The 140,881-nt window shown below is 41.8% G+C and overlaps 11 protein-coding genes across 21 annotated transcripts; 4 read left to right on the top strand and 7 right to left on the bottom strand.

The window, feature by feature from the left end:
- Positions 1-64,459: 64,459 nt before the first annotated feature.
- LOC115044771 (gastrula zinc finger protein XlCGF57.1) lies at positions 64,460-67,514 on the bottom strand. 2 transcript variants are annotated; one of them, XM_029503998.1, is made up of 3 exons: positions 67,378-67,514; positions 66,675-67,138; positions 64,460-66,300 (listed from the first exon to the last, which is right to left on the bottom strand). In XM_029503998.1, exons 2-3 carry the CDS (start codon positions 67,111-67,113, stop codon positions 64,916-64,918), a joined length of 1,824 nt encoding a protein of 607 aa, XP_029359858.1. In that variant the 5' UTR covers positions 67,114-67,138; positions 67,378-67,514; the 3' UTR covers positions 64,460-64,915. The 2 variants fall into 2 exon arrangements, with proteins under 2 accessions (XP_029359858.1, XP_029359859.1); XM_029503999.1 differs by having other exon boundaries at positions 66,720-67,138.
- Positions 67,515-70,383: 2,869 nt separating this feature from the next.
- On the bottom strand, positions 70,384-89,673 carry megf8 (multiple EGF-like-domains 8). 2 transcript variants are annotated; one of them, XM_029503907.1, is made up of 45 exons: positions 89,215-89,673; positions 87,601-87,790; positions 87,302-87,465; positions 86,999-87,208; positions 86,691-86,871; positions 86,371-86,459; positions 85,725-85,938; positions 85,458-85,641; positions 85,123-85,268; positions 84,917-85,027; positions 84,646-84,797; positions 84,371-84,472; positions 84,082-84,229; positions 83,535-83,698; positions 82,968-83,171; positions 82,189-82,386; positions 81,746-82,006; positions 81,517-81,635; positions 81,284-81,415; positions 80,888-81,001; positions 80,628-80,711; positions 80,308-80,547; positions 79,960-80,144; positions 79,564-79,777; positions 79,229-79,469; positions 79,010-79,142; positions 78,589-78,839; positions 78,169-78,279; positions 77,951-78,069; positions 77,594-77,831; positions 77,321-77,492; positions 76,964-77,127; positions 76,734-76,869; positions 76,409-76,640; positions 76,176-76,302; positions 75,869-76,079; positions 75,427-75,641; positions 75,136-75,331; positions 74,868-75,036; positions 74,579-74,771; positions 74,328-74,498; positions 74,109-74,239; positions 72,957-73,089; positions 72,162-72,780; positions 71,874-72,015 (listed from the first exon to the last, which is right to left on the bottom strand). In XM_029503907.1, the coding sequence occupies exons 1-45, from the start codon at positions 89,236-89,238 to the stop codon at positions 72,011-72,013; spliced, it is 7,797 nt and encodes a 2,598-aa protein (XP_029359767.1). In that variant the 5' UTR covers positions 89,239-89,673; the 3' UTR covers positions 71,874-72,010. The 2 variants fall into 2 exon arrangements, with proteins under 2 accessions (XP_029359766.1, XP_029359767.1); XM_029503906.1 differs by having other exon boundaries at positions 70,384-72,780.
- Positions 89,674-90,798: 1,125 nt separating this feature from the next.
- trim35-28 (tripartite motif containing 35-28) lies at positions 90,799-95,412 on the bottom strand. The gene is made up of 6 exons (XM_029504039.1): positions 94,679-95,412; positions 93,888-93,983; positions 93,052-93,282; positions 92,914-92,936; positions 92,585-92,703; positions 90,799-92,364 (listed from the first exon to the last, which is right to left on the bottom strand). The coding sequence occupies exons 1-6, from the start codon at positions 95,096-95,098 to the stop codon at positions 91,829-91,831; spliced, it is 1,425 nt and encodes a 474-aa protein (XP_029359899.1). The 5' UTR covers positions 95,099-95,412; the 3' UTR covers positions 90,799-91,828.
- cxcr3.1 (chemokine (C-X-C motif) receptor 3, tandem duplicate 1) lies at positions 94,690-102,352 on the top strand. 2 transcript variants are annotated; one of them, XM_029504080.1, is made up of 4 exons: positions 94,690-95,718; positions 99,829-99,924; positions 100,950-101,342; positions 101,426-102,352. In XM_029504080.1, the coding sequence occupies exons 2-4, from the start codon at positions 99,910-99,912 to the stop codon at positions 102,152-102,154; spliced, it is 1,137 nt and encodes a 378-aa protein (XP_029359940.1). In that variant the 5' UTR covers positions 94,690-95,718; positions 99,829-99,909; the 3' UTR covers positions 102,155-102,352. The 2 variants fall into 2 exon arrangements, with proteins under 2 accessions (XP_029359940.1, XP_029359939.1); XM_029504079.1 differs by having other exon boundaries at positions 94,690-99,924.
- Positions 102,353-102,538: 186 nt separating this feature from the next.
- LOC115044813 (C-X-C chemokine receptor type 3-like) lies at positions 102,539-108,766 on the bottom strand. Of its 3 annotated transcripts, XM_029504090.1 has the most exons (4): positions 108,307-108,766; positions 107,426-107,811; positions 106,632-106,836; positions 102,539-102,758 (listed from the first exon to the last, which is right to left on the bottom strand). In XM_029504090.1, the coding sequence occupies exons 2-4, from the start codon at positions 107,783-107,785 to the stop codon at positions 102,715-102,717; spliced, it is 609 nt and encodes a 202-aa protein (XP_029359950.1). In that variant the 5' UTR covers positions 107,786-107,811; positions 108,307-108,766; the 3' UTR covers positions 102,539-102,714. The 3 variants fall into 3 exon arrangements, with proteins under 3 accessions (XP_029359950.1, XP_029359948.1, XP_029359949.1); XM_029504088.1 differs by lacking the exon at positions 102,539-102,758 and having other exon boundaries at positions 102,807-106,836; XM_029504089.1 differs by lacking the exon at positions 102,539-102,758 and having other exon boundaries at positions 102,807-106,836; positions 107,426-108,766.
- An 851-nt stretch (positions 108,767-109,617) lies between these two features.
- On the bottom strand, positions 109,618-115,262 carry cxcr3.2 (chemokine (C-X-C motif) receptor 3, tandem duplicate 2). The gene is made up of 3 exons (XM_029504075.1): positions 113,818-115,262; positions 112,325-112,401; positions 109,618-111,245 (listed from the first exon to the last, which is right to left on the bottom strand). The coding sequence occupies exons 1-3, from the start codon at positions 113,825-113,827 to the stop codon at positions 110,154-110,156; spliced, it is 1,179 nt and encodes a 392-aa protein (XP_029359935.1). The 5' UTR covers positions 113,828-115,262; the 3' UTR covers positions 109,618-110,153.
- cnfn (cornifelin) lies at positions 114,553-115,889 on the top strand. Its single transcript, XM_029504150.1, has 4 exons — positions 114,553-114,656; positions 114,895-115,020; positions 115,104-115,240; positions 115,440-115,889. The coding sequence occupies exons 2-4, from the start codon at positions 114,897-114,899 to the stop codon at positions 115,527-115,529; spliced, it is 351 nt and encodes a 116-aa protein (XP_029360010.1). The 5' UTR covers positions 114,553-114,656; positions 114,895-114,896; the 3' UTR covers positions 115,530-115,889.
- Positions 115,890-115,941: 52 nt separating this feature from the next.
- On the top strand, positions 115,942-120,127 carry tlr21 (toll-like receptor 21). 2 transcript variants are annotated; one of them, XM_029503946.1, is made up of 2 exons: positions 115,942-116,036; positions 116,772-120,127. In XM_029503946.1, exon 2 carries the CDS (start codon positions 116,857-116,859, stop codon positions 119,788-119,790), a length of 2,934 nt encoding a protein of 977 aa, XP_029359806.1. In that variant the 5' UTR covers positions 115,942-116,036; positions 116,772-116,856; the 3' UTR covers positions 119,791-120,127. The 2 variants fall into 2 exon arrangements, with proteins under 2 accessions (XP_029359806.1, XP_029359805.1); XM_029503945.1 differs by having other exon boundaries at positions 115,978-116,059.
- Positions 120,128-120,323: 196 nt separating this feature from the next.
- Positions 120,324-124,577, bottom strand: prr19 (proline rich 19). 4 transcript variants are annotated; one of them, XM_029503975.1, is made up of 5 exons: positions 123,431-124,577; positions 122,252-122,904; positions 121,670-122,169; positions 121,070-121,191; positions 120,324-120,953 (listed from the first exon to the last, which is right to left on the bottom strand). In XM_029503975.1, the coding sequence occupies exons 3-5, from the start codon at positions 122,121-122,123 to the stop codon at positions 120,345-120,347; spliced, it is 1,185 nt and encodes a 394-aa protein (XP_029359835.1). In that variant the 5' UTR covers positions 122,124-122,169; positions 122,252-122,904; positions 123,431-124,577; the 3' UTR covers positions 120,324-120,344. The 4 variants fall into 4 exon arrangements, with proteins under 4 accessions (XP_029359835.1, XP_029359832.1, XP_029359834.1 ...); XM_029503972.1 differs by having other exon boundaries at positions 121,670-122,904; XM_029503974.1 differs by lacking the exon at positions 121,670-122,169.
- On the top strand, positions 124,006-128,511 carry pafah1b3 (platelet-activating factor acetylhydrolase, isoform Ib, gamma subunit). 2 transcript variants are annotated; one of them, XM_029504126.1, is made up of 6 exons: positions 124,006-124,062; positions 124,598-124,691; positions 125,533-125,622; positions 125,751-125,867; positions 126,033-126,155; positions 127,059-128,511. In XM_029504126.1, the coding sequence occupies exons 2-6, from the start codon at positions 124,611-124,613 to the stop codon at positions 127,317-127,319; spliced, it is 672 nt and encodes a 223-aa protein (XP_029359986.1). In that variant the 5' UTR covers positions 124,006-124,062; positions 124,598-124,610; the 3' UTR covers positions 127,320-128,511. The 2 variants fall into 2 exon arrangements, with proteins under 2 accessions (XP_029359986.1, XP_029359985.1); XM_029504125.1 differs by lacking the exon at positions 124,006-124,062 and having other exon boundaries at positions 124,126-124,691.
- A 1,858-nt stretch (positions 128,512-130,369) lies between these two features.
- LOC115044748 (carcinoembryonic antigen-related cell adhesion molecule 5-like) lies at positions 130,370-136,357 on the bottom strand. Its single transcript, XM_029503951.1, has 11 exons — positions 136,136-136,357; positions 135,643-135,942; positions 134,888-135,169; positions 134,505-134,774; positions 133,621-133,887; positions 133,256-133,507; positions 132,894-133,169; positions 132,532-132,783; positions 132,159-132,449; positions 131,076-131,330; positions 130,370-130,902 (listed from the first exon to the last, which is right to left on the bottom strand). Exons 1-11 carry the CDS (start codon positions 136,182-136,184, stop codon positions 130,814-130,816), a joined length of 2,583 nt encoding a protein of 860 aa, XP_029359811.1. The 5' UTR covers positions 136,185-136,357; the 3' UTR covers positions 130,370-130,813.
- Between the last annotated feature and the right edge of the window lie 4,524 nt (positions 136,358-140,881).

Below are 140,881 nucleotides of genomic sequence, written 5' to 3'. Positions count from 1 at the left end.
CACCAGGACAGGTGAGTAAGACTCACTATAAGACACACAAGAAAGACTGATCAAAACATATTTGTGTTCAGAGGATGAAGAAATTAGAAAGTTGTCTGTTCAATCTCAAAACTGTCCCATTGCACGTCCACCTGAAAGCACAGAATGTGTCTTAGTCAAGACTAAGTGAGGACTCCAGGGGATCTTTATCATAACTATTTCATTGGCTGGATATCAATATCAGCCCAGATTTTTTTTTCTATCAGCAAAGAAGAGGAGAATTACCTCAAAATTCTGGCTACATGTGGCAGTTTTAAGATCTCTAGCCGTTACACTGGTGTCTGGAAGTTCACATATGAAGTGTGGGAGGTCATTTTAACCATTTGGATCTCTGTCCGTTAACGTATTCCATTTCTGCAGGATGCCTTTTTTTAGTCACCTGGTACATTTCTTATCTCTGATTACTTTTTCACTCCCTTTTCATTATTATGGAACACAGTGATGTGGTGAAGATCTAAGAGTAAAATAAGAAGACAACTTCTTGCCCATGTGTTTAAGACACTTGGCAGAGATTTGCAGTTTTCCAGGTTCAAGTCTGTTGTGAAGCTTTGTTGGATGTCTCTGCTGGCCTCTGACTCAGTTTGACATCTTTCTGTTTGAGATGACAGAGTTCCACAGAAAGTCTACTAGCATGACAAAATGTAAAACTTTAACTTTTATAAGCTCCTAAGTTACAAGATAATTTAGTTATCAATTTTAAGATTACATTAATAACAACTTTAGTCATTTATACAACGAAACTATGTATAGTCGGGTTTAGTCCAGAAAAACGACTACAAATTTGGAACAACTCTCAAGAATTAAAAATAAAATAAAAAATAAAAATAACTTAATGGTATATTTGTGTAAACAAATGCTTTGCACAGTATTGTCTTGTTTATAAGTCTTGTTTTCAGACAGCTTTACTTTGCTTTACTTTGGCTTTTAGTTGTTGCCTTTGTTGGACACTTGCAGTCGCCGTAAAGAAACATAAACAGTTAAGAAAAATATTTCATAGATAGAACCAGACACAGCAAACAAGTCTGTCAAGAACAGATTCTCAATGAATGAACCCATTTTATAAAGTGTTCTTTTAAATGACTATGATTGTTTCTGTATTTACTACAATTTCTATTCTGTGGCTGCCATCTCTCTCTGTCCAGTCTCTGATGTTTCCTCCCAGGACACAAATGGCTGGGTCTGCTGCTTTTCTACTGAAACAACAGTACAAACTCACACACTCACAGGCACGCACCCGCAAACACACCAAAATTCAAACCCTCCATCCCTGTTTCCTTCTTCCACTCTCTCTCTCTCACACACACACACACACACACAGAGTGGCTGTCGGCCCTCTCCTCTCGCCTGTGTGTGCATGTCAAATCGAATCTCCACCTCAGTGCGTAGTACACCTGCTGTGCTGGCGTATAATGTGCTGCATACAGTGAGTGCACGATGACGGATTACTGAATTAGACCAATAATGACAAGTGACACTTCTGTTACCGCTCCCTGAGCCACTGCAGAGAACAGGCGAGAGGTGTAAATAAAGAACAGACACAGTGACAGAACAAGAGAGAGAGAGGAGGGGCGGAAGGAAAAAAGAAACAATAGAAGAGAGACGGAGGAAGTCATGGAGGTGGCTTGGAAATTTTCGGCTTATTCTGTAAAAATAAATAAGTTCTGTTTCAGTCGGGTGCAGCATCTCTGTACTGTATCTCCTATCTTTCTGTTTCCACGGTGACATCAGGGTTTCATGGGCTCATGACGGTGACTCAAAATAGACCTGTGCAGTAATGTGTGGTGAAGTCAAACCGTGCTGTTGCGCCCTTTCTCCAAGATGTTTATAGACAATGTGAACCGAAATATCTTATTCTATCTCTTCATACAATTTTCAGGATAAGGTCCCACCTTGACTCAAACTGGATGTAAGCTGCTTAAAAGTTCATGTGGTCACATCAGCAGCTCCAAGTGGAAAATAAACACGGCAGCAATTTAACATGTCTGTCAGAACAGAACTGTTCTTAGAAGTGTTGATGTATTTTTTTTTTTTTTTAATGAATATACATCAAATGTAGAGAAGGCTAATCTATGCGTGTCTACCAGTTGTAGATGGGGCCAGTTTATCTGCAGGATGTCTTGCCCCCCCACAGACCTGGGTCTCCACAGGCCTGTATTCAGGATACTAAACCATGCCAAATGAGGAAAAGGAGGTGCAATCTTCCCTGGGACCGCATGAATAAATCAGCCTACCACCCGATGCTTCTCTACTTCATTCATACAAACATTTATGAGGAGGAGAAACTGAAAAACATGGACCGAAGAAGGTGCAATAGCTGTGAAACACCGGTGGCTGCCTCCCTGTTTTTTGGGGCTGCAGATTTACTTTATAACACAAACATCAATGAGAATATTGGCTGTTTGTCAGCGATGCCAATTTGACTGCAAGGCTCATCGTCTTGCCTGCATTGTCTCATAATGGAGAATCATTGGGGGATGTAAGCTTGCCAAGTCCTCAAGTCACTGTGCCACACTCTGAGCGTTGGCAGGCTCGTCGGCCGATGCAAAGGAGCTCCTGAAAACTTACCTCTTCTGCACATTCCCCCGCTTGAGGAAGCAGCAACAGAGGCAGACAATACTTCTGTGAGGAAGAAGCGAGCACTTAGGTGGGACAAGCGCACACATGGAGAAAAATGGAGACAGTGGAAGCACAATTGGAGTTGGAAAAACTGCGAAAGAGAGCAATAGGGGGAGTAGGGAGGAAGGAAGACAGAAAGAAATATTGACAAAGCCTAGATATACACATAAGTCACCCGACACGACCCGCCTGTTCCCTGTATTTTATAGAGCCGCTCTGGGCTGGCGGAACAGCATGACAGGCCAGTTCCTTCAACGGAAAATATGGTCCCTCTCTACCCTCCCGCCTCTCTCTCCTACTATCACTCCTGTTTTCTGTCTATCCCACCTGATATCATTCTGTCACCTCTGCGCCGGGCTCTTTTTTCCATCATCCCCTTATTTCTTTCCTCCCCATTCTGGCCTTTTTATTGGCGCTCCACATTCCACCCGTCATGTTTCACTCCTCTGTTTCTATCCATCTTCATGCCGCTCTCTTAATCCCCTCTCATTTGCTCTCCTCGGCCCTTGCCATCCCACCACATCCCTCCCTTTGCCCCCCCCCCCATTTCTCTTCCTGCTCTCCTGGAGCTGTTTCTGCGTGCTCTCCCATTTCCACCTACTCCTCGTCATTTCCCTCATTCTTCCTGATTCATTTCCTCCCTGCTATCCGTTCCATTCATCACTCCCCCCCCCCATTTGTGCTACATACATTGCAATCACTCTCTACCTCTGTCTGTCCTATCTCCATCTCACACTTTCCCATCTATATTTCCCCCGACCACCGTGATGCTCCTGTCTGCCACCTGTGTAAACTTTATCCATCCACTACCTCAGGCTGAATACTTCAGCTTGGCCTTTTCGCTCCCTCATTTGACGCCTCTCTTTTTCTTGTGGACATCTTCTGTCTCCCCTTCTACAAATCAACATATGCAGTCATCCCATTTTCCACCGTTCTGCTGCTTCCACAGTTGCCCGGTCCTCTTTCTTCCCCGCTTCCTTTCTCATTCACTCATTCTTACTTTGCTCTCCCTCTGCATTCCAGCCTGCCCTCCCCTCTCTCATCCGCAGCCTGAGCACAGAGCTCCATGTGTCGGAATCAATTAGGGCTGAGAGCCGTCGCGGCCGCTCTTTCACGGAGGTAAATATTAAACTGCACCAAGCACCGAGGAGGAAGAGTGGGGAAAGAGAGGAGGGGAGAGAGGGAGCCCTCCGTCCCTAATCCACCGCATCGATCAGGCGGGGATGAGGGTAATATATTATTTTGACAAGATACGATCCTCCGACGCGCACCGCTATCCCCGGCGATCGATTTCTTTTTTCTCTCCTTTTTTCTTTCCTTTCTCCCCCTCAGCGAGTGGGACAGAGTTTGTGTGTTAGTGTGTGTGCGCCCGAGGTAGGGTGCGCGCACGTGTGAGCGCGTATCTGTGTGTTGTTGCGTGTGCATGTGCAGTGGAGTGTGAATGGGTGACAATAGGAACAGCATTAGGAAATGTGGGGAAGAGATGAGGATGGTGCTTCTAGTAACTCTGTGCTTTTACAAACAAGCCCCTGTCTAAACAGCTAAATCACACTCTCTCCCATAGATGGATTGTTGAGGAGAATCAACAAAATTGTGCTTTGTGTTTTCTTTAGTTGTTGGTTTGTTGTTGTTGTTTTTTGTGTTTTTTTGGGGGGGTCTGTGAAGGGGTGTCAGGGTTACAGTTAGTCAAGTAGGCAAAGCTGACCTATTCTAAAGTTAAGTGTCCTTCCCCCTCGCAGGCCCCTCTGCTCCCGTGCCTCCCCTCTATATTGCTTTGTAAACTGTGTCTAAATGCTAAATTCCCAGATCAATTTTTTTTTATTCAACCTCTCCCCCCATCCGTGCCCTCCCTCTGCCCCCTGCTTCTGTCAGACACCTTCACGTTTTGCTGTCCTCCAGTGATGGAGGGCGACCTACCAGCGTCACACCTCCATGTCTGCGTGCAACTCATCCTCGTGTATGTTATCCTACAATAAGCCGAAGTTTTCGTATCACATCCCCTTGAAAATACAAACACCTATTTATTACGGCGCCAGATTTTCTGTTTCACCGGCTTTCAAGTTTGTGTTATGGTTGTGAATTTGTATTGAACTCACAACTGACTTTTTTCTGGTCAGAGATGTGAATGTCGACTATAATGGAGGTGGAAAAAAAATGCAGGAAATTCAAGTAAACCAGCAGGTGATCAGGAAGATGGATAACTGATGAGGCTAAAGATTTTTCTCAGAGGTTGGTAGAGACTAACTGTTGAGGAAATTAGATGAGTAACCTGAGATGCTTGTGCTTTTCTTATCTCTGTTGGATGTTTATATGCAAATGTTTGCAAAGCAGTGAGTTCTGACCTCCTTAATTTACTTACTTCTTGTGAGTATATTTAACCATATAATGAGGCATGAAAAATATTGAAAGATGTCTTCTGTCAAACATTTTTCAAATGATTTGTTTCGACAGGAAACTAGAGAATAATTCCTTGTAATAAAAGATAACAGTTAAGTTTACTGAAAATGCAAAGGGACCTAAACGCTGGCCTCCTGTTACAAATATGATGTGCTGAATTTAATGTGGATTAGAGTTATATGGTTATGCTATGAGTGCATATGGATGCATCCAAAGACATTGAGCAGGGTAGTTTTGTGACATAGTGGTCAGAAATTATTTCCTGTAGCTTTAAGCTTTGATTTCTTTAGTTAAAACTATTATGGGTGAGTTTAAAGTAAAATAGGTAGAACAGATATCCCTCAATTATTCATACTTTTAAAATGGAAATACAAATGAGCTACTGGGAATGTCCCAAGAGATCTGACTCAAACGTATGAGGTAAAGTGATTTTGTATGTACACTTCTATATGTATACACAATGACCTCAGCAGACAACAATGCAGAAATACAACCATAGGACACTGTGTTTTGCAATACAGAGCACCAACTATCAAGGTCGTATAGTCCGTGTGAGGATAGACATAGTTTGCACATTGTATCTATTGCCCATGAGTGATTTGGAAGGCTCTGATTTTGTGCGGACGACACATCATTTTCAGCTTGTCCAGATTCAAGCAGTCATGTCTACATGCACACACCCGGGCACCCAACCGGTTTCCTCTTTGACAAAGCTCAGTCCAAACAAGTGTGTCAACACCCGCTGGTCTCCCCTCCAGCTCACTCTACTCTCTCTTACTCCTCGTCGTCCACTTTCTCTGTTTCTGCCTGCCGCGACTTAGTTTTCCTCTTTCCTTCTGTCCGCTTTTGCTTTTATTGTGCCATTTTCTGCCACTTTGCTCTAAGAAAGGGAGGCCATAATGCAATCTCTCCCCCTCTCCATCCCCTGCTGTGAGGGAGAGTAGCTTGGCCTGTGTGCTGGGCCGGGGAGAAGGGGGAGAGACGGGGTCAAGGTGAGCTCTAATACACTATTGATCTGCCCCAATTGAAAACCTGATGGAAATTTTACCCCCCTCCCCTCCCTTCCTCCTCATCGTTCTCCCACTAACACCCCCCCACTCTGTTTTCTCTCGCCACCTCCTTTCATCTGTCCCCCCTCACCCTTCCTAGCTCCCACTTCTCTCTTCCCTTATGTCTTTTTTCCTTTCCTCTGTGTATCCTCCCTGGTGTCTAGAGTCTTCCTCTTTTTCAGTGTCTATCCCCGTTCGCTCCAATCTGTTTTCTCTTCCAGCTGAATGTCTCTTTCAACCACTGACCACTTTCTCTCCTTGCCATCTATCTCTGTGCTGTGCAGAGCTCTGCCTCCATGTCTTTTAAACTGTGCCTCTAATCATTTCCTCTCTTCTCCTCTCCTCCTTTTGGACTCACTATCTCCCCCTTTTTTCAAGCCTGCCCCTTTCTTTTTCCTTTAAATCCCTTGCTACCCCATCTTACCCCTCCCCGCTGTTTCTGTCTTTCTCACCCTTTCTCCCTCATCCCCCCCTTCTCTGAGTGTGCATCAGATGGTCCATTTCTCTCTACCCCAGTGCATATTGATCCCTATGGCAGTAGCATGCAGGGTGAGGGCTGCGAGGACCACAGCTACAGTGTATTAAACGCCACAAACGCTTTGGACGCGGGACCCGAGACACGCCTCCCCGGCAGGGCCCTGTCAATAGCTGCTCCCTCCTGTCAACAGCAGCCAAATGGCCTCTCAATCTGGGACTTGTGATGGGCTACAGATTGGTAGAAACTGCAGTGGATGCACCACAGAAAAAGAGAAAGGATTTTGATGGGAAAAAATCCAGGATGAAAAAAAGAAAGAGATACGTATAATGTAATTTTTACTATGACGGTGAGCCTCTTAAAAAAGAAAGAAAGGAAAAAAAAAAAAAACCCTGATGTATTCAACATTGATGTGAGTCAGTGAAATCATGTAAAACCATTTCCATTCAAATACCCAAAATGTTGCACAACAAAAATCTATGACCTCAGTGTACCATTTGCTCCATTCTCTGGCTTAACAGGCTTCATAATAACACACTGCTGTCCTGTAGTTATGTGCAACAGCAATTATGGATGCAGTTGAGTGTGCTATATACTGTTCAAACACATCAAACAAAGGAGACACAAACACTGCAAAGACCTGAACAATAGAGAACGCCGCAACAGAAGTAAACCTTTTTACAGCTACCCATTACTTTCCCACTTAACAAGACAGACCACAACCTCTCCCTCTCTCTGACTCTATGCAGAGTTGGCTGCTATCACCACACTGCTTGAGTGGGAGATAAATGGAGTGAGTGCATGTATGTGTGCGTTTGATTTATGTACTGTTGTGTACGTGTCAGACGGCCGAGCTATCAGGACCACCATCTCCCAATAGACATAGAAATGCTACAGCAGTGGAGGGACCCCTCTGTCGACCCTGAGACCTCTGATACACATCTGGAACAACAGAGCACAACCGAGAAGGGATTGGAGGGGTTTGTTGGAGGAGGAAGAGGAGGAGGAGGAGGAGGGAGGGGCTACCTGAATTGCTTCTGTGGTTTACTTTATTTGTATATTTTTTTTCCTTTTCATTCAAAGGAGAATTGTCAACTTTGTCCACGATGCTCTGGCTGCCCATCTTCGTCTTCTTCTCCTTCTTCTCCTTTGTGCCATTTGCGGTCACGTGGTGATAGGGTGGATGGGGGGAGGGGGGGGGGTGGGGTGGGCACTGTACTTCCACCTTAAACTCAGCCTCACAACTTTTTCTTCACACTGTGGAATAGTGTCACTGGTAGCACAGCTTTAACATGTAAACTGCAGAGCTCCAGCCAATGGTGTCGAGTGCTTCTCCTGTATGATCCTGATCTATATTTGTTCAAAAGACCGTCTACTATTCAAAAGACACTGCTATATGATAAAAACCATGACCAAAGGTTTAAAAAACACCTTCACCTCTCACCTCAACCTCTGTTTGACCATAAACAGTCCTTTTTACTTCCTTCCTTCAAACTTATGATGGTCCAGTTGAAATATTTAATGCCTCTATTCAAACTTTGAAACTGCACATCAAGTTCACATCACTTGTTTTCTGATGTGTCTGTAAGGCATTCCTTCTAATTTGTCTGTTAACTGACATTCAGGATTCAGACGCCTGTTTTATTTTCCCACTTCTCTCGTCAAGTCACTCTTTTCTTCTTTCCCTCTCCTCCTTTTCTCCCCTCTCTCTTCACGCTCTCCATCTATTTCTTTCTCTCTAGGAAGGAATCATTCTCACCTTAATTGCTCTTAAATCGGATTAATGACTGACCGGGGACAACTTGACTTAATCTCTCTTCTAGTAAATCTCTTCCTCTCCCCTCTTCTCGTACATCACTCTTACACGTGTTATCCTCTCTTGCTCTCCCTTCTTTGCTTCCTGTATCGCTCGCCTACTCTTTTTATCCACTCCTAAAACTCTCCTTCCTCCATTCTTCATCTTTCACCTCTTCCTGCTTTGCTCTCCATCAACTCCTCTGAACACTTTGTCTTCTTTCTCATGTTTTCTCCTCTTTCTCTCCATCACTCTCTCTGCAAGTCAATCATTCTTTCATCTATTTGGACGCACTGTCATGCTTCAGCTCAGCTCGTCATCCAGGTCCCTTCCCAATTTCTCTCCTCTTCTTTTCAGGCTCTTTCGATGACTTTCTATCATCTTTTAACTTCATCATCCTCACTTTGACTTGGCTGTCATTCCTTCTCTCCTTCGTGCTAGTGCTCCTACAAGGTTGGCCAGTCGCAGGGGTGTTGTGTAGGTGTTAACACGTGTCAATGTGGTCCTGTCATTGCCTCCTAAGTGCTTTGGCAATACTAAGGATCTGCTAGTCTGTCATGCCAACTAATCTCAATTGAATTACATCAAGCTTGTATTGTGATGGAGATAAAGGACATCAGATTCTGTCTCTTTGATAACTCAAGCAGCTCTCGCACAGTCATGTGAAAGAACACATGCATGGAAGCTGCAAATGCAACACAGGCATAGTCAAGAAATAAATTTTAGTGTAAAGGACACAATTTTAATCTTAGCCCTTAAAAGATTTAATACCAAAAACCACAACAAGAAGAAAAAATGCATTAGAGTTCAGTAAAAAAACAAATGACACTGTGTCACACGGAGGTGGTTTTTGTTAAGGGTATAAGGGCAAAGAGATTGTGCCACCTTCCACACCCCTCCAGTTCAAAAAACTGAGGGGGAAAAAAGAAGCCAGCCTTGTGGACAAAAGCTCATTTTCCTCTTGGTTGCACACTGCTGCAGGCGGGCTAACATGCCACAGGAGAATTCAACCACTCATACACCTTTGTTTTCCTCTGGTTTTTCTCAACTTTACACACAGCAGCAGAGTCATAACTGAGAGTGAACTCGGATTTCTGTCAGCCCAGAAGGCATGTGCATGTGCATGGCCTGTCCAGCCTGAGGCAAGCTGAGTGATCTGAGAAACACGATGTCGCCCGCTCCTCTGAATGGGACACAGAAAAGAAGAATCTGTCACTTCCAGAAATGTGGCCACTTGTGTTCATCTTCCAGTTGTCCTCTGAGCCACTTCTATGCGTCCTTCTTTCTCTTGTTTCTCTCTTCTCTCCACAGCCCAACTCTGCTGAAAAGCCCCCCACCTACCCACCTCCCAACCTCTCTGCATGCCCATCTGCTTCACAGTGCTCGGGTGCTTTACCTCTCTCGCTCTTTCGCTCGCGCTCTCTCCAAGTGCAGTCAGGATTAAGCATTTATCTCGGTGGTCCTTCTTTCGGCCCTAAATGCCCGTGAGGATGATAAGAGTCGCTGGGATTTGTCAAATTGTGCGCCATTGATTAACTGACCTTTCACGCCTGCAAGTCTCTCAGCCACTCCACTAACTGCCGACAGGCTAGATAGAGAGATAGATGGATACATCTGGCTGTTATTGTTGTGTACAAGTTTGTAGTTACCAGGTGTGGCAGCAAGAGACGACATGGGGTATGGGGGCCACAGGAGAGATGGAGACATGGAGGGGGGGGGGCACTGGCTTGGAGATGGTGGGAAAGATACAGAAGAGTCCTTCAATTGCCCTATAGACTCAAAGTATAACAGGCCCAAGTATTTCTAGTAGCAAACAGTAATGAGTGTTGAATAATGAATAATGAAACATACATTTTAAGGTGTGCCAAGGGGCTAATATTACACAGGAAGAATTAGGAGGGAAGAAGGGAGCCAGAGGAAGAGTTCAGACATTGGCTGGCTGCAGGAGAGTCTTGCATGTGATCGGTTATGGCCAAGGGCTATTGCACGGCACACTGACAACTTTGATTATTCACAGAAAGGTCCGTGCAGCTACACATTTTCGAGAGCAAGAAGGAGTGTGTATGAAAACAACAAAAAATAAATATTAAAAAAATCTGAGCTAATCTGCCTCCAAAGCTGATCTTGGCAAGACAATCTATATATCTAAGCTCTCAAAAATGATTTTCAAAATAAAATGTCTTGGGGACTGAAAGAGGGCCTCAAAGATAATACATTAGACTTGGAGATGTCGCTACAATTTCAGCTTTGCAATTCAAAAGCTGCACTTCTACTTTTATTTTATCTCCATATAGACAGGAGGCATCTGTGGCCAGCAGCATAACTCCTACCTGTGTGAAACACCTTGACCTTAAGTGACTTCAGCTCCATTTAAGATGGAAATATGTTGGTTATTTTTGTGATTGGTTTTAAAAGACAAATAAGGGAACAGGCAAAGGAAGAACGGACGTGCAGGCAGACATAAACTGGGAGGCTGACAGTGTAGATAAGTTCACCCACCTGGACCTCCGCGTCTCCCCGCCTCAGAGATGCACCTGAGGCCGAAGCCCGATCGCCGTCTCTCGGACTGGACCTGGGAGTTGGTTCGCTGCTGCGCTGCGGTCCGACCCGACCCGACCCGGAAGGTGAGGAACCGAGGGGAGAGGGGGTGAAGGGGGGAAGAGTGCCGCTGTCGCACCGCACGGAGGCGTCACTGAAAACACAACAGATTGCCTGATAAATTTAATTCCCCGTTGTTGTTCTCCATCCTTACGAGGCAGATGTGTGTTTGTGTTTTTCTCCTTAGTCAAATGTGAAATAGAAATCAGACAAACATCAGGGACTGGAGCCGGTGGTGGTGGTGGGGGGGGGGCCGAATGGAGCCGATCTTGGGGCTTGTGTGTTCTTGTTGTGTTGTGTTCCCGCAGGACCACTGCTGCCCGGTAGACCACAGATCAATCATCTTATTTACTCTTTGCTGCCATACAGTAACGGAGGCAGCGATAGGGAGGGGGAAAAATCACGGCAATACTCCAATAATCGCTCCAATTGTGCGTCCTCGGCGCCTATTTGTGAATAACCTTATCTCACTTGACGCTATTTATTCGTCTCCACTAGTTGATGTCTCTACAATTTCCCCACTAATTCCCCAGATAAGCCGATATTTTTTGCTGTATTTGTGTGAGACTCTCCCGAAATGCATGAAGGCTGGAGCTGATCTGACTCCCGGGACGTATCGGCAGCACAGAGAGGATGGAGGCCCTGAACGCAGCACGGCGAGAGGCTCTGCTGTCTTGTTATCGATAGATGAGAAGCTTGCTGGAAAGGATATTGACCGCACTAACTAGCCGCACTTTGATCATACGAAATTGCTTTCCAGATGACAACACATTAAGGATGAGAGCATTTTTAAAAAATCAAATCCGCCTCTCTCGCACCTGTCAGAAGTTTCTTTTCCGAATGAGATGGAGATGAGAAGAGGTGAGAGCCCCCATAGGTCGACTACTCTGATGAATAAAAGAAAGCCAATAGTCTATTTCCAAAGAAAGAAAAAAGGAAGGAAAAAAACAACGTAAAGAAAACGAAAAACATGGAGGAGGGTTATAAAAACCCAACTCCATAAGCAAGAATCGCGATCACGACAAAACTAAAGAAAGTTCTTTACCCTGAGTGAAGACGGTAAAACCTAAAAAGAAAATATAGGAATTTATCACAAAAAATAATAATTACAAAGAAAATATAGCTCAAAATAATAGATACACTGACAAAAAAATCCGTGCATATACATATATATATATATAGTACTTCGGAAAATTTGTGACGGCGAGTAAAAATTTGAATAACGGAACACAACTTTATTTCTGTGGTGTTTTCTTTTTCAACACTGATTTTCATTTAATTAAAATAAATGTTAATTTATTTTATTACTAAAATTAATAAAAAAGTAGGAATGAAATCAAATTAAATTCTCAAACAACTAACAATAATAAGGCGATTTAACTGAAAAAATGGCGTTTGAAGGTCAAACCAAAATGCTTTGTGGAATAAACTCTTCAAAAAAATATTCGTTTTATATAATAATAATAATAATAATAATAATAATAATAATAATAACAACAATAATAAAAAAGGGAGGTATTAGTTCAAACAGAATACTTGTTACAGCCTACTGCTTACTCTATAATTGCAAGTCTAATTCAATTGATAGTAAATATTATTTGTTTTAGTATCGCCGTTGGGCCTATTATCATAATTATTATTAGGCTTGTTATAATAATTATTATTGTTATAGTTATTATAATTATTTTCAGTTGAATAATAAATGGGGCAGAGAAGTGACATTTATCCTTCCAGCCTCCACAGACTTTGCTAAATAAACAGCAGCAGCGTCAAAGCGCTGATATTATAACAAATGTAATTGGACGACTTAAAGAGTTCAAAGCGCAGCCGTGCAGAGGTGAAGGATGGAGGGGGGGAGGCTGCGTGACGTGGGGAGAAAATTTCCCCAAATGCCACTTAATGTCGGAAATATTTCCACCCAAGTATTGACAGCAGAGACGGATGAGGCGGCCGGCGAGAAGAGGCACCAAACCGGGCTGAGTAATTCAATTAAAACGGCCTCAGCTCATAGACGGACTGCAGAGGAAGAGCTCAACACGTTGGACAGAAACTTCACACCTCGCACAGACACACACACTCGCACAAACGCGCACACACAAAGCACATACAGCTCGAGGAGCAACTGTCTGAGAGGTCAGGAGGCTGGACCAGGGAGTGAGGAGAGTTAGGTAACACAAACTGACTTTATATAAAATAATCTGGAGCTCAGTGCCAGTTTATCTACTCCATTTGACATAGTAATTATATTAATGATTGCATTAATAGTATTTTATATTATGATGAAAATTAAATAATTCTTACTGAAGTTGCTTCACTTGGACGCACAGACAGTCTTTTTTTAAAGTTTACTGGGTTGTGTAAAGTTAGATGTGAATAATTGACGTTAGGAAAAAGAAACACTGGTTGGGGTTGGGGTGAATCCATTGATCGATCTCTTAATCTGCAATAGTTACATGCATGTATTGATTTACAAACACTGTTTATCTGAAAATATACTGGCACAAATAATTGATGGACGTACACCCACAGCGCGCATAAATATGCATCAAAGTTGTGAGGCGGTAAACACCGAAAATGGAGAAAACCAAACAAACAAACAAAAAAGAGAGAGAGAGACACCGAGGAGAGAGACCACATAGAGAGTATTCCAAATATTTTTTTGAAATTTTGGCTTCGCGCTGTATCGATGCGTCCACTTCTGAAATAAAATCCCATGCGAGTCTAAAAATGCACACAAGACATCACCGGCTTGGCTCCTCCATGAGTAAACTTCAGCATTTTACTGAGGTCAACATATTGATAGCTGGTCACAGACAACCCGGTCCAGGATCCATAGAGCTGCTTGGATGAGCTATTTATTTATTTACATGTTTATATCGGAAATGTGTGTGTGTGTGTGTGTGTGTGTGTGTGTATAGACCAGTATCTTCAAACTTAAAAAAAAAATGTTGGATCAAAAATTCTGGAAGGTACTGGTTGGTAAAAGTTCAAATGAATGCAGACAATTAATAGATTTGCATTAAAAAAAAAAAAAACAAAAAACAAAAAACAAACAAACAAACAAAGTATCACAGCGTGCAGGAACATCAAAAAGCGATGGATTTCACCCGAACGATAAAACACACACACACACACACACACGTCATCCAATAATCTTTGCAAAGGTAAATTAAGCGGGGTCACTCGCACACACGCGCACACGCAGAGAGAGAGAGAGAGAGAGAGAGAGAGAGAGAGAGAGAGAGAGAGAGAGAGACGCTCAGGCAGGTCCCGGGCAGCCTGCTGTGTGAGCGGCTGTTTAATTGACTGATTGATACGGCGGCGGGAGGTGAGGGCTGGACGCCCGAACAAATAGAGACACTTAAAGGCTAATCCGGGCCAACGCCTGCAGCTGAACGCATCACCCGCCAAAACCAGGACACTCGTTTCCCTCTCCCGCACGTGCGCTTGCAAAAGATGGAAGCATAGCGTTTAAAAGTTCCCCAACGTTTCCAAAGGAAAATCTGGAGCTAAAAATGGGGAAACAAAACAAATCTGATCTTAATCCAAGATTCCAAATACGAGTTTGCGTAAATTGCGCACAGCTCAACTTTTTTTTTGCTGCGGGGTTGCACTGAAATCTTCAAGGTGATGGCAATACGGACGAAAAATATCTGTTTCCATAATCACAACATAGTAAAAGAATGAACAATAATATCGCCAACACAAATATGTCACAACATATTTTTAAACACACACTGAAATTAAAGAGACAGAACTTTTTCCTCTTTGCGAAAAATAACCCACATCGCAATTTTTAAAAGAAAACACATGAAAATATAAAACTGCGTGTAACAGAGTGCACGAAGATGACAACATACCTCTGGCTTTTATTTTCAGGAAGTGGAGTTAAAGCTCTGAACGGCTGAAGTGCGACCAGTCTATCCACACGCATTCACTCCGACGGCGCAGCGAGCCAGCGACCGGAGAGGCAGCACTACTACCAACCTGGACCCGGAGAGGAGAGCAGAGGGAGGGGGGGTGGAGGGGGGAGGAGGAGGAGAGGAGGTGTGCATCTCTCTCTCTCTCTCTCTCTCTCTCTCTCTCTCTCCCTGTGTGTGTGCGTGCCTGTGTAAGTAGTTAATTAGTAAATCCCCATTCGCTGTGCCTCGGGTCGGTTTGTTTTCCCCGGTCGACAAGCCGAGAGGAAAGAGAATTTGAAGTAGGATTCGACCCGTTTCCGCTCCTGTGTCTCATATATGAGGTTTGTGTGTGTGTGATAGAGAGCTGTGTGTAGTGTAACGGTGTGTGTGTGTGTGTATTTTCACTTTCTGGGCTCCATTTGGCGCCACAGGAGGAGCCCCATCCATCCTCTGTCTCACCTCCTGGCCACTCAGGAGTGATTGTGTTCACCAACGTGCTGACCCCAAAAGTTGCTCAACTTGAATCACACAGCAATTGTGCGCCCCCCCCCCAAACAAACAAACAAACAAACAAACAAAGAAACAAACAAAAAGAACAATGAAAGCAGCCACTTAGAAGAGCTTCTGGTGCCAACAAAACTGTGCCTGACAAAACTGAGGCTGGGTGGACTCACTGCAGTTTCTTTTCTTTATGGACGAACTGCCACCTAGACACAGTGATATTTCTTTCTTCCATGAATATTCAGGAAGACTAAAACAGCACTCACTGAAAGGTCGAGCCCAGCCTTGTCAGCTTGGCTTTAGAAAATCACCAAAAAGGAATTCGATGCAGTTGCCAAAGTTCTCCCTGTTGCCCTTGCAGCTGGATCCACACTATGATGAAACTCATTATCTGTCAACTTATTAACACGACTTCTATCAACGGTCTGCACAAATTAACCCCCCCCCACACACACACACACACAAAAACACACAGTCGACGAGAGTATGCTCCAGCTCTCTTGCCAGTAAATTGACTCTTCCCTTAACAAACTTTAATTATTTAATTGATCCACAATCAGCAACTTAATAATCAATTAGGTAAACCAATGGAAATCAGTTGAGTGCAGAGAACCGGAGTCTATGACAAGAGAGGAGAGGGGAGGTGATGAGTTTGAAGGATGGGAAAAGGTGGCTAAAGATGGAAGGGAGAATGGGATGTTCTTTTTACTGGGCATTTGTTTGGGTCTGCCAGTGGAAAGAGATTCAGTCCCCATCTTGCTGAGATTACATGCACACACTGTTAAAAGAGCTCTGAGTGAAAGTAAGACTAAAACCCATCTTGAAAGAGCAGTATATTTTTTTCTTTCTGTCTTTGGGGGCCTATCACTGATCAAAGGGGCACCTCTTGGAGAGCCTGATGGCAATTTTCGTATAGTTTCTACTATTTCATAAACCAAGTGCTACATGAATTACTGAAGAAAATAATTAGCAGATTACCCCCAAAATGTTCCAGTGGTCCCATCCGAAGCCTCTCACAAACATCACAACAGGCTCAGGTACAGCCCACCTCTTTATTGCCCTCTAGTGTCGTCTGCTGGTCTGAAGCTTCCCTCACTGTGTGCTCACCCCTCCAGCTGACACTTTGTCCACTCCTTGCCCTGATATTTTGCTGCACTTGCTGCACCCACAGTGTGTGTTTGGTGCATGGCTGGTTTGTCATACTGTACGCCAGGCTTTCACGTACGCGTGTGTCAATAGCAGGGAATATCAGACACTCTCACACCTCTCAGCAAATGAAAGCTTTGCCAATATTCACAGTCCCCTGAGGGTCACAGCAATATTGATGCGACCATCGGTGTGTGCATGTGTCTGTGCATGCACAGACGTACGCGTAGACGCAGGCAATGTGTTGTGTTTGTGTCACCTTTAAAAGCCAAAAAGGCCATAAGTAGATGCAGATGCACTGAAACATGCCAGTAACCTCTAACCACTGATCTCAGTCCAGCTCTTTCGAAGGTCCACTGCTGGGGGTGTTTCTTTTTCTCCCTCACTGATCTCAGCTCAGCACTGGAAGCATCTGAGCCTCTGACACCTGGGAGGTATATGTGACAGATTGGGGAGGCGCTGGAAGGGGATGAATAACTGACCTATCACATCCACATTGACTGAGTTAATTAATATAAGTAGAGCTGGGGATTCTTAGCTCACTTTTCACTGTATGGATTTGCTGTCTGCTCACATTTGGTATGTTTTACATCTATTCAATGCAAATCCAATGTGTTCCGTCCGGCGGTCCGATCGTGACAGCTAATTTTGGTATGTGGGCTATTTTGATAGGCCGGATTTTAATTGTGGCACAACACAGGGCCTCGATCTGAGTGATTGATATAAAATCTCATGTGAATGGATGTCAAATTGAAGCAGAGCGAACTCTTAAAAGGGGTCTGCTATATTCTAAACTACGATATATACCTACTGCATACTGTGTACAGTTTCTATGCATACTTTGGAGTTGATAACGCTACAAAAACGTGTTTGTAATGTTCAAAAATAGTAGGAGAGGTTAGAGGAGATTGTTGTTGCCACAGAAATTGGAAGGACAGAGTAGTGAGAGGGAGGGAGGACAAGGAAATCCTCATAGACTCTTACACTCTCTTACACATGCAAGGACTCCCTTTCTTCTTCTTTGTGGGTGTGAAAGACACAAGAGAGTGAGAGAAGAGCACAGAGGAAGGGGGTGACACAAGCAGGACAGACAGGAAGACAGGCAGAAGAAGGTGGGAAATGGAGAGAAAGGGAGGGGAAAGAGAGCAAGAAAGAGCTCTACTGCCTAGTCTTAATCTGAGCTGTTCTGATCAATAGCCCATTTCCCATTGTTGCCAGAGCTGTTCGATCGCTACACCACGGAATTAACACACCCACTTTAATCTAGGGGGAGAGGAGCGAGGGGAAGCAGAGGGGGGTGATGGGGAAGTGGAAGAAGGGGGTTAAGGGGTGAGTGGGGAGCAGCTGTGGAGGCATTCTCAAATGAAATCAAATCTAATTGTTATCACTGTAGCCGCTGCACTTATTACTACCACTGTTGAAATTATCCAGCCACCATATAGCTCTTTTTTTCTCCCTCTCATACTTGCGTCATGTGGTGTAAACTGGACGTAAATAATCCACATTAGTGTTTATTTGTTTCATTTTGCCAGCTGTAGATTGGATTGGGTTGGGAGGTTGGTGGGGAAGGGAGTGGAGGGAGTACGGGGACGGCTTGCCTTATTTCTCTGTGACAGGGAATGGGGTTTGTGGTCACGTATGCTGTGGCAGATACACTCTAACATCTGGGTGTCTCAATTGAGATTGGCTCCTCCGAGGCAGTTTCAACAGGGTTTTGTGAGATAATCCTGTTATGTTACAAGAATGTGTTCATGATCGCAGTGTAACCTTATTTAATGTACAAAGGGTTTGTCAGTCTGGTGGCACCTCAGCTGTTTTCTATCAGTCATGTCAAATCATGTGTTTTCATGTCTAGCAAATTCAAATGCGATGCAAAGTCCACAAATTCCAAATATAACTTCCCACTTGTTGTTGAATAAGTAGCTGCGGCGCTAAAAATGATTGGAAAACAACAAAAAAGAACTATGTGCCTTTCCAGATCTATGTCCTGACTACTTGAACTAATCCAGACCTCAGCGTGCACATGCAAACCGCTTTCATTTGAACCATTTCCAACTGAAGAAACAGTCCCCATGGAAACTGTTCACTGTGAGGTTTACAGGGAATCCCCCCCCCCCCAGACTGCTGATATTTTTAGCCATGGTAGTAGCGCAACGCTGCGACAATGACAATCTTCTTGTCGAACAACCACTTTTTTGCCTTAATGAAATATCTCAACAGCTACAGACCTTTTTAATGGCTCACATTTTGAGTGGTCATGACAGGAAAAACACATCAAAACACAGAAATAAATTTGGTTAAAGATGACTCAGATCTATCAAGGTCCCAGTAATGACATTGATACATGATGTGTGATACCTGGCCCCTAAAATGCACCCAATGGATTACACAGGCTTTTCCTATAACAGAAAAACCTTAACTGTAAAAGAGGTCTTTTGGGTGGACTTTCATACATTTTTTTGGACTATTTATATTACAGAGAGGACAAAGCCTTTTCATAAATTTCTGCATTATTTAATTAGACTTTTTCCTCTGAGAGGACGGCTCAACAATAAATGGACAGATATCCAAGAAAATTGGACATTGTGCTGATGATGAACTCGAATAAACGGTGAGCCCTCAGCTTTCCATCTATTCCAATCACCATCTTGAAATTTCAATGGAAAGTTTCAAAACCATCAACAGCCCCTTCACCTCCAGGTATAACCCTGTGAGGTGCTGAGCAGCATGTTACTCTCCCTTTCAGCCACTGCGCTCCCAAATGGAATGCCGCATTTCCGTCCCTGCATGCACAGTGACTGCACATCAGACCAGATAATCTCTTCATCCCGAGCAGAGATGTCCCTCTTTATGTACGATTCTTAGAAACTCATCTCGTCCTCTCCTTCCACCAGCACCACACCGTCATGCCCAACCAGGATTTACTATGAATTTTTGGTGCACCGCTTTACCTGCACTGAGTGTTTACACAACAGTCTCCTGCTGCACAGAATATTTACATTACCCCCTTGATAGTAAAGTTAGTAAATTAAAGGAATGCTAAAATCAGGATTCACCAAACACTCCAACATAAAGGTGATAGAAATGGCTGCAAAGCCTTTGTCTAGTTATTGTCATTGTTAAAGCTGTGAACATCGAATCTGACATACCATCCACCTCCATCGTGCTCAAGGCGAGATGGGGAGTTTTCATGTTTCATCGTTTGGACTTGATTCCTGAAATCTTGGATTCTGCAGCAAAAACAGACTGAACTCCATAAATTTGGTCTGATGCAAAAAAGTGGTTTTCCCAACACTTTGTCTGAGGTCACTTGAAATTACAACTCATCTTGGTTACAATATTGGCTGCACTCTTTCATTATTACATCACCAGAAGGTGTGAGATATTTGAATGGTATGTTTGTTACTCTTCTTGGACTCCAAAAGACCATGACATGTACAGCGATTACAGGCTGCCTCTTTCAATACATGTGATGTAATAAGACCACAATTTCACATACAGAGGGCATTCAATCTATTCAAAAATCCATTGGTCATACCAGCTGGAACAACTGGTGTTATCTCTGTGTGGCCATAAACTATAATGTGACATATATTTCTTGATGTGAAACGCCCACAGCATACTTTGAGCTGTTCAAAAAAGTCAAAAAAGAAACTTGAGTCTTTTCTCCTTTTAAAACTAATCTTTCAAACACACTCTCCTCCATTACTAAAGTGAATACTGTGATTTGTGAGTACCAACACTTGAGTCTATATGTTGAAAACTGTAGTTCATAGCTGTAGGTGCTGCCCGTGGTGTCTTTGCTTACTGCCTTCCACTGAGACGGCTCAAGGGGCAAGAACACAGCAGAGATGCTCTCTGCTGCCTCCCGAGGCTACCACCCAACTTTTCCTCCAATCCATTCTACTTACTCTACTGCTTTTGAAGTCATTTCATAACAGAGCAATTTTCTCGTTAGCGTTTGCCTTTAATTGTGGGTAATTAAGCGTGCTCCAGCAGTATAGAGAGCACTGTTCAGAGGACTGGAGGGAAATTAGCTGTAGTTCAGCTGTGAAATATGGGGTTAAGTGGGAGACGGGGTAGGGAGAGACGAGAGCCGAGGGGGGTCAGTGACTCCAAAACAGGGAGCACGCTGTCCAAAAGAAAAGATGCTTTGGGTGGAAGATGGAGAAGGTACCAGAAACAACGTGGGGGAAACAAGTAGGCTGTGCCAGCTCTGACAAAGAAAAGGGGCTCAATGTTTCAGTGTCAACTGGATGTCATTAAACTTTAATCTGAGTATTTAAAGTCTGCTTTAGTGAATGCAAATGAAATGATGCTGCTTACTAATGCAGGAACACTGATATAAACCTGGTAAACCACACATAATCTAAATATACATTAAGCATCAAGAAAAGATTGAGGATAAATTCGACAAATGATGTGTGACATTTTAATTATTGCTACTTAACAATATGGAATTGTGCATTTGAATGACTCAGTATTTGTGTCACATGTTTTACAAATAGGAATATCTTGTTTACAGGGACATCAAGTCAGAAAGTCTGAGAGCATTAACCTTTTATCTATGATATTTATACAATGAACTGCTTAGGACCAGCACATTGATGAATTGATTTTTTTCTTGATTTCAAATTCACCTATCACCTCCTTCGAAGCGACACTTTGTGAACACAAGCAGAACCCAGAAGATGTCACTTATCTTCACCAAGTGGATTATGGACTTTACACAGAATGACCCCTGATTAAATGCAGCACTGTGCTGAATATCGCCCATGTCCTTCACATCCGTTAATGCTTTTATTTTTACCCCATAACAGCTATAAATGTCAGTACAACCATAAAGCAGATGAGGAATGATTGGAGCCATTGACTGTACTGTCAGATGCTCAGTGGATGGGGACTAACTCCACTGGGCCTTTTATGAGTGCTCCATTCCCCTGTGGAACAATCCCCACTGACTATAATGAACCTGTTAAAGCCTCTATAAATATTGGCTCCCATGCTTAGTGATCGTTTGAATACCTCAGAAATAGAGCACTGTTTGCAAACAAGTGGCGGGGCGTTGGAGGTGGTGCAGCTAATACCTAATCAATGAAGGGATGCTCCCTTGCAGTGGGGCCTCACACAACCTTGATTCATACAGAGGCTGTGGATATTATGTGGTTCAGAATAAGCACAAAAATACCGTATTGATGAACAAATTATCAGTGTCTATAGGAGGTTCTTTCAGGAGGACTTGAAAACTGCGGGGATATAGAGATGGCCATTTAGAGGGAGAAAACATTACAACCGCAGTGGGAACCAAACATCTTCCTTTCAGACATGGTGAGGAGTTCAGACTTAGGCAGGGTCACTCTCGCCATGTAGGCGCTGGTGTTACAGATTAGATGTGAGTCCATGTTCTACCAGGAAATCCAAACATCCCCCAGTCGACAAAAGGGGGATTCTGTCCATGATGAAGGGAGATATTTAGGTTTACCAAGTCTTGAGCAAGACTGCTCTGCTACATTTCAATTGCTTACAGGAGACATTCACTGAATTTCAATGTGTAACTACTTTATTCTAAATTTTGGATCAATATTCACCAACATAGTCTCCACCACCTTGATACTCCAGCCAGCCATCTTGTATGCCAGGACAGATCCACAAACTTTCTGATTAATAAACTAGTAAAAAAAAAAAAAAAAAATTATTCATAAAATAAGGGAAACCTTTCACCAGGCTACTGATCTGCATTTTAGTGTTGAGTCTTCAAGAAATGCAAAAATGTATCAATGAAGTCAAAAAAATGAACACTACCTCTCTTGTACTACTAATATGACTGGCATTTTTAGAAATTCCAGCAGCTTTTGAAAAGATAATGTTTCAGTCGAGGCTGAAAAATCAGAGAGATGATTTTAGGTTTGACTGGAAATGTTCAAATCCGCATACAAACTGTCTTTTGTAACGCAAGATTATGTTTGTTGTCACATTTGCAAGTCTGTTTGCAGAAATAGTGTGGCACCTATAGTGATAATGCATGTGTGTATTTTGTCATATGTCTAACGTTGTCTAGGCTTTCATTTTACATTTACTGCTCTCTGTACTTCTACATTTTCTTGCACTATGCGACCATTTAAGAACAGCAGCAGTGCTGCAATGCCACTGGCTGATATTTTTCATCTGCAGCTGCTTGGATAAGAGAGACACAGATGACATGACTCATTTCTCGCCGCACTAAAGGGAGTATAAATTCATGCTGCACGCACATGGATTTTGATCTATAGACGAGAAGGAAAAAGAAACCACGAGTGCCATCTCAGTTTAACAAGGGACGTTTTTGACCTTGTGTGACATGAACTTGAAATCAATGAAAGGTCACGCTGACAATATCCAGTGGAGGGTTTTTGGACATTGTGTGTGGGAGGGGATTCATGAATGAGGGAGCGCTGGAAAAGCAGTTTTACTCTTTCAACATTATTCACAGTGAGCATCAGTGCAGTATTTAATGAGTGTTGACAAGTCAATATATGAGAATTTTGATTTCCTTGATAAAATATAAAAGCAAACACCTAAACTCAAAAGAAAAAAGTAGCTAGTCAAGATCGTGGAAAATCATCACAACACAATTGCAATTGATGGATGATGTTACGTTATAAAAAATCTAGACAGCAAACTGATTGGAGGTTTAATCCTTTGAGAAAGTCTTGACCTTGATCTTTTGGGTATGTTCACTAGTTTTGTTCCTGAAATTAAGATGAGACAAATCCTGCAAACATGTTTAAAATGCCAAGCTGACAAAGTCGATTTCACATTCTGTATCAGAGCAACAGCTCCAGTGTGTACATCAGCTGGACGCCAAAGATTAGAGCATCACTTCTCTGCTCCTGGTGTTTGGAATAGAGTTCATCACAGTGACAGAAACGGAGTGGACCACCCCAGGCCACAAGGAAAAGATATTTTATTACCTTTTTATCGCTGCATCCGAAAGAAACATTTCACCACATTTGATATAAGCCAATGGGATTTAAAAAAAAAAAAAAAAAAAAAGGTAAAAATGTTCTAAAGATTGTTGTCCACCATAATGCACAAAGGACGTGCAACATGTCAGGTAAAGCAGCTGACATTGCTGTTTTGGTCGAAGAGATTACATTAAGGATGTGACTTACTGTTCATATTAAGACTGTGGGAGAGCATACCTGAATGCATGACACTGTAACTGCTGTGATATACTCGCCTTCACGTATACAGTGTATACAGAGGTCCAACAACATAAATATCATACAACTCATCAGACACTGAGTTATGTCCCTGCCCGCGTTCACGTACACGCACGCCCACCCGTGCCGCTTTGAGTTGGACAACTCTTCTGAAGTCTCACTGATTCCCTCTAAGTTGATGTTGTGTATTCTCTCATGTTCTCAAGTTGTGTTATGTCAACAGCATCAGCCCTTCTCCTACGAGCGGTCTCGGTCCTTGAAGCCGACATCTCAAACGCAACGCACAGGCAGGTTTCCACTTTAAAGCTGAGAGCTTTTCGGATTTGTTTTAGCCGATACATTTGCAAGGAAACGTGCTGCGTTATTACGCGCTGCTCGCAGAAGCGCACACCGCCGACATCATCCAGTTTCTACAAGAGGGGTGCCCGTTTCTCCTCTCACCAGAGTGAATTATATTCCTCACAACAATCTCATTTCTGACGCGTCTCTCGGTCATTAACGCTGCTTATCGGGGACAGAATAAGGAGGCAGGACGCTTACCTTCACCGACGCGCCTTCATTGACCCGGCCGGTAGCTCCCACCTGGGCTCCTGGGAATCCTGCCGAGGCGCGCAGAGGACTGCTGGGAACCTTTAACAGGTCGGACCGAGCATCTTTCCTCCAGAAGCAAACTACACTGCTGAAGAGTTACCGCGGCGGGATCTGTGAACACCGCCCGGGAGGGGGGGGGGGGGGGGGGGTATGATGGGGAAGCAGAAGCGCAGGGCTGTGGAGACACAAAAGTTGTCCTGGGAGCAAACAAAAGTTGAAAGGACAGCAAAATTAAAAAGAAAAAAAAAAGAAAAGAAAAAAAAAAAAGAAAAATGGGACTCCGCTGCTGCAACCTGCTGCTGTACGACAGTGGTGTGATGTAGTTTACATTGGCAACAAATCTCAGTCTCAGAGGGGGAGATGTTGTGTGTGTGGGGGGGTGTAAACAGACAGGTGTGAGGGGAGAGATCCGGGCGCAGGGAAGGATGGAAGAAAGAGCGCACGGACACAGAGAGAGAGAGAGAGAGAGGGGGGGGGGGGGGGGGGGGGCAGAGGGTGCTGAGCCTGAACCTCCACCTTACTGCATTTAAGTTTCTGTCAGCCGCAGACGGTGCACGTGTTCCCGCGGACGGCGCACAGAAAATTGACCCACACAGTGAAGAGAGCGCACAAGCAAAAATATATGTAGACGGGAGGTGGCCAGAAAGCGGATCGATCGGGTTATAATTTTGTCCTAAGTCGAGGGAAAATAAAGTTCATGGAGGAATGAAATTTGAAAACAGATGGCGAATCTCGTCGGCTCTAAATAAGATTCGATCTTAGGGGATGGAGCGCAGATAATGTTTGGTTGGACGTTTGATGAAAATGACGGATTTTTCATTTTGGACAGGTGGGGGTGGAAGAGGGGTGGATGCGTCTGGGGACAGAAACTAAACTTGAGAGAGGAGGGCGCAGTTTTGTTTGTTTGTTTGTTTGCTTGCTTTTTAGGGGGGGGGGGGGTTTCCCCACAACATGAAGGTTAAGGGTTCGGTTCCCGGGTCTGGGGCCTTTCTGTGTGGAGTTTGCTCCACTGTCCAAAGACTTAATGTTTGGGCTAACCTGTGACTCCAAACTGTCCGCAGGTCTTTGTGTGTTGGCCCTGTGATGGACTGCTGATCTGTCCAGCGTGACCCCGCCCTCACCCACTGTGAGCTGGGATTGGCTCCAGCAACCCCCGCGACCCGGAAACGGATACGCGACAGAAGACAGATGGATGAATGAATGAATGCCCCCCCCCCCCCCATACAAAACCCCTCAGATTTCATCCAAGGACCGCCCCCCCCCGCCGCCCATTTGCCCCCACAGGACCACCACACCTCCCCTCACTTTCCTCCAGCTCAGCCTGCAAAGAGGGGGCGGCGGGTTAGGAGGGAGGAAAAGGAGAGAAAACAAGAATACCAAATAAATGAGAAATTTTCGTACAGGCCCCGCTTCCGTGCGTTCCATGCTAGCAATAACAATTAAATATCGACCGCTTTCCCGGCCGGAGAGAACCTGAGATACCCAGAGACTGCCAAGTACCGAGCCCCCCCCCCCCACACACACACACACCCTCCACTCCTTCCACATATGCACTCACTCACTCACTCACTCCCCTCCTTTTCTCGTCATCCCCTCCCTATATACCTCTTTTCCTTCTAATCCAAGTCCATCAGGCCAATCTCTTCTAATTTGGTGTATCTCATTTCTCTTGATTCCATCCCACAACCCATTTCAGCTCCACTTTTATCATTGCTGATTTGGGGAGGGTGGGGTAATGCTGGTGTTTGCTGGGGTATGGCCTCTCCGACACACACACACACACACACACACACACACACACACACACACACACACACACACACACCCATTTTCTCTCAATGCAAGAGGACTTCCTCACACCATGCATGTTAGTTTATCAAAATCAATTATGGGGATTGAGATTCACATCACTTTCTCCTGGATGTTACAACACAGGCTGATTTGGAGCCGCACATGGCGCAGTCTGCTCCGGCTTCACTCTGACAATGGACGTGTCATTTTGAGCACATTTGTTTGCTCAAAAAAGCACCACATGCCCACAAAGACACTTTATTGACCCAGCACTGTGTTATTAAAATGTGCTGTGTTTAAAGGGAGCACAAAGACAGGCATGGATGTGTTGAAGATCACAAATGTGCAAGACAAGAAATTACAACATGATGTTTGGCTTTTCATTGTTATATAATGACAGCTGGTTGAACTACAGTAAGATCCCATTACAGCTGCTCGCACTGAACCATAGGCAGTTTTTTTTTTTTTTCAAGCAGTAGATTCTTTTATTGTGGATGAATGAAAACTTGGTATTTATTTGTGCAGCTTCAAGTAATTGTAAAAAGTGAATTGAAAAAAGTCAGTCAGACACACAACCAATCACCCTAAAGACATGAGTTGTCATATAATGACAGATGAGCTGAGGAGCTGTGAGTGTTTTTTCAGGACCTCTTACAAGTTTACCCTGGTTTTCCTTTATGGCCGGGTTTACTTTTATCTCAGATGAATGCACATTTTCTATTTATTTGTGAAACTTTTAAGGCCTTCACTAAAATGATGAGCTATAAGTTGGTGGTCTTACATATGAAAGAACAAAAAATGTTCCAGAGGCTGGTGACAACATGATGCATGGCATGTCTGATATGTGTCTGAGAATATCTTGCCTCGTAATGGACTGCATTTAAGTTTACTTGTCAAAACTTTGAGGATGAATGTAGACATTAAAATTACACAACCATTATCAGACTAAGTTGTTTTTTAATCTCCACGCAGCACTTTTCTTTCCAGTAAGTGAATGCATTTATTTTGGAAACTGTGTGAATCCTAGTGCTATACTATGACCTATAATCTGGTCTTCTGTACCCAACAGGGCACAATGGAGTCTGGGGGTTTTAGACTTTTGGACCACAAGACAAACAGGTAGACTCCATTCCTATCCAACAACCTCCTTTTGTTGATTGACAGGGCCCCTGGATTTGTGCAACTCGTGACAAGACTGCCAGAGGAGTGGCATTATGTTGGACTTATAAGTCCTGAGCACGCCAGTGCCAACTTTCCAAACGAATTGCACAACTATCAAAAGTTTCTCCATCATTGTCGTTGTGTCTTCTCTCACTCCTCTTTATATTTTTTTCCGCCTCAGAACTTCTCTCTACCAGCACACAAGCCATTCAATTTCTATTTATTTCACCCCACCCAACCACACGCACCCCTCCCTCCACAGCTCCAGCTCTCCCATCGTCCCCCCCCCCCCTCCTTCTCCCTCATCCTCCCTCTCATCTCTCCTTTTTCACACCTCTCCGCATCTCTTCGCTCGCTATTAAAACCCATTCTTCCCCTGTTGTCGCCCTAATTCTCCCCTCTCCATCCCGCCGTCTTATCCCTTCCCCTTATACTTCCCTCCACCTCGTTATCTCCCCCGTTTGACTTTAATTAGTTAATGCATTAATTATCTACGCCCCAATACCTGCACCATTAACATACCCTCTCTCCCCTTTGGCTCCCCCCTCGGCCTCACCCTTCGGCCTCTGGGCTGGAGCCGTGGACGCGCACACGCAGACACACAGACCTGTTCTCTCCTGTTTTTTTTTTCTTTTTTTTTTAACCCCATGCCTCTTTTTCACTCTATTTCTCGCTCTTCCCCTCTTTACCCCCTACCCCTCCCGCCCCAAGTTATCTCTCTCCCCCCTCTGTCTCTCCCCTGACCCCCACTACTCTCCTCTTTTTCTCTCTGTGCCTTGCAGTCGCCTCTGCCGGCTGGTCTCTCTCCCCGGCGACGGAATTATGAAAAATGCGCCCATCGACAGAGCGCCTCAGCTTCGATTAGCCGAGATGGGACATGACAGGCCGCGATCAATACTTATACCGTCCTATAACGTGTCAACTAATGAATCAATCTCGGCTAAATTTTCCATTTTTCAAAAGCCGACGCGAGAGACTGGAATATCCTCTTTTGTAAAGATATTATTATCGATTTCGTCGGCAATTTGACATCGGGGGTAGTTAATTCCACTCTAGAATAAAATTGAAAACACTTGAGATTGAAGTGAGAGAGAGAGAGAGAGAGAGAGAGAGAGGGAGGGGAGAAAAGAGGAGAGTAGAGGCAAGGGCAGGCAGGAGGGGAGGGGGAGGCGGCTGTTGACTTGATAAAGGAGAATGGGAAGATGGAAGGAAGGGGAAAGGGGGTAGGAAGAGGAGATGCTACTGGTGGTGTTGCAGAGACAACAGCAGTCTGTCTATCTATCTATCTGTCTATCTATTTGTTGAATGGACATTAAAACAGAGGAGATAAGGAAATGTAAAACTAAACAACATATTCAATAGAAATGCTGCTGCTCTTGTAATGTTCTGTTTTTGTTGCAATTTTGTCACAGAGGTGTTGAATGAACTCTTTGGTCGTTTTTGTGTCCACTGCCGGTGAATTTATATTTACCGATGCTTTGGGGAGAATTTCTGACTGAAACATAAGAGGAATTTCTATGTTCAGCTTTTTGATTTTCTATTAAACTAAAAGAAAGTTGATGAACAAGTTGTGACTCAAAAAACCTCTAATATCACAAAAACATATGCATCATTTTGGTATGTCAACACATATTAACAACAACAGCAGCAAAAAAAAAAAAAAACAAGTTATGATAACAGCACCATCTCTGTGTTTCTGTGCGTGTGTGCGTGATTGTGTGTGTGCCAGCAGAGACAAGAGTGGCAGAGAGTCAGCATGTGTGTCAGAGTGAAATATAGATGGAGGAGGCCGGTGTGTGTGAGGGTCAGCGAGGTGCAGTGTAACTGTCGACAATCACAGCCTTATTTACCTGTCAAAAACACTATCATCCCACACAGCCTCAGCCAAGCAATTTCTGCTGTCTCTTCCTCCCTCCTCTCCCTCGCTCTCTTTCTCTCCCTCTCTCTCTACCTCCAATTACAACCTAGAGGGCTATTTCTCTCCAGGACAAAAACACTCCCCACAAGCCCTCCCTCTCCTTTCCGATAGCCCCTTCTCTCTGCTCGTCATTTCTACCCTTCTCTCCTCCCTTTTTTAAACCATTCTTCCCCTTTCTTTTCCTCTGCTCTGAGAGTTGGAGAGTGGAAATGAACAAGCTGTAAACACACACCACTTATCCAAGCGTATGCTGTTGTGTATTTGTTGGTGAAGCCTGGCGAGGTGAAGGCTGTGGTATATGAGGCCAGAGGTGTGGGCTCCCTTACGAAATGGACAGATGTGAAAAAAACAAAAAACATGCACTGCAGGTTGAAAAGACAATTTGATCAACGTACCATTGGATGTACACTATACCTTTCTGCTCTGAAACTACAACAGCTGAAACGTGCAGAGTTACAGAGATATAGACAGTGAAGCACGAGTCTTCTGCCGTCTGCTTTCTATGTTGCATACTGCCAGCCTTACTCGGTACTGCATATTTCTTTTTGTCAACAAACAACTAATAAAAGACCAAAACCATTAAAGAATTGATCCTAACAGTTACTGTCTGTGGCCACAGCCTGCTATAGCTGGTGCCACCGCACAAACGTCCTCCTTTGCTGACTGAGAACTACTACCACACGCGAATGGCCCACAATGTTAGACAAAATATATATAAAACCCTTTGCTGAAAATAGGTCCCACCAAAAAAAACTATTGACCCCTGTTTGAGTAGCATTTGCTAAAATCTACATTCTTAAAAAAAAAAAAAAAAACTATTTATTTGTGTTCTTATAAATTAGCTTTTGAGTGAGATACAAGAGAGACTAACACAATATATGTTAGTATGTACACAATAAAACGGTTTAAGGATCAGATGTATTCTCTAAACTCTGTGCAACTTGTTTGTAATGTCCTGTCGAGAACAGAGCTATAATGTCATTCTTACACATATCAAATGACATAAAATAAAACCACTCTAATGTGTTTGAGATGATAGGTGCCTGACTTAAATTTAAATTTGAAAGATTTTATCCAAAAAGGACAATGAGGCTGCCGTCCAAAGAGTGCAGTGCTGAAACTTTGAGCATGGTAGTGGCGTTGAAACTGTCTTGTAAGTTAAGTGTTGCTGTTGACATCGATCTAATTGGATATAACCAAGCATTAGAAGGTACCCTCACTGTTTATAGAGTTTTTGGCTTATCGTGTTAGTATATGAAATGTTAATCTTTAGTAAAAAAAAAAAAAGAAAAATATGGTGTGTCTGCAATGGCACTGCATTGGAGAGTAATGCTGAACTATGACAGGAGTTTGATTTGAGGCATAAAGATGCATTTGTGTGGATTTGGGTCCATCTGTAGGGCCTGTAGACAGTTTTCAGTGTAGTTTTCTGACAGATTATTAACTGGGATGATTTTCTGAGGGACAGACTGTGACAGATAAAAATGGCCTCTCTGCTGCTGACTGACTGCTGAAAAGCCACCTAGAGGAATTTTGCTGAGACATGACTCTGGTGGATACTTGGGTGGCCTTTTATTTCCTGAATCGAGTCCTGATGTTTGTGACTGAAACATACACATGTACACACACGCAGACACACACACACACACACACATGCACACGGCGGTAACAGTTCCCCTGTCTGTCTTCATGACTGGCTCTGTGAAAAGGCCATCTGACAAAGCCATTAACAGGGTGGTGTAATACCTGTGTCTGCAGTGAGCTGCGTGACACAAAAAGACATTTATGGGCACTGGCATGACAGGAGAAGCACGGTGACATCTGACTGACTGGATTGCGAGCTGGTTGACAGATAAAGACAGGCAGAGACACAGACACCACAGAGACAGTGATGGAGACAAGAGACGGGACACGAATCATGTCAGAGAGAGCGAAGGAGGATTCACATGTTCTACAAGACTGTTAGATAGTTACACATTGGAATATGTCAGCATAATGTAACTCACTGTATTGACACTCAGCGCCAAAGTTTTTCAGATCTATCAAAATAGGCCAAGGTTTTACACAGCTCGGGTCAACTTTGAGCACATGAGGATTACAGCTAATGGATCACTGAGTGTTATATCTTGAAATTTCACCAAAAAAATGAATTTTCATTATCAGTAAGTGTAGCACTCTGCTGTAAATTATGGGGAATTTAGATGTCATTTTAGGATTCGGGCAGAGAATGGATGCACTGCTATGAAGAGTAAAAGATAGAAGGAGCTAGAGAGAGTTATAGACATTGAGACAAAGAAAGTCAGAGCAGAAATGTAAAGTGGGAGACAAAGCATGAGAGAAAGAAAAGAATGATGCTGAATTGAGTGTGTGTGTGTGTGTGTGTGTTATAAGTGTGTGCAGCCAGGGCAGCAGGCAGAGGCAGCTAAGCAGAACCAGCCAGCCCTCACAAACCAATCAGGCCTTCATTAGGCTGGGCGGGAGGGATCGATGGCCAGCCCGCATCAATTAAACAGCATCCACACCACACTATACATACACACACGCCTATATACACAACCATCACCACCACCACATGCACTCACCTATCCTGATAAAGCAACACTTAATGCATATGCGTATATACATATGTAGTAATTGTGTGCATATTATGTTTGTGTATATATAAATTATACTATACTATAGGAAAACATGCATTTATATATAAATGCACAATAAGAGTATGCACACATATCTATGCCATTAAAAAGATGTAAAAGACACAACTAAATGATCCAGAACTGACACTATTATTCTAACAATGACTTACAATACATATTTTCTATTTGTAAACCACTTTGCTAATACATGCGCATTTTTTTTTTCTTTGCTTACATCCTATTTTTAAGATGTCGTCTTACAAAAATCTTAAATCTTAGAGAGAGAATATATTTTTGAAGGCACTCTCAAACTGCAGTCACACTGTAACCTGTCCATTTGCTCTTTCACTCGATATACACTCACAACATCGATAACACCCAATTACACACCAACTCACACATGGTTGCGGCCTGAAAACACACAATTACGCGTGCTCCGGACACACTTTTTATTAACACTCAACTACACCCGCATAAATCACTGACGTGCCATACAGCCACAAAAACGTAACTGGAGACTACAGCATGAGAGATGAATCATTTTCTTTTGTTTCCACTTTTGCAAGAGGCTGAAAAAATTATTCAGGATATGGGCCTGCTAACTGCAAGGGACACGTCACAGTGGACAGACACTGTGTGCCCTAAGTGATCCCACAATACCTCTCATCCTTTGTTACATAGTTGGGGTTTTGCTTCCAGATGGAAATGCCGGACCACTAACATCAAACAAGCAAGGTAGAGTCTCAAATACAACAGCAATTAATCACATATGTAGTCTATGGTGTCCCCGCTACACTAAAGTTTTAGCATACTTGAAGTTCACCTTCTGAGAAGGCTTCCAAAATGCAGCGGTTAACACTGCTATGCCGCAATTACAAAGTGTTGTGTGTTGAATTTTACCCTGGGAGAGTTTTTTTACTCTCCCTCTGTGGCATGAGTTTCCTCTGACTGCCCCATTTTTCTCTTACAATCCAAAGACATGCAGGTCAGCAGAAAATAGACTTCTCACACACTCATACTGACTCCCTGCCCTTAGTCTGGTGCCTCGATCAGTGATCAGTGTATGATGTATGTACCATGTTTATGACGTACAGTACAGGCCAAAAGTTTGGACACACCTTCTCATTCAAATGAATAGAAAAGTGTGTCCAAAGTTTGTAGTTTGTTATATGGAGCAATTTAAGACTTGTACCAAAAAATGTCACTTTATGACCAAACTAAATCACTATATAGCTTTTAGCGCATTTAAATTTCTACACTTCATGTGTTAAACTGTAGATATGCATCCACATCATACTGTAAATGTACCTGCTGCTTAGGGGTCAAATTATACTGAGATTGCTTGCTTGTGCCAATATACTTAGGATTCATAAGCAGCTATTCTGCCAATGTTCAATCTCCATTCATAATTAGGTCACTAATTACATGGACAAGTCAGCCACTTAGTCTGAGTTTATAATGTTCTCTGATCCTGTTGCAGGGTAGTTCTCATTAGTAATGTTTGCACTGCAGTAACTCTGGCTTATTTTTTAGTTATGATCAACTCAAATCAAACAAAGTTGTAATTTTTAAGACAAACTTTTTTCTCATTATCATATGTGATTATAAAAGCAGGTGACAAATTACAGGAAAGGCCTAAATAGGTAAGTCAAGAAGCATAAGTAGTTCATGGAGGCCTCCGTGGAGCATGGGTGGTCCTTCAATGGTTTGATATGTAACTGATCATATGCCCTTAGCACAACACATCACCAGATCTCATCTAACCTGAACACCTCAAGGAGATTTAAAAGAACCCATTTGACCAGCTCAGTACTCCATTGAATTACACCTGGTTAGACCATTTTGAATCTCACTGCATGTCATATCCAGTGACATCTGAACTAATGCAGAGTATTGAGCCTTTTATGTATTGTATTGGAAATTAAGGGTGTGGAGTAGTAAATGGTGATACACCACATCTCACTTCCACTGACTGGAGTTCAGATTTGATCACAAAGGTCAAATTCATGTTTACTGACCTGTCCTCCACCTCAAGAGAATTTTAGTTGCCTATCCTCAAGCTTACATACCTTAAGATTAATTACAAACAGTCTTTTTCTCATCTTTGCTGTGTTGAGTATTCAGTCAGCAATAGCTGGAAAAATGGAAATTTTCTACACTGGCAGTGCATATAAAAAATGGCATTGTCACTGAACACATAATCCAGTAAGCCATGTTTGCTGATTTGTTAAAGATTGATATTGTCGTCTGGCACTAGTGTTGGTTACGGTGTGCTGACTTCCTGAGACAAGATGAATCTATACCAAATTTCTTGGAAGCTCATGTGGATAAACGCTATATTTTGTTAGTTTGTTTTGCCTTCAATCTAATTTGTCACCTATACTTTTATGCTTTCAGGCCTTCAAGAAAAGAAATAAAGATATCCTTCACATACATGATTAGCTTCACTGCTTCATCAAACTTACTAAAGATGCTTCAGTTATTTTAGTTTTTTTTATTTTTTTTACTGAAATCAGAGAGGAGCTATAGGCCACAAATTGGATGCACAAATGTAAACAACTCAGTCGTATGATTTATTCAAAAATGTTTTAAATGTTTATAAAAAGGTTTAACAGAATCCAGGTATGGATAAGATGTAGTCTTTCTTCCCAGAACAATGGTCTAACATAAGTTTCCCACTAAATAGTCACTGTGCGGCAGCAGGAGCAGCATGGTGAAAATATTCAACTCAAAAATAAATGTGCCTGTATTGGGCGATTACCGGGCCACGCTTCCTGAGCCCTGTGCGTCACCTGCTCACTGTGGCATTGACACGTCAGTCTCACGCAGCTAACGCAATGTGACAGTGTTGAGATTATAATATCTGGCCCGTATTACCGGGCATTAACGCCATTACTGCACCCACCCCCGCTCAGTTGGGCCACTCTGGCATTGAGAGAAAGAGACAGAGATCAGGAAATTGAGAGAAGGCATTGTGGAAAAGGAGGGGAGGAAGATGATGTGATAGATGAATGAATTTCAGAAAATGGGAGAAGCAGTTGTTTGGCTCTAGTAAAAGGCCCGAACTGTCGTACAGCTAAAGTATAAATAGCTGACAATCAAATGGGAAAGACGAGGTGTTTCCGTCTGATTTTATGGCATTTCAGGAGGATGCGTTCAAGAAGAACCTGTCTTATTGTGACTCTGCCTGTAGCAAGTAAACCATTTACTGAATAATGATGATGAAATGTGCCATCCACACCATCAGAGCAAGTGTTTCTGGGCATGCGTGTGTGTGTGTCCTGCTTATGATGGAAGAGGGGCTGCTGTGGGATATAATAACAAAGAAAAGGGGTAAGAGTGGGCAGCCCAATTGGATAGAGCTATTCTAATAATGAACAGCTGAACAAGCACCATCACTTCACATGATTTAATGTTTACACCATTCCACGCCTGGTTTCATATCGCTTTTCCAGGGCCTTCATTTGTTTCACCCAAAGAAAACACTTCTATTCCACAGCCTTGTTGTTTTAATTAGGGAAATTAATAAATAAGAATAAATTAATGTGGCCTCCTCGCCTCCTTCTGTACCCCCCAGAATGGTGGCAGGCACCATTGCCTGCCTCCCCGCTTCCCTGCCTGCCTGGGATGTATTTGCGTGCCATAATTAACGCTTAATAAGTGAGTGATTCATTATGATTAGCATGCGGATTCGACGTAATGGCCCCTCTCTGTGCTAGCAATCAACCTCACTCTGTTTATCCACACATAAGCCCCCTGATCCATCTCTGTCTGCAAAGCCCCATCTACATATATGCCACTGTACTCCATTCCTCTGGTCCTGATGCCAGGCCATTTGTTGGGCTGCTGGCGGAGGCCTTTATCAATCTGAGTGTCATTAAGCAAGCTGAGGGGGAGGAAGGGGCCCCATTGTCATCAAAAACAAGGTACTGTCATAGGATGGGGGATCACTCATTTTGGCGATTGGATATAGATGTAGAAATGAAAGATTTGTTTATCCAAAAGGCAATTAATGTTTTCAACTTTAAGCTGGTACAAAGACAGCTTCATGTGTCAAAGAATCACTCATTATCACCCATCATACTGGGCATTTAAGGGGGCCTTAGTGCAAAACCCAAGAGTGTCGATTAATTCTTTACTGTTGTAATTTTAGGGGTGGGGTCTAGTGGGGAAGTATTAAAGTCCTGCGACTCTTGTAATGTGATAGAAAATCATTTAGTAAAAATCTCTTGGGAGCAATTTATTTTATTGTTCTGCGTTCACTTGAGGGTGGTGTTTAACATACCAGTGGTGAAGTAATCTAAAGAGCAATGCTTGAGCTGACACCACAGGCCTTCATGACAGGATCCATTAAGGATAAATCATTGGTCTTGTGAAATCATTCTGTTCCAATAAGCAGTTTTGGAATTTAAGAAACCTAAGTGGGCCAGTTGTGATAAAAATAAATAAATAAATAAATAAAAACTCTATTATAAAAAGATGCTCACAGTCCATATGTATATATGTATCTCTTTCCACATTGGCTGTGGAACGTTACTTTTACTGTGCCCCTAATGTGAACTTCACAAGTTCATTTTGTTTTGGCCAATCTGAAGGAAAATGTGTTTTAGCTGCTCTAAAAGCCACACTCCACACACACTCCAAGGCTGAAAAAGGCTGCTGTCATAGAAAGGAGGGGCATGTGACAATTGTTTAAATAGGGAGAACTGCACACACTTTGGGACAGTCTCTCCTTGAAGGGATTACCAGAGTCACACTGATTTTTGCATACCAACCGCAAGGAATGACACAAGATTGCCATGGGAAGTCAGGTTCAGGTTTGGGAAGTTACAGTAGCTGCTGGATGCAGTGCTCTAAACTCTGATATCAGATAAAAAAAAAAAAGAAGCAAAACAAGCAGATGGGGAAAGTACTCTTTCTGTCTATAAATAAATGTCACTGCATTTCTATGAAGTGGCTAACCTCCATATTTACAGTCTCCTAGTATGAAACATCTTTCTTCTGTCATGTTTAGTTGGTGAACTGTAGCCACAGGATCGTCACACCACATATTCTGTCCCCTATAGAGACAGGATTACTGCATACGGCCATGGAGACAGGAGAGTCACATATCAACACATACCAGCATATGAATTTGTTTTATGAGTGACCTGGGACAATATGAACCGTGTTTATTTGAACTGACCACCTTCTATCCTTGTAACATTTTCGATGTGGGATACTGACTGCCAAAGAAAAACAACAGACGCAGTTACTTTAGCAAATCCACAGCATGCCTTGCAGATGTTTACTTTCAAATGCCATAGACCTCCACTGGCTGTAGCAATTATAGCAATAATAGTGCATCATTGTTAAGGAGCCACAAAGGGTGGATGGTTGATTTGACACAGGACAGCAGTCAGCATTGGCTTTTTTTTTTTCTTTTTTCTTTTTTTAAACTGTGATCACCATTGTTCCCCAACCATAACAAGGTAGCCAATTTTTCCACTTGCTGTGATATGGATAGTCTAATTCAAAATAACACAAAGTAATTTCTAGACCTCACAACACTCAGTGTACGCATACATGCAGAAATGTACAACAGATATAAAGAGAGATGCATAAATAATGCCTCAGCCTGGGCTGGGTGGGGATCTACCTGAGCCACTCAATGAGCATTCTCACCAACAACTCCACTTGACAGCAGCTTGCACGAACCATTTTGTACCCTTTGAGAAAGGTTTGCACTTTCCCTCTGCTCTCTCCCCCCATACCTCCTAGAATGTTCATTGCCCAGAAAATAATTTCTCTAGTCATTTCAGCGCCTTTGTGAGCGGCAATCAATTTCTCTTCTCTTCATGATGGTCCCGTGTGTGGGCACAGAAGTTTGACCTTCTCTAAAAGATCTATCAATTTATCCGTCCATCCTGCAACCTATCCATTAAGGTTTTCATCTTCCTCTGTTGTCTTTTCCTTCTCTCTGTCAGTGACTTCTGGGTGGTAAAGTGTCTTTAAGCTCATGTGCTCATCAAGCTATAGTGGATGTCTGTTTGTGCAATTATACCTCAGTCTTTGAGCTAGACCAAAATCAGCCCGTGGAGAAAATGATGGTAATTTTGACTGAGGAGAATATGCACTTGAGACAAAGGGAAGGGAAGCCCATTTAGAGCATGGTGACGATGGTGAACCCAGGGAGGGGAAAGGGTCGGGATAAGGCTAAATGACATATCACATTACCAGCTGGGGGTCACCCAATTTCTCCCAATACATTATAAGCAGTTCTGTGGCAACAGCTCTGCTACAAGCTAACCTATTGTTTCTCTCTCACTCATGCACATCATCTATGAGCACATAGCGATGTAGCTTGAACGATACATCTTGCTTTTTTTTTTTTTTGGCAGGCCCATTATGACAGAGCTGGTTCTAGGTTGCCTGAGAGGGGTCACGACCCTACAAAGTAAAGCCAGGTTAGGAAACAGTGACAACTGCCACCTCTTTTCCTGTCCAGTTCAAGAAGCCAGACAACAAAGCTTATTGAACAGTGATTTAGACCCACAAGAAAGAAGTGTGTTTCTGAAACTGTGAGGTTCAAAAGAAACAAAATTACATGAATTGCTTAATCATCTCTTGGTTTATAATACCAATATAATCCTTTTAAACTGACGCTGTCTTTGTTGGACTGTCAGCTCCACAGAACTTTGGCTCTACGGGGGTTTTCTCTATGGGCCCATTCTGCTGCATCCTTTCCATCTCACTGATCCCCTTCTCTCTTTTCCTCTCTCCCTGCGCTAACCCTCCTCTCCTCTCATCCCTGCCACCTATCCCGAACCTTTCCATTCTCATCTCTCTCCCTCACTTGTTTTCTCTTTGCCTCATTCACAGTCCTCTCTCTGTCCCTTCCAATCTCTCTCCTCCTCTCACTCCCCCTCTCTCTGGCTCACAGGACAGTATTATATATTCCAGTCTCATGCTTTGCATGATTTGGGCAATAGATGAAGCCATATCCCTCTCTCCTCTTCGGGCTCTCCCCTCCCTCTCTCTCTCGCCTTGTTGTTTAATGTTTCAATTTGGAGGAAGCAAACATTCAATCAGACAGATTAACTGTTTAATGCATGTCATCAGTCAAACTGTCTGCGAGAGGGGGGCCCCCTCGGCCTGGCGCTGCCTCTCCCCCCCAACTCCCGCTACGTCCTTCTCACTCCCCTGCTCTCCACGCGCACACTGTCTACTCTCATATAGACAGGCCCATCCAGCTTGAGCCCAGACGCAGAGGCGCCTGTGCACACACACATGCACACAAGTACAAAAACACATAAATTTACTCATGCACACACACATTCACAAACAGACACGAGCATGCACGGACACACAATCATATACACGTATGCAAGAAAAAACTCATGCTGATACATATATCTATATCTAAACAAAGTAGAAAATGCATTGGGACATCCTTAACCAAAAAAGAAAATCGGTGTGTATATGTGTTTCTGAGATACATGGATTACATGAAAGATTCCATGTAATTCCACAGTCACAAAGAGTGATATGCTAAATGACACATCCACTGACTCACTCACAATGATTATAAAACTGCTTTACACAATTAAGTCATGCTCTCCTAACAGACAACACACTTGTTCACACATGCACTCTCCACCCCCTGCACCCCCACAACACACACACACACACACACACAGGCCAGTGGATAGGGAAATCAAAGTGACACGGAGGTAGAGCATGGGGGAGTGAGAGATTAGAGGAAATGAAAAGAGTAAAGAGGAAAGAGGGAAAGAGGGAACGGGAGGCCGAGCGTGTTGCAGATGGTGCAGACTGTAAAATAGGCGGTGACGCTCGCTCTGAGTTTATAAATGATACTGTAGGAATTCTGGATGAACATGTACAGAATGACATTCAGGATGACAACCAGAAGCATGACTGGGAAAGTCACAAGTACTGATCCTGACTGCGTAGCATGAACGACAATACATCTTTTAGAATTTCTTCATAGCACTACTGTATTCTCCATGTGGCATTGTTACGATGCGTCAAATTATATTGTCATATTGTCTTTCATGACACATGAAAAATGTAAGACATAGATGGGATACCAAACAGACAAACATCTGCACCTCCTCAAATGACCACAGGGTGATTTTGAAGGTTGCAATGCTCGAAGTTAAAAGATATTGTAATGACATGGCTTTCTTTAGTCTCACTAACAAAGCTCAATCACAAAGCTCTTAACAATAGAAGCCACATTCACACACACACACACACACAGGGCTTTGCTTTCTGCATGCTTTATGCAGCATATACACATTCATTCAGTATCCTACCCGAGAACATGTAGACACAGACTGGAGAGCCAACCATGACCATCTGATTCGTGGAAGGCCCATTCTACCTCCTAGACTGAAGCCATACAGCCATTTAGTACAATAACTACACTATCAATGTCAATAACAAGTTAATGAGTGCTGTACAGCTGTTTGGCTGCTTAAAAAGGTTTTTTTTTTTTTAACAACTCTGTTTAAATAGAAACAAGGCAGCAGGCAATTTTCGAAGGACCACACCGTCGATGTATGTTTTATAATCTTAGTGAATCTGTTTTGGATTTCGTTAACTTTTTTGAGATAGTGAGATGTTCATGAGTTTTAGTTTGTCTTGTTAAACGCCTTTTCTGTGTTTAAATATGTTGACATCTCCGGCAAACAAGCCGACAGTGTAGTATGAAGCACTCAGGTGAGCTCAAGTTGAGGTGAAAGCGGTCTTCCAGGATTTTCTTCACTAAGCAAACCCCCACTTCATCTAAAAAGACTACAACGAAGAGAAAAGAGACCGGAGCACAGGCCAACTACCCATAGGAACAGCGGTTTCAAATCCCAGTTGGCTGGTGGACATTTGTGTAACCGTTGATACATTTGAGTGGGACTGCAGGCTTTCTGAGTTGGGCAGTCAGATCCCCTCTGATCAACAAAGGGTCAAAATGTCCAGAAGGTTTTTCAGGTTTTGCCAGCTCTTATTTCTGGGACCGTGGATAAATCGGTTGAATTTCTTCCAAAATTAGACTACAATTGGCTGGTTGACCACCAAAACATCCTGAAGGTTTGGTTTATTGTTTTTTCTTTCTAAAGAGTGGATTAAATGTCTCACTTGTTTCCTCAACCAACCATGGAACCCATGATAGTCTGTTTGTACTGAGCAAATGTTCCTATCGCCAACTCTCTGTCAGCATATCACAGCAATGCTTTCATGTACACTGGGTAACTTCATCCAGTAGTTTGTTTGCTTGTTTTCAATTGGTTCTACAACACTTTGCTGACGGAGGCCTAAGATGCTAGTAATAATGCATTTGTTATGGTCTGAGATGTTAGTGGTCCCTACAGTGTCAAATTGCAGTAATGAATGTTTGCAGACCCTTTAATGGGCTATATGAAAGTGTTCTCTGCTGTTGAAAATTGTTTCTTGTTGGCTGCTAGTGCTGGTGATGGGTGTTTGTCAGGGGTTTCCCCCACATTGCTACATTTACAATTCGAAATTTTTTAATGTAGGCTTGGATCTGTGTTACTTGTTCTGGAAGACCAGACACTCCAGTAGTAATGTAGCAACAACAAAAACTTACAGTATCTGTAGAAATATGAAGCCCCTTTAAAGCTGTATTTTCCATTTGACAGGACATTGTCACGTTTGAAAAACCAAGCTAATGTCATATACCTGAAAGAGAAATTCTTGGTGAAGGTTTTTATTGCAACCCTTCAGGACAGTGATCTGACATTTATCATTTACAAATTATCAATGATATTTTTGGAGCATGTGGTTTTTGGTGTGTCCTTGTTATAGCATGAAATAAGAAACCAAGCCTAAATCCCAGCACCAAAGCCCTTTTTTAACAATAATTTCAACATAGATAATGAATTGCAACTTCCTCGAAAGTAAGATACAATGTGATTGGAAGAGTCATGATAATCTGATTTATGAAAACAATGTAAATATATGTACAGATTAAATCAGTTAAATTGATTGTTGATTATGCATTTTGAATTTATTTACTTCTGTGATATGTGATGACCGTTTGTTTTATATTCTTATGGAAGGTTATTAAATCTATTTGAGCTGAACTTGTGACAGGCATATGCCAGATATAATTGCTGATTTTTCTGTTATTGCTGTCACTATATTGTCTTATGGTCCTGTGATCTAATATTTGTGACTATTGATTTTTACTTGTCATTTCATTAGTTTTCAGAACATCTCGCCAAAAGACCACTGTTGAAATGGAGCTGGCTTGAAAACACTGACATTCTCCACACATGCATGTACTGCAACAATACCTAAGTTTGGAGTTTACATGAACTGATTACAATGGTTTGAGGCAAGAGAAATAGGCAAGCCTACTGAATTTATCTGACGCGTAAGAGTTACAACCATGTCCTTGGCTAAATATTTTATACAGTATTTATATAAATATGATATTTTAATCGAAACAGGATTGTATCGTGTTCCTGTTGCTAAAAACATGGAGTCTAGAAATTGATAAGATTTAGGATAAAAAGCGATATTATCCTGTGTGCTAATTCTCTTATTTCCAAGTGAAAGAGCAGGCTGACATGAAGGGTCCTAAATTGTACATTTTGTTGGGAAGCTGATATTGGTGTTACACTTCAAACTCTTATTCTATCAAGTTTAACCATGCCATAAAGGGAGAGGCTTTACCAAAGTGTAACAACCTTATAGGGCCGCTGACCAGCTGTTTCGCACACTGCCTCCCCATCCCTCTTTTTTTTTTTTTTTTTACTCTCCCTCTCATTCATTTTTATTTTATCTCCTGGTGCTGTGGAGCATCTCGTGTATCTCCCTCTCTCCCCCACTCTCTGACCACAGCACAGAGGGTGGCCAAACCTGGTAAGTATTGACAGGGAGCTCCAGTGACACGGAGAGAGCCAGTCAATGCCCAGACACCCAGGGCAGGGGTCAATGACAAAAAGGTAGCCGCCCTGGAAAGCTTGGGAAGGAGAAACAGAAAAGAAGAGAGGGAAGGGGGAGGAAGTTGATAGATGGGGAGGTATAAGAGATATGTGGCATGATAACACAAGTTTGAAGCAAGATAGCTAGAGGGTGAAAGACAAAGAAACACAGACAGAGGAACAAAGAGAAAAATAAAGATGGAAGAATAAATGATAATAGGTGATTGGATCTGAAATGTACCAAGACAATATTTAATGACAGTTATTACTCTTGTAAAGTTACAGGGATCAAGAAGAAATAACTAAAAAAAATGTAAGTGAGGGATGCGAAATTAGTGTTTGTGGATAACAGGTTGAGTTCTAATAAAAGTGATTGGAAACTGGAGAAGTTTAAGACGAATTGTGATACAGAGAGTAACACTGACATGAACGTTCCCCAGAGCCAATGGATGGGACAAGTGAGATGGGACGCTAGACTGGGATTAACAGACCTCTAGCAGCGCACACACATGAACACACACACAGAGTGTTTGTGTATTGACACAGAGAGAGAGTGTCAGTATGTATTGAACGGCGGGCGGTAAGTGAGCCCTCCTCCACCACCCATCTCCTCCTCCATCTCTTGCGCTCTCTATTGGATATCAGTCCCTTCTCCTCTAATCATTTCCTTCCTTTTGGCCCTCTCTTCTTTCTAATGCAATTATCCCTCATTCCTCTTTTCCTTATTCTTTCCTTCTCTAGCTTCCCCTACCATGTTTCTGCTAATTCCACCCTTCTCATGGTGATACATTTCTGTTTTGCCTTGTGAGACCCCCTGCTTTTTTTTTTCTTTGTCACTCTAGTCATGTTCTGGCTCACAACATTGTGTCTACCATTGTCAGTTGCACTTATTGTTCTTTCTTGTTTGCACTTACCTGGCGCTCTCCTTTGTTTTGATCTCTGGTGATCAGTCTCCCGTATCCTCAGTGTGTGACAAAAAGGTTCTCATTAATCAATATCACTCTCCAAATGTGATAACATTCTTCTCCTCGCCTCTGCAATATGGCAAAGAGGAACATACATAACTTGTGAACAAACAGATAGGTTAGAAAAAATAACCGGCATTTAATCATCAAAGACTTTGCAGGAAGAAGGTAGGTTGCCTATTTTTTAAACCTGTATAAAATCTATGTGCCGTATCCATTTCATTTTTGCCTTATGCCTAACGTTCCTATCTGGCGATTAACTTTGTGTTTCGACAATATTCTGAAGTTTTTAAGATTTGCTGAAAAGCAATTCCATTGTTCTGCAGCTTTTCTGACAAAAACATGCATTTTTTTTCACAGAAATAACTCTGTTAGTTGCCTTGTGGTACTCTGAAAATTCACAGACCAAAGCGTTAATTGCCAGACGTTTTTTTTACTAGCTGCTAATTGGTATCTAACGTGATTTACCTTTGTAGCAGTGTTTGTAATTGTGAGTTAACTCTCTAAAATTCGGATTTCATAATTATTTAATTATTTTGTCATCTGTTTCTATGCTCAGTGAAAGGACAACATGCTGGAAATACAAAATGTAAAACTATATATTTAGCTTTTAATTATGCATCAACAATATTTGTCATTTTTCATATTGTGTTCCGTAAAATGGCGTTGTTGAACTTTTTTTTTTATTTAAACATTTTACTGTATGTGTGAGCATTGACATATGTAAAATAAACACAACAAGGACAGACATGTCCCGATATAATCATATATATGTCCTGGCTATCTTTCCTGTGGACCTCAGGTTACATCCTGTTAACATTTTTCACTAACTGAAATCTCTGCGAGTTCTATGGGTCCCAGGTGATCCATCCATAGGCCCCCATCACCACCCACACTTTTTGTGGGGGTGGGATAAGCCCCATAAAGTGACAGCAATGGCAGATTTTTCTGCACTAGCCCATCCTCACCCTGTTAGCACCAGTGGATTTGATACACCGTTTAGTTACACATTTACATTTATAAAAAGGACAGGCCACGTGGAGGAATTTACCAAATTGAAATTAGATGGAAACTACAACCTTGCATGAGTATACATTCTAAAAAATCTAATCTAACTCCCTTCATTCTCTCTCTCACTCACTCACCCACACACACACACACACACACATTTCTCCAAACACCTGTTATATGGGTGTCTGGACCAGTCGTTGGCCGAGGGAACGGTTCCCTGGTCCTCTGATCAGTGATCTATACAGAGCTCTAATTTGATGCTCTTTCCAGAAGTCTCGTTTAACGCTTCACTTTTCCTGTCAGGTGTGGCTACAACACAGCAGTTAAGAATCCAAGCGGAGGGAATGAGAGGGCGATATTTCACAACACGCGCTTTGGCAGACAACCACCTTTCCTCGCTTCCTGCACGCAGCGCGCCCTGCCGGAAACAGATGGTTCCCGGAATGTCCTCGAGCGCAGTTTCGAGGAGCTGCTGGTAGCACAAGAGGCGCGTGAAGGAGGGAGGGGCGCGCGTCGTCTTTCCGACAAACTAAACTGCATTTGCTCACTGCTCGGCAGCTCACTGTCTCCCTGCTCGACAGGGATACTTACTAATAATTCAATATAATTACGCTGTCAAGCGGCAGAAATCTTCGGGAGCAGTTAAAGTAGCTTAATCTCTCTGATATTTTCCCCCTTCCACATAATCAAAGGGAAAAAGCACTCTCGCCAAGTCCAATTAGGGTTGGGTTTAATGAGAAGCTCTACTATTATCTGCAGGTAGTCAAGTGAGTATCTCACCCCAGAAATCCTCAAACTGAGTCTATAATACAAACCAGTTAGGTGGGGAAAGTCGGTACATGGGATTATCTCGCGGGACGCTCCAAGCCTTGGGATCAGTTTCTAGACGACCCGGTGAGCATCGGTTGTGGTTTTCGGTGAGATGTTTAGTAAATGGGTGTTCATCGAGTACTTTATTAATTTAACTGAGCCGAAATGGAGACATTAGCGAACCCACGAAGGAGTTCAAAGGTCACGAAGAAGACCGACTGAGTAAACCGACGGGGCAGGGCGGTTTCAGGACCTCGGTCAGCGAACGTGTGCGTAAAGTGGGCCCTGCGAATTCAGCACCATGGACAGCGCACCGTAAACACCATGGGGCGCTGAACCGGAGTGACCTCACACTGACGTCATGTGACTCGGGATGCTGTGAGCCATATCCAAGGCTACATGTGTGTCTGTGAGCGTGATGCCACAAACAGTACTGCCTTTATAACACAATCTAGTTAATCCATGGGAATATCCTCAGAGGGCTTCGCACAGTTACATTTTTTTTTCAAAACTAAAAACAATAAACGGGAGACAGAACAGTTCCATTTTACCATATTAACTAATTAGCATACATTAAGAGCTAAATATTTAACATCGCATCATGAATAAAAAATACAGTTTTGAGTAAAGCAGTTGGATAAGGTCCACTTAAACATTTCAAAACTTTGAAATGCTGCTTAGAGGTTAATACATCAGCGACAGTAATCACAGATGTAATGTAGCCTTTTCTTCTCAATAATGTGACTGTTCATTTCGAGTCTATTTTCATGATAATACTTATGTAGTATGTTTACAGTTTGGCATGGATAAAAAACGCCTACATTTCTTCATTTTCATCCAAAAATGTATACAGCTGTGGTCAAGGTTCTTCCCCTAAATTTACACCTGAAAGCGGGAGAAGTACACCTAAGAAACCTTGGCCTATATTTGAACGGTCATTTTGGACTGAAAGCATCCTTTCCAATTAGCCCGCTGTAATCCGCAGCTCATTCCTGTTTTACGCCCCACTTGTCCTACAGCCGATACTTTGATGCAGACTTGTCAGCACCTGACGAGCCGGCCCTTTGTTGTGTAGCGCATTCCGGGGCTAATCTCGCTGACCCGGCGCAACCTTGACCACCCACTCCCCCCCGGCCCTGGGCTTGGTTCATCGCCGTCCCGGACACACAACGTTTCCCGGAGAGAGAATTTGGTCGAAGGGGTGGGGGGGTCTTGATCGTTTCATCAAACGCGTCCCGTTGCTAGAGCAAGTGTGCGCCGCCGACCGCCCACTCGTCCCGGCAGCAGGGATAAGAGGGAAGTCGATGCAACAGCACCAACACAGTCAGTGATCCATAAACAGGAGCAAATAGGCAAGTGGGTAATGAGGGACTTCATTTGAACTTCATGTAAGAATAAAAAAAACAAAACAAAACATGAGGAGCAATATCTTGCTGGGGAAAGGGGCAGATGTGGGGGTTGTAACTTAGATGGATGGACGAGTAAAGCATGAAAACAACTGAGCTGTAATCTGTTTATTCCGAGAAAGATCCAGAAGTTAATGTTTTTGCTGTGAAAAACACCTGCATATATGACAAGCGTTCGGTTTCAGGACAGATGCTTTTACCAAAACAGAGTCCGAAGCAATGGACAACAACACACACAAAAACTCAAACAGAAGGAGAGAGAGAATGGGAGGGAGGGAGGGACGGTGGGGGAGAAAGGGGGGCAGCTTTCACCGCCCCCCCCCGCCCCCCCCACCACCACCACCACCCCCCTCTATCTCTCGTTTTCACCTCTCCACTCCGCCGCCACCATCACCCCCCTCCTTCTCTCTTTCTCTCTGGAAAAAACGGCAAGGAGGCGCGACTCGCAGGGCCGCACATAGCTGATCAATATTCGATTTAGTTGCTAATTTAGGGCCTTTCTATAGCTGTCATCCCGTGATGTATGAGTCCTAACCCGAGGTCGCCGCGGAAAAGAAGAAGAAGAAAAAAAAATAAGAGAAAAAAATCAAACACCAGTCAACTTTTCACTTAACAATAGACCGACTTGAATATTATTTATGGGCGAAAGACCCACTTTATGGGTGAATTGCTCCTATCGCTGGTGGGATGATGAAGCGCTTTGTAAGTACATGCCACACAGGCTCTGACAGTGGCGTAAACAGACATGCAGGCAGGGGAGAAACATGTAAACACACGGTGCGATTCAAACAGATGCAGGGCCGCGCAAAGAGGGGAAATATTCATATCAGCAGACGTCAATATGCCGGTCTGTGGGGTCCGCAATGCAATTTGAACGTACACATTTGATTAATGGCGTTTGTGTGATAACCCCGCACGCCCGCGTTCACGTGCACGAACCACGGGCACGCGCGCGCGCGCACAGGCGGGCAAGTTTGGGACTGACACAGAAGATATCCTATCCGTCATGGCTCCTAATATTATGTATTATGGACCTAATTGTTTTTGTACTTTGCTTTATGCACGCAGCACCCATCAAATATGAGTGCGGCTGCTTTATTTTGCCACTTAATGTCTTCCCGATCGATCACTGTTCTAAGGATGTTATCAATAATTTGAGAGCTTGATTAACTTCAACGTTTCCATAACAATTCTAGCACGTTCATCCTCGCACGAATTTTTAATTAACGCCTGCTTAATTAGTTCGAGATCGTTTGGGAGTGAGATACTTCATTTTGGGGGAGGAGGGGGCCAGAGCAGGAAATTAACATAAAAATCTCTGCTGATAAATTGATATATTATCAGGAAAGAAATGTTGTAGGAATTTCTAGGCGGAACGAGTCATAAACAGACATCCATCAAAATAAGACAGCTTGAGACAACGTATAATTCTTTGGCAAAATAATTTAATTATTTAATGACTATACTAGTCTAATTTCTGCAAATAATGAGGGTGTACTTTCTCTGCGCCCGAATCATTCATAGACAAAGAGACCGATTCATAACATGCAGCAGAAACAGGAAACCAATTTCCTCAGGTGACAAAGTATTTCAGGGAGCAGCCTGGTACAGCTCACACTGAAGGCCTGGAACCTGCTGAGACCAGCATCAACCTGCTCAATCAAAGTGCAACTTGTAACTTCTTCACATCAAGACCAAAGTCTATGTTTGGCTTTGGCCTTGATTTGCCTTTTGGCAATCCACTGAAACCGTTGACAGGAATTTCTGCATATTTGTGTGACAATTGATCTTTCAATGCAAGCAGTAAGCTGCCATGTAAACCACTGAATGAATAAAAGGCATTTTAATTAGAGCAATTAGTTAAGAAATCAATGAGCTGGCACAAGCAGAGCTCAAAGACCTGAGAAGCCCAGATCAGCTAATGGAGCAGTAACACTAAAGTAAGATTTTACACCATTACTTGTGCTAGAAACTCCTTCTGTTATTGGCTGATTCCTGCTAGAGCAACCATAGGAATCAGGAAGTTAGGGATGCAAAAAGACATTCAAGCGCTCAACAAAACTACCAATAAACCTAATCAATATAGGATAAAAAGCCGCATTCTTTTTAGATTCCTTTCTCTAACATATTTGACTAACAGATCATGGGGCTGTAGGAGCAAGATGTGCGATCCTCACTGAATTCCAAATTTTCACACAGGCCATACATCACAGATCCAGTGTTTAGGGGTCTCTTTGCATATAAACTAGGATATGGAGAGTGGGTGTGTGTATTTGCTGCTGCCAGCTGCTATGCAGCCTCCAGGTTGTTGTGTGAAAGTGAGAGTGTGATTTCCCCAGACCATACTCTCCAGGGACGCCTAGCTCCCCCTGCCATCTCCCCAGAACCCCACTGGTTAAACGGACAGGTCATTGACACACTCATGCAAGCACACACACGAACACAAACACACACACACACACACACACACACACTCTCTGCCTTTCAATCTCCTTCCCTTAGATGGGCCCCCACAGCCGTATGAAGGCCACATTTCCCTGGTCATTACCGGTAAGTCACACAGAATCTCTCGCCTCACTGTATACACAATAATCAGATCAAACCTTGAATTACCGCTATCAGAAATATTGCGGGAGGGGAATCACAGGGAAATGACCTCGTGAATAATACTCTACACCAACAATGTGAGTTGTAATTGTAAATCTGATTCTACCCCTCAACTACATGCTGTAATGAGCACCCGGCATTGTTTAAATGACTCAAATGAAATTGATGCTGATTCACCAAGCATGAATGACAGCTCATATGAAGATGTGTGCTGGGAATGAGATATGGAGAGGTTCGGGGAATGTGTGGGGGTGTGTATGCGTGTGTGTGTACACAATTTGGTTTCGGGTGTATCCCTGTACGTATGGATGGTGGCAGCACTTGAATGGGGTGTTTAACAGTGGTATTAATAATCTCCAAGATCTATGAGCTCGTCTGGTGTCACTCAGCCATTAGAAAGACAGTCTCTCTGTGTTCTCCACACCTCGTTTCCTCCCCTGCGCCCGTGTCGGCCCCCCAAAATAATTGCGTGTTAATGGGTGAGGAGGATGGGTAACTGGGGTGGGTAAAGGGGGGATTAGAGAGAGAGAGGGGTAAAAGGATTAACAGGGAGATGGGTCACTTTTAACAGAGGAGATGATAAGGTTTAATGCTTGACCCTTCCTGCTCAGAGACGGGGCGGGGGGGGGGGGGCGTGTGGCTATAATTACAAGACAAAAACTAGGAAAATTATATGAAATAAACAAATACAGAAGGGGCAAGACATTTTAGGACAAGACGGATCTAACCGTGTGATAATGAAAGACTGAAAGGTAATGGTTTGCTTTTATTCCTCTGAGATGGGGAGATCCAAAGCTAGTTGAGGTAGCCTCAAGCCATTTACAGGTCCTAATCTGGGTGGAATGAGCCGTGAGAGGAAGAAGGAACTAAAGTACACTGACTAACAGGTCTCCCCTGACCCCTCTCCAACTCCCACTTTCCCACCTCTACTTTTCTCCTTCCTCATTTCCTCTCTCCTTCTAACCCCGCTTTCCACCACTTCCATCTACAAAACAAAGTTGCCTGGCATTGACGGGACCCTGGAGGCTGTCAGCAAGGAAAGGTGGGAGTCACCCCAAGCCAAGACAAAGAGGTAAGAAAGCGAATAAAGTAGAGGAAGAGAAATGTGGGGAGGGGTTGGGGGGTGAGGAGATTGAAGCGTTTCTAATTTAAATAAACCCGTTGGCAGACTGAAACTGGCAGCAAGCTTCCCCTTTGCTTACAAGGAAAAGAGGGAGAAGAGAGGAAAAGGAGGAAAAGAGCGGGGAGCAAAAGGAAAGGAGAGATAGATAGATGGATATAGAGATGTCTCCGTGTTGGTTTGGTTATCCGCATGGGAGAGTTAGAGGCCAGAGGAAGGGGAATGGAGGAGTATAGAGACTGTGGTGGAATAAGATAAGGGTCCAGATGGAAGAGAGCGAGAGAGGACACAAATAACAGAGAAAAACACTGACAAGATACAGAGGTTAAGGGAGAGGCAAATAGGAAAGAGCTTTGAAAGTTAAGTAATAGAGAGTTGTGTGCATGTGTGTGTGTGTGTGTGTGTGTGTGTGTGTGTGTGTGTGTGTGTGTGTGTGTGTGTGTGTGTGTGTGTGTGAAAAGAGAGGTGTGATCCATCCATTGGGAAGAGTTCATCCACCCTCCCCCTTCTGAGAAAACACACACGCACGCACGCGCGCACACTCACACACACACACACACACACACACACACACAGACAGAGTGAAAAAGAAAGTAAAACACAGACTCTCAGCGGTGGGTCCGATCAGTCTCATCTCATCAAAACTTGGTTGAAGTTTTTTGGATGAATCCCAGCTCCAATCTGCTTGAGCCACTACACTCTTCTCCGTCACACTGTCTCCCCCTGTCTGTCCCTTTGGCTCGTCACAGCAGTAGCCTGCTCACTGGGCTATACACTCCTAATGGGCTGCCATAGCACGGAGCTGCAGCAATATGGGCTGTAATCTAAACTCTCACTGCTGAACGCCAGAGGATGCCCATTTTGTTTGTCTCCTGTTTGTTATGTTGGCTGGGTAAGAGGTGACAACATAAACCGTAGATGTAGGAGATTCAAGCCTCCCGAAAGATTGGAAAACTAGAAAACAAACCATCAGAAAGGATCAAATCAGCATTTTCTGGAAGACAAACAAGCTGTCAATTTTTTTTTTTAAATCTAGAATTGAATTGACTGACATTTAACATCTATGAGTCAACACTTTTAAAGGAGGAAATCTTAAGTGTTTCTACATGTCTATACTTTTTTATGGTTCACTTTACACAGTTTGAAGGTCATAGACCCTCTTTTATTTCCTGCCACATCATTTAACCCAATCTTTGATGAAGTACCATGCTCATATCCATATAAACTGCCTATTACTGATATATTACTGAGTCAACAAAGGAATCAGGGCTTGACACGCCTGTTGACAAAAATGACAAGATGCGATTACAGTCTCTGGATTAAAGATGCGTGTGTGCGTAAAGGCGCGACACGCATGATGTGTGCAGGCCCACAGGTAGGGGCAAAGACCAGAGGATGGATGGAAAGAGGGGGGGTGAGAGAGAGGGAGTGAGTGAGGGAGGGAGGGAGAGAGAGAGAGACTCCCGACCCCCTCCTTTAAACATACACACCGAGAACTGGCTCCGGCTCCGGCTTCGCTGGAGTGGAGAACCATAAATCTTCATATAGCGGCTGTTTTGATTAATGCAGCCGAGTCGAGCTAGGGGGCTGGACCTATCCCATTATGGCCTAATGGAAGATGGAGCGGCGCTGTCTCCACCACTAGGCCCCTGTCATTTGTTCCACTTTGCAGTCCATTTGGCCGAGAGACTACAAGCCACTCCATCAAAAATATTTTCAGAGTTAATTTCCGCCCGCTTAATTCGCCTTGATTCGGATTGCGTATCGAATGGCAGGATCGATTTTCGCCTGGCGTCTAAATTAAATAAAAGAGAGGGGGGTATACTTTAAGTCTGCGTTTTCTTTCTTTTCTCTTCTCCATTCCATTCTTCCACCTCTTTCCCAGCCATCCTTTATCGTGTGCCCGCTCATTCTTTTTTCCTCGTTTTTTTTTTTTATATACAATGCATCTCATTTCCTTTATTCGCTCAGATTTTGATAGACTCGTGCTTGCAGCGGAAGAAGAGGAGGCACAGATCTGATTGTAGTTGCAGATGAAGGGGAACCTATTGAGGGATGAGCTCAGGTGGATGGATTTATGGATTTTGTCATAAATTACAAACAGACACATAAAGAGCTGGGCGTGAAGGAGACACCCCCTTTTTTATGACAGGTGGGACAGAAAGAAAGATCCTGGCTATATGACAACACCAGGACACCTCCACAATGTGTAGATCACAAAGAATAGATTTGGAAAACATGGAGTGAAGAAGAATTGGACAGGCGTACAAGAGAAAAGTGGGGTAAATTAGGGGCATCGGGGTATTGAGGGGGTGAAAAATAATAGGGGGGAAAGTACCAAAAAAGAAATGAAAAGAGGCAAAAAGCACAGTGACAAATTGGTCGAGTGTGTCGCGAATTCCCTTTTAGATTTAAAGCCGCGTGTAGCCTATCGTCATATCTTTCCAGAGTAATTTATTTTCTCATTTCTCTCTCTCTCTCCCCTCACTACCCTTCTCCCTCTCTCTGTGTGAATTTATCTGGTAGTCACGTGGACAGTGGAGGGGGCAGGGGGCGGTGGAAAGTCAATAAAAGTCTCTGGCGACAACTGTTTCCCCCATCGGTCTCTTGTCTCCTTCTTGCATTATCTCTCCTGCTTAGCTTTCTATTTGTTTATTCGCTGAAGCTGCTTTGCTCCTCCACATTTCCTCCTCTTTCCTCTACGTTTCCTCTTTCGGATCCTCTCTCTCATATCATAGGACTACAAGCCTATATTTACTCCTCTCCAGAGAGGCCTATTGATTTTATTCTCCCACTAACAGCAAGCCCCACGCTTTGAAATTACAAAATCAGGAAGCTGTAGGATCCTCAGAAATGCTTCGATAAGCGTCAAAAAAGTTCTCAGAGGCTTACAAGTTGGAGATGAAGGCCAGTGAGCTTTGGCCCAGAGACATGAAGCCACTTGTAGATTCGTCAAATCAACAAAGGAATTACATTTGAATCAATTTGATTTTATTACACTCTGCAAAATCTATGAGTTAGTATAAAGCCCTACAGCAGGCACTGAGAGACAATGAAGGGAGGAAAAACAGGACGATCACACAACACATGAGCTTTTAGATAGATCTGACTGAGGACAACAACCAGCTTTTTCTCTAATTCAAATGATAAATCCTTCACAATCTGGGCTGGGAAAACAGATAATTTGGGAGTTGACATCATCATTCTCAATCAAGCAGTATAAGATGACAGGTAGGATGGCAATATAGGCTGCAGTTAGGTTAGGTTATAGGTTAGTGGGAAAAATATTCACATACTTTAGGAAAAGACATACCCATTTTCAAGAGCCAAATGTTTACTTGTATTATGAATATCAAGTATTAGAATCAAAAGAAGTTGCTGTGCCAACAGAAAGGCTCTTCTCAGTGCTATATTCTGATATTGTTTTTGATAACTGATAAACACTGATATGTTAAAAGTAGCTGATAAATGTAATACCATAAAGCAGCAGTAAAACTGTAAAATAAAAAAGGGAAGGAAAACAGAGGTTCACCTTTGACTGCTAATCAGGGGCTGTTTACGATTCCCCCTCAGGACTGTGTTTCAGGTCCTAACAGTTGTATAGGGGCTCTACATTTCCATTATTGAAACAACAATAATTCTATTTTCTGATTTATGAAGGCAGTAATATGTCAATGAAGGATATAGCCTGCATTCTTTTTGACTGTATGACTGTTGTATCATATCTCAACATATCAGCTGACTTCGCTTCGTGTAGATCTAGAAAAGTGTACATGATGTTGGACAGATTTGCTAACTATGCCATTAGATAGTTTGTGCACCAGAGTGCTGACAATCTTACTTTCAACGACAAACTGAAAGAAAACATATTCATCACGTATGCTAATTTTTTGTTTACAAACTACTAGTGGAATATATATCGTAAACATAGTTTTATTTTTAACTTTTATACTGGCCTTGTAAATCCAGTGTCAATCATGCTATACGATTATTGTATAACATTATATTTGTTATGTTCAAATAAGTCCCGATGTGCAAAGTATTTGGTAAGAATACCAAATACACTGCAGTTAAACGCCCAACATTTTCCCCTAAAATGTCGTCAAGCACTACTCTAACAAAAAAATTTATAACCGCAACATTGAATTGTATTTGATTAAATGTAATTGCCACAATATTTTAATAATATATTACTTAACCTCCAACTAAAAGTTATTTCTACAAAGATTTGTGCACAAACTACTACAACACTGTAACAGCAGCTTGCGGCCCGTGCTGCTGTTGAGTGAAAGGGGTTGATCAAATTGAAGGGTCTCTGTGCTCTGGGTATCCTTGGGGGGTTTACAGTTCCACAGCAAACAGGAATGATGGCCAACCCACACGGCAATATGACTTGTTCAGTCAGCCCCTCCAATATCAGTGTCTCTATTTCAGTCGCCACATCTGTTATTGTCTGATTCTTAAGAAAAAAGTGGCTGAGCAGAGGATAATGAAATCAAAGCCCAACACACACAGTCAACAAGCCCCTGGTAAGAAACACACTGTGTCAATATTAATCTCCCTGACAGAAAGTCGAAATATGGCATCTGTCACACATCATCTTCCCTCTCTCCTGTCTTTGTGCAGAGTGGAAAAAGATGGAGAGGAGGTGGTTTTGGTAGGAGTGAAGAGGGGGAAGTTGTTGGAAATCGAGGACATGGACCGGAAAGGGCACGGGATATTCAAAAAATATTTTGCTGTTGTTTTTGTCTCCTGCATGCACTTGGAACTTCAGTAGTCACTGCACTACGTACAAAGACAACATGTCTTGTGCACTGTGCCCAGCTGCAGCTTCAGTTCAGATTCAACAAAATTAGAAATGTTCAAATCTGATAAATATGGGATTAAAACTGACCTGCTCCTTTAAAACAATCCAAGTATTTTTGCTGGAAATCCATAAAACACAACAATGAAGCTCAGATATGACAGAACATTAGTGCTTCATTTCACAAAGCATGTGCATGTTGTTTATTCAGTGACAGGAAACTTTGGGGTGTTGGCTGAATTACTTGTTATTGTATTTAGAAATGTTTACATATCTCCTTAATAAGGTGTACAGTTTTATTTGTGTTAATATTTTTTAAATCTACAATTATGTGGGTATTTTATACTTCTATTATCAACCAACAAAAAATTTTGCCCAGGTGTTATCCAATATAATTTACCCCTCAGTGCCACACAGCTCTAGTATTTTAATAATCAGTTCCTAAATCACAATGAACATGGAGCTTTTTGTTCCATTAACTTAGCATTTAATAATAATGAAAATTTTATATGCATTTTATGCTTACACTTCATGCGTAACTGACACTTAAACTCTAATATACACGACAGAAATTAAATTCACAACAATGCAACATGACCTCCAGATTCAAGTACATATTCCAGAAAGCATGCTCAAGGTCAAAATGTGAAAAGCAACAAGTTGAGCGTGAGGTGAGTATCTCGGCTGAGGGCAGTAGAACTAATGTTGCTCTCATAACAAGATGCTTAAGGCAGCGATCACGACATCTCTTGGTGATAAGATATAAAATGCCTTCCTATATTTCATCAATATTTCCAATGTTTGAGGTTTCTCTTCCCCATGCACATCCGCCAGCCTTTATTTATCCTTCAATCATCCAGGAGTCTCTCCCCCTTCTCAGCCTGTTATCTCTTTCTCCCACTCATTTCACCCAGAACACTTTCCTTTCTTTCATCTTCTTCCCATCTGCCTCCTATTCCTCCCACCTGTCCTTTTCTCTGTGTCTTTTGGACATTTCTCTTAGTCCTTTTCTGTATCCCTCCACCCTGCCTCTCTAGGCCCTCTTCCCCCTCTTTCCCCTGTGATGAATGAGTCTGTCTGCTGGGTGCAGTTCATATTTACTGAGCAGGGGAGCGCACACTGTCAGTCTCTTTTGCCCTCCACATCTCTATCCCTCCACTAAAGAGACAGAGAGAGCAAAAGGTTACAGTGAGATGAGAGAAGGAGGGAGGCCATGGTCAAGCGATCTACTCCAGCAGTCACCACAACAGCAGCTGGCTTGGTGGGGAACATATTAGTGTGGACAAGCATTGTTTCTCAGTGCTAGCATTAAATGTGGTTGAGGGAGAGAGAAGTCTTCCTTGCCTCTTGACCAACCTGTCAATGTGGTGATACTAATAGGGAATAAACAGTGTCTTTCCAACCCTTTATGTGTAACTTGGCAGCCCACTCTCAGCACTCAATGCAACACAATTTAATGGCGTTTTCTCCCTCCTTCCTTTGTGCAAGCCATGCTTTTAGGCACATTTGGACTTGAGAGGCAGAGAAGTAAAAGCCGCTACCAGCTGCAGCTAAGCAAAGGCCCACAAAATACCGGGTTTCATCTACGCCTACACACAACAGTGTGTTGTGGGGAGTCAAACGGTGTGTTTTGACCTGTGTGTTGACCCCTTCATGAATGAGAGGAGTGGATGTGGGCATGTCGGAGCCCAAAGGGACAGGCCAAGAGCCGCCGCAAAGCCCTGCAGGGCCACCATCTCTTCCCACACACTGACCTCTGAGGCCAGCCAACACCAAAACCACTGTAGCGTGACTACACCAGTGACACCCTGCGCCAACGCACACAATATGTTCCTCTGCCAAATTGACAAAAATATAGACAGTAAATACAAGGAAAATTGGATAGCTCAAAGTACATCACCAAACGAAAATCCCCTCAGCTGGACTTTTATAAGATTCAATATGGGGTAATTTAATTCTCAGACTGCAACCTAAAACACAGACTGTCTGTCAAGAGAGACAGATTGAAAATGTGTTTGCCGTTTGGTTTGGGATAGGGAAGAACAAATAATGTGAGGCTTTATGTTTTGATTTGTGCATTATTTGCAGTGGAATCTCAGCCATTGTTAGTGTCGCTATATCTGTGCTGATTAAACATAATGTCACTGTAAACATTCATATCATGTATCATGTCAGAATCTAAGGTGGTGAGGGAAAGGGAATCAAGGAAAAATAGGAGTAGGAAAAGTAAAGAGTAGAATGCTGAAAGGAGGGAAGGAAAGCATCACGCTATAATCATCCAAATATTAGGGAAAATTGGGCATGGGAATGGCAAAAATTGGATATGGGAAAGATCTCTGAGGAGCAGAGAAAAGCCTGAATGCATCAAATGTGAAAACCATGACCGATATCAAAACGGATAGAAATAAATGTAGGCCCTCTGGATAAATCACCACTGTAAAATATCCTTTAGAGGTTCTAAAAGCCACCTTCAGCAGACAAATGACAGGGTCAGGGGTCTTACACATGGAGCACTATAGGCTGAAACAACACTGTTTATGATGGAGAAGTAGGTATGGGCTTACTTTACAAAGGGACGGAAAAAAAAAAAAGACTTTTCTATGCAATGCTGACCAGGCTTATTCCATGTAATAGTTCTAACAAATGGCCTGAACTTCTGAGTGAGAAACATTTCCTGAGCTCTCCTATTCCCAGAAGCATCCTTTCCACAGCTATCCATTTCCCCCTGGTGCCTCAAGAGAGGAACTACTGCTGTTTCACTGCGGCCTTTCACAGAGAATTCATTGGCTAACTCATCTGCTCCAAAGCTGATACAGGCCTCACACTGTGATGTATCCGGCTATCACCCGCCAGATGATGAGATACAAATACACTGCACAGAAAGGGTACACAGTAACACTTTTATATGTCAGGATTCAGCCTCTGCTGCCTTGCTGCTCGCCCCCCTCTCTCCTCAATCCACCCCACCCACCCCATCTCTGGATCATATTTGTCCATCTGCCTGCCACGCCGATGGAACGTTCCAAAAACGGCTTGTGCAATCTATCTCAATTTTCCAAATCTATTAACTTTCTTTGTGTGGCCTGCCTCTCCTCGAAACAGATCTTTAAAAACCGTGGTTGTTCAACAATTATGATAACTGCAACAGGGGGAATTAGAGGATCCACCCATTCATCTCTCTGCCCCTCCTCCGCACAGACATGACGCGGCTAAATGAAAAATGGACACGCTTTAAGAAGTATTGATTCCAGCTTTAAACAAAGGTACAGTCAATATTATTTACTCCTAAATATATCTTTGTTATCTGTGCTGGAGTCGTAGTTACTGCTCTGTCCTCGTAATTGCGGACATAAAAATAATAGACCAATTCCCACTGAATTGACTGAGACAGGTTTGGTTGTGGCCCGTGTCCTGGTGATGCATATCCTGGGTGTAAATAAATGTGTGAGCAAGCTTTTCCTCTGATGGCCACCCTGCTCATGGCAAATATATATTGTGATCAAAACAGGAAATAAAATGCAAAAGACATGAGCAAATAACAATAAAATATACAATGCATTTCAAATAGTATTCTAAAACACTGAAAACATCAATTCATCTTCTTTCAACTATTGTTTTTTTGTGAATAAATTTTTTTCCTATCTGTTTTCCCCGTTAGAGGGTTGTGCTGTATTTAGTTTTGAAATTTAATTTGGAGGTGTTTATAGTGAGATTTGTCAATAAGCTCCCACAGGAGCTTATGTGGAGCTTAATTAGCTATAGTGGTTTTTTTTGGTAACACTTAATGTAACCATGACAAACATTGTCCTGAGACTTATGCTTGTCTGTTGTTTATCTCTTTACAGACACACACGGGCAAATTTGATAAGAACATAACTGGCAATTTTCAAAATAAAAAAAGATTGATTTTCAGGTGTTTGCTGCGTTTTGATTCTATCATCACAGTAAATGCTACAAAATGGCCTCTTCCTTAAATGGCTCTTCCTGTGAACATTTAGGTTGTACTTCAGGCAAAAATATTTTGCAAGTCTCACACTTGTGTGTTAATGTGTGTTAATGGTGTGTTTAGTGACCATTTACAGGCGAACCTCTTGTTTTTAAGTGTGCCAACAATTCTTTTTTCGGGAGTGTCTCACACAAGCATCTCACCAGTGGGGACAGATACACTGATGGTCGTACAGGTGATCTCATCACCTTGCAGAAATGAGGCTTTCTGCATATATGTTTTTGTGCATGCATTTTCAGTTCTTGCAAGCTGGCTACCCTTAGCCCACAACGATCACACTGCTTCATGTTTGATTACTCTTATAGATCACTTAAAGCCTGTCAAATGGTCTGTTTATGTTTGCTTGGAGATACGATGAATATGTTCCCACTTTCACAGAAGATGTTTACACAAGGAACTGATTTCCCCCTTTTTTTTTTTTCCCTTGCTCACATCACACCCACTGGGCTTGTATACATGTTCATGTGAAGCCTCTGTCGCCATTCTCCCTCTACAGTGATATATGAATAAACTGTGCCAACTCTTGACTATAATGAATCAATCTTTTCAGCTAATCAAAGCGACACATGTTGACTGGCCATGCATGGAGTTTCATGGGCAGGGAAAGTTTTCCGGGGACAATGAGGTCCATCAATGTCTAGTAACTGCTACTGAGTACTAGAGAGTACTTTGAGGACTGATATCTAAAGGACACTTGTCTAACTATGCCTTTGCACTCATTTCAGTGACGCTACCTGAAAATGCTGCGGCAGGAAGCCAGGCCCAGTGAAGGAGTCAACGCAGACAAAGAGACAAGGGTCCTACAGAGACAGACCTGGAGAGAAAGTAGATCATTTTAGTGGTCTTGACAATAGTAATTAACAAAACTGCCAATAATTGAGTCATATATGTGGTTAGGACCAGGGACATAAGAAATATCTTACCTGTAGAGATCTGGCCAAAAATAGTCTCTTCCCAGGACTCAATTCAACCAGCAGACAAACTAAAATGCACAGATAAATAATTAAATAAGCCTTTTTTTCTTTGAATGATACACATCATATTTGTATTATTTCATAAAATGCATATTTATATGCTTGCCAGCATTTAAGTTAGTGGCATGTAAGTGCCAGTGAAACCATGCAGATGTGTCATCTAACAGTCCCATGACACAAAGCAAAAGAGATCATAATAAACAACTTATATTGTTTTGTTTTTTCACAGCAATTCATTTCTGATTTTTTAACACACTGCAATGTTTTTTTTAAACATTCCAACAATGACCTGGGAAGGTTTCAGATTTATTTGCATATATATGACCAAGGGCCCATGACTTCTATTAGCAAATATAAACATTGAAAACATTTTTTAGAATGTCATGAGTAAAGTCTCCTGATTTCCAACAGATTTTCATGAGCTGCTGTGGAAACACCAGTTGATGGCAGAAACAGTCGGTCATATCAAGGGTTGGCAGGCATACAGTATTTTCCTGAAATTTTACCACTTTAAACTGTATAGAAATTTTTAAAGAATATAGCAAAAAATTGCAATTTCCCAGTCTGGGATAAATAAAGTATCTATCTATCTATCTATCTATCTAAAAAGGTGGGCATAAATATTGTTTGGCTTTCATTACCTTCAATATTATTGGGTGATGATAGAGGAACAAGTTAATGTAAGTTTTATTATTTTAGTGAGCAGATATCAGTGTTACTGGAGATTTTTTAAACAAAGTAGATCCATTGGCAGTTTCTCTAAACAATAGATATTAATTTAAAAAAATCTTAAAACAAATTAATATTCCACTGAGAAAAAGACAATCTTAATAAACTCAAATAGGCATCTAGGTAGATTGAAGATTAGTGGAAGATTAGATGAGATGACTGTCGTATTCCACTGCCTCAACTTGTGATGGAGGTTCATAAGTGAATCTGAGTCACTTCTTTTATAATCACACTCGAGCCTTCAAATTACCCATTGCCAAACTTTGTTCCAGATTTCAGATCTCATTCATCTGTGACTCTGCAGGCTCCTGTTTGATTTGTTCGGGGTCAACATCATTCCAGCTCAGAGTCTGCTGTTCATTATTCAACTCGTCTCCACTTTGTGCAGTGCAGTCCTGAAGGTGTCCTCATCCTGATTATGTTGGTAATATAGGTGTCTCCCCCACCAGGGTGCAGGCCAATGTTTTTTGGTGGAAGTCTTTTTGTTTGTCTGGTGGTATTCCTCCATAGTTTGCAACACTTTCTTTTGTTTATAGAAGTTTGTTTGTTTTTTTGGGGGGGAAACCAGGTGATTTGACAAAGCAGATTTGCTGCACTAAGACTGGGTCTTCACAGACTAGGTCATACCAGCCAGGTATTATCTAGAGTCAGCGAAGCCATGAATCAGTGGAAGTTTACCAAAACACTTGCTACAATGCAAAAATTCACTTCACTTGACTTTGGGCAGTTTAATGTTATAAGTCCATATTTGAATTACTTACAAAGTTTTGCAAGTATTATGTGCAAATACACAGAGGCTGTTGAAATAAATTCAAACCAAATGTTTAAGAATAAAACTCACAATCTCTTAAACAGAACCACCTGGCCGATTGAGGCACTGGTTTGATGGCTTTCTCCTCCTTGTAGAAGTGCCCTAAATGCCACTAGAGGTCTCTGAAGCTAAGGTATTATCTTTATTTTGCTGTAAGTGTGCTGAACAGGCCACAGCTTGCCTACGCAGTTAATACTGCTGAAATAATTTCAATGCTTTTACAAGATAATATATTGCATTCTGCACATAGTTATGAAGGCTACTCTGACATCACCGTGAACTAAACATGTCACATCACCGCAACTCATTTTAAATCGAGAAAGAAGGTTATTGATTATGTGACAAACCGAAGAGGCCAATTCACAATAAACATGTCACGCACGTGTAAAACATACAAAGAGAATCCTAGATTTGTTGGTCAATAAAGTTGGTGAATTATTTGCATGGATAGGTATTTTTCCTGTTAATTTGAGGGCAATTTTCTGTGGGCCAACTGAAGACAGTTGGTGAGAAAGTTTTTGGATGTTGCCTCCCTTTCAATGTGTCTGCACAGTTCCTCAAGATTTAACCCTAAAGACCCATTCATACTCATGATGTAAAAATAGTTGAACTGTATGAGCTCACGTCATTTTTTTTAGCAGTATGTAAAAAATGTCTTTAGATATAATGAATTAAGCTATGGTGACCTGGGCCCAGGTAAGCATATATGAAGGACAGAAGTATTATCAAAACAAAGTTATAGAGTTTATATATTAACATTAAAATTAAAAGAGGATGCAGCCAAAACACCAACGATGAGAGTGCACAAAAAGAACTTGGTGCATGTCGGACTCTGTCTTGCAGCTTATAAGGATACAAGATCCCCAGACAACCCAGTCAAATTCAAAAACTTTATTACTAATATAAAGGCACACAACAGGCAAAACGAAAGGTGAGGTCTGCTAAGTGGCTAGCAGTGCAGCTAACCTAAGCTAGCCGTGGACCACTTTGGGCGGAGCTTGAGCTAACTTTCTGTGCTTTGGGGGAAAAACATTAGACTTGTTCTGGAAAGATCACCGGCCTCTGGTTTTTCACGTTAGCTGAGTTTGTCGAAACGCTAACAGCTAAATGACACGACTAACTACGCTCATGTTTTGTTTTTTTTGTTGTTGTTTTTTTTGGGGGGGGGGGTAAGTGCCTCTTTATTCGCATGTATCCGCATTACAGGTAATGTAACTGTACAATCATAAAATACTTACCGTCATTTTTAAAGTATTTTCCCCTCAGCGACCCTTCTAATCACCGAAATGGAGAATATTCAGTCCTTCTCAGGATAGTAAAAAAAAAAAAACAAAAAAAAACAGCAAAACATCAAGTTCATTTGTGCTAGGTGGCGGCCATCTTTTTTTGATTTTCAACCAGCGGCTAAATTTAGGAAACAGCTTCAATGTTTTTGTCACTTTTATAATTGTTCTCATCAAGTATGTACACACCAACTGATTTATAGTGAAAATAATCATAGCAGTTATTCAAGTTCCTCAAACTATCTTTCGTTATTTCCGCTTCGATCACGTTCTTGACAAACTTTGAAATGGACGTCTGTCTGTTGAGCGGGATCCGCCCCACCGGCTCACGCCGCACTTAATGATGAACGCTCAGTTCGCTGTGTCACACCTCATTTATGCCGGATATAGTGGACCGTTCAGGGTCACCGGGGGTGCTGGAACCAATCACACCGGGGGAGGGCGGGGTTTAGTCCGTCACGTGGCCGGCAGAGACACGCGCATCGAGGAGGGACTCTGGCCTGAGACTCAAACCTGGAACCCTACTGCTGTGCGTCACCGGCGCGTACCGCTGTCACACCGTCTGACAAATGTCCGCTTTGCACGGGCAGCGATAATCATATACATTACAGGGTGGTATTAGCGCTGTTGACTCACAGCAGCATTGTTTTAAGTTCGAGTCCCCAGTCTGGTGTCCCTGTGAAGGTTTCTCCAGGCTTCTTATAAAAGTCCAAACACATCCATGTTTAGGTAAAATGATGACTAAACTATATAAATAAATACAATGAAATATTTTGCAATAGTCCTGATATGAAAAATTGCAAGTAAGTTAATTTCATCTTTAAATAAATTGGTTCAATAGCTGGAAGACCAGGAAAAGGCCACTTGGTAGTCCAAGTCTAATAACCTGAAAAACATTTTTACTACAAAAAACCAACAATAAATAAATGTAATAGTGTATTCCTAAACCGTATTTCATAATTTCATCATTACTCGGTCATACAGATAAAGATAAATCCTGTTCATAAAAAACACAGGTCTATATTTTAAGATAAAATTAAACTAGAAACCTATAAGTAATCTTTTAACTCTTTTTTGCACATGTAAATTCCCCCGTCAGGTTTTGGTAATATTCCTTTAATAGAAGTGCATAGATACAAATAATTAATGAATTCTCAGTGACTCAACACAGTACATTAAACACAGTGTTTATTCATTCATCAAATAATTTATTTTTTTACAGACAATACAGGATGATCAGTGACGAACAACAACAAAAAAAACCCCATCCCATTACCTGCATATTTAAATCACGTCCTAAGTGTTTCTCTAACCTCTCATCATCATAGTGTCTGAAACAACTAGTCTAATGTTACACTGGGTAAAAGAAAAAAATCTTACAAGACTAAGAATAGCGCTGTAAAAAAGTTCCATGCACAAACATTGTGTATTTAATAAGCTAAAACAGTCATCTGAGTTAAGTGAGTTACAGAATGTTGATATAAATAATTATCTTTAAATATGAGTTTTCTCTTGAACACATTTATTTGCAAGAAAAAAAAAAAAATCTAGTGGTAGGCGGCATACAGGCTCCATTTTTACCATATTAAATTAGGACGAGCTTATTTACAATCTTCCTGAAGGAACTTAGTGACATTTCGCTACGTGCCCAGAAAGATGGTGAGAGCGAGCAAACCTGCGGAGGCAGTTGGGGCAGGAATATGGCTTCTCCCCTGTGTGAGTTAACATATGAGTTTTTAAATGGCCTGACAAACGAAAACTTTTTCCACATTCCTGACATGTGTAGGGACGCAGGTTAGTGTGACTCCTCCTGTGTTTGCCCAGATCACCAGAGGAGGTGTAACGGCGATGACAATCTGGACATTCAAAGGGCTTTTCCCCAGAGTGTATGCGTCTATGTTTCACCAAGTCACCTGACTGGGTGAAACTCTTGTCACATTCAGTGCATTTGTAGGGTCTTTCACCAGTGTGGGTGCGCTGGTGGTTTCGTAAATGTGCAAGGCGAATGAACTTATTCCCACAGACTGTGCAGTGGTAAGGTCTTTCTCCCGTGTGTGTTCGCAGGTGTATTTTCAAAGCCCCGAGGTCTCCGATCTTCAGTCCACAGTCCCCGCACTGGTGACATTTCTCATTGGTGTGGAGTTTGCTGTGAACCCTCAGATTTCTCTGAGTGTTGAAGTTCTTCCCACACACATTGCAATGGAAAGGTCTCTCACTGGAATGTGTCCTCAGATGGAGATCCAGGCTTGACTTGAATCCAAACTCCTTTCCACATTCAGAGCAAGAATATTCCTTCTTGCCAGAGTGTGTTGTTAGGTGGCACTTGAGGTGATGTGATCTTAAAAAGGCTTTGCTGCACACCTGACATTTGTACGGTTTCTCCCCCGTGTGTATTTTCATGTGTTGCCGCCAACCACTGCGCTCCACAAACCTCCTGCCACAATCTTTGCAGACAAACGGTCGGTCACCTGTGTGGGTGCGCATGTGATCCTCCAGGCTCTGAGGTGTGCGCACCTTCTTGCCACATTCTGGGCACTGAACACCAGTGTCTAGACAGATCGGCTTGTCCTCGGGTCCCCTGTTATCTGGTTCGTGGCACACGTGAGGCCCTTGTCCCCAGGTCGCTTTGAAACTTTTCCCACAGTCAGCACAGCTGAGATGCCCTCCTGTGGTGACCACAGACATGTTGTGCCAGCGCTGACAGTGATTCTTTAGATTCTTCAGGTACTGAAAGCTGCGTGCACAGGTTGGGCAGGGATGGAGCCTGCGGGGAGGGGCAGAGGGATGGGCTTCACGTGCATGGACCCGAAGGTGCACCTTAGAGTTGAAGGTGCTGCTGCAAACTGTGCATGTGTGTTTGGGAATGAGGTTTAGTGTGCGGCTTGAGAGGCACTTTTTAAGTTTGGCGAGATAATGCTTCTGATGAACCCACTTAACATGCTTCTCCAAGAAGTCCAGGTCAGTAAAGGACACAGTGCAGTGAGGACATGGAAAGAACTCAGACGATGACTCTGAACAGGAGATAAACACACACACACATACCGGAGAGAAGATTTAAACAAAGGCACAAGTTATAATGGTAAACTTCCCTGTGGTGCTATCGCTGATAGTTACGAGGAACAAAGTAAAGTTATTGTTGATACTAGACACACATGTCATCTAAACTATACTTAAAATATCATCCTATACTGAAATGAATGCAAGGAAGAATGGAAATATAAATGCATAACAGCAAATTGTTCGATCACTTATTTCTTAACGTAAAATATATTAGAAAATCTCTCTATCTGAATCGAACTAGTGGCGAAAGACTCACCACAATCTGCTTTGTATAAATGTTTTCTCACTGCAATAGTTGGTCCAAAGAAGAACATGTACAGCCTACCTGCACCGACCTCCTCCCCCTCCCCATAAACTCCCTGGGGCTTGCCTGCCTCCTCTGCCTCCTCTTCACCGTTTCTTTCCTCTTTGATCCAGGAGGTGGACTCCTCCTTGATTACAGCTCCAGTTAATTCATATTGTGGCTGCTGGTCAGAGTCACATTCCTCCTTGATGCGGACCGGTTGATGGTGGACATCAGACCTGGATGCTCCACTGTCGGGTTTAGTGTCTCCATTGTTCTCCCCGCTGATCTCCTGTGGCTGTGGTTCCTCCTTGATCTGGATGCCGAGACCGTCCCCGTTAGTGTGAAGGTCCCTGGAGCCTTCCTCTCCTTCTCCATCCAGCTCCGATTCGTTTTCAGTTTTGATGACGGCCCCATCGTGCTGTCTGCCTCTCCTCTTCGCTTTGTGAAGCAAAGACCTCTTTCCAGATTTCATCTTCATGTTTCCACCATCTGTTTGGTGTTTTCTGTCTCAGAGGAACAACGAGGTCAGTATCTCAGTATGCACAAACACACAAAGCAGCGTGAGCGACAATAAAACAGACACAAGCGTTCATCTCCATTTTTGTTGATCCTTATCTGACGTTAGCGACACTGCTAAGCTATCCTTACGGCGGTGTTAGCCTAGCGGCGGTGCTAATGCTAGCTGCAGCTAAACAGCAGTTAGCGTGTCAGCCTAGGTCAGCTTTAAAGAAAATACACCCACCGTTTTATAAATACACAAGTCGAGTTGAACTCTCAACGCTATCTTCCACCAACTGACTGCGTCGGTGTGTAGTGATCACAACACAGGAAGAGCAGCACACTTCCTCCGGTCCGGCCAACCAGCTCCCATCAGTCATGTTCATGTTTCGGCCCACGGAGCGCTTAAAGTGACAGCGACGAGCTGTGTCACGCAATGACGTCACGCGCGAGGCGACCAACCACGGTTTCATTCATTCATTTTAAAGGCATCACTCCCGCAATTTTTATAATTTTTTTTAGTTTCGTTTGTTTTTGACACAGTCCAAAATAACTTTTTTTTTAATTTCATTTCATGGGGGTCAGTTTAAGAGTTTTAAAGGAAAACTCAAGTGATCTGTCCACAGTCTAAAAAGGATTTCATGAAACCGATAAAGGTGTCATGTACCAAAGTACCTTATGACAGCTCAGATTTGTTGCTTTTCCCAAAAGTGTGTAATTTTTGTATTGCTGGTTGGCCAAAATGGAAGTGCAAAGGAATCACTTTTAGCTCTGGATAACGCAATATTTTCAGAATATTTTCAAATCAAAATCAAATCAAATCAGATTTATTTGAATAGCGCCAAATCATAACAAAGTTACATCAAGGCACTTTACATATAGAGCAGGTCTAGACCAAACTCTTTATAAAAATATTTAAAGAGACCCAACAGATCCCCCGATGAGCAAGCACTTGGCGACAGTGGCAAGGCAGAAACCTCGAGCAGAACCAGGCTCAGGGGGGACAGCCATCTGCCTCTACCGGTTGGGTTGAGAGAGAGAGAGAGAGAGTGAGATAGGCATTGGAGGGGGGTGTAGGCAGGAACATGTTGCTGCATGAAGTTCATGGAGTTGAGCTGTAGTACAGAATTCATGAAATATGGGACCAGCAGGTGTTGCAGGAACATGGGATGGCGATGAGTCACCACCTGCAGGATGAGGACAGGAAAGAGAGGAGAGGAACTGGGAGAGACAGAGACTTTGGCAGAACACGGTTAGTAAATGTAGTATAAATGCTTAGAACTGGGTGAAACTGTGTTTTTTTAAGAAGGATGGTTCTTATCAGCGCATGCAAGGGGGGAAGAAAGGAGAGTGAGCGAGAGGGAGGGAGAGAGAAAGAGGGAGAGGGGGAGAGAGGGTGACAGGGAGAGACAGCGAGGGGGAGAGAGAGTGAGAGAGAGAGAGAAGCTCAGTCCTTCCCCCCCGGAGCCTGATAACTGAATGATCTGCTTCCAGATTTACTCTTGGAGACTCTAGGAACCACAAATAAACCTCCATCGAGAGAGTGGAGTGGCCTGCTAGGACAGTAAGGAACTATGAGCTCTCTGAGATACGATGGAGCTTGGCCATTAAGAGCTTTACATATTAAAAGAAGGATTTTGAATTCTACTCTATATTTTACTGGCAGCCAATGAAGAGCAGCTAACACGGGAGAGATGTGATCTCTTTTCCTATTTCCTGTTAATATTCGTGCAGCAGCGTTCTGAATCAACTGAAGGCCTTTTAGAGATTTGTTTGGACATCCAAATACTAATGAGTTACAGTAGTCCAGCCTAGAAGTTACAAATGCATGGACTAGTTTTTCTGCATCATCCTGAGAAAGGATGTTTCTCAGGTGGAAGAAAGCTGCCCGACTAACTTGTTTTATGTGAGGGACAAAGGACATGTCATGGTCAAAGGTTACTCCAAGGTTTCTTACAATGGAGCTGGAAGCCAAAGTGATGCCGTCCAGACTGATGAGATGATTAGATAGTATTTTTCGGAGGTGCTTAGGACCGAGTACAATAACTTCTGTTTTGTCAGAGTTGAGAAGTAAGAAATTTCCAGTCATCCAGACTTTTATGTCTTCGAGACATGCCTGCAGTCTGACTATCTGAGTGACTTCATTTTCAAAGGAAGTAATCATTTCATCAAACAAAATTAAAAACACATTCATTCAAAATTATCTGAAGGAAACTCTGCCCCCTTTTTAAGTTACATTTTAAACAACTTTTACTTGTAATTTAGTAATTTTTCAGTGTTGTGTAACAGTATTCTATGAATAAAGCTCTGATAGTTTCTTCCACTGGTGACTGTGGAAAATGTAGTTAAATACTCATTTATGTGCAACATAACAGATAAACTTTAATAAAATTTATTAAAATGCTATTGCTACTTCGTTCTAAAAATCAATGAAATTATTTTAATTTCTCAAAGTATACCAATAAATACATCTATACAAAACACACACATACGGTCTTGTTCCACAAACTTTATTTCATCCGACCTGGGACAGACTCTTCACACAATCTTCTGTACAACACTGTTCCCTTCTTTGAAAAAAAAAAACAAAAACAAAAAACAAAAGTTATGTACAAATATAAAGTATGTTAAAAACAAACAAAAAAAAAACACAAATAAAGGAGACAAAAACAAAACAGCATCAATTCTTATTTGTGGAGGGCTGCTATAAATAGTAACAATATATATTTGAGCATCAGTCATGGCATGGCAAAACCTCCAATGTTCTTTTTTCTTTAGATAAGAAGCCAGTAGCACTACTCTGAGTCGTCCATGACACTGTGTGCCATTGGAGGCTGGACGACATCCACTCTTATTTCACATGAATAATGGGGCTCATTGCGTCCACACAGTGCAAAAAGAAAAAAACAAAACAAAACAAAATACTAACGTTAACACCAACCAGTGAACTAGTAATTCAGTCTCATTGCAAATAAAAATACTTCCCAAAATCTCACCAGGAGAACTTTCTAATGATTCATTCGCTTACCATTGTTTCAGTGTTTTGTTTTTTTTAAACCACATCCAAAGTTTTTGATCACATTGCAGCTATGATTGGCCAATACAATCATCTAAGCAAGCAAGTTGCCTAAAAAAAAAAAAAAAGTCCAGTAAAACTAGGCAGACACCAACGTACATTACATGTGATTTCATGTCAACATTTTAAAGCAACACACTCTCTTCATCTTAATGTTAAAGTTTGGTAGTGTAGTTAAATTATTATAGGGTGTGGAACTTAAAGACTAATATTGAAAACAGTATCCTTCATTCCTTTTTTTTCTTTTTTTTTTTAAACAAAAACTATTTGCGAAACACAATGTGAAGTATGTCATTTTTCGTCCCCCAGGAGCTACACAACACACTCCATTAACACGAGTAACAAGTGTAAGCCAGTTGACTCACAGACAAGGCAAGTAGTGAATGCAGATGAGCAGTAACAAATAGATATAACAAGTGAATAAATATGCACAAACATATGAAGGAGTCTGTTTAACATAAACATGATAGCTTACAGGCCTGCCAAATTACAATTATAAATCATCAACTGCAATATAAAAACCATCTTGTGTAACTTTTTTTTTTCCTGCCCTAAGCTGACAATCAAAATTTTACTATGCAGAACCATTTTAAATAGACTTTTTGTTCTCAATGGCAATTTTGATTGTCACTTTTTTTGGGTATAAAGCACATGTTGGTTACCACCTCTGTTGGTCAGTGAGATGAATTTTAACAGTCCAGCGTCAGCCTTTGTATGATCCTGACTGACGAATGCACTGATACCTCTTTAGTGATAACAGATTGGATGCAACACTGTTTTCTTGATACATATAGCAGTTGTAGTGCGTTCTAGAGACAGTTGGCTTGGTCATTTGAAGCACTGAAATACAGCATAGCAATACATAATACATAAAAGACACTTAATTCATTATACAGTGTATGTACAACTCTGTTCAAAATGCTCGTTAGCTGACTCTGACTTAACTCTTTCTTTTGAACTTTTGTCTTTGCCTTGCAGCTGTTACCTTCCAAAAAATGATTTATTATATATAACAAACAATTTACAGACTTACTCCTTACTCTTTATCCCCATCATTATCATTTATATCTCTTCTTTGTTTCTCTACATAGCCATAGTGGTCAGGTGCTGATGCCCAAGCAGCCCCTTGCGGCCTGCTCCCACCCCAGGGTGCCCACCTCCATTGCCATGGCCACAGTATTCTTGCAAGTTCTGACGTAAAGTAACCAGTGCAGAGCCCAGACAGGCACGATTTGGAGCCAAGACACCCCCAGGCAGCTGGAAGAGGACAGTGGCCACCCCAGCCATGCCGTCATCTGTAGGCTCAAGGGTGATGGGCCCAACTTTAAAGGTAGAGTAAGAAAACCCCATCAGCTGAGAGAGGAACGGGTCTGAGCGGCAAAAATGCTGGTAGCCACTGTATGTGGATGGATGGTGATGATGTGATGCTGGCGTGCCGACAGTCGTGCTGGCATAGTGGTGGGTGTTCAGGTAGTGTAGTGGCAGATGCTGGCCACTGTTGCCCCCTCCACCCAAGCTGAGGTGATGGTGGTGGGCTGTTGGCCCAGAGCTCGGATCGTGTTTGTAGGTGACAGCTCCTGCCCTGCCCCTCTGGCCCACTACAACGCCTCCTAACTTGCTTGTGCGGGCATGAGCAAGTGATACAGTGCTGCCCCCCACCCCTCCACCAGCTGAGGGCAGGTAGATGAGCTGAGGCTCCTCGGGCTCAAAGTATATAGTGAGTTTGGCAAAGGGCCTTGACGCCATTTTTGTCATCTCCTGGATATGGCGTCGCTGCTCACGACGGAAGTCCAGGAATTGCTTAACCTTCCACAGGAGGACACAGACAGATAGGAAGAGGAAAAAGCAAGAGAAGAATACAGAGAAGAAGACAAAAAGATCAATGTGGGCTTGGTCCTGTCGCAGAAACAGCAGACCTTGAGACTCTCCCTGTTTCTCATCTGTTCCCACACCTCTTAGAGCAATGTAGAAGCGGCTGGATTTCAAGGAGTGCACCTCGTGGGGGAAAGTGATTACCACACGATCTCGAACGGCTCGGACAACCAGCACTGTCTGTGGTTTCCACACAGTAATGTAGGTGATGAGTCCTTCAGCTCGCTCCTCCCTGATTTCTCCTGGAGGTTTTGCTTGCAGCTGCAGTGGGTTGTGGGAAAGCACAGGGCCCCCAAAACTGGATGAAGCATTGGCAAACACCTTAATAGGAGATGGCGGTGAATCCTTTTCTACCCCAGTTGCTGTCCCCCGTGTCACTGATTCCTCCTCAATCTTGATAGTGTGTATCCCTGTGTACCGGTCCACATCCACAATGAAGGTGTCATGAGAGTTGGATACATACACCTCCACTTCACCAAAGGTTACATCAATGGTGACCCGGATGTCTACATTGGTGAACTTTGGCTGGGCAGCAAAGAACACAGTGCGCCCCTTGGGCAGGTTGCGAATGGTGGGATCATGGAAGCAGTTGGTCTGAGATGTTGGGTCAAAGCAACATTCAGTGTCCACGTTGAACTGGCGATAGCACTGACGCCCATTCACTGGCGTGCCATTGAAGGAATCTTTGCACTTGGCACACTTAATAGAAAAGACAAAGAAAAACAATGAGCAAAACCTATTAATAAACAGAAGAATGTCTTTTCTTTTGTGGTGGGGGGTGTTGTTTTAAGTGATTTTATCACTGCCAGGACAGAAATGACCAAAACACTGTGACCTTCTTCTGGCACCTGAAATCACTTTTTGTCTGCACACACCTGTTGCCTGTAACAATCTTTCCGGTCACTTTGAGGGCTGCTCAAACACGAAGAGGTCTCTGTGTTATTTTGACAGGGGCAACCTGTGCCATCGTGTTCATTACATGTGTCTGCATGGCCATTACACTGACACCTGAAACAAAGAAGAGAGAAACATATGAGAAGATAAGTCCAAGCATGGAAAACAGTTTCTTTTTTTTTCCAATACATTATGATATGACTATTTTTATGGAGCTAGTTGCACAATTGACACAATCATTTGGAGATACCATCAATACAATTAATATCTGGAACTTAATTCAATTTAAGCACTTAAAAATGAGATGAGATGAAATGTTTGAAGATGAGAATCTTCAAACTGTAGAGCAAATCAAATCCAAATCATATCTAATGATATGATATGAAATCCTATCAAAGTTGCATCAGGGAGCTTTACACATAGAGTAGGTCTAGACCAAACTCTACTTTCTCTACTCTACTACACTCTAACTTGTTAAAGAGGCCCTGCATATCCCTCCAAGAGCAAGCACTTGGCAACAGTGACAAGGAAAAACCTTGTTTAAGAGGCAAAAACCGGGCTCAGGGAGGGGAGCCATCTGCTTCGACTGGTTGGATTAAGAGAGAAGCAGAGGCAGTGCAAGACACGGTAAGAGCGAGTGTGAAGGAGAAGAGGGGGGGACTTGGTAGAGGGACGGAGAGAGAACAAGGACAGAAGAGGAGAAGACGTCCTGGAAAATACAAACTAAACATACAGAAAACATAGTGATTGCAACCCGGTAGTTCTAAATGAGAAGAGAAGGAGAGAAGATTTTCTTCTCCTTTAAGAGAATAAAATCAGTTGTTTCTGAAAATATGAAGCATTGATTTTCTTTTGCTCTACTGGTTTAGCTAATTTACAGGCAAAAAGAAATTTCATCATTCCATCTCATTAAAAAGCACACTTCTTCTGTAAGACCAGGCAGAAAAAAAACTGTCTTTGACTGCATGTTAAATTCAAAGAAGAATCTATATTTACTAATACAGCATGTGCTAAGTATTGTATGTCGATGTAGATTATTTTTGTATTTGTTTTTTATTTTTTTTCTACTCACCATGCTAGCCCTATCAGATTTAAAGATTTTGTAATGTTATTTTGTTGCCTTCATCGCTTACTTCTCACACTTGTCCTGCAGCAGAAAGTAACCACTGAGGCAGCTCTCACACTTGTCCCCAACACTGTTGTTCTGGCAATTCACGCACACAGCATTCTCCTCTGTTGGACCCTCAGACACCCAGTTCTGAATCTAATAAAGAGAGAGAGAAAAAAGACAACCATAAAACCCAAGCAATTAAAATCAAGACAATGGTTGAAAACCCACAAAACCCACTTACACTGTTGGGGTCAAGAGAGAAGAGTCGAGGATTTTCAAGGGCCTTCTTGTGTTCATCCCGGGACAGACAAACAGCACTGTTTCCCCTGCAAAACTCCCGACAGGGGCGACAAGTGCCGCCACCCTTGGCAGAGCCCACGAACAGAGGCTTACACTTTTCACAGTGCTTACCCTAGAATGAGGGAAAATTAATCAACACGTGAAAATGAGTGCGTTTATCTTGTGTGGATGTGTATTACTATTAGCACTTACTATGGTGTTATTGTGGCACTCAAGACAAACATCTGGTTTGTTAACACCAGCACAGTTGCTGTGTTTATTGCAGCTGCATTGAGAGGAACAGTTATCCCCCACAAAACCAAAGTGACATCGACAAATTCCTGGGGACACACATGTCCCATTCACACAGCCTTGCGCACAAACTGGCTCACACTGACCAGAAATACTGAAAAGAACAAAAACAAGGAGGTCGTTTAGGTGAAACTCATCCAGTTCAGATGTATTTCTCACTTTTCTTGTGAAGTCAGGACTAATGTCTCACCTGCTGAGTATGTAACCCTGTTTGCAGGTGCAGTGGTATCCTTGGGGTAGATCGTGGCAGTCCTGGGTGCTGTTGCAGTGGTGATGGCCATTAGCACACTCATCCTCCTCTGGACAGTGGAGGAAAGACCAGCTACTGTTTCTCAAGGGGCAAACCCCTTCACTCACTCCTGGGAGACATGAATGGTGCAAAGTGAGTGGGGATGGCAATTAACACATTTCAGTCTTTAAATCCCTTCAAATAAATCATTCGAAAAGGCATTTCCCACCATCAAGTCCTCCTTGCAAGCACCGTCCAGCTCCATTGCCCCCACGAGTAGCACACCAGCCACACTGAGGCCTGGCAATGCACTGGGAGCACTGAGTGAGCTGGGAGCACTGAGGAGAACAAGAGTCCGCCCCGGAGAGCAGACGACCACACTGGCCTGCCTCGCATCGCAGTGGCAAAAAAGACGGACTCATACACTGGAAGAGGGGGACAGATATTTGAAATTCACATGAAAATGCGTAAAAAAAAAAAAAGACAAAAAGTCTGTAAATTTCAAGAAGGGCAGCCATACCTGCTGTAGTGCCATGCTCCATACACAGTGCTGCCAGCCCCCATCAGAGCCTCTTGAGCTCAGACAGAGGCTGCAGTTATGGAGACTGTGACAAGGTGGAGGGCATGGTAGAGGGGGAGAGGACTCCACCTGCATGGGCGAAACATTAAGTAGGGCGTAGCTGAAACATGTCCAGTCATAGGTGGGGTTCACACTCAGAATGCGCCTTGTTTCCCCTGAAAAAAAAAAAAACAATAATAATCACACCAAAGACAATATGTTTTAAAGGTGCATTTAAAATGCCAAATCTAAGCTAAAACAAAACAAGATATTTTATTTGAAGAGCACAATTATCTCCAAATTAAAAATGCATCCATATCCAACGAGGAAGGTTGTCCATCACTATGTGATCTTATGTATTTTCAGCTATCTTCTAAAAATCACAGAAATTCACTGCCTGCACCTGTCCGTTTGAACTGGCGAGTCCACATGCATTTCCCAGAAGCAGTGCACTTTGGGCAGTCAGAAGCCTCACAGCTGGTCTCAGTGCAGTTGCTGGACAGAAAGATTTCCCTCTGGTTGATCCGACAGTCATGTTCAGATGTGCAGCTCACTGAGCTGCTGATACAGGCACCCTCTGGACAGTTTGTACACCATTTACACTGCAGAGCAGCCTACAAACATGATTAAAGAAAAGATTTTTGTAGAGAAACTGTTGATATCTTAATTTGAGATGGTGATGGTGGATGAACAGGTATGCTGCATGTCACCTGAGATGGGCTGGAGAATGTTTTAGGGTGTCGGGCCAGGCATTCACTGCAGGTCTTCAGTCTACGACACTGGTCTGGCTGACGAGGGGTTGGAGAACAGGGTGACTGACCAGTGAAGCAACCCATTCTGAGGGAGAGGAACAGCGTGAAAATTGGAATGCATTTTTAGTAGCTGCACACAACTTCAAAAAAGGTGTCATTCATTTCCTGATGTGTTCATCCATATAAGTTACCTCTCAGCAGTATCAGAAGAAGTACAGCTTCCCCTACACCATATGCAGCTGCCTGTGGTTGTGTTGCAGGCCTCTTGTGTGGGCAGCAGGGCACAGGGGTCAGAGGGCACAGTCAGAGTTAGGAGTCTGCCCAGGGTAACGCCATTGAAGCCTCCAGACAGGAAGAGATGGCCACCCCAGCTTGTCATGGCAAGAGACACCGAACGATTTACTGGATCTCCTACAGCTGAGACTGAAGGAAAGAGATGAAATGTGATTAATTTAAAGCTTTGTAAATTATGATTTGACCTCAACTGAAGTCGCAGAAAGACAACATGACAGTTACCTGGTTGTATCCAAGTATTACAGTTGATCTGATACAGAGACACTGAGTTACTGTAATCTTCAGCTTCTGTCCTCCCACCAACAATGACCATTGTGTCTTTGATGAGGGCTGCAGCGTGGAAGAACCGGGACAGAGGCTGCATAATAAAGAGATGAAACAGCAGGAACTACTATGTTATCTCTATGCTTTCCACTGGACTGACTAGACTGGCAGCATGGTCTGCTTCATACCTTATTACCCTGCGAGGGGACCAGCAAGGACCAGGTGAGGTTGGGATAGTATAGACTGTAGAGTTCGCCTGAGGGCTCCACTGTCTCCACATGAAAGCGGTAACCTCCAAAGACATAGATGGCATCTGTCTGCTCATGGTAGACTGCAGAGTGGCCATATAAACCTGAAGGAATGGGAAAAAAATTTGCTACATTCATGTTTGTGTTGTCAATTTTCACATATTTTCAAAATGTGATACTGAATTTCTATCTGAAACAGATTGATAAATTAACTATTTTTGTGCTTGTGGTAGTTGTGCATAAGTGAGTTAGTGACTCACTAACATTATGTTACCATCCATATGAAATATATATAACCTGTAGGTGGTGTCCCAGTATGCGGGGCAATGGTCCAGTTCCCAGAATAAGGACTGAACTCCAGTAGATGGTGGTTGAAGCCATTCTCTGGAGAGTAACCTCCGATCAACAGCACAGAAGAGTCCCGGCGGACGGTCAGAGTGTGTCCTGCTACTGGGGGCAACACTGAGCTCTTTTGGAGGGGAAAAAAATATGTTAGCAGACACAAAATAAATAAAGAAATAAAATTAGCCCCTCAAATATTTTTATTACCATTTTAAATGTAATCCTTACCTTGTGTTCTCTCCAGACTAAACTGCTGAGATTGAGACTCCAGGTGTCCATGGAAACACCACTTTGAGTGACACCACCCACCACCAGCATGAAGTTGTGACTGGCTCCATGGGTTTCAGAGACAGACTCATGACTGGTCAGCAGTGCAGAGGCATGGTGATAGCGAGGGCTAGGCGTTGAGCCCTCTTCCACAGAACTTGTTAACATTTGCGTCCAACGATACTCCAACACAGAGTATCTAAATGAACCACGAATAAAGTGCATTATGATGAACATAAAAAAAGTACATGTGCATATTTGAAAAAAGTTTTATGACAATAATATTGCTCTGAACAGCCTGACGTTCTATTTTGTTACCTGTAAACATTTCCCAGAATGCCTTCTAACAGAGAAAGTCCTCCATACATCCAGAGATTGCCCTGTGGGCCAGACACCAGAGAGTGGCCCATCCTGTGAAGGAACCTGTGAGCCTGGTTCTGTGGAGGAAAAATATATATGGTTATGCGTTTGTGAAATTCATGAATAGTTTGGGGCAACAAAAACGTTTTCTTTTACTGTTTATGTTGTTCTCATACCTTTGTCAGTTGTGTGTCAAGCAGTGTTTCCCAGACCAGACTGTTAACATCCCGAGGAACAGAGCAGTCAGAGCCAGCCCAGCTGTCTGAGCACACGCACAGTCCCAGAGACTGAGACAATAACAAAACATGATGGTTAGCAATGCAGAACAATTTGCCCTCTGTTGTCAGTATTTAGAAGTGAAGTTCAATCTAAATGTCTTGTGTGTATTATCCAAAGTGAGCATGAAAAGGATACAAATACAACAAAAATCTATTAAGGTTCTCTTGCAAATAAATTATCCCTCCTGTGTGGCCCAAGAGATACATGGAAAATATAATAAAATATGTTCTTAATGCAAAATATCACTTATGCTTACCTTACCCTACTCACTAATGCTACCTACTATCATTGAATATGAAATACTATATTATACTTACTATATTACAGATTCCTCTTCCTTCTGCCACTCCACAATCCTGAGGGCACATGAGCCGGTCACAGTGGGGTCCCCCATAACCCTGCGGGCACTGACAAAGCCCACTTTGGCACTGGGCTCCTCCTGGACACAGAGACGACCCCTCTTCACCCTCATCAGAGCTTTGTTGACATCTCCGCACCCAGAAAGATGCATTGAAGCCTTGAGGTTTGTTTGACGAGACGTTGGCCTCGAAGTAGACGGAGATAACCCCTAATGACGAAGGAGAAAATATGATGTTGTGAAGGTGACTTGATATTAGGTATGTTTACTTACCTTCTTTAACTCAGTTATGGCAAATAAAACAGAATAGGGGCACACTGTAAATATTATGTGAACAAATAGGTTATGCTTTTGCAAGAATTTTAAGTATTGAAGAATACCTGAGGTGGCCTCCACTGTGATTGGCTGAGTCCTTGTGGTGCCACAAAATGCCCCAATTAGGTTATGGTCAGAATGTACAACTCCATTACCCAGAAAACGAGGAAGGCCATCAAACACATACACATATGAGCTCTGAAAAATAAAGAAAAGGTCATAATATAATACGAACCATCTTTGATGCTACAGCACAACTAACATGTTCATTGGTCTGTACTCACTTTACAATATGTATGCGAGTCTGGGTGCAAAGTGAGTGCCACAGGGGGACAGAACTGCCTGGGGAGACAAGGTGCCAGGTTTTCAGTCACAGACAGGACCCAAAGGCAATGAGAAAGTCCTCCTTTCCCTTCTGTGCCACTTCGCCATCCCAGAGAAGAAGAAAGAGGTATGGTTGAGGATGAGGTGGATGACAGCAGCACAGAGCGGCCCTGGCATTGGCGGTAGCATGTGCCATTGTTCCTATTTCAGAGAAAAGGCCATGATAAAAAAAAATAAAAATTAATAAATAAATTAAATATCAACCACTCAAAGTATAAGATGAAGATCTCCTTACCTAGGGTCTCCATAGTAACCAAGCAAACAAGATTCGCAGTGTGGTCCTTGAGTGTTATGGGTGCAATAGCACTGGCCAGTCTGGTTGTGACAGTAGCCTTGGAGAGGGTCACCATGACCATTACACTCACAAGGAACACAGCCACCACCACCAGCCAGGGCTGAACCAAAGCTGCCTGGGCGGCAATGTTCACAGTGAGGCCCTGTGGTCCAATCTGTGAGACAGAAGAAGAATGTAAGCAATTGTTTTTTGAATTGTGAGAATGGTTTTTCTTCATAATTGTCCAAATGGAACAGTAAAGAGACCATCCTTCTTGTGTTTGGTTCAACATGTGGAAAAAAATAAAAATAAACTGTCACTGAAACAAGAACCCAAACTCTGTTATTAAGGTCTCACCCTGGCATTCATCACAGATCCCTGGAGCAGTAATGCAGGTAGAGTGGAAGTTGCAGCCACAATCCACATCACATTCAACACCACTCAGAACTAGAGTGGCAGGGTCAGATGTCCAGCCGAGGGAACATTCACACTCAAACCGCGGGCTCCCACTACACTGACCCTCACGACATTCGTTGTAACATCTGAGGGAGGAGGCAAAACACTATAAATAAAAATATTCTTTTTTAAACAGGTCTTGAGAAAGTAATCCTGGTGAGTAAATGGAGAAGGTGAAGAATTATTTTAGGTTAAAAGCACTAAAGTGTGAGACAGCAGAAGATCAGATTTTAAGTGAAGATTTTTTACGTCTGGTTGCAGTGCAACGTCCCATCTCCTGTGTATCCTCGCTCACAGTGGCACTCGTAGGAGGTGGGAGTGTTGATGCAGGTGGCGAAGGGATGACAGTTGTGGAGGCCCAGTCTGCATTCCTCAACATCAGGGCATGTGGGATAGGACCAGATTGCATCTTGTTCCTCATCATCTAAGTGCTCCAACTCCATCTCCATTTCCAATGGTCGAGGTGGGGCTGATGTCTGGGGCTCAGGGCTGGCAACCATGAAAGTGTACAGGTAAATATCCAGTCAATCAAACTATCCATATTGACAGTGTCATAAGAGATAACATACTTGGCAGCCCGAGCTTCAGCCACAGCCACACTGCAGTTATACACTGACACATCGTCCATTCCTGCCCAGTCGCCCCGTAAACATCTGAGAAGATGAGTGGGAAAGAATAAATTAAATATTGTGACAGAATTATTGTTATATTCTATTTTCAAATGAGCAATTTCATACAAAAATGGATTTGATAAATAATTAAGATCAGTGGTGAGGTTGCACAATATATACTCGCAGTTCATATAAGACATTACATTTGTCATACATACTTTCCAATGGTGGGATTGTTGTAGTCACCACACCAGCCACACTGGAATGTCCGCAGGCAGTCTGTACATGTGTTTAAAGCTGAACACTGCTTACACTGAGGAACTGAATGAACGCTGACAGGAAAAAAAAAAAAAAAAAAATAATTATTAAAGGATTACTCACTGAAAATGACTGACATTCAACTCACTGACTGACTCACTGGCAAAATTTGCAAAACATCTACCAGAAACTTTCAACAACAACAACAATAAAAAAAATTGTTTCATTTCACTAAGTGCATTGCATATTAGTTAACTGACTGACAGAAAAAGATATGGTCTAAGGCAAATGGCATGGATAAACTGAAATAAAAATACAGTTAAAGAATTTCGAATAGAAACAAATTCACATTTTACCTGTCATACCAGTCTCTGCACTCTCCATAAGGATATTTTGTAAGGTAGGCAGCAAAATAGAAGCAGGCCTGGGCTGACTCACACCATGCACACTGGCTGGAGTTAGAAAGGCACTCAGAACATGTCTTCCTCCTTTGCAGGACAAAAGCGTTACCACAGAGGACACAATAAGGGTGAGATTAAGGTTCTAATGGGGATCGCAGATGATTTGTTAAAACATTTTTACAACTCACTGGTTGCACACTCTAGGACAGCCCTTCGAGTCACGTATGGATCCATCTAGTCTTCCCCGTCGACTGCACTGATAGTCACCTTTCTTGCTGGAGTTTATCTGCCACTCACAGTACGGGTCCTGCAGGCCAAAGTTCAAGCTGCATGAAAGTAGCTGCAAACTAAGCTACAAAACATCAGTAGCATAGAGAAACATTTTGACATAACATTGACTTGTTGACTGTGTTGTACCTGAGTGCAAGCAGAGCAATCTCTGTACTCCTCACACAAGGTGCACTGCTGTGGCGCCAACAGCAGATGGCGCTGATCTCCTTCATTGCCTTCCCCTTTCTCTCCCTCAGGGCACAGTTCAAGGTCTGGGCCATCACGCATCAGACAGCGGGACAAAGATGGACACCACCCACAAGATTGGTCAGACAGACAAGCCAGACAGGACATGTATCTAAAGCAGGAACCAGAGCGGTAGGGCTCCAAAAACAGGAAGGAGATTTCCTAGAAGAAGAGCAAGTTGTTGGGAATGAACCTCTAGGGTAACACTTGGCAAGTGAAGAATTCTTATAGTGCCAAAAAAATTATCTCAAAGAACCAGCTGACATTTTCATTTATTTATTTTTGCTTATACTAGATATGCTGATTTTTGCTGTTGTGGAGAAGCACAAGTTGCCAGTACTCACACTCCCTCCTGGTAACGTTCTGTTCCAGATCAGGGCCATCTCACTGGTCTGTCCTGAACCTGAATTGTTCAGGTATCCTTCAGCCTGCACAAGGTAATGGTTGCCCCTGGTCAGGTTAGAGAACAGTCTACTCCCATCTGTGCGAGCCAGCAGCTTCAGCTCCTTCTCCTGCTGAGCTCCCCAACGACCTACAACCTCCTAGTTAAAAGATGGGAAGAGGATCATTAAGAAAAAGTGGCGTTCGGTAAAAATGACAATGATTAATTGCTAATAATTTTACACTTTTCTGAAAATGTTCTTAAAAATATAACTTGTTGAAACATTCTTTTTAAAATAAATTTTCCACTCTATAAATATGGATAATGTTTTGTTCTATTATATGGCAGTACATTTAAACAAAGGTCACACAGGATGACAATCTCTCAAAATAGTTTTCAACAATCTGTCACACTACTGAACATGATTAATATTTTGAGATCCAACACTAAAGCCACCCAAACAGACATATTTGGTCTTACTGCCAAATAAGGTAGATATAATTTGTTGCAAATTCAGTCACAGCGACGTAATTTAAATCCTTGCCGTCCAACTGTGTCCCATGTGGGACTAAAATCACTAAACTGTCCAGTAAAAATTCTATTATAAGACAGTGTTTACAGACACTAATCTTATCAATACATTCAAATTTTAGACAGCACATTGATTTAAAATCATTCATTCAATTTAAAAAAAAAAACAAAAAACAGAATTTTAAGAAATGACATGAACTTTCCCCTCACCAGTTGGCTGGAGTTGGGGCCTGATGCCATTTGAGCCTCAAAATGGAGCCTCTGGATGCGAGCCCACATGGACACAGTCTCAGTGGGAGGGGTTGCTGGCGGGGGCGCCCCCCACAAGGGGTGGATAAAGCCCCTGAACTGCAGGGCTACATCCATTTCTGTAGTGGGGCTAAGGATGATGTTGGTACTGCGGAGGATGGAAACCTAGCGAAGGGTTAGGGGAATGAAAGATAGAGGAGGATGGGTGGAAGTGGAAATACATCAAAAGAAGAACTATTATCTATACACAGCTGCACAAGTTTAACAAACTAATTCCAAAAGGGAATCTTCTCTATGGGTGCATTGCAGAAGAGAGAGAAAAAGAGAAGTGAGCATTAACGTCAACAGGGAAGAACATCAAGAAGAAATTAAAAATAAAAGAGAAACAATCCTAATTTCAGTATGGTCAAAGTGTCTTTGACCAAAGTGTCAATGTTGGAGGAAGTAAGGAGGGATACGTTTAGGCAAAGAGGGAAGTAACGACAACCACAACTAGTACAGTTAGCACTTGAAATTTGGACTCTGTACCTTGTCAGGCTGGGAGTCGTTGCGGGGGTGCTGGAAGGTGAGCAGGTGCAGTCCTGGGACATAGTTCTCGGTGCGACAGGAGTGGAGGGAGGTTAGGAAAAGGGTACGCTCCCCCCACCAGCCGTACGCCCCTGAGATCTGGTCCACACGGCACGCACTTCGCTCTGTGAGACCGAGAGGGAGAGGTCAGCAAACAAAGAAACACATCTGACCTCTTAATATCTCATATTACAGCAGTTCCTAAAGTGTACTACTGTACTGAACCAGACGTGATCTGTGACTTTTGTGTGACGTGTGTTCAGAAGGAGCAAAAACACATGACCTCACTGCACCAAAGGAAGAATGCAACTGGACAGGCAAGTCAAACCATGGTATGAGTAGCCTTTCCAATCTTATTTAGGTGTAGTCATGCCACTGTGCTCCTTCTCTGAAAAACGCCCAACATGAGTCTAGTTCCTCCCATGTCAACTCCCAACATCCTTTCTTTTTCTCAGCATGAGGATTTTCCCTTCTCTTGTGCCCTCCTTCCTCCCTCCTTGGGTCTCACCTGAAACTGGTAGGCAGGACTCATTCTGAACACACCAGCCAAATTCACCAGGGGCACGGGCCAGAAAAGCTGGAGTACCACTGAACACTAGACAGGACTGACAGTCAGACAAGAAGCGTGCCAGGCCCAGGCAACCAGTACTGCCACACTGTGAGTACAAAACAGTAGATTAAAGTGGAAATCATGACAAACATTCACACAGACAGACGAAAGTATACAAGAGTAACATATTTATGATGCATTTGTATGCATCAATCAAATACATTAAGTGTTGTTGTGGTTGCGTTACCGGATTAGTTGGTTGATACTCTCTACAGCGGCCTTCACACCAACTGCACTCTGGATTCTTGAGGCACATACTTTCATCCAGCGCCTCAGCACAAAAAGCATCCTATTTTGGCAAGAAACACAGACATACTGTTTAGTCAACAATGATTTTGTCATCCCTTGTTACTAGACAACACATCCCATCAGTTACTATACCACTCTGGCAAATTTGACAGTGTTCCCACTAATATAACCTCCTGATTTCTCGTTTTATGACCTTCTGATACCTTAACTCACCCTGTCACCTTGATCGCTACTAACAAACAGGGGAACTTTGTAAGCCACCAGGTCTCCACGGGCAATACCGCTGTAACCCCCTGCAACCAGAAGCACGCGTCCTTCCATTACAGTAGCAACATGTGAGTAACGACCACGAACAGCATCTCCACCTTAAAAAGAAAGAATATTTGTAGGTACTTTGAGTGCAAGTGTGCAAGTAATAACAGTTTAACTGGATTTTTTATCTCTATTGTGAACACTTTGACAGAAGATGACTGCAAGAACTCACGGAGTGACCATCTCTCTCCAGCAGACACCCACTGGTGGCAGCCAAGGTGGTAAAAAAAGATCTCCTCATCATAGCACTTCTCCTCTTGGTAATGAATATGTACATTACCCCCTGGGAGAGAGGCGGGAAGAAAGGGAGATAAATGTACACAGGACTGCAGTGAATGGATTATGTCTGGTGTGATTGCTAATTTAATGTACGCTCACCATAAACTACCATGTAGTTTCCAATGACAGTGGCTGTGTGGAACGCTCTCTCTCTGGGGCCTGTTGCTGGGAAACGGGAACGGAAAGATGTCCAAAAACGCCTATCCACATGGAACACGTCTGTGTTGTTTACCCTCACACTAAACCTGAGAAAAATATACAGCTTGGTTATCAGGCAGCAAGCTCCTCTGCTTCTGCCTTACAAAAACACAGACAAAAAAAAAAAAGGACTGTTCTCTTTTAGAGTGCATTGCAAAACTAACAAAAAAGAGAAATAAGCAATGCTATCAGTGCATTACTGTCCACAGTACATTCACACATGAGAGGATGGGTACCTGGCAGTGGTGGGCCTGTGGCCTCCATAGACCAGCAGTGTCCTGGATGGCCTGTGGAACACCATGGAGTGGCCAGCAGTCGCTGGGGGTTTGCCACCAGTAGGCTGCACTGTCTCCCACCGTCCAGAGCCACGCAGGCCAAAGCGATACAGAGACGAGGAAAACATATCCTCCTCAGTGCGACCTGGGAAACAAGTGTAGCTTATTTGTCAATAAAAAATGTAAGGAAACATTTATTGAAAGGTGAAAGTGTAATGTAAAACCCACCTCCAAACACATATAGATAATCATCTACTACAGCTGCAGCGTGATTAGCTAGTTTAGGAGCACCACGTGTAGTTGAGAGGCCAAGCTGTTGCCAATCATCACGAAGAGGCCGGTACATCCAGACATCACTGGCAAGGGAGCCATTAGCCTGCTCTCCGCCAAAAATAACCATGTTACCCATCCATGCTACTGCTGTGTGGGAATGCCGAGCCATCTGACAGCACAGGACAGAATGCAGGAAGGAAAGGAATTAAAAACAATAAAACTTGAGCACTTATATTCATGTTTACTATATTTTATGTATATAAATACTACTATAAGTTATGTATTAAACACTTGGTCAGTAAGCACTTTGGCATATTTTATTTGTATTCATCGTGTGACGCTGAGGGTTTTGGGGTTTTGTAGTGATGGTATCTAGCACTGAGCAGCTTTTCCGCTGTTTCCTTTTATCCAACTGCAAAAGAAATCCAGTTTTGCAGAACTCTAGCTGCGTTGACAAATTTCAAGGAAACCAGGTTCCTTGTATAACTGATATTTTAAAGATCTGGTTATTGCCATTGATTAATCATATCCATCCAGTAAATAAGGTACAAGAGAAGAAAGAGGTGAAATGTGTGTGACTGTATATCTGAAAACCACTTACAGGCGAGTGGCCGTAAGACCTGCTTTCCCATTGATTGGATGTGAAATTGTATTTGATCAAGTCCCCAAGAGCTCTGTTCAGATCAAACCCTGCAAAAATAAATAAATATAAGTTGTTACCATTTTTATTAATGACTGGTAAGTTATTTAATTATAAGTTGGCAAAAAAAGTATTAGTATTATTAATAACTATTTAAGTTATCAAAAATTATACAAGTTAGAACTAAATAAATCTGATAAAGACTGAATAAATGACTTACAACTATTGGGGTGAGAAAAAAAAAAAACAGGGTGGATAACAGCTTTTGCTTTTATTCCTACCTCCAAACAAGTACAGTGCTCCAGTGGAGGAGAGATACACACCACCAGAACCTGTCCTGGGAGGTGTGTAAGGGTTTCCCTCACTCACACGCCACCACTGCCCCACCCCATTGTCATCATGGAGACCAAGCTGGCAGCTCTGCCCCATAAAGCCTGTATTACAGAAACATCGCTCCCCTTTCTGGTAAAACATGAAGAAAATGTGTTAAATACTTCCGTTCCAATAATCATTGTTTCAATCAACAGCAATAGTGAATGTTTATTTTAATAAGCATATGTAACCCTTTGGTTTAAGATTATTGGCTTACTTTGTCACACTGGCCATTCACAGAACAGCCCTTCGGGCACAGATGGGTTAGACAAGCTGCTCCTCCCCAATCTTGATGGCACTGGCACTTTGATGTAGAGGAATCACAGCGGCCATGACCACCACAAGCACCAGGGCACAAAGAGAAGGTGTAGGTTGCATTGAAGCCCAGGAGGTTGTAATTAGCATCACTGAAGAGATGAAGTAGCATCTGCAACATGGACAATACACACAAATTGGATGTAAATTCAAGTTGCTTGCTATATGTACAACAAATCTTTCTGGTCATTTCACAATTGGTTACCTTGCCAGACTTAGCTTCAATGGGTTGAGGCAGAGTGTTGCCACTCAGGCTGGCTAGAAGAGGGCTCTGGTAGGAATCACCGTCATAAACAAATAGGTAATCATAGGTACACTCTGTGTCCATGAAGGTGAAATTCAAGACAATGCGGTGACTGTTGCTGGGAGCTGGAAGATGCAAAACAGGTGATAAATATCAGCGGGATTAGTTTGAAAATAGCATTCATTTCATCTGATAATCAGACTGTCAGTACTTTTCTCTTCTCTTCTTTTCCCATTCCCAAGACATCTTATCAGAAATACCTTTGATGAGCCACTCGCAGTTGCCATTGACTGAGTAGTTTCCTGGGCCATCTGTAACATAGCCTGGTGGTCCCCTCAACACCTGCCTGTGGCCCTTGCAGTCCCCTGCCTGGGACACAGATGACTCAGCCAGCAGCAGAAACAGCAGGATGAAGGAGACAGGGAGGGGGGAGGCCATCACTGGCACTGCCTGCATGTTGGGAGACAATGTATGAGAAGGTAGATGTGAGAGAGAAATATTTGGTGATGGTTCGAAACAAACAGATTTAAAGCAATTTACATCACAATATACAAAAGGGGCCAGAGTCTTCCTCCACCTTCTGAGAAGAATGTCCTTTGGAGCGTGCAGACCTCTGCTCAGGACCTTGTATGACTCTGCGGTGGCGTCTGCCATCTTTTTTGCAGTGGTTTACTGGAGCATTGGATGTTCATATAGGGACAGGAAGAGGCTCAACAAGCTGATCAGAAGAGCCAGATCTGTGTTGGACAGCTCTCTGGACTCCATTGGGGAGGTGGGTGAGAAGAGGATGCTGGCCAAACTGGCATCCATCTTGGACAACCCCAGTGTCATGAAGGGGGTGGACCCCCTTCATGACACTGTGGGAAAACTAAGCAGCTCCTTCAGCAACAGACTGCTGCACCCGTGGTGCAAGAGGCAGCACTACACCAGGTCATTGATCCCAACAGCATTCGGACTTTATAGCACCTCTCTGTCGCTGCAATAAAAAGAAACTCCGCACCAATTATATTTACATCTAATTTTTCCCACTACAGGAGAATTTCTATTCTCACAGTCACCTTATCTTTACCACTGCCCCTTTATATTTTGGCTTTGTATTTTTGTTTATATTCTTATACCTCCTTCTTCTATACCTATGGTTGCTGCTGTAACAAGAAATTCCCCATACGTGGGACAAATAAAGTACTCTCATTTTATCACTGTAGAGACCACTTATTCTCCTACTACACAAGATAAAGGAACCGTGTAGAGAGAAAACAGATTGTTACTGTGGATATACAATGTATACAACGTGTGTGTGTGTGTGTGTGTGTGTGTGTGTGTGTGTGTGTGTGTGTGTGTGTGTGTGTGTGTGGGGGGGGGGGGGGGGTGGACGCGCACACAAATTCGTGTGGCCCAATTACATGGTTTTCTTTTTGCTGACTGTCTCAGCGTAACCACTGCAAACTGTAAAGCTATTCCCTCCCTTCAGTTACACAGACCTCAGGCTGCCCAGCCTACAATGATCGGTGCGCACTGCTGGAATCAGAGGCAGCATCTGGAAAAATACAGTGATGCTGCTAACAGCTATTAGCCCAATGTGCACACCGTTAGCTCATTTTAACGCCTCATGAACACACCAGTAAGGCTAACATTAGATATTCACACATGGCACAATGCTGTGTACACATAATGCTCAATGTGAGCAACGTTGTGCTTTAATACTCCAAACTAGATAAATAATAAACCAAGTGGTTTCTCCAGTCAGGAGCTCTCCGCAGGCTATCATAACAAAGCTAACATTGGGGATGCTAAGCTACGTAAGCTAACCGAAGAGCGTTCAGAGCCTAAAGCTATTTAGTCGCTTATTTGTAATTTTGCACGGTTACACTTACCAGTTCCCGTCTCTTTGGCCCCATGGTGATTTACATTTTCGACCAACTTTGTTTAACACTTGCTACCACATGAGCCAACTTATCGCTTTCGAGCGCCGAAGACTGACAGCTAGCCCGGTTAGCTTGTAGCGTCGGACCCGACAGAAGGCAGCCGCTGACTGCGTCCACAACACGGCGCTTTGCTAGCTTGTTCGCTAGCCAGAGCTGTGGCAGCTCGCCTAATCCAGATGCGCAATCGTCAGCGGCTGCAGATATCTACCAGGCTAAATCCAACCTTTTGAGGAATTAATCATTGATTGCAATTGTGAAATTAAGTCAGAGAACTGGCTGCCTCGATCCAAAGAAGAGACGCTGCTTGCTAACAAGGAGCTCTTTAGCAGCACCGACGGGACTCCCACGGCCCATCTCACGGACAGATGCTCGTTGTTTCAGTGTTTATGGCTGACCAGTAACCGGTGGTTGCCAACACAAAAGACAGCGGTCCGTCCCACACTGCCATCCAGCGGATAGACACAACAAGTGAACATCTGGATGGAGACCACACACAGCAGAGGTGGACGGAGACAGATGCTCTTTGTCAGACATTACTCCAATACAAGTAAAAGTAGCTTTGTCAAAATATTACTGAAGTAAAAAAAAGTATTTTTTTTTTATACTGAAGTAAAAGTATTAGAAAAATACCTCAGGAAATACAGGAAAGGAAAGTAGCTTTATTGTCATTATACATTGATGCAATTCTCTCTAGTCTCTGGAGGGGTTTGGTCCGGTCCAGAGGGCTCCAGCACCGGCCCTGGAGGGGTTTGGTCCGGTCCAGAGGGCTCCAGCTCCGGTCCTGGAGGGGTTTGGTCCGTACCAGAGGGCTCCAGCTCCGGTCCTGGAGGGGTTTGGTCCGGTCCAGAGGGCTCCAGCACCGGCCCTGGAGGGGTTTGGTCCGGTCCAGAGGGCTCCAGCACCGGCCCTGGAGGGGTTTGGTCCGGTCCAGAGGGCTCCAGCACCGGCCCTGGAGGGGTTTGGCAAACAGGTCAACTGCTGTTCCGGGCCCAGGGCAGAGGAATTTACTGTATAAATAGAATGAGCCGATCGTTATGGAGAAATAATCCCAGGTAGGATGAGGATTATACAACATGGCCATATTCTTCCCTGGAACACACACAGAGGTGTGTGAGTTATAAAAACAACGAACGAGTAATGTTAGACTTGCACAAAAGTACCGAGTAACGAGAGCATCAATGAAAAATGTACTGGAGTAAAAAGTACAATACTTGTCCTTCTAATGTAGTAACGTGAAAGTATCCCCCAAAAGTAATGCTTAAAAATTGTACTTAAGTACAGTACTCAAGTAAATTTACTTTGCTGTCCACCCAACACAGAGACAACCGTGCATTCATAAATGTAAAAGATAACATGAGTGCATAATCAGAATAGTGGGCATAATATGCATGAATGCTTTTACATAGTCATGAGTGCAATCTTTTCCTCTGTGAAGGCATTTTTTTCCAACATCATTCATTCGTGTCACGTGCAACATTTGCTTTATACCACAAAACGTTATATGAGGGTCTTATTAACGAAACAAACCAAAACTGACTTTTATAAATTTTTTATTTTTAGTGAACCAGTCTACACATGGAAGAAGTATAGTAATTTCCTTGTAGATTCATTGGCAATTGCAGTTATGATATATTGCCTGAAGTGGTCAGACTGAAAACTTTCTGGCCACACTGTAGTAAATGTTGAACATCAACCACGCACAATGCACACACTTTAAAAAGCACAGATGATTCTAAAAATTGAGGATAATCAACTCAAGTGTATAAAAGTATTAAGGCAATTATTAAATTCAGTGTGCAAATCATCAATTCTTCTGATTTGATCTGTTTGAAGCAAAGAAGTACATATACTGCTGAATTCCTAAAGGCAGGCACAGAGAAGCATATAACTTGCTTTTTTCCTTTGAGCAGTAACCAAGAGCTTGGTCTCACAGGGTGTCCCCTACTCTGTCAGACTCAATGACAAGTTTTGATAAATTGTTTAATTTGCCTTTTCAAAATTTTATCAGGATTGACTTGACACCATCAACTACAGTTACTCCTGTGTCACTTTTCACTCTGCCTCTCCATAGTAATGCGAGAGAGAACAGTCAATCTAGTTTCTGAAATGTAGTATTTATTTCCCACCTCTTACCTTATGGATCATGCAGTTGTCAACTTCAGAGCGTTTACATATCCTTGATTTTCATCACTTGCTGGCTGGTTGTTTTTTTTATGTCATTATCTGAGTTACATTTCTGACATATTGACTTTTTTTTCCTCAAGACTTTGGCATCGAAAGTCTGCCTCATCACTTCAGTCCTTTCTTCATTTTTGTGAAGCATTTGGCTAATGCGCGTCTTTTCTCTTCTGACAGTAATCTAATTTTAGTTCATTTTACAGCCCTTTGGACACATGTATGTGTAATTACTGTCTTTTCCCAACTGATTATGTTTCCTACATTGTAACAGACAGATTTTAATCTCTTAATGTTCACATTTGGAGTTGGAATTCATCCCTATTTGTTTGCTGAAGCGCTGCTGAGTTCATCATGCATGTCCATCTCTCTGCAGTATCCTGGCCAATCAAGATGTGTGCACAGCTATTTTTCCTTGAGTTAAAATCATAGGAGTGCTATGGAGCCCAGGGCCAAATATAGGAAACATCTTCTCACCAAACTCATGTTTTAAAGTGATGAAGTGCTTTGCTGATTCCCCATCCCAAAAGGACACCTCCCCCTTATCCATGTTGAGCTTGATCCGAATCTTCTCAGGACGCTGCTCCACCTGTAGCTCTGTGCGCTCAGGTGTTAGAGCAGTGTACACTCCTTTGCTGAGTCCAATGGACCACACACCACGGTTCGTAGAGACTGTGAACTTCTTTTTGCGGGCCACTGACTCTTTGCATACACCCAGAATCCATTTGGGGCTGTCACCAACAATGACATCCCATTTGTGTCTCCCGGAGGTGTAACCTTCAGCACCCAGGACAAAGAGGCATGGATCAAAACGCTCCAGGTTTTCTGGGACAGCTAACAGCTCAGGGCTTTCCTGCACATGGGTTAGGTCAGGACTTAAGGAAAGCCATGGAGTGGCTGTGTTTGGGTTTAGCATCACTGGATCTGCAGAAACAGGAAGCACAACAGTACTTTGCTCAATGTTAAAGGGTGTGTTAAATATTTAAAGATAAGTCTTTAAAGTCGCATGAAATGTTTTTGCAGTAACTGCAAAACGCTGGTATTTTGTCGCCAATTTATTCATAATATACACTCCCAGTTCTGAAGAAAAAATTAATAAATAAATAAATAACTTTTCCCAAAACTCAATATGTAGTTAACTTACAATATCTGACTTGAGCCTGCATATTCTTCCAGATTTTGAAGCTTAAAGAACCAACATGCTGGCCCATGTCCAGAAGACAGTCATCTGGGAAGCAGCGGTTTACTTGAGTCCACTGGGCTCTATAGCAGAGATGGCAATATGTGAAGTTAACAGGAGACATTAAAAAAAAAAAAAAAGAGGCATAAACTTGGCAGATTTTTTTATCAGAAAAATAAAAAAATTTAACTATGCTGTGGGAAAGAGTTCTGAATATATGCTTAAATATACTCAAACTTCCACGAGATTACAAAGCCCATGTGTCTGTAACGATGAGTTCTGTAGTTACTTACTTTCTTTTCAAATTCTTGAAATTCTAAAACATAAAAGAGAGATTAACATTGGTTTAACACCATAAAATAATCTTGAAAAACAATTAAAATATCAGAGAAAAAAAAAATATACTGTGTCGTCAAGCTGCCAACTCTTACCTTTATGAGGGGCAGATCCTCATTGCCCATCTCTTTCTTCAGAGTGACAATGAGCTGCTTCAGAGCAACAATGTCATCTTCTGTCTCTCTAACCAGCTCATGTATGGTAGTAATCTTCTTTTCCTCCTCAGCAGCCAGGGCATTTAGACGCATCATTTCTTCTTTGTTAAGCATCTCACGGAGTCTGTCAAACTCTGATTTGATCTGTTTCTCTGCCTGATGAGCTTGACTCTGTGTTCAGCCAAAGAAAAAATGTAAATACCCAGTAAGAACTTTTACAGAATATTTTTATAGAGAAAGATATAATTATTAAATAGGCTTAGAGTGCCTCTTTGTTCTATATAGAAAGTCCTATTGCTCGAGCAACACTCGCTTACAGTAAAACACTGCATCTCAAAGAAATCTATTTCTTAGAAAAGAATCCAGCAACCAAAATGGATCTGAAGAATTAGATTATATCAATAAGACTATTCATAATACTTATTGATAAAGTCTACTCTACTTTGGATTTCTGTAATATGTAATATTGTTTCTTTAAAAAAGGGCAGTGTTAGAAGTACATTTTGTTTGGTTTTTATTAATAGAGATTTACAATGGACATCTATTTACAGAAAGAAAATGTCAAATTGAGTCATCTGTTTTAAGGACTGTAGATGTCTGAATACAAAGGGGTAGTTTTGGAGCTGTTTTAATAATGAACCTTGTTAGTTATTAATTTGTTAAAAGCGTTCACTGGTTTATTATTCATTACAAGACAAAGCCAGTTTCCTATCAGGATTTTGGACCTCAGGGTTGTAATGTAATATGGACACTGTTAGAAATGTCAGTAATCTCACCTTGATGTATTCCACTGTTTTGTTGAGGTCAGATCTCAACTTCTTGTATGATTCCACTTTCTTTTCAAAAATGTTCACTTTGAAGCCAAGTTCCTTCTGTAAGGTAAAGGACAGAATATTCAGTAACTTGAATCACACGATGGAGTGTTTTTAAGTCTGTGCCTGAGATTTTATGAAACGTATTGCCTTAATTTGTATCCACAGTGGGCTATCAGAATGGGATATCAATATTGTCTCTTGTTGTTAAATAATTTTAGTTACCAGATGTTACCAACTGCTTTACTTAACTGCCATGAGTGCAAAAATGAGTGATTTGTGAGTGTGTATATTGTAGAAAGGATAAAATGTAATGGTACAGTAACAGACATTATGTAACGTTTAATGCTCTCTATTTGCAGCTAAACCATTTATAATAGCACTAAACCTCATATGTGCTGTGGTTGCCTTCATAAACATAAAAAAGGCACACACACAGTGATGCAATCATGATTTGGAGAAAAGATATAAAAGAAAATATACCAAAACAATAAAAATGTTCAAATGATCGAAAACAAAACAACACAGAAATAAAAGCATAGCACAGTAAAAACGGTGGATTTGGAAGCACAGGTGAGTGGCTCCGTTTCACCTGCTCCTGTGAGTTTTTACTCTTTTCTCTCTAATATTATTGATTAAATGATTCTTCAGTTGTTACAACCACAGCTAAGACATCGGGGGTTTGGCCCCGGAGTCTGAGGACTCAGACTTGGGCAGACATTTTGTGATGACGGGGATACTTCCAGAGGAAATACCTTGCACTTCGGCGCGCCGTCTCTCAGCGGCAGCAGCCGGTGGAAGTCGTGCATGCTGACGCAGTCCACGCACACCGGCTCCTCGTCCTTCTCGCAGTACAGCTCGAGCGGCTTCAGGTGCAGGCGGCACGTGTCCTCGCTGGGCCTTTTGGAGCTCGAGCGCCAGGCGCTCTGCTTCAAGAAGGTCTCGCTCGCGTCGCTGAGCGCGCGGTTGGAGACTTCCTGTCCCTCCTCGAACCGGCCCCGGCACACCGGACACGTCCTGCTGAACCGGACGCTCTGGTGTATGCAGTCCCGGCAGAAGCTGTGAGAGCAGGGCAGCAGCACCGGGTCCCGGTAGATGCTCTGACAGACCGGGCAGGTCAGGTCCTGCCGGAGAGGCGTCTCCTCCGGCATGTCCTCGTCCATGTCGTCGGCCATGGCCCTCTCTCCCGAGTTCACACTTTCGTTTTTGGACAAACTCGAAAGCACGCGCTGAGGAAAAACGCACACTCCTCCGCCGATGTGACACGTGTTTTCTATCGCTCACAAAAACTGTTAAAAGTCGTTCTGGGGAACGTCTGAAGATGTGGCGATCCAACGGACAGCCAGCGGAGGCCGGGAGGGCCGAACTGAGCTCGGTTCGACTTCCGTGTTTTTGACTCAGGCAGCCGGTAACATCGCCCCCCAGCGGCCATGCAGGGTGCAGCATGACTACGGCGGAGGAGGCCGCAGTTTGACACTTCATCACTGTGTTCTGGACTTCATATGAACATGTTTTTGATAGTTGCATGACTTGTGTAGATCTGTTTTTTTTTTAAATTTTATTTTATTTTATTTTTATTTTATTTTATTTTATTTTATTTCATTCAGCTGTAGCAGGGATGCTCATTTTTTTCATGTCTACATTTTAAAGACCACAGCAGCTTGCTTTCCTGCATTTCCTCATTCATAACACAGCTATTTTGGGACAGGAACAAGACACGTTTCTGTCATTTTCTTCTGACAAGACTTTTTAGGAGCAGTCGTTTTGTCGTTTCTCTCTTCATTTTGCTCACAAGGTAATGTAAGAATCCAAACCTTTCTGTTATCACTGTCTCACTCCTGTCTGCCTTGGCTGCCAGTTAAAGTAGTTGGTGTGAGAGATAAGAGTTGGAACCAGTTGACCAGCTGAGCATCTGCTCCCCGAATAGTGTTCACTTTAAAAACCTTGTGTTGAAAAAAGTTAGATTACGTTACAGTTATATTATATATGAAATCAACAGTGTGAGAACTGAAAATCCCTTTCTGATGTTTTCGATTTTAATTTCTGTAGTTATTATCTAGTTCTCACATTCAATAGGTAAGCTTAAAAAACACAAAACAAGAACACTATCACAGGTGTTCATAAAGAAAGTATATCCAACAGATGGAGCCAGTACACGAATATGAGGTATTGCATTCCAGTTTCTGTCAAGATTAGTTACATAAGGTTGCATGATCAGCTGTTGGATTGGTTTGCTCTTTGTTTGTGAGTCTGTCCTTTAATTGATCTGTTGCAACAATTTGAAATTGAAACCATAACAAATCTGGCTGTTTTGTGTGTCCATTTTAACACACCACATACATGATAGATACATTAAGTTGGTGATGGTCAGACTAAAATGCAGAAAAATATAGTTTCTTAACCAGAAGGCTGAATACTTCAGTAGGTATGAGAGGGTTTCTTTTTTTTTCTGTGTTTTTAGTTTTCTGTACGAGTACTCGTAGATTCTCATCAATGGTGTATGGTTTAGATTTCACTCTGCTTGTAAGGAGGAGCCTTGATATCTAAAGTTAGATGATGAAATAACTTTATTCATGTTACAAAGTAACCCTTCAGTCTATACATCTTTTTACATCAGTATATTTGTTACTATTTGTTAAAATTTTTGTTGTCATAATGAGAATAGTTTGTGAAAGCTGCACCACAGGAAATCCACAGTGGGTGCTATATCCTTTACAGTTTAAACAGCTTATTTCTGAGCGCATGGTGTCTTTTCTTAGTGGTGTTAAAGATGTAAGACATATTGGCCATGCGAACCTGTCATTGATCTCTTATAACATACAAAAAAGTGTGCAACTGAGGTTTCTCACCATTCAGGGATTTACAAATTCTATCCACACTTGAGGTACCTTTAATTTGTTGTGATGTGTTAGGGCACCGTGGGCAATCTTGCAAATCAACAAAATCATTTTTCAAAAGATTAATAGAGAACGAGAGGAAGACTAAGTTTAGCCAGTTTATGAAATTAATTAATTTTTTATATGAAAATCAGTGCATTAGTATAAAATCTCCCTACAATCCTTTCTGCATACAAATTGATGCAGTAAAAGTTCTGGACCCTGCAGAAAGTTTGTTCACCACTCCAAGTTTAATGTTGCCGGAGCAAATTGAGAGAAAAAAAAAAAAAAAGACCAGCAAAATATGACAGATTCCTCAATGTGATATGTTTCTTTGATTATTTGCTAAACTGGATTTTGCTTTTGGTCATTCTGCACAGTGAGCTGCAAGCTGCAATAAACTATTAGAACTGTTCGGGAGGAAATCCTATCAACCAGCAGACACCCTAATGGAAAATTCATTTTGTCTGATGGATTTTGTCACATATACAAGCCATCTCTTTCCTTTTGTTGATCATGACATAACTTTATAATATTCATGACACAACAAGGCCCTGATGTGTCAGCGTTCAAACACTTTGTGAGGGTGTCACATGATGTGATCATACAACTTCTTCTGAAATAACTGATGTTAGTGGCACACTAACCTCTATGTGGTAAAACCAACCAACTTTCAGCTGAACCCAGATGCTGCAACAGAGAGGAACGTTCACACTGTCAAATCTACATAAATATACAAAAAATAAGAAAAGTCATTAATGCCAAAGGATCATTTTTATTTACAGCTGTCACTACAAGATGAAGATAATGCAACAAGCCATTGTAACTGTAACTTAGGTTTGTCCATTGGTATTGGCTGTATATAAGGATTGGTTTAGCCCATCCTTAGTAACAGTACAAACAAAATCAATACAAAAATATGGAAATAAATACTATCACATGAACATATTTATTTTTTGTTTTATTTTTCCTCTTTCAATTCCTCATTCCATTCTATAGAACTTGCTGAACCCCATACTTAAAAATATATTTCTGCTTTTTTTCTTTTCTTTCCTTTTTCAAAGAAGTTGTTTTAAAAGTTTTCCTTTATTGTATTTAGCTAACTCACCAGTTAGAGAAAGAGTGAGAAAAGATTTTCCTCAACACCAGAGACTGACGACCTATGATCAGTTTAAATCACATACATTTGCTATGAATTCCTCTGATGTTGATTTATAGATTATTATCATGGATAATAAAATAATGACACTGGGACAGGTAGTAAACCTATCAGTATTTATATTACCCAAACACCTTTTTTTTTTTTTTAATTCATAACAAAATCCATCTCCAAATAGTTGAAAAGTTTAATTCCAGTCCAGTTGGGCAGATGTATACTAGAATGTCTACAGTAAAAAGTCAGTAGTTCCATCTGGTTTTCATACAGTCATGTTCTTACCAGTGTTGCAAAAATCAGTCATTTGACTGTCATGATCAGATGCTTGTCCCTCCATCTGCCCCTGAAACCACAAGATGCATTAAGTCTGCAAAACAAAAGAGGTAAGAAAGGTGTGAAAAAAAACAGGAAAACACTCCGAACCTGTTGTGCTTGAGACGGGTTGTCAGTCCCCAGACTAGTCACTGAAAACTACTCCTGCAGGTGTTTGCACACCAGTGAGGAGTAATACTAAGAAAAGAACCAGAGTTTAAAAAAAAAAAAAAAAAACTTGAGGTTTTGAAGAAAACAATTGTATCTATGATTGACAATGATTAAACAAGAGATTTGACACTGATATACCATTGAGAGAAAGATTATTTTGATAAGACTGTTTCACTACATAACTAAACTAGAACAAGTTCATTCATTATTTACATTCTTGCCTTTCATTCATTCTGATTGACACCAGCACGGTGTCATGAGTGTTACATGAAAACAGATGTTAGTGTGTGTTTTAATACATCTGGTTCTGAGTATTTCATATAATACAGACTAACCATAGTTGATAGTCACTTCGCTGAGTTGTGCAGTTGAACACTTTTCAGAGTTTCTTTTACAGCTGAATTGCAAAATTTGATGAGTTATTATTATTATTATTACCCTGGGCTAGAGGAAGTGTCCCAGGAGAGGGAAGTCTGGCCCTCACGGCCAGGATAAAGCAGTAGAAGATGGATGGATGTGTGGATGGACAGATGGATGGCTTATTACTTTGATTTATAATCATACTGTCAAACTGAGTCATTTCTTAATATAAATGCTCCATTATTTGTCCTTCCATAAACTCAATTTATTTAATAATTTCTCATTTGTTATTGTAATTGAGTTTAATGCAGCGGCTCCTCAGATAAACTAATATGCTGTTTGAGTTTCTGTCTTAGTTGCTGTAGTCGTCTGATGTGACCTTTTGCTGTTTTGATATGTGTCATTTCGCATTGAAGCAAACGTGTAGGTAATTAGATGTTTGAGAAATTGAAACTATAGAGAGAAATTGGTCATACAAAGGGAAATGGTCGTGTTTTGTCTCAAACCTGCTTTATAGGAAATTGGAGTATTTCTTTAAAAAGCCGGGATGGTGAAAAAATCATCCTGAAAGTAAAACTTTGATCTCACTGATCAGATCACCAGACTAGAGTCAGATATTTTCTTCATTTGTTCAGTTACTTAAGTGGCAATGATCAAATAACTACATTAAGTTCAAGGTCTGCATGATGTACCTCTTCAAATGTCAACAAGTTCTGAAAGACAACCTCCACAATTAATGTTTAAAGTATTTCTAAGAAATGTCATAACAGTTTCATTGGAAAGTGCACCAGCCTACTCACATATTCAGATCTTGAAGTCGCTGTTATGATTCCACTTTAAATCAATCATCAATTCAAAATCAGTCAAACTTTTTATAAATTTAATTTCTCTTTTTTTATTTTCATTTTTTTTTATTGTTAGTCAGACATCTGGGTCCCAAAAAACCCCATCAAACTGAATATTGCAAATTTTGTTCATGTGATGAGAACAGTTTTTTTTTTTTCTTCTTCACTGAGCTTCCTTTTTGCAGCGATAGATTTTGCTGTAGGAACTGGATCATACACCTGCTGCTTTCTTCTGTGCTGTGAAGCTTCCCAGTGAGGAGAATATAATGGCAGAAAATCTGGTAAGTTATGACTTACTTTACTTATTGAATACATTTTTTAGATAATGATGCGTACAGTATCGGTCAGCAAATAGATTTTAATTCCCTTGCATTTATTTTTACTTCTGCAAATCAGACACATGTGGGGTGTCCTAACTGCTTTGGTCCTTTAGTGTACACCTGTCACCTAGGGTATGTGGTTTTTACTTAGCTAATCACCAAAAATATTTTTGTGAATGCAGCTAACTTTATTCTAGGACATTCTTTGTTCACCCATTTCTCTACAAGTTTTGAACACAAGGTAAGAGACCGCAGTGAATTACTGATGTGGTTTTTAGCTTAACAAAATGGTAGCGTAGTCGAGTGTCTTGGCACACAAGCCAGCCAGATTTTGTTGAAGATCAAGCAATTTTGTGATTGACAAAATGATGGAGCATCATTTAGTGACAAAATGATAATTCCTGTTGTGATTTGTATTCCATTGACTGAAGGATATTAACTTTATATTAACTTGCTACAAACCTTTGCTTTATACACCAATAAACTTCAAAATCAGTCATAAGAACCAATAATTTTTTTGTGGCTGTTTTGTTTTACGTTTCCTCTTCAACACGTGTCTGAATTTCTCTTCCCCATCTGTAAATTCAAACATACCTGAGCAATAAGACTCCAGTAGTTTCTTCTGCCAAAAAAGGGAACTGAAATTACTTTTGACTTGCACAAAGTCAAAGGAGTTAAAAGGTATTAGGGATTAAAAATGTACAAAGCAGGGAATGTATCCACACTTATGTTATCTTACTTGTATTGGATGCGATGCCCTTCGTTTTCTCTTTTCCTAAAAGGCAACTGATACAAATATGTTGAGGATCATGCATGTTAACAGACAGCAATCTGGACTTTTCAATCAAGGACTGCGTTAGACAGATACATAGATATATTGGTACAAAGATACAATGATAGGTAGATAAATAGACAGACAGACAGACAGCCAGCACCACCAAGTGGTTGAAACTAAACTGATGCAGATTGTTTCTTTTTTCCTGCAGAGTGATCTGTTTGAGTCAGGGGGCTCCTTCGAATTGGATGACTTCATGACTGGCTTTAATTTTTCCAATGAAACCGACGGTTGGGACGATGACGACTGCTGTCAAGTGGGTGACATATGCAATCTGGACGACGGCATGAAGTTTGAGGCGGTGTTCATCCCAGTTCTGTACTCTATAGCATTTTTTGTGGGCATCCTGGGAAACGGGCTGCTGCTGGGGGTCCTGGCCCAGAGCAGGAGGAACTGGGGTGTCACGGACCTCTTCATCCTCCACCTGGGTGTGACCGACATCCTGCTGCTGCTGACGCTGCCCCTGTGGACAGTGCAAGCGGCCCAGGGTGAGGGCTGGACCTTTGGGACTCCTCTCTGCATGATGACTGGGGCTGTTTTTACAGTAAGATCCACCACAGACACCCATATTAAAGTTACTGATGACACACACATAAGGTTTTGTTTTCACTTCTGCTTTGCCCCCAGATCAATTTCTACTGTGGGATATTCCTGTTGGCCTGCATCAGTCTAGACCGGTACCTGTCCATCGTCCATGCAACGCAGATGTACTCCAGAAGAAAGCCCTGGGCCGTCCATGTCAGCTGCCTTGCAGTCTGGTTCTTCTCCCTGCTCTTGTCTATCCCTGACTGGATGTTTCTGGAGGCCGTGCTGGATCACAGACGTGGCAAAGTGGAGTGCGTTCGCAACTACGCCAAGTTTTCTTTGTCTGCGGTCCGTAACTGGCGTCTGGCCTCCCGCCTGCTCTACCACACGGTGGGCTTCCTGCTCCCCTCTGCCGTCCTCATCTTCTGCTACTCATGCATTCTGCGGCGGCTCCGTTGTGGGACACAGGGCCTCCAGAAGCAGAGGGCCTTCAAGGTCATCATGGCCGTGGTGGTGGTGTTCTTCATTTGCTGGGTGCCGCACAACATCACTCTGATGGTGGAGACGCTTCACTCTGAGGCCGGCATCAACAGCTGTGGCGTGACATCCTCCCTGAAGAAGGCCGACATTGTGACCTCTTCCCTGGGTTACCTGCACAGCAGCCTGAACCCGATCCTGTATGCCTTCGTGGGGGTGAAGTTCCGCCGGCAGCTCTTCAAGATCCTCAGCTCTCTGGGCTGTAAGCTGCAGATGCGGGTCCACTCTGCTGTGAGCAGGAGGAGCTCTATGTGGTCCGAATCCGGGGACACCTCCAACTCAATCGCCATCTGAGGCAGACGTAAACATACAAACAAGCATCCTAAAGTTACTAACAATTTCAAACTCAACCTTAATACGTTGTTTGAGCGGCAGCTGGGCTCTGCTTTCTTTCAGCTTTCTGTAGGTCATTGTGCTTTAGTAACTATGAGGTGATTAGCGCCCAAATGTCATCATTAGTTTTATATTCTGCATTAAATATCAAATTTCTGAGTATGGCCCTAATCCTCTTCTGTAAATTCTGTAAGAAGCTCCGTACACAAACATGATGAGGTAAAAATTATTATTATTTTATTTTATTTTATTATTTTTTTTTTAGCTCCTACAGCGGGCCTCGTTGGCAGCAGATTTAAGTTTCATGTACAGAAGTTCTGACTGCCTTTTCATAAATGTGTCAGCACAGAATGCTATAAAGTGAAAAAACTTACTACTTCATAACATACTTCTAATATTTTTACTCTGTATTTTCTACCCTTTCGGTTATGAATGTGGAATATTCAAATACATGATAAAATGTCACTGTGAATAATAAACCAACATGTTGTCAACAATACCGAACAGAGGGTGAGATGAATTCAAGGGGAAGTCCACACAATATCAGCAAGACCTGCCAGGCTGTCTAAAAGGTCAACAAAAATAGAACACATTAAACGGTTAATATAACCTGCCAATCAGGTGTACAATAATTTTACTGTTTCTATTTGCCATCTGTAGACCAGTTTGACATTAGACTGATGTGTTGGGCAGAATCCACAGAATCCATATATCCAGTAGGCTGGATAATCTTCCCAGATTTCTTTTTGCCAAGAGGGATTTCCAAGGAATGTGCATCCCAACTGGGACTCTAATGTTGCCAAAGTCAAGTAATATTTTAACAACGGAAATAATCTGAGTTCACGATTTGCGACAATACACGCGTAGTATTAAAACCGTCAAAGCTGTTTGTTTTTGTTTTGTTTGAGGCGTGACATCCCAAAATTTCAATTAATAAATACATTTAGCATTTAAACAAGTAAATAAAGTCAAATGTTGTAATTAATGAGAAAAAAAAGGAAAATCAGACCTATGGTTAGCCCCATTAACTCATGGAAAATGGTTCTGGGTTTGATTCTTCACTGAAAAAAATGCAAGAAATGCAATTTTTTAATTAAGCCTATATTTATACGTTTCTGTGTTACTTAATTCCACAAATAAACACATTGCACCACCAAATCCACCAAAGCACATTTGAAGACACCATTACTGAGCCTGTGTCACACTCAACATTAATCATGAATTTTACACAACATAAAATACCTGAAATAGAGCAACGAACCTGGCGTTTTAAAGTTAGTCTCCCGAGGATATTAAAGATTGTATTCCAAACAGGGACATGCACCACCAAAGATATTTGTAATTTTGTACTTTTTCTCCCTTTGTCTGACCTTTCCGTCCAAGTTAAATAGATCTGAGATGATCAGCCTGACGTGTACTACCTCATCCAGGGGAATGAGCTCAGAATGCATGTGTGTTCTCTTAGCTGGACTCACTGTGACCTGTGGCCCTGAGCCCGCTCTGCTCTTGTCAGTTGTCTGCAATACAAGCCAGTCAGCAATAGTCCACTGTTGGCTGCCTGGTGGACGAAGCCTCTGAACAAGCTGAACATGGTGTGTGTGGGCTGACAGCACTGACAGCCAAACTAACACAGTGGGCAGGGCAACCAGTTCCAGTGAGTCCATCGCCGCCAGCAGCCACATCCTTTTCTGCTTTATTATTGTGCTTTGGCCTGATAGCTTTTTGGCAGAAAGTTGGATTGTGAGGTTGATGTTGTGAGCGGCAGGCAGATTTCATTTAAACTCCCTAAAGCATAAACTATTTTCAGAGTGACTGTTCACGCAAAACCTCTCACTGGCCTGTGAGTTAAGATTCTGCTGCAATTTGACCACCTAATTCTCTTATTGTCCGATGCAAACAGACGTGTGCTTTGTTCAAATAGTCATTTAAGCGTAGCAGCATGAACATAAGTAAATACATTTTATCTATAACATTCAGGAAGAGACTTCCCAAAGTGCCATCCGAAAAAAGAGAAAACTCCCATTTTGAAAAGAAATCAGACAGTGATACATCTTTTTTTTTCTCTGTCTTCCTCCTGTGTATTCAGTTTGCGTTTGACAGTGATATATTAACTTTTTTAACTTCCAACGAAATAATGAAGATGAAGTGATAACTCAGACCTAACCCTGACACATCTGCATAAGAAACACTCATGTGCTGGTTTCAGTGGAAACAGTTCAGATTTTAACACAGGAAGCAGCACTCCCACATCCTGACACCCGTGGCTTAAGCAGAAACGAGAAAGAAATTGAAGAGGCCTACGAAACTTGAGGCAAATGTCTCAAATTCATCCAACATGCTATTTGCCGCCACAGCAAGCTAGTCATTTGAAAAATTGGCAATTGTCAGACTGCAGTAGGGTGGTGCCGGAATAAGAAACATCCTGCTAAAAATAACTGGAGCAACAAAATATCGCAACTTATCAACATTTCAGTCATGAAGCCATACTACTTTAGCCACTGTGGCTCCGAGCAAACAACTCACAGTTCTTCAGGGTCTGAACAGGCCACAAATGAAGCTTTGCGTAATTAAGTTTTGCAGCTCTTTTTTTTTTTTTTTTAGGATGGAATATTTTATAGTTTTGTGAACAGCTGACGTTTGTTTGTGCTAATAACATGCTTATCTTGAAACTTGTTTCTACTTTGGTTGACAGCGACACTCTCAAAGGCAGGAAATGATGGTTTATTCTGATTTATTTGTCAAAAATACTTAGAAGGAGTACATATGAGGGCACTACAAAAGTGACATGTTCCTGCTGTTACAGTCAAGCAGTGTTTTTCTTAATGGGGCCTCTGGTCTGTGTGAAATTCAATATCACTCGAGTTACAACAAAAAGAAGAAGGAAAACACTTCGGACTAAAGTGACATTTTGTGGAGTTCCTGTACTGTTATTGCATCGGGTTCCAATAAGATTACCAGAATGCAAAAACACAACATAACTTCAGTGTTAAAACTATAATTTGCCGCTTAGCATAGAAACCTGGATTGCCTTTAAACATCACTGTGGTGGAAAACCGCAGAGTTGGTGTTCAGCACAGGATATGAGTTGATCTTTAAAGATTTTTTTTTCTGCTCTAACTATTAGCCTTCTCTCTATCTACATTTTTTTTCTGAGTCATTTGCTCTCAAACAAAGCATGCCACAGTTCTCTCTCCACACAACAGTCAAGTCTTCAGATGAGGGTGAGCAGAGGGTTACGCAATGACCATGTTTTTCTCTTCATACTCCAAACTCGGTCCCCTGACTGATGACATTATCCAGAGTCACACATATGTTTCAAAAGTTTTAAAATATCAAAAATAAAAATAGTCACAGGATCTACTTGAGGCAATTCCCACATGGCATCATGCCCATTAACAGAAATTCACACTTGTGGACTCCAAAGTATTTACTGCTTTCAAATAACAAGACAGAAATATGTCATATAAAAAGTGAAACACAGTACGATATGTTATCAGAGTTATAAACTCGCAAACAATAAAACGGATAAAGATAAGAGCTTACGTTCTGTCAAGGATTATAGTAAAAGTTATGATGATTGTTCCACACATTAAAACAGTTGACTGACACAATAGTTTCAATAGGGGATATATATTAACGGTTTGGCATTATTATAGTAAAAATAATATTGATAAAGGATAAAAATCTGTCAAATTTCAATTTGAAAATCATGATTTGGATTATGTTGAGCAACAGCGATTACAAAAGTAGTATGATGGGACTCTGAAGCGTTCACGTTAAAGTGCAATGTGAGAGTATATTTTCTATTCGTTTGTCATCATTACACAGTACATAGTCCTCCCTTTGGACCAAAGACATGTCCCATGACGTCCAAAATTGCTTGTTGTTGAGAGGTTAACTTTTACTAACAGGGCATTTCCATCTTTTCACTAGCACTGTGCCTGCTGCTCTAGTTTCACCTCTTTCAGAGCTTGTTGCTCATGACTCTGGACAGGCAGGACTTCCATTCCCACAGACAGATCCCACAATGAACTTTTAGATTGATCTGTGGCACACTTTAAAACCGCCAGAAGCCATTTCCTGAAGTTCACACACAGGCAGAAATAGAGAAGTGGCCTGAGGCAGGCATGAATGCAACCCAAGGCAGTTGTGACCATCAGGGCTGTTTTTAGAGAATCGTTACGAGTTTTCCTAGACACGCTCAGGCAGGTGTCCACGATGAGTGTGATGTTGTAAGGCAACCAGCAGAGAAAGAAGACCACCACCAAGGGCAAGGGCAGGATGCCCCTTTTGGATCTGCACCGCACCCTTAGCAGCATCCGAGAGCAGCAGATGATCAGGGTGGCTGCAGGCAGCAGGAACCCCAGTACATGGTAGGGCAGGCGGGAAAGCAGCAGGCTGAAAGTGTCCGACTGAGTGTACCTGAGAGCACACATACTTTTGTTTTGTGTAGCATCTTCTTCAGCCCTTGGAAAAATCCAGTCAGGTATGGTGAGGATTAAAGAGACGAGCCAGACCAAGAGGCAGCTGAAATGAGTCAACAAAGGTTTCTGTCGGAAGCAAGGCTGGGTCCTGTGGGTGCTCGACCAACAGCCATTTAGACTGATGAGAACCATCAGATAGATTCCACAGTAAAAGTTGATCTGAAGAGAAAAAAAAAAAGAAATGGAAAAACTTAACAAATGATGCAGGGCATTCACAGTGTCAGGCTTTCACAGCATGATCATTGTGGCCCAAAGAATTCCTGATAATAACATTACTGCAATATCTATGAGAGAAAAAAATTATGTACTATGACTGATCTCATTTGTTTCAGTTTCGTTTCAGTCAACTAAAGTGACAGCATCAACCATTGACAATTACTGAAATCCAAAGTGATTGTTAATAAACTGAAAAACAAAAAGTCCACAAGGTCTGCCAGCACAACGTTATCATATTATATTATATACTAATATATTCCAAATGTTATTATATACACTATATTAATTACCAAAGTTGTTGTCAATATACATCTCTATAGTAACATGCAACATATCTACACAAACTCCCCCAGATGTTTGTATCACTGAACCTCTGTATCATTTCAGATAATCTGAAATGCCTGGAATGCCTCCGTCAGTGAGTCTTCATTCAAAAACAAACTGTCCGCAAAGAGTTTGCATCACAGCCTCACTGAAAAATTTCTCTTTCACTTTCACTCATTGCCTGATGCCCTCACCATTAGGTACTCACATTGAAAACAACTCTGCTGATCTTGCAGAAAGGATTGCTAAAGGTCCATTCATGATCTTGGGTGGCCTCCACGATCCAGAACGGCAGCATCAGCAGCAGGAGGATGTCAGCGGCACCCAGGTTGAAGACGAAGATGTCTGATAAACTCCAAGGTCGCCTCTTCTGTGCCAAGGCAGCCAGGAGCAGCGCATGTCCCAGCAGGCCCACACACACCACAGCAGAGTACAGGACCATGACCCACAGCATCGCACTGTGTTTGGAGCCATCATGATCATCGTGATCTTCATAATCTTCATCCGTGTAGTTGATGTAATCATATGTAGCATTCTCATCGAGAAGTCCACCACCGACCACTTTCATGTTCCTCTGCTCTGGTGACAGAAAGACTGAAACAGAGAGATCAGCTCACTCACATCTCTTTCTCTCTTTCTCTCTGTGCGCCATCAGATGAGGTCATAAAAAGCCCAGTGGGAAGCCCAGCACAAGTTTAAAAACTCTCACACTCACATGGACTGATGCAAGGGTTTTTTGAACTGGAAAGGACCACTTTGTCATGCTGACACACACACACACACAGTTTAAAGTATGGCGCAATTTAAGAATGCACGTTGAATTGTTGCTGCTGCTGAAGCAGAAGTGCAGGGCTGTTTGAAGGAAACCAAATGTTCCGAGATAAGAATAAGATACTTTTGCATGTAGGCAAATATGCATGAAACTATTAGCCATATGTAGAGATATCCAAAAAGATATCCAAGAGCAACAGGGAAGGTTTCGTTTTATCGTTCGCACGGACATAAAAACTAAGATGTGTCCCGAAGTAAACGAGCAGCGCGGCGCCTGATCGGAGGCTGACAGATAAACAGATACGAGACGGGACTCACCATAAACGGCTGTCTGTCCACACCGGGAGCACCGGGGACAACCTACGCCTTCAGGGGTCAAAACCGAAAACGGAGCCGGATGAGGAGGAGGAGGAAGGCGGCCGGCTGACGCGGCGCTCCAGCTGGAAGTTGGTTTCGCTGTGGAGAACTTCAGCTGTCACAACTTCCCCGCCGGGCAGTTTTGGTCAGCCAGCCGTCACCCAGCTCGTCCGCCTCGACCTCTGGAAATCCTCCAAACTCACAAACGAAGCCCGTTCACCGGTATTGGTTTTTCAAAATAAAACCCTTAATTAGCGTTCAGAGAAAGCGCTTGGAAATGTCTCCAACTGTCATGTTTTTTTTATTACACAGTGGATAAGAGCGGGTTAGGGAAAACCTGAACTGTACATATCCAAAATCTATTACGGTGAGTGATTCTGAAGAGCCATCGTCCAACTTCCGCCTCCGAACTTCGGCTGACTTGACGCGAACGCGCCGCGCGCGAACAAAGAGCCGCGCGCCAGCAGCCGCTCTCTGCTGGATGGCGCTGTTGTGTTTGTGTTTCCAAACACAACAAAGGACAGTGTGTTCGGTGTGCCGACTCTCTCAGTCACCCACACACGAAAGAATTATTCCTGTTATTTTTATGCCCAGCTTCTGCTTTAGATATGCAGGCCTATTCCGGGCTTAGGCTTACGCAGAAAATTAAAAATTGCCGAATAAGGAAGTACACAATACTTGCTGATAGTGACACGGTAAAAACAGTATTCGAAGCCACTTATCGTTAAGTGTCAAAGTGTGAAGTGTGAACACATCTTTCTCAGATAGTTTAGATAAACGTTAAAAGACAAAGTTCCCAATTCATTTCACACTCATACAACAAAAGAAGACTGCCAGAATTTTCACATACACACAAAAGAGGAAACCAATTTGTTTGTCACAATTTTTCTTGTTAAAATGGGGTGAATTACATTTATATTGTTCTGTTTATTTCATTATTTTGCATGTATTTATTTCTTAAAAACGAAATCTAAATACACCTTCTGTTATCAATAATCTGATATTAAACTTGTATAACATTTGTTCTGTCTGGAAATATTGCGAATGTCTGTTTTTGGGATTTTCCACGATTGTAGGAAGAAGCTCAGAACAGGATGCATGATGTCATCTCCATGACTGTCACATCCAACAACACACCAAAGTGTAGATTCAAATATATGTTCGTTGCATATGTGCATCAACCATGAGATCTGTCGGTTAATCCGCATCATGTTGTGTCGAATAAATGTAGCTCTGAGTGAACCTGCAGCGAAGTAACACTGTTTTTGATGCACGGTAGACTTAAAGATTTATTTTATGTAAAAATCTTTATTATTAAAAAAGGAAAGAGTAACATTTCAATATATACAGCTGAAAGAAGAGATGCAAAAATATCAGCAAAAACAACTGAACATGCCTTTCCCTCTTCCTTGAAATTTCAACATGTAGAACTTTTCAAACTGAAGCATTTTCACTGTTTCACTCCTTGAAAGTGGAAGGAAAGATGTACACAAGACTACTGACGCCACAGGCTACATCTGAAGTGCTGAAAAATCATTTCTATTTGCATGAAGCAGTCTAGTGGTTTCACAGGTTACGACCTTTGATAGCATCAATGTGTGGTTAGGGTGTACAGGTTTTACTTTATCGACACCCAGACGACAAAAGCACCGTTGGAAGAAATACAACAGAAGTTTACATGGTAAAAAACTGAGAACTTTTCTTGGTCTTAGTTAAAGTGAATTCTGAGTCTGGTTTCATTTCTTAATTTCTCTCAAACCAATCCAAGCCAAACTATGTACATGCAGTATCTGTCGTTCTAGTCAGTGTTACACCATGACAGAATAGGAGGTGTTTTCATTTTCTGATGAACTATAGGAAGGTCTAGACTTTCTCTGACTCCATCCCTCCATCCCCCCCCAGCCTTTCTGTCGCAGCAGCTCTTTAAACATTTTTCCCAGCTCCTTCCTGAACTTCACCCCCACAAAGCCATAGAGCAGAGGGTTCAGGGCACAGTGCCACAGCCCCACACCTTCAGTGATCAGAATCCCAATGTCTATCACACGGCCAACCTGGCATTCTCCAGCCACCAAGCCCAGCCTGTGCAGACTATCCACCAGCTGGAAGCAGCTGTACGGTCCGCAGCAGATGACAAACACAGAGACGAGGGAGATGATGAGGCGGAGAGACTTGCGTTTTTGGCGGCGAGTGGCATTGCATAGAGACTTGAAGATGCGGATGTAACAGTAGAGCATGATCAACAGCGGGAACCCAAATCCCAGAGTTACGCTGACCAGCCGCAGCCCCACCTGCCACTGGATGGCGTTCTCAGTGAACCAGACTCGACACATGAGCGTGTGGTCGTTTCCTCCAGTGTGAGTAGACACGACCTCTTGGAAGGTAATGTCCACCATGCTCATGCCCAGGCAGGCCACCCAGATGAAGGCACAGGCAATCTGGGCATGGCAGGTACTGCGCTTCCAGCCAGATCTGACGGCGTGAACGATGGCCAGGTATCGGTCAAAGCTGATGCAAGCCAGGAAAAGGATGCCGCTGTAGCGGTTCAGGGAGAAGAGGGCACTGCTAATCTTGCAAACAGTTAACCCAAACACCCACTCGTGAGCCCACTGTACTGCAAACAGGGGCAGAGTGAAGGCGAGCAGGAGGTCTGAAATGGCCAGGTGAAGGAGGAAGGTGTCGGTCAGTGAGAAGGCACAGAAACTACTGCTCTGATGGCTTCGGTATCTGCGGATCACACACAACACCAGTATGTTGCCCGTAACAGCCAGCAGAAACACCAGGCTGTAAACAACAGGGGAGTACTTCTGTGCAAACCCAAAGATGTCTTCCTCTGGACATGGAGCTGCATTGATCATGCTGGTGTAAGGGGATAAGGTGTAATTCTCTTCATAATCAAAGATCTGCAAGAAAGAGAGAGACACTGTCATGACATGGGTTGAGGAAAAGCTTAGTTCACTGATGGGTTCCCATGAAGAGCAATGGAGTCCCATTTCTATTTTAGAATTAATTAAAATGGAAAATCTAAAGATGGTAGGTGTTAGAAAATCAATTGATTAATTATAATCTGAGAATATGCAGAAGAAAAGGTCCTCCACAACCACAATTTAACTGCTGATTTTGCAAGCACATACAGTCATGGCCAAAAAAATTGGCAGCTGATGTTGCAACTCTTCTCCGAAAAAAGCATTTCAAATAAAAATGCTCTGGTGTTCAGATGTTTATTTCTTTTGTTTGCATTGAACTAACACACACACACACACACACACACAAAAGGGAAAAAAAGAGCCAAACCTTTCAAAATTGTAAGCTTGGATTTCAAGCATGTGATACAACCACAATTATTCATTCAACTCAAAGAAGGGAAAAATTAAAGAAAGGGCAAAGACTTGAGAGGATTTGGATTTTAGAGCAGAAATGAAGGAGAAACCTTTACAAGCTCAAGGCTACAAGCATCTCCAGAGATCTTGATGTTTCTGCGCGCAGTGGCATCAAGACGTCTACCTCGAGGTGGACGTAAGAGAAAAATTGATGAAAGACTCCAACAAAGAATTGCTCAAGTTGAGGATAAAAAACCTCAGTCCACCTCTAAAGAAACTCAAGATGAGCTGCACACATGGTCCAACTCTAACACTCCTGCCAAAGCAGAGTCAGAAGCAGAAAATTCCAGTAGAGAAGTGTGAGAAGCGAAATAAGGGCTGCATTAAGTGATTAGTTTAATGTAATTCATCCACTCCATTAAGTTGAGGGTGACAATTATTTTCTTCAGTCAAATTTTAGAGTTTTGTGTGGATTGTTTTTTCTTTCTGTGTGTTGCTTCACTGTCAACAAAAGAAATGTTAATACCAAAGAGGCTGTAATCGCAATGTTTGTTTTTTTTATTATCTGACAGAAGTGTGCCTAATATTTTTGACGTGACTGTACGTCTTAAACACAGGTCACCCAAAATGCATTTATTATACATTAGGAAAACGTCACTTACCCAGTAATCTTCGGTGGTTGATACATTTTGATCCATGTTTGCAGCACACAAGGAGACAGCAGAACTTGCAAGACCCACTAAGAGTTAAAAGTGCACAACACTTATGAACACATTAACTCATCGTCCTTTTGTCTATTTTTCAGAAAGAAGAAGTCATTGTTTCAGGAACTGAACCCCCAAAGTATTTTAGACAGACCAATCCATAGCTGCAGCAGGAAATGATGACTGGCATGGGCAAAATATCTCACATAGGCTGAAAGACATGGCTGCAGCTAAATCCTTCAGACAGACAGTGGATGACGGCATAAATTGCATGGAAAAATATTCTGTATTGTGGCTCATGCACCCACAAGCAGAGCAAATTTGTTATTTAGTCATATAAAATCCTTATGTGAAGTGAAGAGACCCGGGATTTTTTTTTTATGTACAATAAGCGGAAGCAGCTGGTAAAATAATCCTCCACAAATGGAGAAATGAAAATGCAACAACAGGAATTTTAGACTTCACTTAATTGTTCTTCATGATAAACATCTGCGATATTAAGTACTATTTATTTATTTCACAAAGCTCAAGCAACTAAGTCAGAATGAAGAAAGGGTCAGTCACATTACAACTCATGTTTCACTTCAATTTTGAGATCAATTTTTTAAAAAGTTTCAGGTGAAAATATTCTATTCAAAGGAGACAAACAAAACTCAAAAGCTAGTTGAGACAAACTGTCTGAGTCCAGGTCATTTGTTCTGTACTTCCACAAGTCAAAGAGAGAAGAGATGGACAGAATTAGAGAAGTATCTTAGATATTACTATCAACTACACTACTTAAAAAAAAGAAACAACTTAAACATGAGAGGAACTGAATGCAGTTGTGTTTTTTTCTGTCTCTAAGTGTGGATCTTCTGGTAAATATCACTTTGAAAGTTGTTTTGTAAGTTTCAGCCATAGTTGTTTTGTTTGTATGATCAGTCAAACAGAGGCATATTAATATAGCAATATCTGAATGAATATAAACAAGAAAAAAAAAGACGTTTGGTGTGATAATAGCACATTTTTATGTTTCATTTTTATTGTTTTTAAACTTTGCCTGTGGCTCAGTTCAAGTCCCTCTCACTGATGTGTCCTGGGTCCAAAATGAACCATAACCCACACATAGTGTGACTATTTCCTTATTTCCCATGCCCAAATGGGAAGTGTGTGCACCCACTTTACATAAAATCTGTAGTCTGACTTGAGTTTTGAAGCTCATTCTGATATCATATTTGGAAGTTTGAAAAATGTGAGTCATGTGTTGGCAACCTATTAGTGTTGTCTGTCCAGTGGGCAAACTGGAGAGCACTAGTGGATATAATTCAGACATTTGTAACGAACAGTTGCTCCCAGTTGGCCCTGTGATGGACTGATGACCTGTCCAGGGTGTACCCTGCCTCTCGGCCAGAACGTGTGCTGGGATTGGCTCCAGCACTACCCGCAACCCGGAAAACGATGGATTTACTCACAGTTTGGCATTTCCTTGTGGCAATGCGTTGTTACTCATCAGCCAATGGAAGGACCGGGACAGCCTCCACCTGGTTCTATGAGGAAAAAGCATCTCGACACATTAAGTTACATTCCACTTGACAGGCCTTTTACTTAATGAAATGTTTTGTTTTCTAAAGGTGATTATGTCTTAATCAAAATTTGAGCAATGATTAAATTCTTTTTTTATTATTATAATTCATATCATGCACCAAGTATCATTCAACACATACACACATATTCCCAAACATAGTTTGTGTTAGAATGTCTTTAATGTGTATATGTGGTAATACAATGTTTACAGCTTTAAAAAAAGTAAAATATCTGTATTTATAGTTGTATTTTGTCTATGCGTATTTTAAATAGGCTTTGTATATGTATTTGTATATGTATGTATATGTATCATGCCCGTGTTTGATGCTGCTCACTAGTCTTTTCTGTCGAGCCATGTGTACACCTGGACATAACATGCAAGGGCACGTGCACTGGACCAACGCTGTGTACACCTACCACACCTGCATTAGTTTATAAATGGCTAAAATAGAAAAAGCCAGTATATATCTACTTTGTTCCTCAATTACCGTATTGATATAAACTGCGCCATGCTAGGTGCACCCTTTTGAAAAATGCCATACACCCAAAAAATAAACATTGCGTTCACAAGTTGTTTGCACCAGTTGAAAAGCTCATTGTTCCCCCCATCATATCAGCATAGAAACTGATGTCACTCCAGGTATAAGAGCTGCGGCCATGTTCTTGCTCTCTTTATGGATTTCGCTTGTGACTATTGGGCTGCACTGATCTCAGGGAGAGACCTCAGGTGAGGTTTGGTGAACTCACATTTTCTCAAAACTAATGCTGTAACTAGTATGTAGTATGTAGTATTTATTAGTAAACTAAACTAGTATTCATGAATGCTTCCCTCCCTGCTTTCTGTTTTTTTTCTGGAAAAAAACCTACAGAACATTACTGGATATGAGGCATAGAAATGATCTGTCTTCAACTGTATGAAATTTTAACTTCTCAATCATTCTCAAAATCTTCTTGTTCAATCTCAGCAATGGCGTTCCAGTCGAACGTGATCAGCTCACAGCCGCAGGTATCAGCAACCCAGTACACCGTGTCCTCTGGATCATCCCACTGGAGTTCAAATGTGTGCGACTGCTGTGACGACTGTGGCATCTGTATGTGATTTTATGTTGTCCAGCAGAGGTGAATTAACTCCATGCAATAATTTTCAATGTGACGTTAAGTTTTGCCCCACCAGGTCTTTGTGGAGCATTTATCCCATGCATCCTGGGCTGTAAGGTGGCTCAGGACAACGGGGACAGCTGCTGCCTGCCTTTCCTCCCGGGTGCTATGATTGCTCTAAGGACAAGTATCCGCAGCAGATATAACATTGAGGTAATTTTCTCTGGTGATGTTTATTAACGTGCAGTGTCCCTCCAAAATAAGCAGGAAAGGGAGAAAGAAAGGAAAACAGCAATGCTGTATGTTTTCAAATAGGAGGTGCACTGACAGTTCCTCTTTTTAAAATCATGTTGCTCAACGCAAATACCACAATGATTGTCAGCAGTTTACTCTGCCTGTGTTGTTTTTCCAGGGCTCAGTGTGTGATGACTGGTTTGTCATGGCCTGTCTGCCCCTCTGTGGACTGTGTCAGATGGCACGAGAGCAGAAGCTGAGAAGATGAGAAGGGGCCATTTAAATGGCCAATTTCAAGAATGCACGTGTGGCTATTCAGCTTTTGAATTTGAAAAAGAACTGGCAGTTTTTCTGTTGCATTTCTTTGACTAGCTGCATCTGAAAAACTGAAATAATTTGGTACTTCAATGGATCCAAACTCAACACTTTTCACTGTTGAAAGGCAAAACTTTAAAAATATGAAAAACAGAAAGAACAACTTCCCACTTGCTGTTTCTATGGTTGGATTTACACTCATTATTTATTTTGGAATGCAACTGAGAATATTTTTTTCTTGCATATGATATTAATCAGTAATGCATTTGTTGACTAACATAAGTCCTATATTCCATGAACAATATCTCAATAAAACCTTGTGGAACATTGTACTGTGCTTTATGCGGTTAACTGGAACTGCAGTGGAAAAGCGAGGGTTGGGCCCATCTTCCTCTTTCTGATTTCGTGTTTATTTAAGATGGTCAGAGTACAATGAAACCATTTCACGGGGATTGTTCAGGTGAGCAGCATTCATTTAAGCAGGTAAGGCGATCATTGAAGATTGATTTATGAAATTTCACTTAAACATAGTCACATATTCAGCAATTACTTGTCCAATGTGACAGATTGTGTAATGTGTAATAAGGTCGCAACTTTTGCCGCAATATGAATGTTTAACAGGAAGTGCTCTTGGAAGCAGGTCTAGAATAAAAATATCCTTTTTAAATCTAAGATGTACATAAATTACATGGACAATGTTAATAAATAGAAAGGTACAAGGGTAAATTAAAAACCTTGTCAGCGTTGCTGGAACTAAGATGCCCATCTCTGTTGAAGTAAACTTGACTATTTGCTGCTTTACTCAGTAATGCTATCCTTTCGTGTAATGTTCTTAACAGTATAAAAGTTACAATTAAACTGTATTGGAAAAAAGCACGATGAGGAGGAACATAAGTACTGAGTGAAAAAGGATATGAAAACATGAAAGAGGAAATGTATCCTTGTGACTTCAGGTGAAAGTTTAAATTCCTTGGCACCTCATGCTAATGGATAATCCTGGAGTGATGCCCACTCCTTTTGAAGGGCCTCACACATCAGCTTGATTTCTGAAACCATGATAAATGTGCACGCTTAGAAAGCACAAGAGCTGACAGGACTATGTCTGATGAACCTAATTAATAAGACAGGTTTGCTTCGAGATGGCAAGTTTAATATCCTTTAGTGATAAATTTATGGTTTTGGTCTCTGTTCTCAGATTCCTGTATCAAGTTCACAGCTTTTCAGCATATCCCAACAAACCAAACCAGCAAAGACACTGATAGGAACTGCAAGGAGACAAGATGAATAAGCTGATTGTTAACGTGTTGGCAGTTAATGCTGCACTCGGTGCGATTCAACTCATCAGTGGTTACAGCTACAACAACTGCATTGAAGACCCGTATTCAAATGGAACAGCTTTCAACTGCAAAAACAGAAAAGAGGTGAACATGTTTGCTATTGTGAAGGACCTGCCATCGTCTGCCATCAATCTCACCATCTTTAAGACTTACGCGGAGTACATCCCCAATTACAGCTTTCAAAATCTGACAAATCTTCAACTCCTCAAAATGGATAACAACTACTTGAAGACCATTGATGAATTTGCTTTCCAAAACTTGCACCAACTTCAGACTCTAAATTTGTCCTGTAACGACATTTCAGAACTGAAGCCCTCTCTGTTTAATGATCTTCACAACCTCACTAATATCTCACTGGCATACAATAAATTAAAGCAGCTCCCTGGGGGCATTTTTGCTAGCACTCTCAAACTAAACATTATAATCATCAGGCAAAACTTTCTGACAAATTTCTCAGAAATTGCAAAGTCTGTGTCACATCTGAAGACTCTAAGGAAACTAGATCTTTCCTCCAACAATTTCACCTCTCTCATCCACTCTAATGTGTCATTACCCAAATCTCTTGCATCTTTATATATAAGTAAAAACAATCTGTTAACATTAGGTTGTAAAGATTCATTTCTTCAGTATATCAAAGTGCTAGATTTGGCATACAATTCAAGGCTCCCTACGAAGGCTTTCCAAGGAGTGGATTTTAGTCATCTAAACTATCTACGTCTGCGTTCAACAAACGTCAGCATCGTGGAGTTTTTAAACATCAGCAATGTCAGCCCAGGTCACGTTGATTTCTCTGGCATGCGTCTAAAAAATGGCAGTCTGGTCAGTGAGCTATGCAGATTGTTAAAGACAAAAGTTAAGACACTGAAACGTCTGTCTCTGAATGATAATGGGATTGTGAACCTGACAAATTATCTACTGTCCTCTTGCCCTGAAATCACAGGTGAGCTGGATTTATCCCGCAACAGACTGAAAAGCACAAGCTGTCTTAACTTTCTCAAAGGACAGACAAACATAAAGAGCTTCAACGCCGAGCATTGCGTCCTTAAGTCGCTCCCTTCCTGTCGCCATAGTAAGGTTTATTTCAAAAACTTAGAGGAGCTGAGCTATCGTTACAACCGCATCCTCTCAGTGAGTTCCTTTGCTTTCAATAATATGCCACACATCATGACACTAAAACTTAACATTAACACAATTGCTTTTCTAGATCGTAAAGCTCTCAAAGGGCTGAAAAGCCTAGTGACGCTTCGCTTGGACAATAACCTCTTAACTGATCTGTTCAATGACACTTTTGCAGATAATTTCAGACTACAAGTCCTCAATTTACGCAACAATCACATTTCTGTGATTTTCAATGGGACTTTCCTCAGGCTTGGCAATCTGAGCATATTGGACCTTGGAGGTAATAAGATCACTCATTTTGAGCCATCAGGCCTGGATGGACTACAAAGTCTGTCCAAACTCTACCTAGATGGAAACAACCTAAAACAGATTGACACTTCCATCTACCGTGTATTTCAAAATACACTCACAACACTGGATTTACAAAGTAATCTCATCAACTTTCTCACCGACAATCAACAATCACCATTTATGAATCTTAGCAAACTCAGTGACCTGAAATTGGATGGGCAGCGGCCTCATGGCATGACTGTTTTACCCCAGCATTTCTTCCGTGGCCTGTACTCTCTGACATCTCTGTATCTCACAAATAACAATATCTACCGTCTACCTCCTAATGTATTTGATGACCTGACAAGCTTGCATTTCCTTGCACTGGATAGGTGCTGCGTTGGCGTGACACAATTACAGCCAGGTGTCTTTAAAAATCTCAGAAGTTTGACAAAATTGGCGGTAGAAGACATGGGCATACAGAACTTCTCAAAAGAGGTTTTTGGGAATCTTACAAAGCTACGATCACTACAACTTAACCGCAATGTGATGCAAAACATTCAAGTAGATGCACTGGAAAGTCTACCAAAACTCCATTACCTTGATATACGTAACAATCCTTTAAGCTGCACCTGTCAGAACAGCCTACTGCAAAACTGGACACAGAATAACCCACAAGTCCAGGTGGTATATCTCTACAGTGTGCAGTGTCAAGATCATTCAAAATTCAAATTCTACAACTTTGATGTCAAGGTTTGTTACATAGACTTGGGAGAGTACATGTTCTTTAGCACAGCTGTTGTGATCTTCCTGTTCTCAGTCACACCTTTACTTCACGTCAAACTCTATTGGAAAATTAAGTACAGCTACTATGTGTTCAACGCCTGGTTTAGTGATCGGTGGCGCAGACTCAGTGAGGAGGAAGAAAACTGCAAATATGATGCATTTATTTCCTACAATTCATCTGATGAAAAATGGGTCATGGAGCATTTATTACCCAATCTGGAAGGAAATGGATCATTTTTTAAACTTTGCCTCCATCACAGGGACTTTGAACTGGGTCGTGACATTGTGGACAACATTGTCTCTGCTGTGTACAGCAGTCGTAAAACTATTTGTGTGGTGAGCAGGAATTTCCTACAAAGTGAGTGGTGTTCTCTGGAAATCCAGCTTGCCAGCTACCGACTCTTTGATGAACATAGAGACGTTTTGTTGCTTGTGTTTCTGGAGACGATCTCTGACAGGCAGCTGTCGTCCTATCATCGCATGAGGAAAGTCATGTTAAAAAAGACTTATCTGCAGTGGCCTAACTCAGACTGCATGAACCCAGGGGAGGCCCAAAAGCTGTTCTGGAATCAGCTACGTAGGGCAATGAGAAAGGGAAGCAGGCTGGAAACAGAAGAAAATGAAAGTGAAAGTTTTGTTACTGCTAAAAGTGAAGAATATGAAGATTTTAAGAATTCAGATGAACGTTATTTGCTACCTTAAAGATATAAGGACTTTCTTCGTGATTTAGTCAAGATAGCCACTGAATGATTTCAGTCTCTGCTGTGAGGGTCATGAAAATATTCTAATGAATAATGTAGCATATTGTATAACTTAATCATGTATTCAACCATAAATCAGTAGTGTTTATAATGTTGTGATCTGTTCAGGTTTCTATTCAGCAGTGCTTGGTCATTAATCTATTGTATAAATGCTTAGGTCCAAAGCCAAACGCACCCTAATTCAATAGTATTCATGCAAGTTAATCCACGGATAAAATGAATCCTTTGTACAGAATGTATTATCATGGCACCTGTGTTGATGAATAAACTTCTGCATTTTAAAATTGCTCTGAACCAGAATTGTGTTTATCTATTCAAAGACATTATTGAATAATAACTAAATATATGACAACTTTTTCTTTTTTATCAAATAAACAAACTAAAATGCACAGACTGGGAAAAAAAAAAAAAAAACATTCCTAACTTGAATGAATTAAGACACATGGTATCTCTTTAGCCAGAGAAAGACAAGGCTTTATGCAATTCTGTTACACATTAGTACAGTTTCATCGGCGGAAACGACCAGTGTTCAGGGCTTAGTAAACAAGATAATGGAGGTGCTGGGCATCTTTCGAGCATGTGAGATGGGGGGTAGTGCATCAAATCAGCTGGAGGGTTTAATTGGCTAAAAGGCATGAAATGGTTGGGTTGATCGTGATGATGGATATGGGTGGGAAAAGGGAGAGAAAAAGAGCGTCTATCAGGTTGAAATAGCTCTTCTTTCTGTGGGATGTACATACGCTCTACTGAACGTTTATGTGGCATCTTTGCTTGGTAAGAAAAGGGCTGCGCGTTGCCATCTTTACGACGAAGCCAGCAGTGTTCCTCTGTCACGCCTGAGCTTTGGTACATAATGTTACCTTTATAGGAATCGAAACTGACCCACTCTTTGCTCGATGGCTTATTGAAACTGTCTTCCCAAAGCTGAGGTGCTGAGGTTGTTTCTGGCCAGTATTTGTTGGGAGAGAAAATGAACAAATTATCACTTGCTGAGGCTTCAGAGGACTCAAAGTCCATACGGAAATGAGAGGAGTGCTTAGGTCTAAGGACATCATCCAAAAGTCTGCCAGATACATCCATGGGGCTGCTCAACCACTCAGCAGTCTTCACATGTAACACCAGAAAACATTTCACAGCAGATTAAGACAATGTCAAATTATTTACAGTTAGGTCAAATTAAAATAAGACAAAGGACAAGCTGAATAACCTTCTGGTCTTACCTGATCTAGACTCCGGGAAGGTTGCTGACCAGCCTTCCAGTTAAAATGACTACTTCCCCTTATTCTGAAAGATGTGGTTTTCTGGTTGTCACAACATGGTTGACCAGCATGAAATACAGCATCTAAAAAGAAGGAAGCAAAAGTGGAACACACGCACACACGATAAATCTCTGTATTTCATGATACAGTGAAGTTCTCAGTCAATTGTCAGCAATTCAGCAATTATTGATTTACCAGCTAATCACCAGAGGGAGCAGGCAAGATGACCACAGACATGTTTAAAAATAATAGGACAGGCTATAAACATTTCTTTCCAAATAAAACATGTCACAATGTTTGGCATTGAAGAAGCCAATACATGTAAATGTATATGATGGAAAAAAGCAAGATGTTGTGTTAAGGTAAATGAGACAAAGTTAACAGAACTGTGTGGATCAGCTTGAAAGATGGACATTGTTGTAGTACAACCTCATCCCCAATTTTGAATTATCCGTGGCACAATAAGTTCAACAGATCAGATTCTCACCATGTATACATGGCACTTTCGGTAACCTTAGTAAGCCTACCAAAAAAAAAAAAAAAAATCTCAAATGAGCTCACTTTCATCTATCCAATTTTCTGCCTGATTGTGGTCCTGGGCTGCCTTTGTGAGGCCGATACTAAAGCTGAGGCCTTGCCACTCCTTGAGAAGATTCTCTTGTAGCTCTGCTCCATGCCTCTCCCGCAGAACCTTCAACAGCACTTCCTGGCTTTCTGACAACAGGTTTCTCTTTCTCAGAAGTGGAAAATGCAGACAGTCACACAAACGCGCTGCCATTGCACTGACAGAAGCAGATACACAGCTGGGCTCCATTTTCAAGCTGTCAGTGAGTGAGCTAGAGAGTTTAAGGGGATTTGGGCTAAGGCCATGAGTGTCTGTCTGGCAATCAGGTTCCTGAATCTTTGGGGTGGAAGCCAGAGGAGAAATTATGTTTGTCTCGACATTTGCTAATGTCTTTATGGTGTCTCCATCAACAGTAGGCGTCAGTTGACACGCTTCTTCATTTTCAGGCATGATAGAGTTGGTCTTATTGGTTTTGATTATCTCCACATGGAGGTGGCTGCATTTAGATGAAACAATGCTTTTACAGCTGTGAGATGAAGGATCAAATTGCTGCTGAGGCCTTTGGCCAGGAGTTATACCTGATCCGTGACTACTCTCGTCTTTTTCCTGGCATTCATCATGGGTGTTCGTAGAAAAGTCTGCTCTCTTTTCAAGTGGTACAACTTCAAAGGTGGAAAAACACAAATCATTACTGCACAACGGAGAAGGAAAACAACTACTTGAAGACAGACGTAAAACAGCATGCTTCTGTTTTGGTTCTTCCTCTTCTTGTTTCTCAAGCTTTCTCTGTTCACTTAACAAGCGTTCAATGTCAATTGACTTCACCTCATGGTTGAACAGGCCATGGTGTCCAATCAGGCGGCTGTCTGTGATGACACTGGGCTCATTCAAAGGAGGAACATTGGAAAATAATGAAGGACAATGGCAGCTACTATGACAGCACGGATGGGTCTTGTTGGTTTGGGGATGACAATGATGATGATGTAATTTTGCCTTTGAAGTCTCTTTCCCACCACCTCTCACCTGACTCCTCTCTCTTCGGGTCTTCAGTCGTTTTACATTGTACTGCCCATCTGTCTTACACTGTTTTGGACACTGGCACTCTGCAGTGGATCCATTCACCAAACAGCAGTCTTTATCCTTCGCTCCTGATTGCTTGTTGAAAAACTTGAAGATCTTTTTGTTGTGTGATGAAACCCTGCCACATGTGTGGCTCATGCTGCACCCAAATCTGTGAGGAAAAAACTGCAGTTAGTCATTTATAAAGAAATGTGATTGGAGGTGGAAAAACAGATTAAAGAGTGCTTGGATAACTGCTACAGGATCATTAAGGATGGACCTTAACTTCAACACAAGATTTCAGAGCACACTGCTAATCTATCAAGAGCAGGTTAATTCAGACGTCTCTGAAACATTTATAAAAAAAAAAAAAAAAAAAAAAAAAAAAAAAATCACATGGATGGGTCAACAATTTATCAATAAATAAAAACATTGCATCCAACGTTTGTTCAGACTCAGTTACCATTTAAAGTAAACCGTATTTAAGGAAATGCGACAACAACCGTGCAGCAGTGCCTCGGCGTCTTCTACCGTTAGCCAACAATTCAGTATCATCCACACCTGTGTGAAATTACACTTCTCATCTGGGAGTAAACATCTGATGTTAGCTTCTGGAGGGGAAAAGACATGTCTGACAAACAGTAAATGTGTAAGAAACTTTTTCCTTTTCTGAGAAGTAGTTAATTTGTGTTGCTTACCAAACTTTTCCGCAGTCGTTTTAGCCGCAGATACACCTGTCGTTGCTCAGTAACACGGAGAGGACAGGGTTGCCAGATTTGACTAAACCAATAATAAATTAGCTAATTTAAACAAATCAGAGCAAACATCAGTTGGTTATGTGATTATCCTCAAAAGAAACGGAGGGTGTAATGTTGACACAGATTCACTTGCATTACATCTGTTAATTTCTTTTTGGCTACATTTCCATTTTGAAAGTATAGTTATGAACTCCTGATTTGTGTCCCTGTTATGCAGTTTATAATTGGATTTATAATTATTATTTTTTTTAATAATTGACTGAACTGGATTACCGTTTACAAAACACACACAGGTGTTCCTGATAAAGTGCTCAGGAAGTGTTCATTTAATTTCTGTGCCTTTCACAACATTAACAAATTTTTACCTCAGCTTCATCTCTCCTGAAATAATACACATTTCTCTCAGATGTAAACCAGACATGAAGTAGTTCAAGTCATACCTACCCGCACTCTTAAAATCCTTAGGCGGAAAGCTTCCCAAACTGGCAACACCGGCCGCGGTTTTCTCTACGCAGTACGACCTCTCACAAACACAAACGGGCAGGGCGAGTCCACCTTCCGCAGCCGTGGAGGTAAAACCATGTCATCTTTTACATTTTTCTTCACTAGAAAAACTCTTTACTCAACCCCCCATAGGCATTAATTGATTTACAATTGATCATAAAAAAATCTTAGTAGCAATAGAGTGTGAAATAATGCTCATATGCATGAGTAAAGTTATGTCGTTGCCCATGGAGGACAATGGTACATTCAATCGTCGGGGAGATATACTTCCTGAAACTGAACTGGTGGTTCCGATGGCGATATTTTTGATTTAGCAGTAGCCTGTGTTCAGTAGTTGTAATTGTTATGTAAAGCTCTACCTTCTCCATTTTTGCACAGCACATATCTGCATGACTCAGCGTTACTAACAAACAGGGGTGCGATTGTTAGCGCTCTGCTAAATCACATCTGTCTTGTGTTTCCAGCTAGTAGGCTAGCTGTTGTGGCTAATTCTAGCAACCTCTGTAGCGTTTTAGCCGGGAATTGAAATAGCAGTGTTGATTTCTCGGATATTTCCGGTGTAATAAGAAGCACAGCCCCTACGTGACTGCTTTCCAACACTAGGTAGAGCAAAGTCATGAGTGCAGAGGAGCCAAATCCAGCCGCCACACCCACTCCCTGTGTGGACACCCAGGGAGATGGACGATGGATGTCTTTGGTGTGTGAAATTCTCATTATTATTATTATTATTATTATTATTATCAATAATAATAATACTATAGGTTGCTTGTTTGCTGGATTTTAAATAACAGCTGCTATGATTTCTCATCTTTTCCAAGACTGCATTGTCACTCTAATGATCTTTTACACCAAATCTGACATTTTATAGCGTATTGGTTATTTTTTTAAACATGATTTTAATAGTGTTGATAATTAGTTTGCTTTTATTGTATCGTAGCTATGCAATGATGGCATAACAACCTTTATTTTTTTTTTGATAATCATTATCTTGTTCCATACATTTTTCTAACAAGACTGGTCAGAAAAAAAGAAGGAAAATACATTAAAAACAAACGAACAACAAAAACCCAGAAGCTGATATCAGCTTTCTTTTGGCCATATATCAAGATGTGTATTTTCCATACCTTTACATTATACATACCTAATTCTTATATACAAAAGGAATTATTGGATTGTTTTTCTCATTTTCTAATGAAAACCATAAACTAGCATTGCAATTAATGTTTACTTTCAATATCAACAAATCTGTAGTTTATTTGCGTTGTTCTAGAATGTAAGAAAACTGTTCTTTCAAGTTTCCCATATCAGTAATAATACACAACTCCAAATTATTCAACTAGTTATTTATCACACATTATATATCACTCATATCAGAAGGCAGAGACAGAATAGATAGCATTTTTGGCTAAGATTTAAAAATGTATGATAAAAATAGTTTCTTTAGTAGCCTTTGATGCTGCATTAAGTTTAAAGTTTGAGACTGGAAATAGAAATAGAAAAATAAAAGCACATTTGTTCTTCTCGTTTCCTCCTTTTAGCACAACCGCTTTGTGTCTGACAGTAAAGACAAGGAACCCGATGTGCTGTTTGTTGGTGACTCTCTTGTTCAACTCATGCACCAGTTTGCGGTAAAACAGAGACACAAGTTACACATGATATCTTTTTGTGGGTCTGCTTTGTACGCAGCATGTCAAATACCTTTTAAATTGTGTGAACATGGTGTTCAACATGTGGACATATTGTGGTCTGTCGGCAGATATGGAGGAAGCTGTTCTCTCCCCTCCATACCCTCAATTTTGGTGTGGGTGGTGATGCAACACAGCATGTGCTTTGGAGACTGAGCAACGGTGAACTTGATAACATCAGCCCAAAGGTACGAAACACTGCCAAAAATAGAGAACATGATTGTGCTTGTTTATTCACACAGTTGACTCATTGATATAGATTTTGTCCTGAGGTCTTGCTTCGAGGTACATTGGTCCATAACAATTATTGTCATTGATGTATTAATTAAATAGCTCCTGTTTTGTTGTGGTAGGTTGTTGTGCTGTGGGTAGGCACGAACAACCACGGTCATACAGCTGAACAGATTTTGGGAGGTATCCTGGCTATCATCCAAGTCATCAAGAACAAGCTCCCTCATGCCCACACACTTGTACTGGTAGGTTTTCTCATACATTCAAAAGTGTGATTTTACTCACCTGTCTCTCAGGCAAATTAAGTTCATGTGGATGAGGTAAACAATAGTTCTTTGTTTAGTTTTGAATGGTTGGTTTTTGTTCCGATTTTTAGAGGTCTTTGTTAACACACATGCCTATTCTTACACTGGAGCAGTTTTTACTTGGCAGTTGATACTGACCCTAAACACCACTTTGTGACAGGCTTCTAATGACATTGATCAGGACAACATCCACCTTCAAACCCACAGTTTTGTGTAAGAACAACATTTTTAGTCAATCTTAACATAATAAAGAGTTTAAGCTGTCTGAGGTCATAAAATCAAGTGAATCAAAGTAGTAGTCCAAGTACAAAATGTTTTTAAGTGAGTTGCAATAGAACAGCAGTAAGAAAAGGAGAAAAACTTTGTACCAAAAAGTTCTGTTGCTGTGGAAATACTTGCTTAATATACTTAACTTGGACTTTAGAAAGCTCCTATTAACTTCTGAACATACTTCTGCTCAGAACAAGAATTATAGGTAATGAATATTGGATTGGCATTAGAGGGGCCAAAATGAACATGAGGAATGAGGAGTTACTGCAAGAAAAACTTGTCATTACGTATGTAGGTACCTGACAGGTTAAGACAGACTAGAAGTTACGCTCTGGGTTTAATTTACAAGAATATAAAAAGAAACCCTGGTAAAGGAGAGGGATGGAATAGCACTATATATTATACTGCTGTGCATTTGATTGTGTTGCAAACATCAGGTGGGTGATTAAGCCTGTTTTTCAATTTAGAAAACATTCTAAAAAGCACCAACATAATTTTTTATGTTGGTGCTTTTTATTGATGAACTATATCAATAAATCCCTTAACAGTTGCATACATTTGTCTGTGCTCAAGGGTTTACTGCCTCGAGGTAAAATGCCAAACCCTCTGCGGGAGCGAAATGCCAACGTGAACAAGCTGATCCAGGAGGCTGTATCGTCTCTCCCCCATGCCTCATTCCTCGATGTGGACCCCGGCTTTGTCCACTCCAATGGTAGCATTTCCCACCAGGATATGTACGACTACCTTCACCTGACTCCCCAGGGCTACCAGGCTGTGTGTGAACCCCTGCATGCTCATCTCAAGTCCATACTAGATAAACCTGCAGAGAACTGAGCAATCAGAGCGTAAGTGTACACTACATCAGTGGTCCTCGGCCCTGTTTCCAGAGAGCACTGCACTCATCAATTTAAGATCTTGAATGGTGAATAGAGTCAATTGTTAAGCTCTAAGGGCTGCATACTATTTGTGTAAATCCTCTCCCTGGCCAGGGTTGGTGACCACTGTTACAGGTAATACAACAGGGAAGTTTTTGGCGTTTATGATAGTCAGAAGTTAAATATGCTGTGCTAGAGAGAGTCCAAGTCCTGCCTCAATTCCCCTTAATGGTCTGTTCCACTAGCTTTGCTTTTTTCTATCAACCAAAGGATTATTTAATTTTTATGTCAAGTGACACAAGGGTCGAATATGATAAGGGGGGGTTTCACTTATCATCCAGGGTGAGCAGAACCAATGACTCCAAAATAAGGATAATCAAAAGGCATCTGAGGGGTTGACATCTGTAATATGCATATACACCCAGATGTTATGAATAACGCTTTTACAGAGATGCCTACAGGTGAAAGCATTAATTGCTGAACCCAATTTAAACCCTTATTTATAACCTGTGTTAAAACAGTGACAGCCCAAAGAAGCCCAGTTAAACTTCTATTGCAAAACATGCTGTCTAACTGCAGCTAATGGAACAGGATTTATCTGGAAAAGAGTGTGAGACTGGCTCTTCAGGTTCCAGTGTATGTCTGACAAAAAAATACAACAGACAGGAATTACCCTGACCAAGAGATTTCTGTAATTTGTCTTTTTGTCAACATTGTCAACATTTCCCATGTTCACAGTTTCAGTTTATTTGTGAATAGCTTTATTTACTTTGTTGTGACGTCTTAAGTCTTTTGTACTTTTTACTTTGAATGACCAAATGTTTTCAGTGACCATTACTGTCTAGTTGCTTATCAAATGAGATGTTGCTTCATTACTGTCCCCATTTCTTCTTACCTGACCCATTGTAATGTCTAAAGATTTTGATGCGAGAGGCTGTCTTTAGTAAAACATGGGTGCATTTGAGCAGATTATGACATATTGACACATTTATAGTTGCTTGTGCATCTGGTTTAATCTTGTCTGCAACATAATAGCCAATCCACCGAACAAAAAGGCTTTACTTTACACTAAAAGTATTCTCATTCGTGTATCAGGGTATCTGTGTGAACAAGGAAGGAATGCAATAAACTAATACAAAACAGTTTCATCATATCTTTTCCCTTATTGAGATCTCTGTGCTGCCAATGATAACACTGTCACCGGTTGTGTTACATTTTTAGACGTTGGACTTGTGGGTTCTTGTAGAGAAAACACACAGACTCCATTCACAACATATTTGGTGGTTGGTCCTTTTGGCTATTTCTTTCTTTTGTGTTTTATTTCTCAAAACAGGGAAAGAACAAGGAACAAGGAACAAGTTAGTTTGCTCTCCCCTGGATCAAGTTTCACTGATATCAGCTAATGTCAACTCTTTCAACGGTTGTATGGTTTATGTAATATAAAACCTTGTGGCCAAATTTATGGCTGTTCAAAAACATTTCCTTACATGAAATAGCAGGTAGCACAGCAGTGATCTTGATGGGGCTGATAATAAGTCCCCGTTATGGTGATTGACCTTAGCCATGGAAAATACTGTGTTTATTTGTTTATTCATTTTATTTCTAACATTCCTTTTATGTAGTTTGAAATGTAGAAGATATCATTTGATCTCAGCTTGGATGAATAGGAAACAAGATACACAGACTCCATGCTGCTCAAAATAGCAAGATCCTGTAAGAAAAGTTACACTTGGGACTGAAAAACTGTGATATGATGTGGGTCCCTCACCTTCTCATGACAGCAAAATAAGCCCATAATAAGCCAATAAGCCTCTTACTGGCACAGGCACAACTTCCTTTCCATTCAATGCCACCCACTGTCGGGGTGGTGGTTTGGTGTTATTTGTCGTTGACAAACATGCATGTCTCAATTTCAGAACAGCACCAACCTTTAAAAAGACGCACAACAACAGCCATTCCATTCCCTCGCTGCACCTGAAAGTGGTTCACATACTTGGACATACTGTATTGTGCTTTACTGGGATAAAGGATGGGATCAAGGATGTTTCTGCTCTCGATTCTTATCTTACTAACATTCATCGAGCACAGCCAAGGTACTGAATATTTTAGGGTATTCTAGTAATTTGTAAAAGTCAGATTCCATTATGTGCTCCTTATACTGTGATTTATTTAAAATTTTTCTCAGGTGTTCCTGAGAAACACAAACGATCCTCGACTGGTGACACATTCACCAATGGTAACACATTTTCCCACAAAAGTTCTTAACATTTATGGGGTTTTAATAATTGAATCAAATTCAACATCAATTTTGTTGCAGCTTCTGCTGTTGAACTACCACTGACACCTGCAGACCCAGGGATCCCCGTGAGACAGCACAACAGGCTGTGCAGCTGTGAAGGTGAAATTAATTCTAAAAAGCGCATGAATTCAATTGTACACTTATAATTAGTATCTCATCAGTTTATATGTGATCAGAGCTGCAGAACTTGTAGAGTGCGTTTTCATGACTCATTCTTCTCTTTTGTCCCTGTCCGTCTGGGTCAACCAAGTAAATGGAAAAGTGCCAGCAGCTATGCGTTGCCTTTGTCAGCAGCTGGCCAGGCGAAATGGCAGGAACAGAAAAGGTAAGTTACCGATTGTTTTTTGAGATTCATGAAATAATAAAGTATAGTGACCAGCGAAAGTTGAACATGCATTCTCTTCAAGAGTGTTAACTGCAGATTATTTGTATTGTACTGAGAACTTACTTACTTTCACTTATTCTACAGGGAAATTATCCAGATCACAAGATGAGAGATTTTGTCAGAAGTTAAAATACAATCTTCTGAAGAGATGCATGATGTTTGACAAAAAAAGAGGTCCCAGTGTCCCCATATGAACAACAAGGAGCTCTTCTTATATACCATTCATGTCTCTTTTGATATGTCAGGTTTTTTTACTGATTCCTCCCATTTATATTTCTTTGTATGCAACTTGTGATACTTTACTGACTTTACTGTTTGCAGGACATTGCAACTCTGAATCAGAGAGGATACTTACTGTATCCTCCACATTTAAGACTCCACAAAACCGTTGATTTTTTTTTTTTTGTTGATTAATTAATAAATACAGTCAATTAAAGTGAAACAGATTTGCTTGTGTTTTTAAAATCATCATGTGTGACAAAAGAAATGGCTGGAGATGTTCAGAGAGGAGAAGTGCAGCTGAAAATCAGAATAGGACACTTGTATTGTTTCCACTTATTAAACTACTTAACTGTTTGACAACAGCCGCCTACACACTAACCAAGCTACCTTTACTTCCAAATTATGATAATATTTGACATGGAAGCAAGTTTTCCTATAATAAGAAAAGGCGTCAGTACATATATATTCTAAATACATCCCTGTTTGTTAAAATAAAGACTCTAGAGGGAGCAAGAGGCCTTCCGCTGGATCTGCCACTGTGGTGGCCTCAGTTGGACATCATTGGGACAAATGAAGCAAACACACTGATCAGCAACAGACTGGCGCCGGGCGGGAACAGGACAGCAGAGGCAGGAACTGAGAGGGAGAGACGGACAGATGTAGTGAGAAAAAAAAAAAAGAAATGTCTGTCATAGTTGGAATCTACTTGTATAGCAGATAGTGAAGTCATCATTTGCAAAAATATATTGATAGTATTCCATATTATAAATTCAACAAGATTTATTATGTATTACAACTGACACACTCACCGGTGAGGGCAAACAGTTTGCTTTTATGAAGTGTGATTTTGGTGACAGGGTTCATTGCCACACAAGTGTAGTTCCCCTCATTCTCTTTTGTTGCAGGGAAAGTGATAACAGAGCCAGACTTTATGATTGATGAGCTACCGTTGAAGAACCAGCTGAAGTCAGGATCTGGTTGAGAATCGGCCATGCATTTGAGGGACACGCTGCCGCCCGGTATTCCCAAATGTGGACCAGTGATAGTCAAACTGAGAGGGCCATCTACAGACACACACACAGATCATCAGAATGATGAACATCGAATATTATGATATGCTGCTTTGGCACTTAATGTTTGCTTTTACAAATATAAATTCTAAGCTGCTATTCTGAGCAGCATTGGGAGAGATTTCCAAAACTTATTCAGCTCAAACTCTCACCCAGCATAATTAATATTATATTATATTAATTAATATTATATTATTAATAATTAATATTATGTTGGATTATAATAAATATAGGTTGTACTCATAATATTATTATTCACAGTGATTCATTACCTTATCAAAAAAAGTGTGTGATTAAAAACATAATGTACAGTAAGTATATTGAATAATTATAATTAATTATTCAATATTCCATAGCATACTATATGTTGTAGAGCAGGACAATAAAACAGGGGTGTCCGTTTTGACAGCGAAATGAAATTATTTCTCATATTACAATATGAGGTTCTATATTTGTAATCTGTAAAATTATTTTTACTTTTGTTTCTGGGGAAATAAATATTAGGCCTAGCATTAGAGAAATGTTATGCCTTCAAAGTGGAGACATTTAAATAGGTTAATATTTTGCAGTTTACAGCTCAGAGCTGTTAAAAAAAAAAAAACGAAAAAAAAAAAAAACACCAAACTGGAATTGCATAGCAGCTACAGGATATATTAAATTTCATTACTCAGGGGAAATCATCACATATACTTTTACTCCGTGTCATAACATTTTATAAATTGTTTTTGGTACCCTAATGCTACCTGAATAACTTTAAAACACTGATTTACTAAACTAAAATTTACTTTAAAAACATTAAAAAAAAAAGGTATCAATACTCACACATCACCCGCAGCATGTATTTAGGGCTCTCATGTCCACCAGCTTTATTGATGGCATCACACTGATATGTCCCATTGTTGTGTATTTTCAGAGGTGTGAAGAGCAGCGAGTTGTTTTGAATGTGGTAGTTTGCGGATTCGTGAGATTCGTCTGGGTAAGAGGTGTTGAGGAGCAAGTCATCCTTCATCCAGTAGATCATGTCATAGGGTCCAGTGACGTCACAGGTGAGATTGAAGGATTCACGGTTTATTGGAACTGTGTAGTTTTTGATCATCACTGACTCTATGGCCTCTGCAGACACAAACAACAATGACTCAAAAATCACACGGATCGTGTTAAAAAGCTTTGAATTCTTATGACTAAACTTTCTTACCAATAACTGTGAGCATCGTGGACCTTGTACTGTTTTTTCCCGTCACATTATTGTATGCCATACAGGTGTATTCTCCGCTCATGCTTAAGGTCAAGAGGTCAGTGGTAAACACTGAGGCACTGGCCACAACAGTACCATTATACCACCAGCTGAAGTGGCTGTCGGGCACTGACATAGCAGAACAGTTGAAGGTCGCGGATCGTCCCGTCTCAGCATACTTTGGCCCAACGATGACGACTGCTTCTGGTCCGACTGCAAAAACCAAGGAAATAGCAGGCTCGGGTGGTTTTGAACATCAGCAACTTAAAAACTACTACGTGAAACTGTTAGCTGTGAATACATGTCACTTTCAGATCACTCACAGTGCACCAGCAGCTTGTAAGGATCGCTGACCATGCTTCCAACAGCATTCATAGCTTTACAGCTGTAGTATCCAGTATCATTGCGTTTTAGCGGGTCAAATGTGAGGCTGTTGTTGTCTATGTTGAAAGCGGTTGTGTTGTCTTCATGCAGTTTTAAACCATTCTTCATCCAGTAAATCTGGTCGGCCGGTCCGGTCACATTGCATTCTAGCATATATTTATGACCTTCTTTGGGATACTTCATTGGTGCTTCGACACGAACATCTTCTATTGGATCTGAAATAGAGAAAAGGCTTTTGTCACATCTCCTTCCTGCAAGAAGGAAAAATACTTTTGTTTTTTTTTGTAACAAAAACTCTCACCAACGACCTGAAGCATTATGTTGGCAGTCTTGTTTTTGCTGGTGACATTGTTGTAGGCCTCGCAGCTATACGTCCCACTCATATTTTTGGTGAGGGGGGGTGTTACATACTCAGGTGTATGGGCCACTGGGTAATGATGGAAGTACCATGTGTAGCGACTGGGAGGGTGTGATGAGGCGTAGCAGCTGAGTGTGACGTTGTCTCCTGTCTTCCCCGCAGTTGGCCCTGTGATGTTTGGTGTCTCTGGGCCATCTGAACACATGGATATTATGTGGTGTCATTTTCACTAAAAGACATGCTCACGTGACCTGTTTTCTCCACCGGATCACCAACAGCCAAATATTTACAGACAATAAAATACTTACAGTTTATTTTAACATAGTAGCTGCTACTGGTCATGTTGCTCACAGCATTAAAAGCCTGACACTGATAATATCCTTTGTCTGAGGTATTGACTGGGTCGATAGTCAGAGTCTTGTTGTCCATTACTATTCTTTCATCAGGGAAAATAATCTCCTCATCTTTCCACCACTGAATTCTGTTAATAGTTCCAGACACTTCACAATGCAGAGTGAACGGCTCATCAGCTATTGCTGGTCCACTGGCCTTCAGCTCAACCGACTCAAGTGGGTCTGTGGGTGGAGAAGAGAACAGAGCGATGCTTATCACACAAACAGGCTGGCTGAGGAAATAATTTCATACTTCATGCTTATTTCTTACTTCCTGGGTCCCAGGTGGTTAAATACTAATACTAACAGAATTCCCATATCTGTCCATTGTACATAAGGCAGCGAACTCAAGCACCAGCTGGCTATTTAGCTTTACATCATAACCGAGCCAGTCCGTCTGACCACAAGCCAACGAGCTCATTACTGTATTGTTTCTGTTCATTTGTTTGTTACAAGAAAAGATGTCTCAGCTGTTCTCCTGGAAATGTTGTGGTGACAACAAAAGCAAACGCCACTGCGTCCAGCCAAGAAATGTCTAGAACATGAAACCTCAGCTCTTTTGTTCACGTCAACAATTAAACACATGACACATGACAGTTAGTGAGCTTTTGTCGGTGGGTTACAGACAGATTTGGTGATTTTTGAAATCTGTTTCCAGGATGCTAAAATAAATCAAGATAACTCCTTATTGGTCAATTTATCAGCAAGTCAACCAAAATCCCAAATCCCGAAATGCTCAACAGTTTCCTTGAAATGATCTGTTATTGCTTGGACAACAACAAAAAAAGCTCCAACCTCACCTAAAATCCAGAGCATTGTACTTGTGCTGGCGAACCTGGATGTGACAGTGTTATGAAACACACACTTGTACGTTCCAGACATGCTCTCTGTAACATTCATCAGGTGCAGGTATGAGCCGTATTCAGTCAGGTACGTGTCGTTGACCATCCACTGGATCATCGCTGGAGGGCTGGACATGGCCGAGCATGACAGTGTGATATTGGATTGTGTTCTGTAGATGTAATGCCATGCCATGGGCATGATCATCATCGTTGCGTTGCTCGGTCCATCTGATATGAGGAAAATAGTTTTAGGGATTAATGTTAGGATTGGATTTTTTGTTTACATACATATATGTCTGTATTTATATGTATGAGTTTCGTCTTTGTTAGGAAAAACTCACAGCTGATGTTCAGATACGTGGGTGCACTGATTTCAGAGCTGACATCATTGGACACGTTGCACTTGAATGGCCCCTTATCGTAGCGAGTCACGTTGACTATGCTGACAGTAGTGTCTCCATTGCTGAACTCTACTCCTTCACCGGCCGTCAGCATTTTTTCACCCTTCATCCAAACGTAGGACGGGGATGAGCCGCTGTCAACAGAGCACATCAGAACTGCTGTGTCATTAAACTCCACCAGTGCGGTTGCTTTTGCCTCCAGGGTCACGTTTTGAACAGGCACTAGAGAAGAAAACAGAAACAATGAGTTAGGTTTTTTTCCAAATATGGAATAAAGGGCAACATTAATATCATCCTGAGGATATATGTTAATTGTCTTGAACCCTAACCCATTATCGGCTTCACTTTTTATTTTTTTGCTCAATATCTTAATGAAAAAAAAAAGAAAAAAAAAAAAAACTTCAATCCAAACTAATTAAAGTCAGCATTCTCCTCAGTCTCAGCTGTAATTGATATACTTGTATGTGTCAAGCTAAATATTTCTGAATTAAGATGGCGAATGTGGTAAATATTGTTATCTATGGTGCTGTTCGCTGCTGCTCTCTTCTTTCGTCTTGCAAATTAACACTTTGAACACAGAAATATTCAACCTGCCTCCTCCTGTCCTTTGTAGGGTCCATTTTTTTTCTCCAGTTTAATGTTAATGAATGTGAGGTAGTACCAGAAAACAAAAAAACCTGAGAAGTGTGCCTCACCTTGGACTGACAGTGTTACCTCAGCAGTAAGGTCGCTACCATCCAAAAACTGCAATTTGTAATTTCCAGAGTCTTCTTCTCTCAGTGAGTTTATAGTCAACGATGACATGTTTCGATTGAATGCAACCCTTCCACGCAAACTGCCATAAAATGAAACAGCTGCTGGAGATATCAGCACAACGATGGTGTTGTTGACCAACCATGCCCCATCAGTAAAACTGGTCTCGCTGTACAGAGTGACATTGCTGCCCACAGGTGTAGGATTTTTCGACACATGAATATTTTGGCTGCACACATAATCTAGGAGCAGAAACAAAGGAACAGTTGGCGGAGTCAATCATGTAGTTGTAATCCAAACACAAATAACGGTGAAAAAAACACCACAGTGCATTCAAGATGTACATTCAATAACTAAGCTTATTGTAAGGTTGTATACACAGGTCCAGGTCTCAGTATCTGAACAAATAATAAAGCCAAAATAACTCAGCCATACCTGATGCTATGGTGGAAAGTATCAGGAGAAACACCACTCGTGGTTCCATTTTGTTTTGTTTTTTTTTTTGTTTTTTTTGGAAAGGTCAGCAAAATAGATTCGCTTCTGGATCTGATGAATTGTAATCGGGTGATATTGTAGGGTCGCAGCTGCCCTCGTATCTGCAAATATTTGCACTGTATCACTCTGACTTCTGTTCTCTGGGTTTTGGTCCGTACTCTACCATCACCAAGCCTCATCGCACACCTTTTCCTGGCCACGCCTTGTTTTGCCCTGGTCCACTCTGAGGTGTTACTGGTAGACAGGAGTGTCCATTTACTGTAAACTTATGTTGTTTGCACATTTATCCCATCGGATGAAGGAATGGGGATATTTTCTATGTTTACAGCATGTCTTGGAAGTTAAACAGACGAGGAAACCATTCGATGGACTGAGTCACTGATATGATTGAATATGAGTCAATAAGGGTCAGTATACAATCTATCCCATTTCTCTAGCTCTCTGTTTTCATTTCTGTTTCAAAATGACCAAATGCCCATACAATAAACATATCATCATCATAAACACCTTTATATACCAGATCGTCTTGGATCAATATGGAGGCAGTGGGTAATGACTGATGTATTTCTTTTTAGCTCAGCCAAAAAACAACCGCCCCCCAAAAGAAGCATGAACATTTCCTTTAGGCTTTAACATCTAATAGGGATTTCTCTCAAACACACCTTGCTGTTTGCACAGTGATAGCAGGGAAAGAATAAATGCTATACAGTACATGGATGGTGAAGACCTGGAAGTAAAACGTGGGAAGACTGAACACAGAACGTGTCTGCACACTGTCTTTATGTTGAAGGACACAGTTTTTAAAGGTTAATCTCTATAGTTGATCCGTGTTTGAGCCGTGTGATTGTGACTGTGGCTGGGCAAAAGCATTCACTGCTCCGTAGCTCTTTGTCAGCCACAGGACACTGTTTACTTACTGAACATATTACAATGTGATGGGGAAAAAAAATAAATCAGGTGTACACGCCCACCCGCCCACACAAAAAACACACTTTCTTTACATATTGTTTGCATATTGTATAGAGTTCAATCCTGCGATTGTAGTCCTCAGTGTTTGACTGCACACATGCAAAAAAATATGTTTTAGTTTCTCTTTGTTAGGTTATAATGCACAAAGTACTTCACTTTATTTCACTGCATTAGAGTCCAGGATGAGCCACCAGAGAAGCAGTTATTTGTGCTATCATAATTATAATTATTGCCTTTTTTGCATTTGATATAATGAGGTCAAAAGTATTTTCTATTTCTTTTATCCATTTAAGGTAAATCTCTGCCATACACATGTGACCTGAAATATCATTTTAATCATGAATTGAATGAAATTTTGTTTCTACTATTATTTTGTGTTCTTTCTTTACAATTTATATTTGTTTGTTTGGTTTGATAAGGGTTATGAGAGAACATCCCAAGGAAAGCACCGAAAATTTCAAATTTTCAATCTGTGAAATATTTAGGATCAAGGAATAATAAGTCTTACATATATTAACAGGAAGTTATTTTGCAACTTGCCTGATGATGACAGGAGGAATGCTACCAATGAAAGCAGAGAAAGAAGTCTGTTCTTCAGTTCCTGAGATCAGAGACTCTGCAGGGTGAAGGTGAGGAAAAAACTGAGACATCACAGTCCTGACAAAACTCTCTTGCTAAGATGCGTGAGGTGATATTGCCGGTAACGCCGGTGTGATTGTTGAAGGCCAGACAGGAATATGGGTCAGTCTTATCTTCACTGAAGCTATATAGCTCCAACAATGGACCTGTTGTGTTTACAGGCTCCCCTTTGATGCCTACTGAAATTCAGCCAGAGGATTGGACTGCGCTGAGCAGAGCATGGTCAGGTTGGATCCACATAAAAAGAAAGTAGTATTCTGTCCACTAACTGTGAGAGCCATGTTGTCTGGGCCATCGGAGAGGGAGACAGAGATAGAGGTGAATTAGAGCTCTATCGTTATGCTTGATGTTTGGACGTGGCCCATTTATATACATTTATGATTTACTTGACTTTCGCGGATGTTTAGGTTTACTGGATCACTGGTGGCATTACTGACGGGGTTGAACACATGACACCTGAACGGTCCGGTCATAGTGAGTCACACTGACTATAGTGAGAGTGGAGCCTCCATCACCGGGCTGTCACCTCCAAGCCGCCGTTCAGCCAGAGGAAAGAGAGGGAGGATCCAGAGGGGACGAAGCAGGACAAAACTGCTGAATCATTGAACTCTGTGAGGTCAGTATGATTTACCTGTAGTGTCACCTTCGAAATAGGTTCTGTGGAGGACAAGCCCAAAAACATGTTCAATTGTAATCTTGTATCGGACTTCTCATTCATCATGGACTCTCTCTAACACAAAAGGCCCGCCATAATCTTTATTTACAGTTTTTGGTGTGTCTGAAATGTTTACTTTCATAGTGGCTTTAGTGGATAATTGAATAATGTGTTGTGGTGGCTTACATCAGAGTGAGAGATGTTTTTTGTGTATTTTGTCATGTCTACATCACATGTGGATTTGCTTTTCTGTCTTTCAATTTAAAGCGACATCTGTATTTATACAACAATAAACTTGCTTACTTGATTTATGTCGTCCAACCATTTACATGAACATGGAAGTGGAGTATTAGAAACCCCCCTCAGTATCACGTTAAAACCGCTGACACTGCGGCCTAAAATAATTCTGATACGTAATAATGAATACCTTGCCCCTACTGTTGATTCCTGTATCTGAACTCGGGCTGGTGGCTGGTATGTTTATCATCTAAAACATATCTTATTTTGTACAGGTAAGCAGCGATGTCTTTGGAGTTACTGATCCAACAGAAATAAGTTCTGTGAGGATAAACTAGAGGTAAGTTCGACAGACACAAACTGAAACTAACTTGAGAGCGTGTGAATGAAAGCAGACCAAAACCAAAACACAAGCAGGCTGTTACAGTAAGTATTGACGCGTGTGATGTCCACAAATCATGATACAGAAACAGAAGCCTTTCCTTTTTATTGGTCTGGGAACCTGTTTAACTGGAAAAGGTGGAGTAAACAGTTGACCAGAAAATGTTTCCCTCCCTCTCCTGCTCTTCATGCCTGGCTGTTCTTGATCATTCCTAATCGACAGCTAAAGACTTTTATATAGTGATGATGCTCAAAAATTAGTTTGTAAATTAGATATAGTTTTTGAGTATTTCTTAATATTATTATTGTTATTAAAGTTTCCTTGCTTTGCTGTGTTCTGTTTTTGACTCATGATTTTTTCTTGCCTTTATGTTTTATGTTTAGTCAACAATTGGTGAGACTGTTAAAAGCAAATTACAATGTAGGACATCAGTTAAGTTTTAATATTGTTGTTCGCTCACATTGGTAATAGATATTTCAAAGAATTGGTGGCAGCTTTATGTTTGGAGGAAAATGGTTGATGGAAACTTTGTTTTTTATGCAGCTCAAATTCTGGAGAAACACCCACATGGAGTTTATTTACCCAACAATCCCTGCCGTTAAGGAAGCCAGTAATAAGGTCAAACTGTCAGGTTTTGGGTTAAAGCTGGGGTTAGTGTTCTGTCCATGTCACTTTCTTTTTTATTTTGTAGTCTTGGTCCCTTCGTGTTCCCGGTTATGTTACTTCCTGGTTGTGTCCCATGTTGATTGTCTTCCCTCCCCTGATGTGGATCACCTGTGTCTTGTTTACCACTGTGTATTTAAGTCCTGTTTTCAGTCTTGTCCTTGTTGGATCATTGTCGCTGTCATTGTCCGGTCTCTGTGTTGTGGCCTTGTCCATGCCTTGTCCATGCCCTGTAGATTTTTTTGCTCCTTGAGTAAAGTCCTTTTTTCCACCTACCTGGTTTCCGGCTCCTGCATCTGGGTCCTACCCGCAACACGCTCACCGCGTTCTGCCCCCCCAGTCATGACACAAACATCATGCAACAATGAGGAATGTTTTAAGAAACAATGACAGAAAGCATTCACCTCCTGAAAAATGTGAAGTAATACAAGAAGAAAATATATCATCATCCAAAAATCAGACTGAAAGACAGCCATGTGACTTCAGTTAGGATTATTTATATCATCATTAACTCAAGTCCTTTGAATCCACATTATTGGGTGTAAGTGCTGCCTCTCAGCTCGGGCTCACTGCTCTGAAGCACGTGGACTGCTGAATCAGTCACAGAGTCAGAGGTCAGAGTCAGAGCTCCTGCGTGGACGCTGAACACCGCCCTGCTGCTGTGACTTGGAAAGATGGCTTGCTGGTCACCCACCCAGGTGAGGATGAGGGATTCTCCCAGTGCCCAGCTTCCTCTGTTCAGAGATGCTGGAGGAGACAGAGACAATGTCACCGTGTCCCCTACTGCGGCACGGCTGATGGCGGGCCGGACCTCAACAGCTCCAGAGATCAAAAAAAGCTTGCGGAAGAAAGCAGCATTTTTTTGTTACCATAATACATATTTCACAAAACGTAGCATTACACTTCAACTTTTAAGCAACATTGTTGATCACTGAAAGTTCATCAGCTCCAGCAGATTTATTGGCATCACAGCCAGAAATATTATAGGTACAGTTCCTTCATTTTTCTTTGCCATTTTTTACTGATGTGAATTTGAGGAAAGTCTCATGGTACTTATCAACAAATGTCAAACTTACAAAGGATGTGTAACATCATTCATTTGCCATTAGGGACAAGTTGTGTAGATGGACAGCAAAATGAC

The sequence above is a fragment of the Echeneis naucrates genome, chromosome 6 (genome assembly GCF_900963305.1).
Source record: "Echeneis naucrates chromosome 6, fEcheNa1.1, whole genome shotgun sequence".
Lineage (NCBI taxonomy): Eukaryota > Metazoa > Chordata > Actinopteri > Carangiformes > Echeneidae > Echeneis > Echeneis naucrates.
Note: the sequence above shows the minus strand (reverse complement) of the source record. Positions and strands in the feature narration are given on the sequence as shown.

Bases quoted from the DNA above. Each gene is read 5' to 3' on its own strand.
- pafah1b3 (XM_029504126.1), top strand. From the start codon at position 124,611: ATGAGTGCAGAGGAGCCAAATCCAGCCGCCACACCCACTCCCTGTGTG. The intron at 124,692-125,532 runs GTGTGTGAAATT...TCCTCCTTTTAG, and splicing joins ATGGACGATGGATGTCTTTG to CACAACCGCTTTGTGTCTGA. The intron at 125,868-126,032 runs GTACGAAACACT...TTGTTGTGGTAG, and splicing joins TTGATAACATCAGCCCAAAG to GTTGTTGTGCTGTGGGTAGG.
- cxcr3.2 (XM_029504075.1), bottom strand. The intron at 111,246-112,324 runs GTAAGTGACGTT...TCTTTCTTGCAG, and splicing joins CAACCACCGAAGATTACTGG to ATCTTTGATTATGAAGAGAA.
- prr19 (XM_029503972.1), bottom strand. From the start codon at position 122,891: ATGAGCCACACATGTGGCAGGGTTTCATCACACAACAAAAAGATCTTC. The intron at 121,192-121,669 runs GTGAGCTCATTT...CCTTCTTTTTAG, and splicing joins AGAAAATTGGATAGATGAAA to ATGCTGTATTTCATGCTGGT. The intron at 120,954-121,069 runs GTAAGACCAGAA...TTACATGTGAAG, and splicing joins CTTCCCGGAGTCTAGATCAG to ACTGCTGAGTGGTTGAGCAG.
- megf8 (XM_029503906.1), bottom strand. From the start codon at position 89,238: ATGGGGCCAAAGAGACGGGAACTG. The intron at 86,872-86,998 runs GTAAGCCAATAA...ATGTTTTACCAG, and splicing joins TGAATGGCCAGTGTGACAAA to AAAGGGGAGCGATGTTTCTG. The intron at 79,778-79,959 runs GTGAGACCTTAA...TCTGTCTCACAG, and splicing joins GATCTGTGATGAATGCCAGG to ATTGGACCACAGGGCCTCAC.
- cxcr3.1 (XM_029504080.1), top strand. The intron at 101,343-101,425 runs GTAAGATCCACC...CTTTGCCCCCAG, and splicing joins TGACTGGGGCTGTTTTTACA to ATCAATTTCTACTGTGGGAT.
- trim35-28 (XM_029504039.1), bottom strand. From the start codon at position 95,098: ATGGCCGACGACATGGACGAGGACATGCCGGAGGAGACGCCTCTCCGG. The intron at 92,937-93,051 runs GTAAGAGTTGGC...TTTATGTTTTAG, and splicing joins AGGATCTGCCCCTCATAAAG to AATTTCAAGAATTTGAAAAG. The intron at 92,365-92,584 runs GTAAGTTAACTA...CTGTTTCTGCAG, and splicing joins GCAGGCTCAAGTCAGATATT to ATCCAGTGATGCTAAACCCA.
- LOC115044813 (XM_029504089.1), bottom strand. From the start codon at position 107,785: ATGAAAGTGGTCGGTGGTGGACTTCTCGATGAGAATGCTACATATGAT. The intron at 106,837-107,425 runs GTGAGTACCTAA...TTTTCTCTTCAG, and splicing joins TCAGCAGAGTTGTTTTCAAT to ATCAACTTTTACTGTGGAAT.
- LOC115044771 (XM_029503998.1), bottom strand. From the start codon at position 67,113: ATGAAGATGAAATCTGGAAAGAGGTCTTTGCTTCACAAAGCGAAGAGG. The intron at 66,301-66,674 runs GTAGGCTGTACA...TCTCCTGTTCAG, and splicing joins GGGGGAGGAGGTCGGTGCAG to AGTCATCGTCTGAGTTCTTT.
- tlr21 (XM_029503946.1), top strand. From the start codon at position 116,857: ATGAATAAGCTGATTGTTAACGTGTTGGCAGTTAATGCTGCACTCGGT.
- LOC115044748 (XM_029503951.1), bottom strand. From the start codon at position 136,184: ATGGAACCACGAGTGGTGTTTCTCCTGATACTTTCCACCATAGCATCA. The intron at 132,784-132,893 runs GTGAGTGATCTG...TGGTTTTTGCAG, and splicing joins TTACAAGCTGCTGGTGCACT to TCGGACCAGAAGCAGTCGTC. The intron at 130,903-131,075 runs GTGAGTGTGTCA...TCTCCCTCTCAG, and splicing joins CAAACTGTTTGCCCTCACCG to TTCCTGCCTCTGCTGTCCTG.
- cnfn (XM_029504150.1), top strand. From the start codon at position 114,897: ATGGCGTTCCAGTCGAACGTGATCAGCTCACAGCCGCAGGTATCAGCA. The intron at 115,021-115,103 runs GTATGTGATTTT...TTGCCCCACCAG, and splicing joins CTGTGACGACTGTGGCATCT to GTCTTTGTGGAGCATTTATC. The intron at 115,241-115,439 runs GTAATTTTCTCT...TTGTTTTTCCAG, and splicing joins GCAGCAGATATAACATTGAG to GGCTCAGTGTGTGATGACTG.